General features: G+C 39.7%; 1 protein-coding gene across 1 annotated transcript; it reads right to left on the bottom strand.

Annotated features, from left to right (window-relative positions):
* Positions 1-15,341: 15,341 nt before the first annotated feature.
* Positions 15,342-78,858, bottom strand: MYBPC1 (myosin binding protein C1). The gene is made up of 31 exons (XM_039914041.1): positions 78,840-78,858; positions 75,802-75,840; positions 73,605-73,646; positions 69,256-69,294; positions 68,763-68,798; positions 66,632-66,742; positions 65,240-65,388; positions 63,337-63,454; positions 61,386-61,437; positions 58,805-58,861; positions 55,864-56,027; positions 54,940-55,072; positions 52,764-52,888; positions 49,204-49,309; positions 47,649-47,815; positions 46,306-46,468; positions 44,691-44,797; positions 43,783-43,916; positions 42,363-42,522; positions 39,273-39,377; positions 38,728-38,916; positions 36,681-36,815; positions 31,529-31,696; positions 30,549-30,637; positions 27,866-28,061; positions 25,973-26,112; positions 20,410-20,569; positions 19,735-19,871; positions 18,709-18,895; positions 16,842-16,900; positions 15,342-15,386 (listed from the first exon to the last, which is right to left on the bottom strand). Exons 1-31 carry the CDS (start codon positions 78,856-78,858, stop codon positions 15,381-15,383), a joined length of 3,492 nt encoding a protein of 1,163 aa, XP_039769975.1. The 3' UTR covers positions 15,342-15,380.
* Positions 78,859-104,831: the final 25,973 nt, after the last annotated feature.

Here is a 104,831-nt window from a genome sequence, read left to right as displayed (position 1 = left end):
GGAGACAGAAGAAACCCCTGAGGACTGGTGGAACAAGGAAAAGGGAACGCAGACGGAGGACACCATGGATACCATGGATGTGGGCCTGGAAGAGGTGGCAGTGGAGGAGGATGAGGAGCTGCGGCCGGAGCCGGTCCAGGGCGCCGAGAAGCCGGAGCCCGGAGAGAAGCCGGAGGAATCAGCCGTGGACGAAGCCGGGCCGAGGGCCCGCGGAGACCCTCTGTGCGCGGGGCCCGGCCTGCGAAAGCTCCCCTCGCCCCCCTGGTTCCCGGGCGGGAGCCGGTGCTGCGACTGGATGTGTTCCTCCCTGGGATGGGACTGGTGCCTCCGCACGGGCCTCCCGCCCCGTGTCCTGGCCCTGCTCACCGGCGCCGAGGCCGAGGGAGGCCGTGGAGGCTCCGGCCTGCGGGAGGCCGCGCCCCGAGGGCGGGAAGGACGGCGGGCAGAGCAGAGGGGAACGCAGACCGAAGAACTCGACCCACCGCACCAGGAGGCTCTAGAGCTCGAGTGGGTGTGGGAGATGCCCGCGGGACAAAGCGGCGAGCGCCGTCAGCGGGGGCCGCTGCTCAGACTGAAGGTGCGGCTGGGAGGGTCCGGGCCAGAGGTCACTGCCTCCGCTCGGGCCGGGCGCTGACCGACTGAGGGGCTACCTCGGGGAACCGGACTGTGTGCGGGGGGTGGGTGGGGAGACCCCTTCCAACCTCCCGGACTGAGGAGCAGGGGGTTGGCTTGGGTTCCTTGAACCAGTGTGACTGTGTCACTTCTCTGTGCCTTAGTTACCTCATTTGTAAAATGGGGATTAACTGAGCCTCACGTGGGACAACCTGATTACCCTGTATCTACCCCAGCGCTTAGAACAGTGCTCCGCACATAGTAAGCGCTTAACAAATACCAACATTATTATTATAATTATTCTCCGCGCGACTTGTGTTTTTTCAATAAAGTAGTATTTTAGTTAAACTTATGTCTCGTGTGTCCTGTGTCTCCCTCCATTTGGAGCAGCCCCCCCCCCCCTTTGTCCTCATCCTTGGGCTGGGGTCGGGGTTGGGAGGGCTGGGCCTCTGCGCCGTGGTCATCTAGTCAGCATGATCTCAACACCTATGCCCTCATTTACACAATAATTCTTTCTCCCTTCACATCCTGGAGAAAGGAGTTTTGCGGTAATATGCTATTTCAGTGATCGTTCCATCTCACGTGTCCTATGCTGAATAACTGGAATATACAGTGATCAAGACCAAAAGTAAGCACAGTTGCCCTCATCCTTGAGGCAGGGGAACACCGCGGCCTGGGTGTGTTTGCCCTGAAGGGATTACAAATGATTTACCACTTTTTGGAAGTCATTCCATCTGTCCTACGTGGCAATGCCATACGCAGCTCGGCATGATGGCATCACGGTGTTCTAACCCTCCTCTCCACCATCGCAAATCTTTCCCCCTTCACATTCCGGAGACCTCAGCTCTCCCCTCATTCACAGTCTTATGAAAATACCGAATCAAACCACACTTACTGAATCCAAATCTCCAGGGACCTTAGCGGTGGCAGCTCCACGAACGTAGTGCCCAAGGCAGGTGTTCTGGGACCTTCCGAACCACAGAGGCGACTTGGGACATTTCTGGGCCAGCAGAAATCACCTGGGCCTCAGTGGCAGTCAAATGCGACGCCGGCGAAGCAGGGTGGCTCAGTGGAAAGAGCCCGGGCTTGGGAGTCAGAGGTCATGGGTTCGAATCCCGGCTCTGCTACTTGTCAGCTGTGTGACTCTGGTCAAGTCACTTAACTTTTCTGTGTCTCATCTGTAAAATGGTGATTAATGTGAGCCCCACGTGGGACAACCTGATTACCCTGTATCTACCCTTGAGTTTAGAACAGTGCTCTGCACATAGTAAGCGCTTAACAAATACCAACATTATTATTATTATTATTAAATGCTGGAATCTGCTAACCAGAGCAAGGTGACCTTGGAAGAGAGTGAGAGCAAAGAGAATGATACCCTCGCCTCGGGTTGCGGTACACCCTGACATTCATTCACAGGAGTTGTGGATGTTTGCAGTTGGGTACCTTTCGGGCAGCTGGATGTGCTGGTCCTTGGGATGGGGCTTCGGCCATCGCTTGTCTGAAGGGCCTGGTCGGTGGGTGGTCCCAGGACAGGGGCGGGCCTCCATGGCACCCAAACCGTTCCCTAGGAAACGATCCCCTGGGTTCACACCCTGCTCACCTCAGGTCAGGCCAAGGGAGAGAGACCTCTGCCATCAGCAGCCCTTCTGCCACCCCGCACTGTGTCTCTCTTGGGATCTGGGGATAAACCACAGGAACATCTCGACTTTTGGCTTTCTTTTGGCTTGGGTTCCCTGAACCATTGGCTTCATGATTCCCCTCCAGGCTTATGAGGGGAGGAGACTCTAATGTTCTGACTTCTCAAGATTATAATAAAGTGGTCCACATAAAAATGGTTTTTGAGGCTTTCTTAAATAGCTAGTGTCTTACAATATTAGTTTCTCTCGCAGAACCCTTAGTTCTCAATTTAATTCAATATCCTTGAGTAATCAGGCCTTCCTTTATTCACAGCATAGATACTCAATGTCACGATATGCTAACTAGTCAAATCATAACGCACATCAAGCATTACATGCAAATCTATTTTCCTGAAAAGAGGAATAGAATGGTAAGTATGTAATATCCAGCGGGATAAGAGCTTTTAAATCTGCTGCTGCCCCCACCACGAAGAATGGGTGTCCTGGGGCAATTAATCCTTGATGTAGAATTAGAACATATGATGGCTTTTTATTTATTCTCACTTGAAACTCTTTTTGGAAAAAACTCCCCAGGCAGATGGAGGAAAAGGGAACGCAGGCAGAGGAAGTAGACCCTGAGTGGGCAGAGGAGATGGACAGTGAGGTGAACGGCCTTCACTACAGCTTAAATTTTTTTCCGCATTTTTTTCCACCTAACAGATTACAATAATTTTAATTGGCAATTCAAGTGGCAAACCATGAAGTGTTCTTCATCTTCTGAAAACACATTTTCCACTTTTTCTAGTCAAAAGTTACTAATTAAAGAGTTTTATTTCATTAGTATGATAAATTCAGAGTATGATTTGAGTGGAATTATTTTTCTAGGAAAGCAATGTCCAACTCTTGAAACTTAAAGTGCTTATTTGGAGACATAGAGTGGACTCTTAATATACTATGAAAATATGTGCGTACATGTACATATCCATATTTGCATATATACACACATATACATAAAGAAAAGGATTTGGGGGATTCTGGCTACTCCACACGTAAGGGGACACGAGAAAGATTAAAGGCAGAAAGATTTAGGTAAGGCGTAAATTCAATTCCATTCAAATTGCACCAGAATCTTGGTAAAAGATGTGGAAAAGAGGTAGAAGGTGGGTGAGTTCTCACCCCAGAGTGAATGACCTCTGGTGTGAATTCTTCCTCCTTCACACAGAACTTCCCAGAAGAGGGAACACATTCTCTCTATTCCAGCGAACCAGGAGGGCGTAACACAAAAACACGGATTCACACCTCTTTACCTGAAGAGACTCGGGGTTGGGAAGAGGGGACCATAAATAGAGTTGGGTCTTCGCGGTAGTTCTCCATTCGTCTCTGCCTGGACCGGTGCAGACTGCGAGCAGAACCCAGATAGAAACATGAAGATCAACGGGCCACCGAAGCGCTTTTGCGGCATCATCTTCGGAGACTCCCCTTCGTCCCCCGAGCACTGCTGCGAGCAACGCTGTTGTTGCGAGGGGCGGATCTACTGCCGTCGACTCTTTGGAAGCCCTGACCTGTGGGAGGCCCACAGAAACCTGGACGGAGAAGCCGAGGCCGAGGAAGGCCAGAAAGAGCCCCGATGGCGGGCAGAGCCTCCGGTCCTTGCGGAGGGGGACGGATTCAATTCTGTCTTCCTGAAAGAGGATGATTTGGGCCGACAGGAGGAAGGGCGGCAAAGACAGGAGACACTGTGGATGGGCGATGAGGGAACCCAGACAGAAGAATTTGACCAACTAGAGGAAATGGCTCTAGAGCTCGAGGGGTTGCTGGAAATGTACTGGGAGGACAACGGCAAACGAGACCACCGGGAGACAGAAGAAACTCCCCAGGAATGGCAGATGGAGGAAAAGGGAACGCAGACAGAGGAAGTGGAGCCTGAGTGGGCAGAGGAGATGGACAGTGAGGTGAATGGCCAGCTGGACAAGGAGGAGACAAAAGAAACTCCCGAGGACTGGTGGAACAAGGAAAAGGGAACGCAGACGGAGGAGGTGGAGCCTGAGTGGGCAGAGGAGATGGACAGTGAGGCGAATGGCCAGCTGCACCAGCAGGAGACAGAAGAAACTCCTGAGGAATGGTGGAACAAGGAAAAGGGAACTCAGACGGAGGACACCATGGACACCGTGGGCCTGGAAGAGGTGGCAGTGGAGGAGGATGAGGAGCTGAGGCCGGAGCCGGTCCAGGGCGCCGAGAAGCCAGAGGAATCAGCCGTGGACGAAGCCGGGCCGAGGGCCCGCGGAGACCCTCTGTGCGCGGGGCCCGGCCTACGAAAGCTCCCCTCGCCCCCCTGGTTCCCGGGCGGGAGCCGGTGCTGCGACTGGATGTGTTCCTCCCTGGGATGGGACTGGTGCCTCCGCACGGACCTCCCGCCCCGTGTCCTGGCCCTGCTCACCGGTGCCGAGGCCGAGGGAGGCCGTGGAGGCTCCGGCCTGCGGGAGGCCGCGCCCCGAGGGCGGGAAGGACGGCGGGCAGAGCAGAGGGGAACGCAGACCGAAGAACTCGACCCACCGCACCAGGAGGCTCTAGAGCTCGAGTGGGTGTGGGAGATGCCCGCGGGGCAAAGCGGCGAGCGCCGTCAGCGGGGGCCGCTGCTCAGACTGAAGGTGCGGCTGGGAGGGTCCGGGCCAGAGGTCACTGCCTCCGCTCGGGCCGGCCGCTGACCGACTGAGGGGCTACCTCGGGGAACCGGACTGTGTGCGGGGGGTGGGTGGGGAGACCCTTTCCAACGTCCCGGACTGAGGAGCGGGAGGTTGGCTTGGGCTCCTTGAACCACTGGGTCTATGATCCTCTGAGCGGCTTGTGGGTGGTGAGGGGTTTTTCAATAAATTGGTATTTTAGTTACACTTATGTCTCGTGTCTCCTGTGTTGAAGAAGTGGATTTTACCTCCATTCGGAGCAACATGTCCTCATCTTTGGGCTGCGGTCGGGTTTGGGAGGGCTGGGGTTCTGCTCTGTGGTCAGCATGATCGCAACATCCGTGGTCAGCGTGATCGCAACATCCGTGGTCAGCATGATCGCAACATCTATGCCCCACATGCCCCGTAAGTCCTTCTCCCTTCACATCCTGGGGAAAGGAGTTTTGCAGTAAAGTGCTATTTCAGTGATCCTTCTATCACCTGTGTCCTATGATGAATAACTGGAATGTACACTGATCAAGACCAAAAGTAAGCACAGTTGCCCTCATCCTAGGGATAGGGGAAGGGCTTGGCCTGGTACGTGCCCTGAGGGGATTACAAATGATTTACCACTTTTTGGAAGTCATTCCCTCTCTCCTATGTGTCGACGCCATTTGCAGCTCAGCACGATCGCATCGCGATGTTCTAACACACCTTTCCACCAACATCGCAAATCCTTCCCCTTTCACATCCCGGAGACCACAGCTCTCCCCTCATTCACAGTCCTATGAAAATAGCAAATCAAACCACACTCACTGCATCCAAATCCCCGGGGAACTTAGTGGTGTCAGCTCCATCAACGCAGTGCCGAAGGCAGATGTTCTGGGACTTTCCCGGTACTGAGGTGCCTTGGTACTTGGTAGCATAAGTCGCCTGTCCCTCAGTGGCAGCGAAAAGCTGGCATCTCTGGACTTCGAAGAGAGTGACAGGAAAGGTAAGAAATACCCTCGTCTCGGGTTGCGATAAACCCTGACAGTCATTCTTTCAGTCACCTCTCCCTCTCCCTTATCCCTTATCCCTTTGTCCAGGGTAATAATAATAAAATAATGAAATATTAATAATTAAATTATTAAAATAATAATCATGTTTTTTTTTACCTTGTGCTAAGCACTGTAGTAAGCTCTGGGTAGATATAGGGTAATCAAGTTGTCCCACCTGGGACTCACAGTTTTAATCCCCATTGTACATATGAGTGAATTTAGGCACAGAGAGGTCAAGTGATTTACCCAAGGACACTCAGCAGACAGATGTCGGAGCCGGCTTTAGAATCCAAGTCCTCTGTCTCCGTGTTTTTTTCCACTAAACCACGCTGAAATGTCTCAGGAAAGATTGGCGGCGGTGGGACCATATTCAAGGAAGAGAAGAGATGGGAGATGGATTAAGTGGGAGTTGACTCTGTTTCCAGTTGGGGCCCTTTGCTGCGGCTGGATGTCCGGCCCCACTCCCGTCCCTCATCCTTTAGGTTCAGTGCCCAGATCAGGATGGGCCCTCTCACATCAGCTACCCTTCCGCCACCAGAATGTTTCTCTAGGGATTGGGGCTAAGCCACCAGAACATCTCGATTTGGGGGTCCCCTCTATAGGCTTGGCTTCCCAGAACAATTGGGTCTATGATCCTCAGCGCGGCTTACTGAAAGGGAGGGCGAAGGCCACTAATGTTCTAACTTTCAAGACTATAATGACTTGGTCTACATGAAAAGGTGTTTTTTTAAGGCTTTTTAAAATAGCCGTGTTACAATATTAAATTCTCTAGCATAAGGTCTAGCAGACCTTAATTCCCAATTTAATTCAATAGCCTTGAGTAATTTGAAATTCCTTTGCTGATGCCATAGATACTCAATGTCATGATATGCTAACAAGTCGAATCTAAAAGCAGATCAAGCTTTATATGCAAAATGTATTTTCTTGAAAAGAGGAATGGAAAGTATGTAATATCCAGTAGGATAAAAACTTTTAAATCTGCCGCTGACTCACCAAGAAGAATGGTTGTCCTGGGGCAAATAATTCCTTAGAATTAGAATTCTGTAGAATTAGAACATTTGATGGGTACTTATTTATTCTCCATTGTAATGTTACCTTCTTTAAAGCTTACCTGTTTTTTGAAATCACCTATGAGATTATCGATATTACAAACACTTTCAGAACGGACTATTTTCTTTCCAAGATACGAATTTTCACCAGATTATCATCTATTTATGTATTAGTTCTTAATAAGACATACCATTGATAAATACCATAATTTTTATTGGGAATTTAAGGGGGAAATCATGAGGCGTTCTTCATTGAGGAAAACACCTTTTCCAGTTTTTCTAATCAAAACTTTCTAATTAAAGAGTTTTCTTTCATTAGAATGGCAAATCCATAATACGATTACAGCAGACTTATTTTTCTGGAGAGCACTGTGAAATTATTGAAGTAAAGTGCTCATTTTGGAGAGATTTAGTGGACCTTTAATATACTATGAAAGTACGGATATTCACATATACATACGTAGAAAGAGTTTTGGATATTCTGGCAACTGCACATATTTGGTGACACGAGAAGACAGGTCCAAAGTAGAAAGATTTAGGTGAGGCCGTGGTTCTTTCAAACTGCACCCCAACCTTGGATAAAGATGTGGAGAATAGGTAGATTTTAGGTGAGTTCTCACCGCATAGTGAATGACCTATGAGATAAAGGGACTTCGCCTGCCCCTCCCATTCTGTCTGATGGGTCTGGGCGGTGGGTGGTCCCAGTGCCGGGAGGGGTCCCCCCCGGCGGCCAAACCGTTCCCTAGGAAATGATGCACTGCCGTCCGGCCCCAACCACGTCTCTCATTCCCTGGGTTCAGGCTCTGACTCTGCTCACCTCAGATCAGGGCAAAGGAGAGAGACCTCTGCCATTAGCAGCCTTTCTGCCACCCCGCACTGTGTCTTTCTTGGGATCCGCGGATAAAACACCGGAAGACCTTGGGGCGGGGGGGGTCCCTCTTTTGGCTTGTGTTCCCTGAACCAACTGGCTTCATGATTCCCCGCGAGGCTTATGGGGGGAGGAGACTCTAATGCTCTTTCAAGACTATAATAAATTGGTCCACGTAAAAGGGTCTTTGAGGCTTTCTTAAATAGCTAATGTCTTACAGTATCGGTTTCTCTAGCAAAAACCCTATTAACCAATTTAATTCAATATCCTCAAGTAATTAGGCTTTCCTTTGCTCTTGGTATACTCAATGTCCTGATATGCTAACTAGTCAAATCTAAAAGCACAACAAGCATTATATGCAAAACGTATTTTCTTGAAAAGAGGAATGGAATGGAAAGTATGCAATAGCAGCGTGGCTCAGTGGAAAGAGCACGGGTTTGGGAGCCAGAGGTCATGGTTTCGATTCCCGGCTCTGCCACTTGTCAGCTGTGTAACTGTGGCAAGTCACTTAACTTCTCTGTGACTCAGTTACCTCATCTGTAAAATGGGGATTAAGACTGTGGGGCCTCACGTGGGACAACCTGATTACCCTGTATCTACCCCAGTGCTTAGAACAGTGCTCTGTAAATAGTAAGCGCTTAACAAATACCAACATTATTATTATTATTAATATCCAGTGGGAAAAGAACTTTTAAATCTGCTGCTGCCCCCACCACAAAGAATGGGTGTCTTGGGGCAATTAATCCTTAGTGTAGAATTAGAACGTATAATGGATATTTATTTATTCTCTATTGAAACTCTTGCCTTTTCTATGGCTTAAATTTTTTTTCCCAAATCACCTACCTGATTACAATAATTTTTATTGGGAATTCAAGTGGCAAACCATGAGGCATTGTTCAGCTTGTGAAAACACATTTTCCAATTTTTCTAGTCAAAAGTTTCTAATTAAAGAGTTTTATTTCATTAGTATGATAAATACTGAATATGATTTGAATGGAATTCTTTTATCCTTGGCAAATAGTAAGCACTCAGCAAGCACCATCGTCATTATTATTATTATTGTTTTTCTGGTAAAGCATTGTCCAACTTTTGAAACTTAAATTTGCTCCTTAGGAAAGATATAGTGGAATCTTAGTGTACTATGAAAATATGTATGTACATATATATTCATATACATACTTGTATATATACACACATATACATAAAGATAAGGATTTGGGGGATTCTGGCTACTCCGCATGTAAGGGGACACGAGAAAGGTCAAAGGTAGAAAGATTTAGGTAAGACAGTAGTCCCTTCAAATTGCACCAGAAGCCTGGAAAAAGATGTAGAAAAGAGGTAGAAGATGGGTGAGTTCTCATCCCAGAGTGAATGACCTCTGGTGTGAATTCTTCCTCCTTCACACACAGAACTTCCCAGAAGAGGGAACACATTCTCTCTATTCCAGCGAACCAGGAGGGCGTAACACAAAAACACGGATTCACACCTCTTTACCTGAAGAGACTCGGGGTTGGGAAGAGGGGACCATAAATAGAGTTGGGTCTTCGCGGTAGTTCTCCATTCGTCTCTGCCTGGACCGGTGCAGACTGCGAGCAGAACCCAGATAGAAACATGAAGATCAACGGGCCACCGAAGCGCTTTTGCGGCATCATCTTCGGAGACTCCCCTTCGTCCCCCGAGCACTGCTGCGAGCAACGCTGTTGTTGCGAGGGGCGGATCTACTGCCGTCGACTCTTTGGAAGCCCTGACCTGTGGGAGGCCCACAGAAACCTGGACGGAGAAGCCGAGGCCGAGGAAGGCCAGAAAGAGCCCCGATGGCGGGCAGAGCCTCCGGTCCTTGCGGAGGGGGACGGATTCAATTCTGTCTTCCTGAAAGAGGATGATTTGGGCCGACAGGAGGAAGGGCGGCAAAGACAGGAGACACTGTGGATGGGCGATGAGGGAACCCAGACAGAAGAATTTGACCAACTAGAGGAAATGGCTCTAGAGCTCGAGGGGTTGCTGGAAATGTACTGGGAGGACAACGGCAAACGAGACCACCGGGAGACAGAAGAAACTCCCCAGGAATGGCAGATGGAGGAAAAGGGAACGCAGACAGAGGAAGTGGAGCCTGAGTGGGCAGAGGAGATGGACAGTGAGGTGAATGGCCAGCTGGACAAGGAGGAGACAAAAGAAACTCCCGAGGACTGGTGGAACAAGGAAAAGGGAACGCAGACGGAGGAGGTGGAGCCTGAGTGGGCAGAGGAGATGGACAGTGAGGCGAATGGCCAGCTGCACCAGCAGGAGACAGAAGAAACTCCTGAGGAATGGTGGAACAAGGAAAAGGGAACTCAGACGGAGGACACCATGGACACCGTGGGCCTGGAAGAGGTGGCAGTGGAGGGGGAGGAGGAGCTGAGGCCGGAGCCGGTCCAGGGCGCCGAGAAGCCAGAGGAATCAGCCGTGGACGAAGCCGGGCCGAGGGCCCGCGGAGACCCTCTGTGCGCGGGGCCCGGCCTACGAAAGCTCCCCTCGCCCCCCTGGTTCCCGGGCGGGAGCCGGTGCTGCGACTGGATGTGTTCTTCCCTGGGATGGGACTGGTGCCTCCGCACGGACCTCCCGCCCCGTGTCCTGGCCCTGCTCACCGGCGCCGAGGCCGAGGGAGGCCGTGGAGGCTCCGGCCTGCGGGAGGCCGCGCCCCGAGGGCGGGAAGGACGGCGGGCAGAGCAGAGGGGAACGCAGACCGAAGAACTCGACCCACCGCACCAGGAGGCTCTAGAGCTCGAGTGGGTGTGGGAGATGCCCGCGGGACAAAGCGGCGAGCGCCGTCAGCGGGGGCCGCTGCTCAGACTGAAGGTGCGGCTGGGAGGGTCCGGGCCAGAGGTCACTGCCTCCGCTCGGGCCGGGCGCTGACCGACTGAGGGGCTACCTCGGGGAACCGGACTGTGTGCGGGGGGTGGGTGGGGAGACCCCTTCCAACGTCCCGGACTGAGGAGCGGGAGGTTGGCTTGGGCTCCTTGAACCACTGGGTCTATGATCCTCTGAGCGGCTTGTGGGTGGTGAGGGGTTTTTCAATAAATTGGTATTTTAGTTACACTTATGTCTCGTGTCTCCTGTGTTGAAGAAGTGGATTTTACCTCCATTCGGAGTAGAAAAACATTGTTACCCTCATGCTAGAGTTGGGGCTTGGGAGGGCTGAGGTGAGGGCTCTGTCCCCAACTCATATAACGTCTTGCCTGACCACGTCAGCAGGATCGCATTCCTTGTTTCCCAAATCCCCCTCAGACACTATAAATCCTTCTCCCTTCACGTCTTTGAGACCACAGCTCTACCAGGATTCAAACTCTTACTCAAATCTCTGGGGATATTAGCAATAGTGGCCTGTGGTGGTACCGGACTGAACCGAAGAGCCCTCTCTTTTGCCTTGCGTTCCCTCAACCGTTGTTCCTCTGATTCTCTGCCCAGCCCTTGGTAGAAATGAGCTTTGAAATGAAGTGTTATTTTAGTTACAGTTCTGTCCCATGTACCCTGTGTTCTATTAGTGAATTTTACCCCCTGATTCCAACCAAAAAAACACCATTTCCATTATCCCAGGCTTGGTGGCTGAGGCCTGAGGCTCTTTTGAAGTCCAACACCTTTGAATCAATGGCTTTGTCGAGTGGTGACAGCCCATGTGGCATAATGGTATAAGTGCCTCAAAGACCTTCTCCATACAAAGTCCTTCCCCCTGACATCCTCCAGACCACAGCTCACCCCTGATGGAAATATATATATAAACCACATACCAACGTATTTTAAAATACTCAAATGGGCAAGTGCTCTTCAAACACCCATGGCACCACAGCTTTCTGTTTTACCACATTTCCGTGCCTATATAATTTCATGTACCTGGTTTTTACAAGCCCTTGAAAACAGGGGAGAATTTTGCTAACTATATTGGTCTGACTTTAAAGAAATTAGATAATTACACTGACAAAAATCAAAAAGAACAAAAAAAATTACTGGGAAATACATGTGAGGTACAATTGGCTAAGCATGAAATATATAGACCACAGTCTTTGAAGAATATAGAATTACAAATCTAGCTCAGTACCCTGGGGGCCAAAGGACTTTTTATCATGTCTTCATATTAAAATAATATTATTGTAATCTACGTGTGCTCAGTTTTAAAATAAAGATTTCCCTTTTCTATTGGCTAATTACTTCGGCCGTAACACATTTTAGGAAAATGAAAAAAAGCAAACCTCTCTAATCACTGCTTAGCTCTCTGTATCTCAAAAATAGATGGGCTTAAAAAATTTCAGAGGTCTAGTGGGACCAACCCAGAGCATCTATATTTAGTGAGAAAAAGAGCCAAGTTACTTAGAACAAAGATATAATTACAGCACATGCGCCTTAGCATCTTGTGCAACAAAATTTTATGAGGATATTCAGTATCCAGACTCAGGCTAGGTTGGCACTAATAAGTCAGTTGGTAGTCCTGTCAAAAAAAATAATAAAATAACCCAACTGAACTTGAAATATCCAAGCTATCGAGGCCTGTACGTTGTTGCATTTTTTATTCTCAAAAATTCATATAATTTGGAGTTTCTTTTCAACCTTTTTTGGTTTCAATGGTCAGTGTTTTCTTTTTCAATGTTTAATGACTCTAATCTTTCTGAATATGGAGCAGATGAACCAGTAATCTGTTATATATCGTCCCAGGGACAACAAAATAGATCAGGACCAGTTTCACTCAACAGAAGCAGTGTCTCCTCCAAGAAGGCTTCTCGACTAAGCCCTCATTTCTTCTCCCACTCCTTTCTTTATCACCCTTGCACATGTATTTGCACCCTTTATTTACCCCTTCCTCAGCACCTCCCAGTACTGTTGTTCATATGTGTAATTTATTTATATTAAAGTCTGCATACCCCTCTAGACTCAAACTCATTTTAGGCAGGGAACATGTCCACCAACTCTGTTAAATTGTACTCTCCCAAGTGTTTAGTATAGTGTTCTAAAAATGAAAATATTCAATAAATGATTCATTGTTAAAGCAGGGGCCTGGGAGCTGGGGGACTTGGGTTTAATCCTCACTCCACTACTTTCCTGCTGTCTTACCTTGGGCAAGTCACTTAACTTCTCAATGCCTTAGTTTCCTCAACTGCAAAAAGGGGATTCAATCCCTGTTCTCCCTCCTACTTAGACTGTGAGACCTATGTGGGATAGGGACTGTCTGACCTGATGAACTTGTTTCTACCCCAGCACTTAGAAGGGTGTTTGACACAGTAAGTGCTTAACAAATACCATTAAAAAAAGACAAAAAAACCCCAGTCTATTGGTTTGGGCTTAATATTTAACAACAAAGTGCCATTTAATGGACCACCCTGACTATAACTGTGCCGTATAGGTGGCTACGATGGTGGCTTCTATCTGCTCCAATTCTCCACATTCTGTGTGAGATGGAGGTGACAGTAGGGGTTTTGGCTGCCATCTTAGGGTCAGTGACCCAGGGCTGCTCTATTGTTCTTACTTCTGTGAGGTGAGGTGAAATCATTCTAACAAGTCAACATGCCAGCACTCAACAAATGTACATGATGCACTAAACTACTTTTGCTGTCACCAAAAAGAAAGTAAACATTTTTCCCATTATAAGCAGTCGTGTTTATTATACAATTAACACATTTTATCTTTCACTGAGAAACAACTTGTTGCAGATTTTCTATTGTCGAACAGAAATGGTCAAATGAAACTAACAAAGAATACTGAATGCAAAAGCCACCTAAAGTAAATAACTATTCACCAGGAAATCTTACTGAGCTAAACAAGCAACTCTACTAACTCTATTATAAGAAGTGGGGGGTTTCAAGGGCCTAGTTACCACACAACTATTGCCTTAACACTGGTTTTTTTCACTCCAGAAACATACACCTTTAGCACTATCAAGAATTCCCAGCTTTAAAAAATGAAACACTTGTTTGTGCTTATTCAACTGCTTTTTCTTTCTTTTTATAAAACACAGTTACCAAGCAGAAAACAATGCTGAACATTACAAAATGATTTCCTATGCGTAGTTTTACTTTCGTTTGAACTCAAAGCAATCCATGCAAATATTAAGTTTCCAACAGGAGGAAAAACATGACCACACACTCCGGCTGCAACTGGAAGAACCAAAAATGCTTTCCCATTGGCTACCAGGCTCCAATGCAATGATGGAGAAGCACCCTGGCCAGATTCTCAGTTTTCCTCAGGATTGCTCTTTTGCAAGTCTCGCAAATATGAATCAATTATATTTGGAGGCACACCTTGCAAGAGTAGCCTGCAGAATGAAAGGCCACCTACAAAGAATAAGAAGGAAAATAAATAACCAAAAGCTCTGAACAAGAACAGGCTGAAATACTACCACCAGGCTCGTGGCCAAGAAACCTGACCAACTGAGCTTTGGTTAGCCCCCTGGGAAATTTTCCCTTGGCCTTAATACATTTAGTGTTGAAAACACATGGTGTCCGGAAGGATAGGCAAGTTCTAGGGAAGGCCCAGTGACATTTCTAGTCCAATTATTATTCAAGTTTTGTGATTTAAAAAAAATTCCAGAGCCAAGTAATTCTTTTTTCCTTTAGGATATAATGGGTACAATTATTTAAAAGCACACTAGCAGAATGAGTAAATGCAAAATTGCCATCAATTAGCATGAATACTTGTTTTCAATTTGTTGAAGTCTGCCCAATTAAGATATGATATATAAGATATAAATAATTCTAATTAGCAAAATTGGTAAAGGAAAAAAGTGGCAGTTCTTTTACATCACCAAAATTGATGATCTAGAACATCATCTTAGGATCACATTAGTTGGGTAAATTCTTTTCTAAAATGAAAAGGGTTTCTTCTGTCTATAGAGGGCAGATGTCAAAATTATCCACCTCCCCAGAGACAAAAACAATCTCTCCATTTCTAATCATAAGTCTGGTTAGAAATTCATCTTTGGAGGGGTGAAAAAGCACTTACCTTCTGGTAATAAATCATAGTATTAAACTAAAGGACTCTTTCAGAATAAACCTATGCAGAAACAATTTAAATGTACTGCCTTTATTCTCTAATAAGAATACAAGCCAGACAAAAATGGCATGCTGTTTGTGCATTCTTTAAAATATATTTAGTGCAAATTTTGAGAAAATCATTCTTCTAAAAAGTCAAGTCACTTATCAATAAAAATGCTATTTGAGTCCATTCCTTGTTGCAAATAATCTATTTTGGGGTGCAGAATGCTTCTGTATCATTCATTTTCATCGACATTAAATCATTACCTAAATTCATGCTCTATTATTTTCAGTAATTTGCAATGTAACAGGAGATTATCGGGATGAATAAGTACTAGCTGTTAATTGAGAATTCTGAAATATATATTTAAACTACTTAGTTAAATGTTAAAGGTCTACTATTTTCATTAGGTTAAATAATGAAAATCATGCCATACTCCACAGGCTTTGTATGGCTTATGACAGTCATAAGCTTCATATGCCAAAACCATATGAAAGCTTACCTTAGATGACAATATACATTCAAAAATCCTTACTGTGCTACAACTAAGGGAGAGAGAGAAAGAGAAGTTGTAAGTATTAAAGAACACAAAGTAGAGACTTTAGATGAAATTATTTTCACATTTTGAAAGATGATGATTTAATGAATCCTTAGTCATGTAAAAGATGTAGAGGTAAAAGCATATGGGAAATGAAAGGCAGAGAACCAGTACCACATCAAAATGATCATTAATATGTGAAAGCTTTATTAATATGCACAACCACATGAGGTATTGACTCATTCAGCTTTACTTGAGCATATGGTAGAGTCAATCAGATTGTGCAGTGGATGACCATGGTAATAGCTTTCAAACTTTAAGCTTCAAAAGGAACTAAAGCATATATATATATATAGTGTTTTTCAACAAAATAAAAAACACACATAGCATTTTCTATATATATATATATATGAGTTGCAACTATAAAAGGCAAAATTATCAAGTAAAGCTAACACTTATATTTTCTAGGAAATACTCATTTAAACTAACAGAACCCTTAAATCCCCTGGGTTAGAAAAAGATACATGGGCTATGAAGTGACTAGGCCTATATTCTACAAAATTTTTTTTTAAAGATCTTTAGACTTGTAAGGTCACTGTGGGCAGGAAATGTATCGACCAACTGTTATATGTATGCTCCCAAGCACTTAATACAGTGCTCTGCACATGGTTAGTGCTCAATTCATTCATTCATTCAGTTGTATTTATTGAGAACTTACTGTGTGCAGAGCACAGTACTAAGCACTTGGAAAGTACAATTTGGCAACAGATAGCTCAATAAATAGGAATTATTGATTGATATGCTGAATCATGGGACATAGATATATCCAAAAGGTTCTTTGGGTATTTTGGTATAAATTCAGTAAAAATATACAGTAATTTAAATCACATTAAAAAACTTTTAAAAATGAACTGGTTTCTCACGTTAGTCTTCCAATTCAAAACTTTAGTCTTTAAGCTTCCAAAGATTACCTCTACTGTGTGTGTGGACTTAGTTCACAATAAAGACCTCAATAAATATTTCTGAAATTTGGCAATTTAAAACTTTCTCCTTCAGTGGATTTAAATTTCAAAAACTGAACATGAAATTTAAGAAGTCAATCCTGAATGAAATCTATATTCTATGTAAAAACATTGGGCAAGTATGAAACTAACGTTCTAACTCCCAAAACTATAATAAATTGGTCCATGAAAAGGGCTTTTTTTGGGGGGGGGGGGTGGTCTCTCTTAAACAGCTGTTTTACAATATTGGGTTCTCTCACAAAGATTTGATTTCCCAAGTTAGTTCAATATCCTTGAGTAATTTGGCCTTCCTTTGCTCATGGCATAGATACTGTATGCCATGTTATGCTAACTAATTGAATCTAAAAGCAAATCAAGCTTTACATGCAAAATGCACTTTCATGTAAAAGAGGAATGGAATGGAAAGTACGTAATATCCAGTGGGATAAGAACTTTTAAACCTGCTGCTCCCCCGCCAAGAAGAATGGTTGTCCTGGGGTAATTAATCCTTGATATATCACTGTAGAATTAGAACATTTGACGGGTATTTATTTATTCTCAATTGAAACTCTTACCTTCTTTATAGCTAACCCCCCCCCTTTTTTTTTTCCAAATCACATCATATATTTACATGACAAACAATCTTGGCTTCACTTTCAGAACCGATTGTTTCCAAGATAACAATTTTCACAAGATTATCATGCATTTACTTATTAGTGCTTAATAAAGAATTCTATTCATGAATACCCTAATTTATATTGGCAATTCAACTGACAGATCATGAGGAGTTCTTCGTCTTTAGCAAGTACATTTTTCAATTTTTCTAAAATCAAAGTTTCTAATGAAATTAGTACCATAGCTTCAAAGCATGATTTGAGTGGAATTATTTTTCCTGAAGAACACTATCAAACTCTTGAAATGTAAAATGTTCATTTTGGTGATACCATTTGACAAAGAGTTCACAATATTTGTAATTGCTAACAGTATAAATTTGAACCTCCTTTTTAAAAATCTGCTTTAGAAACAAAATAGGAAAGGTAAATTTTGTATTGAGAGGAATGTCTCAGTAATAATATTTAGATATTTTGAAAAAGAATATTAGTAACTACACCTACTTGGATAACTTTTTCAGTGATTATTCAGCAAACTAATTCCTCTATTTAAAAAACAGTACACTTCATAACCAAGGCACCAAAGAAGAATTCTTAAAATGAAGTAAAAAGAGGTGATTTCTTTTTATAAATAGATACACACTACATCTGCTGTGATATTTACTGGCCCAACAGCCATCATTACTTTTGAGAATTTGAAATTTAAATGCTATTTTTCTCAGGTAAGAAATGCCTTGTGGATTTGCGACTCAATTTAAAAAATGGTTATAAAATGTGCTGCTGCTAGGGGAGTAAATATGGTATTTTTATCCTCTATTTAGAATTACACTAATAAAACACACAAAAGAAAAAAATTATGTCTAAGCATCATAAAAACAAATCTGTTTTCCCTTTTACATAAGGTGAAAGTATCAGAAAGTATATTGCAGGATCAGGTCTGATGTATGTTAATGACAGGTCTATGTCAAAGAGATATAGTGGAATCTCAATAAACTATGCAAATACCATACATTACTGGAAAAGTATGCAGTCACTTATGCCACTTTGAAAAAGAAAAATGGCAAAACAGCCATACTTTAAGTCTGAAAAACAGCAAAATAGTGCCTCGATTATTTGATTAAAATTGTAGAAATTTGCTGATCCTCATGTATTTTCAGAGCTTGAAATGCATTTCTAGTAATTGTTCTAAGTCAAATACAAGGTCATTAAGTTTTAACATAAAAAACAAATAGAATAACAACTGGGAATTTCCATTCCTATTGACCTTTTTTTTGGCATAGATATACAATAACCTAGTTAGCATGTCTATAACTTCAACAGATAAGATTTACAGATTTCACAGTTGATAGCATTTTGCTTTTTTATTAGCGTGCAATCCCTCAGCACATATCCTGGCCAAGGTTCCACAGATAGAGCTAAATGCTTGGTAAAGGGCAATTCTTTCAACGTGGCATTCCCAAGGCTGTCAAACTCACCATACTGTATACATCCCATCTTGGCATGCATGCTATGGAAGATGGTCACACATCCACTGTACCTTAGGTAAATAAAACTCGCAAAGGATAAAATAAATCCACTTAAAATATTATTAAATTGCCATAATCAAGGGAATCAGGGGGAATAGCTTTCCTTCACCTTTTCACATTACATTTGGCTTTAGAGTGAATAAAATAGTAGAAAAGCATTCCTATTAACAACGTTAGAATTTAGGTCATACCTTTGACTTCCAGTTTGCACTCTATTTCTTCTTCCCCAAGTTCATTGACTGCTTTGCATGAGTAAGTACCTCCGTCATATGGACTAGGCTTGCGAATCTCCAGAGTGCAGACTCCTTGATTACTGAACATTCTATATCTTGGGTCATTCAAGATTGCCACTTTGTTTTTCATCCAGGTTATTTTGGGCTAAGATCACAATAGGAACAGAAGTATATGAGTTAACATGTTTACTAAAATATCACCAAAATACATTTAAAATCCTGTAGAACTAGAAATGCATGAATCAATGAGAACTGAGGTGTTGAATTAAGTCTAGGAAAAGGAAATGATAGGGCATCGTGTAATTGGCTCTGCTGGTCTAGTTTTTTTTTTTTAAATGGTATTTGTTAAGCATTTACTATGTGCCAAATACTGTATTAAGCACTGTAGTAAGCTCTGAGGTAGAATCAAGATAATCAGGTTGGCTTACCGTCTTAATCCTTATTTTATAGCCGAGGTAGCTGAGGAACAGAAAAGTGAAGTGACTTGCCCAAGGTCACACAGCAGACAAGTGGTAGAGCCGGAATTACAACCCCAGTCTTCTGACTCCCAGGCCTGTGCTCTTCTTGTTAGACCACACTGCTTCATAATGATTCCATTCTGATGCCACTTACTAACTGCTGCTCTTTGGTGGATTCTGTGTTAATTCCTGCTATTCCTTGGCCCATGCTCCCTTTCAGCAGTGTCGAACTGAGGGAGCATCAAAGCGCTTTGAATTGGCTGTGCAGCCTCTCAGTTCTGTTGGATGGGGGCTACCTTCCCCTCATCTTCTCAAATACGAATGTGGGGGAAAGTCCAGGACAATTCTCCACATCTCAGTGACAGCTTGTTCCTTCCCTTACAAATAGAATGGGGGTAAAGCCCAACAGAGAGGATGAAGAGGAGGAGGAGGAAGGGACAATAAGTCTGACTGTCACTTGCTTATTTAAATTGCCAGAACCAGACATCAAATACGATTAGCCCAATCTTTAGTTTACATACAGTACCTTGGGATTTCCTCTCACACTGCAGTTCAGCGTAGCATTATAACCAGCTATAGCATAAGTGTTAACCAAAGGTTGAGTAAACATTGGTGCCTCGGTGAAATTAAAGTCTTCATAAATTGGATTTTTGTAGACTTTACCTATGAAGCAAAACACAAGAATCTAGAGAATCTGAGGATTTAACATTTTTGTGCATATTTTATGAAGGATTAAGCCATTTCTTAACTCACATGTTTGCCATATTTTGAGTCTGATAATAGGTATATATTATAGAGAAATACAAAAAACATCAAACAATCACTGCTAATAGAAGAGGCAATTTTGAAATGACATCACTTCTGATCTTTCCTTCTTAGGCCCTCAGATTTTACTTGTCATTGCTTTGGGTTTTCTTCTAGTTATGGATATCACCAACCATATGGTCAAAATAAAAAGCAATAGAGGTTAATGAAGTTTATGCCCACTACTTCTCCTTTAACATTTAACTTCTTTAAGCTCCGCTATAATGCTTCAGATTAATTTCCCTTCAGGAGATACTCATTTTGAAGAAAACAAATACATTGATATCTAGTTGAAGAGATTCAGAAGTATTTCTTTCCAAAAATATACTGTATAGGCTTTCCTCCTCTCTTGCCAAATTTCCTTGTCCATTCCTCTCCAAAATACTCATTAACTCACCATCTTTAGCGATCACTGCACTCTCTTTGGTCATGGTTACTTCCTCACTGAGGCCACACATATTTTCTGCAAACACTCGGAAGTAATACTCATTTCCAATGACAAGTTCAGTAATAGTGGCATTGGTTCTGTGATAGTGTTCAATTACAGTGAACCACTCCTGTGAAATGTAAAAAAATTGGGTTACTTGTGCAAATTAACCTCAAAAACATGCATGAAAACTAGGGTGAATTCAGGTTCCACTAATGATGTATTTATTAGGTGGCAAACAAGAAATGAGGCCATTTGCGTTAATAGCATCCACCTTCCTAGGGAGGAAATTCCATAAGTCATATTCAAAATGTATTGCACTCATTTAACACCTTCTCCTTGCTTGTCCTACAAATTACAATTTCAAATTTAGCTTCAAACTTCTAAAACATGTCATTTTCACAGAATGAGGATACAATATATATATATATATGAAATTAAATTTAATTTTTAATTTAACTAAATCATTCTTCAAATATGATTCAGTAGTTCCAGCTGCAATCTGGCCAACCCTAATTTGCTTCTCAACAGTTAAATATTTTTAAAAAGATTTCAGAATTTTTCACTCTCGCAATACTAATACAATTATTGCAAAGTTTGCCATGTTAGGCTCTGTCATTCATATTTAATTTACTGAAGGTAAAGTAGCTTTAAAGGCAAATACCCAATTATTTTGTAAAGAAGAAAACCTTTCTTCACTTTTTGTTCAGGGTTCAATGATACCCAAAGATTTAGTCAGAGATTTAGAGCTGGTTGTAATAATAATAGTATTGATAATAATAATAATGATATTGTTAAGCACTTACTGTGTGCCAAACATTGTACTAAGCACTGGGATAGATACAAGATAATAACTGTGGTATTTGTTAAGTCCTTACTATGTGCTAGATGCTATATTAAGCATTGTAGTGGATACAAGCAAATCAAATTGGGCACAGTCCCTATCCCACATGGGGCTCACAGTCTCAATCCCCATTTTACAGATGAGGTAACGGAGGCACAGAGAATTGATGTAACTTGCCCAAGGTCACACAGCAGAAAAGTGGCAGAGCCAGTATTAGAATCCATGACCTTCTGACTCCCAGGCCTGTGCCCTATCCACTACGCCATATAATCGGTTCCCATATGGTGCTCACAATCTAAGCAAGAGGGAGAATTGGTACTGAAGCCCTATTTTGTAGTTGAGGGAGCTGAAACACAGAGAAATTAAGTGACTTTCTCAAGGCCACACAGCAGACACATGATGGAATCAGAATTAGAACCCAGGTCCTTGGACTCCCAGGTCAGTACTCTTTCTGCTAGACTATGCTGCTTTTCAAATATAAATCTTGGTGAGAGTTACAACAAGAAGATTGCATTTTAATATTCTGAGGAAAGGATACCAGTAAGATAAGGGAAAGAAGTATTAGGAAAATACATTTTAACAACCAAAGTGACAGGTCAGTGTTTAGGGTCTCTTTGAAGGTGGAACTTAAGTCAATGGACTGAAGAAATAGGAAACACTACTGAAGCACCTCTGCTTGAAACTGCACATCCCAGAACTATCTGGGAATGAGAGACAATTTAGGAAAGACTCATTCTTTCTCTCAGCTGCTGGACATAAACTACCAATCCTGTGATTTTTCTCCTCCATGTACTACTTGTGAGAACTTTGCCTGTGTAAGAAAATTTATTTTATTTGTGTTTCTAGGACTACATAATCCAGATGTGCTCCAGATAGAGCACAGTATACTTGGAAAAAAACAACATGACTTTCCCAAAAGCAAATTGAGCCAGATGAAATTAATCTTGCCTCAGAAACTGGCCATATGGAGACAAAAGAAAATGGGACTTCTATTTAGCTTTTTACAAGGTTTTTGATTCTGCCTTATGACATTCTTATAGTTGCCCATCAGCATAGAGACTTCTACTGCAGGAAAGATGTTGAGGTGTATAAAGGGCATCCTCTCCCCCATCCCCTTTTTTCCCCTCCTTGTACCCTTAGCTTGCCTTTTTCTTTTCACTAATCTATTCTTTTTTTAATGCAGCTGTTACTGTTAATGCTACCCTTGTTTCTGCCGCTGCTGGAAACTGTCCCTTTCCAAAGCTGCAAAGCCAGAGAGCTGATGCCAGACTGGGCTGAAATGGGTGAAATGACAAAATGGTGAAGGGAAAAGGAGGACTAAAGCAGAAGAAGAGGAAGGAGCTGTTGTCTTGGACTTTCACCCTGGCTACTCTTCTTCTTCCACTGTTGCCTGCTCATCCTCCATCCCACGCCAGGACTAGGGCTTTGAAGTCTCAAAAGGGGAGAACCACAAGTTGCAGAAGAAGCTAGCGATGGAGGCAGCAAGGTCGCCAATAGAACCCAGCAACAACCTAGCAGCAGCATTAAGTTAAAAGAATAAAAGTTCAATAGGGAGAAAATATGGTGTGGGGGAACAAAGGAGAGAGAAGTAGGGCTGCGGGGGGACTAGAAAGCTCTGAGCCAGGAAACTGGGAGGGCAAAGGGAGCGGGTAGGTTCCTCCTGAATTTGCAAAAGCTGAAACCTGAACCGCAGTGACTTCAAGGGGAAATGATTTCTGCCAGGCTGACATGAGATCATTCTAATCAACAATCTTCACAGTCTTGACCCTAGTATGGTCAGTGGGAGCATGGCTGGTAAATGGTTTGTACCTAAAGAATGCTACCAAGAACTTTTTTTCAACATAGGATGACTTTTATAGTGGTTTCTTATAGGGGCTGGTTCTGAGGCTGGTTGTCTTCAAAATCACATTGGATAATAATTAGTTTAACAAGTTTTCAGGTGACAATAAATTGGGTGGGGTTGCCAACACCTGTAAGATGAATACAATTCAAAATGGTTTACAGAAAACGATGAACCTTTCATAATCTGTCCTCTTTCACTTGTCGTATCTTTTTTTTAATGAATATTGGGGAACAGAGAAGAGGAATAAAACTTATTAAAGGAGTGGTCAATTTAGGTCTCTAGATAGACTTCAGACTTAGGACACAATGATTCTTCAAAATTGCATTTTAAGTCATAAGAGGTTGGTAATTTAGAACCAGTTTTCTCATAGAAACAGTGGTTTACGTGGGAAACTGATGCCTGAACCAAGGTCAGATACACCTATTTTTATCAAAATGATCCTAAATTGGGTACTCAATGATAGGTGAGTGATATAGTTACAATAATATACTTATATTGGGGCCAAATAACTGTACAATAGGGTAGCTGACTTCATCAGAAGTAAAATGGTCAGGTTAACCCTGGGAAGCTCTTCCACTAGATTGTAAATTTATTTTGGGCAGGGATTGTGTCTACCAACTGTATTGTACTCATCCAAGCTGTTAATACAGAGCTCTGCATACAATCAGCACTCAGTATATGCCATTGATTGACTGATTACCTCTGCCTGATGATCAGGTAACTCTTCACAACTGGCATGCTCCCTGGCTTCTCCTGTTTGGCTCATGCTCCTCTTTAAAGTTCCTCTACCCTTTTCCTACTGTCCCCTGGGAGGGTCAACATAACCATTTTATTACGATGAAGTACATCAGGCTACCCTGACAGGGAACCTCACTGACTCAATATGAATACATTAATGTAGCAAGATTATATAATGAATGATTACACAATTCTGGGTCATTTTGGTAAAAATAGTGTATCTGACCTTTGTTGAGGAACCAATCACCAATTTATAACATTGTTCTATGAGAAAATCGGTTCAGACTTACTTGCAACATTTCAGTTTAACCCAAGAATCAATTGTGTCACTGGTTTCTGGACTGGGCTGCGCTGGACATAATTTTATTTATTTATGGACCCATGTGATTTTTTGGCACAACACCCATCACTAAGGAAGTCTTAAATGCTCAGATACTTCTTAAGTCATCTATCTGCCTAACTCTCAAGGGGCCCATGTCTGTATGAGAGATGCCTCTTAAATGCCAAATCCGATCCTGTTATATAATACCCAGCAAAATGAGATTCAGATGGACTAAAAATAGTATATGCAAAGTAGAAGCTGAAATCCTTCAGGGATGATTCTTTCTTTTATTTATATTGCCCTTTCTAGTTCTCGCCCTCCTCCCTTCCCTTAATACATAATCTTATACCCTATGTGAACTAAGTTCAAACTGAGGTCTAGCAGAATTAATGGGCTTCATGTGATAGAAAATGAAATTCTCAGAGATGATGTAAATGTTTGATCTCCTCACTAACCTCTCTGTATCCAGCCTCAATCTATTTCAGCCCATTCCCCAAGTTTCTGCTCATATCATCTTCCTAAAGCATCTCTCAGAACACATCGCCTCTCTCTTCAAAACCCCTCACATATAAAATACTAAGTTAATATCACCTTTATTAAGAACAAATTGGGAATAGGGTTAGCAATGTGGGGAGAAAGTAAAGATTAGAATCAATTTTAAGCCACTGTAAGCCACAGGGGACCCACTGTATATCTCTCAAAGCCTAAGTTCAGGTAAGTCCTTGCACCAAATAAAGCAGGCAATTAATAATTATAGTGAAAAGACAGTTGTACATATTTTAGCCATTAAAATAGAGCTGGGACTGAACATTTGGCTATGGTTAAGTGTCTAAAGAAAACACCAGTGAATTGGTCCCCAGATTTCAGTCAATCAACCATATTTACTGAGCAGTTACTCTGTGCAGAGCACTATACTAAGCACTTGAGAGAATACAATATAACAGTATAAAGAGTTGGTAGAGACATTCCCTACCCACAACAAGCTTACAATCTAGGGAAAGGGGACAGACATTAATATAAATGCATAAATTATGGATATGTACCGAAGCACTGTGGGCTGAGGGAGGAGTGAATAAAGGGAGCAAATCAGGGCAACGCAGAAGGGAGTGGAAAAAGAGGAAATGAGAAAAGTCAGGTAAGGCTTCTTGGAGGAGATATGCCTTCAATAAGTCTTTGAAGGTGGGAGAGTGAGGTTTTTCAGATATGAAGAGGTAGGGCATTCCAGGCCAGAAGCAGGAAATGGGCAAGAAGTAGGCAGCAAGATACACAAGCGAGTAGGTTGGCATTAGAAGAGTGAAGTGTGTGGGCTGGGTTTTGTAGGAGAGCAGCGAGGTGAGGTAGGGAGGGATGAGGTGATAAAGTGCTTTAAAGATAATGGTGAGGAGTTTCTGTTTGAAGTGGAGGTGGATGGGAAACCACTGGAGATTCTTGAGGAGTGGGGAAACATGGACTGAACATTTTTGTAGAAAAATGATCCGGGCAGCCGAATGAAGCATTAACTGGGGTAGGGAGTAACAGGAGACAGGGAGGTCAGCAAGGAGGCTGATACAGCAGTTAAGGGGGGATAGGATAACTGCTTGGATTAATGTGGTAGCAGTTTGGATGATAATAAAGACCTCTAGACACAACCAATTTCACACAGTGACATTTTTACTGCAGATGTTAGATGCCCTCTGGATCTTACCAATATTCTGAAGAGATCTAATCATCTCCATCCATCCACATTTCTGGGGAAGTGTATGATTCAACCGGAATCTAAATTGAGGTATATGGATTAATATCTTACCATACTCTTTTTATCAGCTTTTTGAATCGTATACCCAGTAATGGCAGCATTTCCATCATCTTTTGGTGGAGTCCATGTTAAAGCAACATTTTCTCCCCAGACATCTTCAATCTTCACCACTTGGGGTGGACCTGGACGGTCTGTAAGGATAAAGTTACCATGTCAGTGTTGTGCTATTCTTGCCTGAACAAGTTACCTTTTGTTTCCATGGTCCTCTCTTCTCCTCAAATAATCTTCCACATCTAGCTCTCAGATATTGCCAGTTTCTGCCTTTAAGATATAATTCTTTTATAAAGGAAGAATGCTATCAAATATGACATGGAGAAGCAGCACAGCCACTGAAAAGATCTTGGGGGTCAGATGACCTGGGTTCTAATTCCAACTCTTCTGCTTGTCTGCTGTGTGACTAGGCAAGTCACTTCACTGTGCCTCAGTGCACTTAGCTCTGCACACAGTAAGTGCTCAATAAATACAACTGACTGATCCTGTAGGTAAACGATCCAACTTAGAAGCTGGAAGTTGAATTAAAAGAGTAAATTGGTTAGTTTGGCACAGAACAGTAAAATGGCATAGATCTGTAAAATGGGGATTCAATCTATTCCCCCTCCCTCTTAGACACTAAGCCTTATGTGGGACAGGTACTATACCCAACCTGATTCTCTTGTATCTACCCCAGCTCTTAGTAGAGTGCATGGCACATATTAAGTGCTTAACAAATTCCATAAAAAAAGAAAGAACAGCAAAGTCTTTCTCTTCCATTTTCTCAGTAAATTTTTGCCAGTGAGGAAGGATCAAAATGGGAAGGGCGTGAAATACACACAAGGTGAGACTTCGGCTGTTAAAGGGGATTATGGGATCATAGCTCTGTAATTTTTCTTTAATTGATTAGAACGGACAGAAATCCCTAGGAAATCTTGAATATTATGATAGAAGTTTAAAATAGTGCTCTTTGGATTTGCTTCATTTAATGCAGCAGTTCTTCCAAAACAATTTCTGTTAGCTTCTTGGTCTGAGCCTAGCCGCATCTACTAGCATAGGTGTCCACCTCCACCCGACAGGGGTAGGGGTGGAGATTCCTCCCACATCTTTTTGAACTAGGCTTCCAGACCTGTTCTTCCTGAGTCTCCGACAAGACTGGAGAGCTTCCCATGAAGACTCACAGGACTGGAAGGAACTCTTGTTAGGTCATATAATTCATCCCCTGCTTTCAGGAAGAATTACAGCACAACCTTACTAGGCTGTCAGCATTTATCAATCAATCAGTGGTATAGGTTGAACACTTACCATATCCAGAGCACTGTACTAAGTTCTTTAGTCTATTAATAAAGACCTCTAGAGAGTCCCAGTTTCCTGTGACAACCCAATGTGGTTTCCAGTAATTCTGACAGGAAGTTCTTATTTAGCAGTTAACCTTAATGTTCTTTACTTGTAAATCCTGGAGTAGTGAACACCCTGTAACCTCTAGACTGTAGTCTCTAGACTGTAAGCTCATTGTGGGCAGGGAAGGAGTCTGTTTATTGTTATATTGCACTCTCCCAAGCATTTAGTGCAGTGCTCTGCACAGAGTAAGCACTCAAATACGATTGACTGATCCTGTAGGTAAACAATCCAACTTAAAAGCTGGAAATTGAATTAAAAGAATAAATTTATTCTTTAAATATATAATATAAAATAAATAATAGTTTGGCATAGAACAGATGAGGTTTTATCAATAGCATTACCTGTCAAGAAAAAGGTACAGTAGAGAAGTAGCATTAAAAAGAAGGGTAATGAATATGAAATCTCTTTATACACACACGCATATACACAGACACTCAGACACACACACACCTTTCTTGAAGCGATTTATATAGCTTCAAGAAAGTGCCCTGATTTTATTTCTTCCCAACATACCGACTATCTGAATATCTATAGAAGCACTGTCCACAAAGGTATCTACTTCCACTTTCAGATCATATTTTCCAGAATGACTCCTCTCGGCTTTCCGGATAAATATGATGGTATCTGTTTCAGAATTGCGGATGTTTATTTCATTTTTATCCACAGGAACACCATTTTTATTCCAAGATAACTTTGGCCTTGGTTTTCCCTAAAGGAAGGAAAGGAAAGGGCCAAGAAAAAAAGAAGAGTTAGCCTTGAGTACTTCAGCTCATCAAAACTTAAATTTCAAAACAGGTTACATTCAGACCAGACTGCTTTGGTTTAATATTAATTGTATTTAAATATAAGATAGGTTACCCAGAACTACCCTCTAATTCCTGCTTTGATAAGAAACTCCCTCTAGGACCTAATTGAATAAGAAACCTAGAGTTAAGTACTTGACAATATATGGACCAGCCATATGGTTACAGCCATCCATGCATCCATATCAACGAAGGGGTCCTCAGGTTCACGTCTAACGCATTTAGCAGATGCCGAATCTCCTTGATTCCTACATTCTGATACAATGTCTTTAAGAGAGAGTTTGCCGAAGAATTCCACCTTTCTGGCATCCTCTGCCCATGGGAGACTCAGGCCTAACCCAAGGTGGTAGGGACTTTATATCCCTCTTCTCTCTCTACCTCGCCATGTCAATACCTACCAGTCAATGGTAATCTCCTACTCATCCTCTTGAACTTCTCCCTTTTCTTAATTCCAGCTCTGCACTTGACTTTGGGTTTGAAGTGACTGGTGTACCAGCTTACCCCAAGATTTTGGATAAAGAACCTTATTCTTATTTTGCCACCCCTACACCAACTCCCCCAGCGTCTACAGACTGGGTTTTAAGAAACATTTTTGTTTAAGATTCATTCAATAGTATTTATTGAGCGCTTACTCTGTGCAGAGCACTGTACTAAGCACTTGGAATGTACAAATCAGTAACAGATAGAGACAGTCCCTGCCCTTTGACGGGCTTACAGTCTTATCAGGGGGAGACAGACAAAAACAATAGCAATAAAGATCTCATACAAGACACAGCCAAATAGCCAAGTTCTGTTGATTTTCTAAAAGAAAGAAATGGCAGTGATGACGCGTCTTTATTTTCACTTAGAAGAGCTCATGGTTGGGTGAGGATCCAGAGAGACATTTTAAATACTGTGGAAGTAGTGAAGTAGGATCACTAAAATCAGCTTTACTTACAGAAGCTATGAAACACCCATTTCTATATTTTATAATGATATTATTTTAAAAACAAACTCATTTCCTTTGTCAAATATTCAAAATGTAAAAAACTCAAGTGATGAAACTTTTTTGCATTTTCAAAAATGGCATTCAGTAAATTAGGAATTATATGAAAATGAAAAATATAACCTTGTTCATGATGTACTGTGACTTTTGAGTCTATGTAATTAAAAATGATAGCAGTTATAAATTTAAAATTTACTAGAACTGTAGTTCTTCCTATGACGTGGGAATAAAGCTAAATATGAATAAAACTTGTCTAATACTTAAAAAACTCAATATTTATAGGAAACCCAGGAAGTGAAGAAAAAACACAGATTTACAACTGTAGTGAGAAAGAACTTCAACTTTCACATTTCTCAACTTCTTGTCTTTCAAACTTTTCCACTATTTAAATATCATTTCATGGTGATTATGTGCATAGATCAGCCATGAAGATATATATACGCATACCCAAGTACTTAGGGACTAAAATAAGCCAGGACAACCTTAAAGCAAGTTGTACATTAGGTTGAATGAAAATCTGTTGCTCTCTAAAATACATTTCATAAACTCCATCTCTTCTATCTTTTCCCCCTTTTTTTGGTATTCCAAAGGAATCTGTACTTGTGGGGAAACTCGGTAGTATATTTGGTGCAGCAAAATTAGCAAGAACAGTCAAAAAAGGCAGGGGGCTTAGGATGGGAAGGAAGTGGCATTGATAACTGTGGGTAGAACCAATGCATATTTTGTAGCTAAATAAATTTATGCAAGGCTTGTGATTTTTGAAAGCTATTTTACATTTCTACTACATATTCACGTATTTTGGTAATGGACTTCAGATTTTAATTCTTGGCTATATCTTCCATTAAAATTTAGTCTGATTTGGGTGAGACTTAAAGCGCTTGTAAGTACCATAAAGAATGTTGTCTGAATGTTGAGTTGAGTACTTTGCTTTAAATGGAGGCCATAGCATAGAATTATAAGTCTAATTATACCTGGCAATTAGGAATCCATACTCTTTATTCTTCTTGGAAAAAAAATTACACAAAACTTCTCTAGTAATATATACAGCATGGCTCAGTGGAAAGAGCACGGGCTTGGGAGCCAGAGGTAATAGGTTCTAATCCCGGATCTGCCACTTATCAGCTGTGTGACTTTGGGCAAGTCACTTAACTTCTCTGTGCCTCAGTTACCTCATCTGTATAATGGGGATCAAGACTGTGAGCCCCACGTGGGGCAACCTGATTACCTTGTATTAACTCCAGCGCTTAGAACAGTGCTTCGCATTGTTAACAAATGCTTAACAAATGCCATAATTATTATATACAATATTTATTTTTCGTGGGGGTGGGAGTATCTCTCCTTATATCACCTGTATCTATTTTTACATGAAATCAATACCATCTCTGGAAAAAACACATTTAGTTATTACCTGGAAAGGTATAACGAGATTCACAGCTTCTCCAACTCTCCGGATATAGGTTTGTTTTAAATGCCGAGGTATACGAATCTTCGGATGTTCTATGTGGGTGGAAAGATGTTTATGCTATAGGATTTATTTTATAATGCCAAAACATAATCATGCAAAACTATTAGCTTAATGATACTCTAATTATAATTTAAATGAGAACTTTCAGAGGTCATGTCTAACCAGGCATTTTTGAAATCATAGTATTTTTGCACAAAGTCCTGGAATTTTATCAGGCCAAGTGGGAAAGAGCACGAACGTGGAAGCCAGAGGATCTGAACTCTAATTCTAGCTGAATATTTATCAGCTAGAAACATTATGACTATATCCACTTCAGCCACTGTTGGGACAGTCTCACTTAATTATTTTTGTCATAGTACCAGTGTTTGCTAAATAGTTGCTAACAATTCTTTCAAAGAATTAAGAATTACCTAGAAGAAATGGGTAAAAATGGGTCTACCCAAAGTTATGGCTGACAAGATGATGCAAAAAATTTCTTTTTAATCACTAAAGTACAAATTACTTTTTTAACATTCCTTTTGGAAAACATTTCTTCTTTTTTTGCTTGTGAGGACATGTGGGTTGCATATAACAAGATTTAACCCAATGTCAAAACTCAAAGCTGGTTCTATTTTAACTGGTGCCAAGTTGGAAACGGTCTAAGTTTTAACTCAACTGGTTCTTGGCAAATCTGTCATTTCAGAAGAGAAGGGTGTTTAAGAAGGTGAGGTGGTCTTCCGGGGTAGGAAAGAGGACAAACAAAGGCAGGAGAAGGACAGGAAGACAAAGGTCAATCTGTCAATCAATAGTATTTATTGAGGGCTTACTATGTGCAAAGCACTGTACTAAGTGCTGGGGATAGAGTGCAATAGAGTTGAGTTGGTAGACAAGATACCTGCCCTAGAGAGAGAGTAAAAGAAGAGGTGCAGAACGGTATAGCTTACCTATAATTTCCTTGACTAAAATAGGCTGTGCATAATACTTTGGCTCACTGGCTCCAGCGGCATTCACAGCTTTAACTCTCACAAAGATTCTGGAGTCGGTCTGCAGACCAGTGATGGTATACTTGGTTTTGTCAGTCAGTTCTGGGTTAGCTACTATCCACTCCTCACCTGATTTACAAAAAAGAAAGAAAAAGGAAATGTCTTCAGCTACTTGTACATTATAATAGTGAAAGAATTTATCCAATAACTTTCACACCGAGAACCCAAAATAGCATTCTATTAACTTGAATATTCTTTTGAAAGCAAGTGGTTTGATCTGGACTCAAAATAAATAAACTACATGAATAGGAATTATTTCAGGAATAGAGAATATCTACTATGTGATTAGTGAAAATGACAAATTTAATTTCACTGAGTTTGTAGTTTTGTACAGGTCAATTTGTTCTCTATAGAAGGGAAAACTGGATTGTCATTACACAGCAAAGAGATGATATTGGGTTTCTCCATGGGTTTGCTGTGAGAGATGGAAAAGTCCTCCCATAGTGTTGAGGGGAGGGGAGGAGAGGATGTAGGACCATTTCACCTGACCTTACAGTCCATGGATAAACTCTAGCATGAACCTGTGTGACATACAGTGGTATGGTGGGAGGGGAAGAGGAGAATCCAGCTTAACTATAATAACTATGAGCTAGAAGACCATGTAACTTTCTTGTGAGATATCTAGCCACCTATAGTTATTAATGTTAAGGTAAAATGGTTAAGGTAAAATGTGTATTTATGCTGGGCTCATCATTTTTGATGAGCTTAGCCATTTAGATATAATTTTTCAATGTGCTGCCATTTTGCATCAGTTTGTTTAGTAGAAGTAATAATAGTAGTAGAAATAGTATTAAGTACCTATTATATACAGAGCACTGTACTGAACACTGGGAAAAAATACACAGATGAGAATTAAATATCGACACTCTAGCATTTAGAAAGGGAGCCCAATTCTGTGCCCACTTGTGATGCAAAAGGGCTTTCACAGAACACTGAGGGCAGAATTTGTCTCTCAGGCCAGAGACATTATTTACATTTGTCGTGATCCCTCACCCACTGGCCCAGATCCATATTATGCTGAGCTTTGTAACTTCTGGTAGCATTTTCTTTCATAGTGAGTCAGTAATTTGGAAATGCATGTCCCTGGGGTTTGGTGCCAGGAGAGAAATACAAATATTTTTGGGTTTTTTTTATTCCCACAGGTCACAAAAGTGTTTGGGTCAGAGGTTCACATCCCTAAATCCAAGGTTGAGTGTTCCTTTGTGTGCAGGCAGTGTTATGGAGTTGCATGATAAATCACAGGCTATTTCCAGAAATCTAAATCATAATGGTAAGAAAGCTTTATAGCTTTCATTGCATACTGTACCTGATAGGTCATACGTTTCCTCCCCCTTTTCACCAGCCTGTGCCGATATACCTTGTGAGAGTCCATCATTAACATTAATCAGACACCCACTTTCACACAAGAGGGATATTGGATCAGTAGTTAGCATTCTCTGTTAGTAAGTGTGCAACGTATGCAAAGATATCCATCTTCCAGGGAGTGTTGGAAAAAACAGTGAGTTTATATATAGTGCTCTTCTGGGCTCAGGAAGATAAAATGTCATTCATTGGTGGTTCCTTGGGAGAAGCATTGCCGTTTCACTTCAGACAGTGATTTACAGCTGGAGGCATCAGCCACAGAGAAGAAAAGGAAGAGAAAAAGAGAAGGAAGGGAAAGAAGAAAAGAGGGATGTCCATGGCATTCCCCAACTAGACAGATGAGGGAGAGAAAAAAAGTAGTAATAAACTAAAGAAGAAAGGGAGCTCAGGTTAAAAGGAAAAATACCACATAGCCACCCCAAATGTCATGGTTTGACCCCCTTTCTTCTCAGCCCTATTTCTTTCACCTACAAGCTTTCTTCATAGCCAGGGCTAGGAGGAGTCCAGCTCAGAGCAAGAATGCTCACTGAGCCCTGTACTTCCACATGTCAGGGGAAGAGGTAGGGGAACCAGTGGGTGTGGGATCCTGCCATGGCCTTCAGTCTTCCCATCTTTCCCTTCTTGGCTGTGGCTCCTGCCCAGAGCTTCACAGAGTAGGGACATAATTATATCCCTTAGGACTTCAGCTTTTAATTAGGTTTTCTCCAGGAAATCAGGAAAACCAGGGTCTCTTTCACTGCTGAATCAACTCACTTGGTCAAGATGTTCAAGATCATGGAGTTTGAGGAGCAGAAGGCTCTACTATTTTTGGTGACTGAGGTGGCTCCACCAACAGCTCCTGATCATGGATTTTCTTGTTTCCTCCACGGTTTGCTGTATAAATGTCCTTGGTTCTCCCTGCAGCTACCTCTCTTGGGGAAGAGCCCTTGGGAACCACTCAAAGAAAGCAGCACCTTACTGTTCTATTCTTTCCAAGTACCCTTGATGGCTCACACAAGTCTCCTAGATTCGGCTGAGGGACAGAAACCATCAATTCCCTGGAGACATCAGCTCAGGCCCTATGCTCCAAACTAGAAAATGAGGGAAGTCTGTTTAAATGGTGGCCTTAGGACTTGAGGTCAAACGAGATAACTGGGAGATTGTTTAAATTGATTATGGGTTTGGAGGGGAGCAATAGATCCTTATGATTAGGACAAGTCACAGGTGGGTTGCTGGAAGGGGTTGTCTTGGAGTTTCTCTTAGTTTGAGTGGAAGAAAAGGAAAGGCAGCTAGGAGAATGAGAAAGTAAGAAAGTAGACGGAGACAGAGAAAATACTCAGAAAAAAATGAAAGCAAAATGAGCTAAAGAAGGCAAAAAAGTATTCAAGAGAGCAGGAAAGTAATAAGAAAAGAAAAGAAAAGAAAAGGGAGAGGAACAACAACTGAATGAAAATTCTGTAGCCCTTCCAAATTTGAACAACTTCAAAGGGCAATGAGAGAATGAACTAGTGGGGATGGGTGGGAGTTTAGGGGAGCAGGAAAGTTGTTTAATTCCAAGGGGAGAAATTTAACAAAGAGGAGAGATCCAGAGTGGAGGAAACCTTGGATAAGAGTAATGAGAAAATATTGGAGGCAGGAATAACTACAGAAAAACACAGGATCTTAAACAGAAAAGAGTTGACAAGAATAAAATCTGAAGTTTTCTAAAAGCATTAAACATTATAGAAAAATTAGTCTGGGGGAAACAGCCACTGAAAAGAGACTGAAGAAAAAGGACAGGAAGAAAAAAGAGAAAGAAAGAACTACAAGAATAACAGATAGGTAAGTTAAAAAAAACTGTCCTAGAAAGCTGACTCCAAAATGTTATATGGCAAAATATCTACATAAATAAGATTGACTGTGTATATATACCTATGTATATATAGCTATATATGCATATATATATACTCAGACACACACACAGAATTAAGTAAAATACATTTTCATTGTATTTTATCTAAGGTGGGTAACATCAAAATGACAGTCAGCTATCATTTTGTTGTATCTTCTCAGGATTTAAACCTATCAGAAAGAAAAAAGTAAAGAATTTGCTCCATTTCAAACATATACCAGACTTGCGGTCAGAAGCCCACAAAAATTTAAGACTGGAAAATTAAGGTTGACATTATCATAAACAGAATGGCGAGGTAAGAGGAGTCCTGGAATGATCAAGAATGAAAGCTAAATGTGAACTAGAATAAACCCTTAAAGAAATGAAATGCAAGACAGTTCAAGATATGGGTCTGTACTTTCTTGAATAGATTTGTGTCACCAGGGTGACTTGGATAGGGCTGGGACTCCCAGGAAGATGTCCCTCCCCCAAAAAACTAACTTCAGTAATACAGGTACCGTCATTTGGATGTGGTTTACAATTTTCAGGCATCAGAAGTATCAAGGGCAGGTAACGGGGTGTACTTGTGCATACTGAATCTGGATTGAAGATTTATTGTATGTGCTTCATCCTTCTACATGTCCCTCCTCTTCTTCCCTCCCTACCAGGGTGGGATATTTCCAGATGAGCTCCTATTCCTTCTTGCAGTCTCCTGCCATAAGAATTTTCTTCTTTCTCTCTCCCTCGGTGCTTCTGAATCTGGGGTACTTGCCTTCCATCAATGTCAAGTTCCCCATCTGTTGCCTTTCTTGCCTTCATTTGCAAGACACTTTCCCAAAGTGTGTGGATTCAAGAGATTATTCACAAAAACTGAGCATTTCAAACATGGTGATGCATTTTGCTCCTGTCTTCATGTGGGGAAAGAATTTTACAAAACTTCATAGTGAAGCATTAACCCAAGACCCTTTAGAAGGAGATACACCGTGACAGGTTTGCTTACCCACTTTCACATGCCACCAGACTCTTCCTCAGCTCTCTGCCCTGGTGCTTCATTCTGTGCCCATCCAGGACAAGGCTGTGTCTCTTGATGAGTACCCCACAGAGAGACAATGGGCGACTTGACAATATTTCGCAAAGAATCTTTATTGGGTTGGAGGAAATACTCTAAAGCATTTTCTCCATTCTATTTATCCCCATGTTCTTATTTCACTTGGCCATTTTAGCCACACATCTCATCTTTTTAATTATTATTTCTTCCTAGAGTACCTCCTGTGAAAAGAGCCTGCCGATTTCAATAGCTGAAGTACAGCTTTCTTTATTGTGGTAGTTGGAGGGAAAGGCAGGTGAAGCTTAACTGAGGAAAGTCTACCTTGGGCTAGGTACCCACCATCCCCTTAATTCTCATAAAATGACTCAGATGGATTCAGTGTTGGCCCCAGCCCAGGGCAAATCCAGGTAGAATTTTCACATGTACAATTCACCCCACACCCAATTTATTGACCCATGACAGAATTCAATTCCACAAATTCAAGGACTGGAAGCCCTGAAATTGTTACAGAATCCCCCTTTGCCATAACTGCACAATTTTCTGACCTGTTTCCCTAGGATAACCAGGAGAGGCAACTCACACAGAAATCAATTCTTTACTGCACAGAGCTAACCTGGAAAATATCCAGAAGGGGAGATAGATGGAATTACATTTATTTGGAAGAATTCTGCTAAATCTCAGTCACAGTGTGAGAAAGGTGATCTCCCAAGGAAAAAAAAATAGTTGAGATCATCTCACCCACTTAATTGTGCTCATAATTTTAACAGAAAGAAGACACCTTACTTGTTACTTACTTCCTTCAAGGCAATACTCTACTACATAGCCATCTAAACCTGCTGCACCAATCTGGTCTGGGGGCCGCCATTTCATTGTCACGGTGGTATCTGTTATAGAGTCAACTGCCAAAAGAGTGGGTGGACTGGTTACCGCTAAAAAAAAAAAAGGAAGAGTATTAAACTAGGCTCTTATAAGAAATTGGATCATATTAGCAGGAAAATCTTATTAATAAGAAGCCCAACTACAGACATACAGGGCTGCTGAAATCATAACCTGTGGAATCCAGGCCTTGAAAGCAAAATGAAATACACATCTATTCTACTGAAGACTTCTGAAATTAAGCATCAAACACATAAATAACCTAAAGTAAATTAAAACAAATGTGGCTGAAATAAAATGGATTTATAAATCTACTTAAGGGGTCTTTTTGTAGTCAAGATGTTAAGTTAAACTTAAAATCTTGAAAAATGTTTTGTTTACCTTAATTAAAATTGAATTAAACCAGATAAATCTCTCTTTTTTCTTACCCTGAAAATGTGCTACTTATAAAAGTGAGATTTATTGTCACAGCCTTGCAGATGTATCAACTGATGAATCTCAGTAATGAGTAGTCATTTCAAAATCTTTACTAAAATGATTGCTTGCACCCATCCTATTTATTTTCCAGACTAGGAGAAAGCTAATTTTCATGGCTGTTTCAATAGATCCATGGTATAGTTTGAGAGAAGACTGGAAATTTGGGGATATCTGAATCTGATTAAATAATTTTAGAGATTTGTTTCAGTTACTACAGCTCTCTCTGCTTAACTGCAAGGTAGACTGTAAGCTTGTTGTGGGCACGGAATATGTCTACCAACTCTGTTGTATTGCACTCCCCCAAGCTCTCTGTACACAGTAAGTGTTCAATAAATACCACTGATTAACTCTGCATCTAAACCCTCTTTTCCCCCCATTTTCCTCTGCTCCTCCCCCTCTCCCTTCCCATCCCCTCAGCACTGTACTCGTCTGCTCAACTGTATATATTTTTATTACACTATTCATTTTGTGAATGAAATGTACGTCACCTTAATTCTATTTAATCGCTATTGTTTTAAAGACATGTTCATCCACTAGATTCTATTTATTGCTATTGTTCTTGTCTGTCCGTCTCCCCCGATTAGACTGTAAGCCCGTCAAAGGGCAGGGACTGTCTCTATCTGTTACCGATTTGTAAATTCCAAGCGCTTAGTACAGTGCTCTGCACATAGTAAGCGCTCAATAAAGACTATTGAATGAATGAATGAATGAACTTCTCTTGCCTGTAAAACAGATCATGAAGCAGTACAGATGAATGGCCATTATTAGCTCTCAAATTAAGGAAAAATTACATTTAATTAAATCCTATCATTAGTGTTAAATTCAGAGGAGGGAATAGAAATCTATTTTTTATTATATTAAATATAACATTTGGTTTTGTTGTGATTATAGGATTGTTAATAAAGCCCATTACCAGTACTTAAATCATTTGAGATTTATACATTTTCTAAAAATCATTAAACAGATATAAACATGATAGAAAATAATTGTTTGAGTCTGTGGTTGAAGAGCTGACTTTTTTTAAATATTGGAAGAAAATATTTATGCCACTGTCATCTAAAAGTAGAAAAGCATTTTGGAAGAAGGCAAATTATACTCATTCTACAATCAATTCCTCACCTGAAAACTCTTACCATGGCTTTTGCTAATTCGAGGAACCCAATCCTAAGGATGAAAAAGCATCCATATACTCTGTAAGCTCTCTCTAGACTGTAAACTCGCTGTGGGCAGGCAACATGTCTATCAACTCTGCTATATTGTATTCTCCCAAGCACTTAATACAGTGCTCAGTACACAGTAAGTGCTCAATAAATGTGATTGATTCAATTCCTTAAGTGTAGGGCTTTGATCACTTTTTGCCAAAAAATAAAATCTCCATACCCATTTTATTAAGAAAAAGGTGGTGAGCATTTCTTGCAATTAAACTTGGTAATTTCATTTTACATTTCTGTATAATCTCTTCAATATACTATATTTCCTTGCACTCACCCAAGGGAACAAACGGCTTTGAGGGCATACTGGGCTTGGAAATGCCAATAGCATTAACGGCGAATATCCGAACTTCATAGGCAACACCTTCAATCATCTTCTTGGGCTCAAAAGTGGTTTCTTTACAGAGGTCAAAATTCAGCCTCATCCACCTGGAGCTTTGTTTCTTTTTTCTTTCAATAAAATACCCTGTAGATAAACAAAATAGACACTAAAGGGCCTCTCAGTTGCTAAAATACTATGGTTTTTCACAAACCAAAATTACTGAGATTTCTCACAATTGTCCTAAAATAAAATATGTAACTTAAAAGGGAACTGGTAAACAATTGGGATAGTTGAAACAGCCAGTCATACCTGATAGAGTTATGTAAATCACCTACATAATGGCTAAACATCACTCAATATATTTTAGTACAAATCAGAATTTAAAATATAGTGTAAAATAAGAGCCCATTTCTGAAATAAGGATTTTCATATAATCTCTGATGTTTTCAACAGAAACAGTGCCAGATGATTTATTTTCTTCACACATGAAATGGATTTACCTAAGATTGGAGACCCGCCATCATTCACCGGGGGCTCCCAGTTCATTATGCACCAATCATCACCCACATCTGCCACAGAAGGAGCTACTGGAGGATCAGGAATATCTGTTACCGAGAGAGCAAAGTTGTCATTTACTAGGAAAAGATCTTTCTGCAAAAAACCTCTCACAATCATAATGCAGTCTGAGCCCTGGTTTCTCCCCGCTTTGGGGGCAATCTGGTTGTATAAAATCAACCCACCAAGTTTGCTCCTCTCAGCATTACTATCTCTCCTCAGAAGCAATTTCTCCTTCCCTTTGCACACTCCCTTTTCTGGGGTTAGGGCGGGGTCCCGGGGGAGAGGGGAAGAAGCTGGGCGGTGGGTGGGGGGAGAGACAGAGAGAGAACATGCACCCATGTAATGCAGTGAATGAAAGAACTGTCATCATCAGGATGCCTTGGCTAAGTAGTAACCAGGACTGTGGTGCAGCTTATTTTGAAGTTGCCCCTCCACTTCTCCTCCTTTTTTCTTCCCCCTCCCTTTCTAACCCTGCCACTACCATCTTTTCCAGCCTCGGCCCTGGCTGCCACCTCTCTTTCCTCAGGAGAGGATGCACAGTGGTTGTCCATGTACCCTTCTACCCATATTTAGGCTTTGGCTGCCTCAGTCTGTAGGAATCCACAATTTGCCCTGACTCACAGTGCTGTGATTATTAGCAGTACCAAGAAGCTAATATAACTTTACTGACAGAATTCCTCATGTTTGGTGAATTCCCTAAGATCAATCAATTTAGAGTCAGCTTTACAAATTGATTATTCCCTTTCTCAAGTCTAAGAAGGGTCGATTTCAGCATTCCTAGTGAAGTGGAGATAATCTGTGAGGAGAAAGCAGGGTACTTTCTCACCTCCCTAAAAACCACCCATTTATGCCCAATTTTTCAGAAGCTGGAAGTCCGGCCTACTTACCCTTGAATAGCCCCTAGCAAGGAATTTTTCACAGGGATTTACAGAGAAGCAGGAGAAAAATTGAGTGGGATTAAGGCCTAGTCACCCCCACCTGACTCCCTGGACCCTACCCACCTTTCTTGGAACTGGAAGCCTGTGTCCTGAGAGTGTGTGACTCAGCTCATATTCACCTGGCTGTTGGTGCCTAACGAATGGCTCCAATCCTCAAGCTGGGCATGGAGAATATTTTCTGATTTCCCTCTCACTTATTTGCAATTTATTATTGAACTTCAAAATTACTGAAACTCCACTAACTTGTTAGGGAAAGAGAGGGGGAGAGAGCACAAAAGTGTGAGAACATCCAAATGGGTGGTTTTTCATGTCTGAAGATGACAGTGGTGAGATGGAATCCATGTGGGTGAATTTTGATGAGCGGCAAGCTTTTGGACACTATGTTGTCATGGTCTGGAATATGATGTCAAAGGAAATGTTTCCCCTCACACTTCTTGTTCTTTCCTCTTACTCTCACACACCTACACACAATTCTATAGTGTGCACTTGTAGTATGTGGATATAAATTCCCACATGTGAGGTCCATCAAGGGCACAGTGAAGAACTAGAGTATTCAAATTCCTCATTCTTTTGGTTGGGGGGGGGGGGGGTAATTTATGGTCATCTGGAAATATGCTTAGGGCTTTTCCTAGGTAAACAAAACATGAGTGCCAAAATGTTTTCTGCTAGTTCCACTGAAGAGCTGAGAATGTGGAACCCCAGGTCAGCCAGAAGGTTTCCCCATTTCCTAGGAGCTAGTCAGGATGCTGGAGAGGGATATAGGACTCCCCTCTGTCTCTATTTCCAATCCCAGGCAACATAGGATAGTGAGAGAAAGTAAAACCTTATATTTCTAAGTAAGCCTGCCATAAGGATTCTGACAAACAAAATAATAGTCACAAGAAGTTGTATACAAAAGGGGAAAAAATCTGGACAAAGAAAAGACATCAAAAATGAAAGAAAAGACTACCAATCTAATTAGTTCAGATAAAAATGTAAAGTTCCCGAGAGTAATATCAGATTCTTATTCTCTTCTTCACTGGGTAGGGGAACATTTAAGAATTTTTCAGAAAATGACAAGTTTCCAGAGAACAGTTTATCTAATTACTCCAGATTCCCACTAATGGGAATGTAAAAAAAGCCCTGGTTTGGTGGAAACTCAAAATTTACTTTGGTGAATGCCTTCCTCTGTAGAATAAACAGTGATCCAACCTCTGCTAAGGAGCCCATCATCTCTGCCAAGTTGGAGCTTAGGCTTAAACCTCTCCTTCCTTGAAAAGGAAACTGAGAGGGTGATAGCAAGACAAGTCTAGCAGCACTTGGAAACCAACCACATCCTGGACCCACTTCATTTTGGTTTCATACTGGTACAGAGTCTTTAGCAGAAAATGCATTGACTGACTTGGCAGATAGTAATCTAAAGATCGTGGCCAAGGCCTCATTTCAGGTCTGATACCTCTTCTCAGTTCTATCTGTACTACTGATCTCAAGGTACTTGTGACTTAATTGTACGCTTGATGCTTAACCTTGCCACATAAACTTTCAAATGTTCTGAGGTTTTGTAAATGACAAGGATACAGACAAGGAGAAGAAGCTATCAGGCACCTGTCCCCTCCCTCTTGCAATGGAGGAAAAAGGAAGTTCATCACCTTCCCATAGGCCCAAATCATAATTTCTGTCTCTGTCAATGGCATCTTTGTTCCAGTAGGGATGAGGGAGGAAAAAAAAAGAGAAGTGTCCAGACTGTAAACTCCTCAAGGGCCAGGATCATGTCTAACTGTATTGCTGTCTCCCAAGTGCTTAATACAGTCCTCTGCACACAGTAGGGGCCCAATAAATACTGTTGATTAAGATTGATTCCACTGTCATTTGATTAAGCAGTTGGCCTCAACCATTTAATATAGCCAACCAGGTGGCCCGCATAGGAAAAGTGGTGTTAGCAGAGGGCAATGGTGACTAGTGAAAGTTCGGTGTTTTATGAAAGATCTTAATTTAATCAGATTAGCCAACCAATAAGTTCCCATTGCCAGTAGAGTTGGAAGCCCCAAATTTCCAACTCTGGTCATAGGAACTCCAGTTTAATTCAAAATATTTTTTCATTGTTTGAGAACTTACCAACCACTTTAATTTTGATGCTAGCTTGTGCTTCTCCAGCTTCATTCTTTAGGTTGATTTTGTAGATACCCGAGTCTTCCCTTTCAGCAACATCAATGACCAAAGTGCTGCTATCAGGGTAAGATTCTGCTCGGATGCGGCCCCCAGACTCCATGATACACTGAAAGGACAAATACGATATTAAAATTTCAGTGTCACCTAATTGGGATGTCACTTTGAGCACTAAACAGATATTTATGTGTAAATGAAAAGTAAGTGGAAGCAGCATAGCTTAATTGAAAGGGCACGGGCCTGGGATTCAGAGGAACAGGGTTCTAATGCTGGCTCTGTCATGTGCCTGCTGTGTGATCTTAGGCAAGTCACTTCATTTCTCTGGTCCTCAGTTGCCTCATCTATAAAATGAGGATTAAATCCTACTTCCTCCTACTTAGAATGTCCCCCTCATGTGGAACAGGGACTGTGTCTAGTCTGATTAACTTGTATCTACTACAGTGCTTAGTCCAGTGCTTGACACATTGTAAGTGCTTAACAAGTACCATAATTATTAATTATTAAATAATTATGTGTACTAACTTGTGATCAATCACAGTTCTTAGAAAGATGAATCTTGTAAGGCTCAATATCCTGTGGTAGACATACCCCCATATCTAACTGTCCTATTATGGTTAGACTACTTACTGAATCAGCTTCCTCCTGGTCTCCCTGTCTTCTGGTTCCCCCTGCTTCAGGTCTACACTCCACGCTACTGACTGAATTATTTTTCTGAAATGTCACCTAGAAAGTGCCCCTCCACTTCTCAAAGCCCTTCAATTGCTGCCTAAATCCCTCCACATTAAGTAAAAACTCTACTTTATTGGCTTCTAGGTTCCTCACTAGCACTCTCCATCTTCCATATCACTCCTCTGTCACCCTGCTTGCACTCTTTGTTCGGCCCAAGCTCATCTAACTGTAACCCACTCTTGACTTTCCTGATTCAACTCCTTGCTCAGGCTCTTCCCCTAGCCAAAATTTCCTTCTCATTTCTCCCAATCCATCAGACCTCAGCCTCCCCCATCCTCAGCTCTTTGATGATCCCATTTCTTTCAGTAAGGCTTCCCTGATCAATTTCTAACACCCTGAGTCATATAGACACATACATTCAATTTTTCATTCTATCATTTATTTTTCTATTTTATCCCAGCAGGTTCTTTCTAGTCCACATCTGAACCTTTTCTTCCTACTGTTCTACTTGTAAATATTCTGAATATGTTACTTCCCCATTGAATTGTAAGCTTCTTGAGGGCACATGTCTTGCCTCTGTTGAACTTACCCAAGATCTTAGTACAATTCCTTGTCACTGTTTATCTCTTTTCCTCCTTTATCCTTAACTTTAAAGGTAATTTTTCAATGTAGAAAAAAAGATACAATGTAAATATAAGACCTTATCTGCTCTGCTCCATATAGCCTTTGGAGGTGGCTCTCCAGTAACTGGGATTTCAAGACGAAGTTTGCTTCCTGCAACTACTGTCACTGTGTTGTCAGCATCAAGACCATCCAAGTAGAGTTTGGGAGGATCTAAAATATCAAACACAGTTTTTGTAGTTAGCCATAATGAGAGACACATCTTCAGGAGAAAAAACAGTGATTTGGTGAGCATATGTTCTAATAAATGATCCTGGAGTCTTGGGAAGTTATAAGCAGTATCACACTGTCATCAGAATATTTAGTAAATAAAATGAAGGAAATGATCAACAGTGTAATAATACATAAAAAAACAAAGACTATAACTGATAGTTTGAATGAGAATTTGGCTCATCACTGCAGGCTTCTTTGCACCTGCTTTATGAGTTTTCACAGTATAATCTCATACATGTAGATAATTAGGCCCAAGAACAAACTGGAGCTGTGAAAATTCAGGGAGTCCAGGAACACTTTCTATTTCCTTGCAATACGATGCACTCAAATCAGCCTCCCAAAAGCACCAATTAAAAACATAAAACTACCATGGACCATGATAGAACAGTACCACATTGTCTTAGAACACTGAACCAGTCTCAGATGACACTATTAACTGGTAGTTTGTTGACGACACGTATCCCAGAACACATATAAAATGAAACAAATGGGCTTGAGCAGTTCAAACCACATTAACAACCCTGCAAATTCAACCGCAGTTCACTAATGAAAATGATCTCCTATGTGTTCCAAATGAAGTGTGTGAATAAGCCAGTAAGGATCCAAATAAGTGTGGGTAAAATGTGAAAATAAAACCTCACACATTACCTAAATATTTTGAAGGTAGAAGCTAAAAAATAACCCTTGTAATAACGGCACGCTCTATAGACTCACCTATGACGTGAACTTTTGCTGACAAAGTAACTGAGTAGGCATCTGGTGTAAATACATACTCGCCCTCATCTTCAACAGCAGAGGTGCCAATAACTAACTTGTGGATTCTATGAAAATTAAAAAATGAAATCCAGTTATATTGCTTGTAGTAGATTCATATTGCTTGACTTGTTTTTAAGAATCAATAAAGTTGAAAATCACAAATTTAAGTATTTTTGTATCATATTATTTCAAAACTAGTGAAAGCCACAACATAAAAAGTCTACAATGCTATAATTTCATCAGAGCTAAGATGAATGAGAAGCAGTATGGCATAGAGGACAGAGAAGGGGGCTGGGAATCGGAAGGATCTGGGTTCTAATTCTGGTTCTGCCATTCACCTTCTGTGTTACCTTGGACAAGCCACTTAACTTCTCTGTGCCTCATTACCTCATCTGTAAAATGGGAATTAAGACTGTGAGCCCCATGTGAGACATGGACTGTGTCCAAACTAATCACTTTGTTACCTACCCCAGCACTTAGTACTGTGCCTAGCATATAGTAGCTGCTTAACAAATACCATAAAAAATTTACTGTATTTTGATGGACCAAGTGTGATAGAGATTCTTTTTCAGGGAGACTCACCCATCCATGAACACCAAGCCTGTAAATGATAAACCCAGTGGGGACTTCAGGCACAGTAAAGCGTTCAAAACTTAAGGGAAACAGATGCGAATTCCAGGAGGGGGCAGTAAAAGCCTGAAACAGGGGATGGGTGTCCCAGTCTTTGAGGTTTCCAGAAGTTGCTTTCTTTTGCCATTTGCTTTGCTGCATCTGTTCCATCAGAAGAAGGCTGCAGTCTCGTGTGTGGATTTTTGTGTGTGTGTGTGTGTGTGTGTACACAGGAGCATATGTAGCTATGTATGGAGATGTGTGAAGGGATTACAGGGAAAGACAAGGGAGGAGAATATGTGTAGTGAAAGTAGGGGTGGTAGGGTATTTCGGTCGATACCATGTAGGGGTTCAGATTCTAACAAAGATCATAAATGCTTGCTTTAACAGATGACCTCTAATTCTACACCGACAACTATAGAGTGCTTTGACTGATACATTAATATATTTAAAAGGAACTAAAACTTACTATTCCAGTAAAGGGCACCATAGGAAACCACGCCACCTACAGTTATTGATATTAGTCATACTTGGTTCATATTCAAGACTGCCAGAGCTTTTACCTGATTCCTGACTTACTCAGTGGCTCAAATAGTTTCTGAAAATGGATTTGGGAGATTCCTTTTCAAGGGTTTCAGAATATATGTCTTTTTAGAAGTTGTTCTGCTCTTCCCTAGCTTGAACTAAGTATCTTTCAGGATGGAAACCTCATCCTTTCCCTGCCCAAATCAAACTTCTTCCCTCACACTCTCTTTCTGGACAAAACAAACACAGAACAAACAAGTGGTCTTTCCGGTTAGGGAGAAAGAATATTACTTGAATCAGACAGAGAATACATGTGGACAAGATCGATAACCCACATGGTATTTGCAAAGCAGGAACCAGAGAAATTTAGTAAGGATGTGGATGAGTCAACTAATGCTCATATCTCTCTCACTCAAACCGAGTACTCCCCTTGACCTACCTTCCTTTATGCTGTATCTTTAACCGGTCACTCTCTTGAACAGGTAGACCATTTTTGGTCCATTTTCCCGTTATGTTTTCAGAAAGCTCACACCTCAGAGTGATTTCTTTCCCAAGTTTCACAGTAGTATCTGTTAGGGGCTGCACTATCTTCAGGGGTCTCACTAGAGAAAAGGAGATGTTATTCCGTACAGCACAGAAACTGGGTTTAAAACTTAGCAGTGGTAGTCACTGAGCACTTACTATGTGCATGGCACTCTACTAAGATCTTGGGAGAGAATGACAGAGTTAGCAGACACAATCCCTGCCTTTAAGGAGCTTACAAGCTAGTGGAACAGCTGGGTTCATTTTTTGCATTCATTCATTCAGTAGTATTTTTTGAACACTTAACTGTGTGCAGAACACTGTACTAAGCGCTTGAGAGAGTACACTACAACAATAAATAGGCACATTCCCTGCTCACAACAAGCTTATAGCCTAGAGGGGGAGACAGACATTAAAATAAATATAAATAAATAAATTACAGATATATACATGAGTGCTCTGGGATGCGATGGGGGAGCAAGTCAGGGCAACACAGAAGGGAGTGGGAGAAGTACTTGTTTTGTTTTGTTGTCATCTTCCCCTTTTAGACTGTGGGCCCACTGTTGGGCAGGGATTGTCTCTGTTGCCAAATTGTACATTCTAAGCTCTTAGTACAGTGCTCTGCACACAGTAAGCTCTCAATAAATTTGACTGAATGAATGAATAGAAGGCCTCTTGGAAGTGATGTGCCTTCAGTAAGGCTTTGAAGTGGAGGAAGAGTCACTGTTTGGCAGATATGAGGAGGGAGGGCATTCCAGGCCAGCGGCAGGATGTGGGAACTGGAACATCAGTGAAGGAATTCCTTAGAACTGTCAAACGTTGTAATAACGAGTTATAATGACTGCCATATATTCCTGAATTATTCTAGAGTGTTTAAAGTATAGTAATATGATAATGAGAGGCAGAGCCGGTCAGAACTCTGTAACAGACCTGGAGGTGGGGATGATGAGTATTTAGAAGTGGACTTAGATTGGTTCTCCATTGTGTGTTAGAAATTGTTCATCCTCCACTTTAGCCTTAGCATCATAAGGAAGGGAAAAGAGAGAAAGCTTGGGTTGATTGGCAAGTTCTTTCTGAAAAAAAATGTTGTTCTGGTAAAAGGAGATTTTATTGCTTTTTAGAGGCTTAAGTTAATCAATTTTGAGATGAGCAAGAGGCAAATAGTTTGAAATTTTCAAACCACATTTTCCTGGTATTAAAGAAAAACATATGACTTGTTAGGCGAAATGTTGGGGGCCTCAATGGGAAAGTTATACTTACAGTCAACACTAAGTTTAGCAGAAGATTGTCCTCCTGTTGTCATTACTGAATATTCTGCATTGTCAGCCTTCGTTGCTCCATCTATGATCAAAATGTGCTTCTTCCCATCAACCTTAACTTTGTATCTAGATCTCGGGCCAGTGTCTATTTCCTCACCATTCTTAAACCTAATTAAAGTTGAGAAAGAGTGCTGCATTACATAGGAAAATTATTAGTGTGAGAATTGAAAAATGAACGGTCTATCAATCTATAACTCAAACAAGGTAACCAGAATAGTTAATTGTCCTTTATATTTACATTTAATTCCACAGATGGAATTTACCAATGAGTCTAGGTGAGTTTGGAAAAGCCGAAAAGGGACCAAGAGTTCCTACTATACCATGCACATCCAAAGACAATACCACAGAACCAATTCAACTTTAGCCTGCTTTGTGAATTTTCCCCAAATTAACCATTTTCAAGGTGGTTTATCAAAGCAATTATTCCCTCTTAGGTGTACCAAGGCTCAGTTCCCTCATTGCTAGAAAAGAGAAGGCTGGGGGATGAGGTGGGGTTGGGATCCTCTGCAGTCAGATCAGGGGTGGGCTATCAGATGTTTAGAGTAGCAAGTCTTGCATTTCCTGAGGAGTAATTTCTCCTCTCTGGAGGAGTTTCCATAGAGGCCCCCGCTCGGTTCCCAACCTACTGCTCTTCCTCTCCCAAGCCCCATGGGACTGGAGACAGAATCTGAGCTCCAGTTTGGGGCAAGTGGCAAGTTAGGAGTAGAGCAGAGGGAAGAAGTAGGGGCAATGGTGAAGGGAGGAGGAGCAGAGGAAAAGGGAGGGACTAACTTCCCAAAGAGCATATTAAATTTCTATAGTCAGTGGTTATGTTTTTGCCAAAACCCTGCATTAAGGAAAACTCATTTTATAGTATTCACTCATTTTGATGCTGAGCACATGTGAACAAGCTGTTTCTAATGACACCATAAGAGTTGGATAGACATTTCCTACTTCTCCAAAATGGTTTAGCCAAAATTAATGGTGGAAACATGTATTATAGCAGGACAGTGTGTACTGGTCCTCTCAAACTGAGTTTTTATTGCTTTGTTAATTAAAATGTCAGGCCAGTGGCAACGTGGTGGAATTTGATGACCTTCTTGTTGAAAATTGTTGAGTGTGATAAATCCCTCTGAAGGCTCTTACATATCCCAGTGTTGTTTGAGCTTGTCAGTCTGTTACATACTGCACTAAAATTCTGAAAAGCGGTTTATTACATGCAGTCAGTCCCCTGAGTTCAGTAACCAGAATCTTCAGCATTAGATGACTTGTTTGAAGAACTCCTAATGGAAATTCCTAACCTTTTCAAGTGTTTTCCTGGAGGACAGAGCCACACTTTCACATGACTTCCAGGCTCCTTGTGTGATTCAGAATATGGCAATAGAGAGCCATTTGAGGATTACACTCCTTGCTTTATTACTGAAGAAGACTAGATCACATTTGCTTTCTTTTATGGTTTTCCAATGAAAAATGTGTAAAAATGAGTACATTGTATATTTCTAATGAGAGCTGCTTACCATTTCACATTGGCACCTTCTTCTGACACTTCACAATCTAACTCTACTCTCTCACCACAATAGGTATTGGTATCTTCCAGTTGCTTGGTCACCAATATTGGAGGCTCTATTGTAAGGAAAAAATTTTAAAATTAATAATTTCAAAAAGCAATGCCTAATTAGAATTATTGTTTTAAAACTTCAGAAAAATAATATACATTTTAGGAGGTAGATTATAACTTATTAAATTAACTGCTTATTTTGGTCAGAAAATACATCTACCAATTTCCTTATAAAGTACTATCCCAAACTCTTAGTACATCACTCTACATACTGTAAGTGCTCAATAAATACCACTGATTATTTGTTTTTTAAACCCAGGACCCACTGCTCTTCACTCAGAACCATTCTTAAGTTCATGATAGACAATTTCTCATCACTTTGGCAAGCATGAGAATTGATTGGGATATTTGGAGCTGGAGAGGATTGAACACAACCTGTCGCCATCTTGAAGAACTGAAAACCTTGGGCTGGGATTTTATTGGTTTGTATCAGCAATTGGACAGGCTGGCCAGAAAATCCCAAATAGCAAGACTTATCTGACTGAGACATTGAGGTGAATAGTCTCTTACTTTTAAAAATGATATTTGTTAAGCACTTACTAGGTGCACTAAGGGCTAGGTGGGTACAAGGTATGAGTTGGTCATTCAACTGCATTTACTGAATGGGTTCTAGGCCCTATACATAAGTTTGTGATCAAATACTAAGGTTATGGAGAGCAGACAACTTTTATTGGGGGAAATTATACAGGTGAAGCACATGTATAAATTTTACATGTGACACTTAGGTAGCAGCATGACTGTTGGAAAGAACACGGGCCTGGGAGTCAGAAAATCTGGGTTCTAATCCTGGCTCTGCCATGTGACTTTGGGCAAGTCACTTCACTTCTCTGTGTCTCAGTTTCCTATCTGTAAAATATAGATTGAATATCTGTTCGCCTTTCTACTTAGACTATGAGCTCAATGAGGTTCTGGGACAGTGTCTGACCTATTTAACTTGTATTTAATCCTAACACTTACTGCAGAGCTTGGTACATAAGTGCTTAATAAATATCACCACTATTTCTATTATGTGAATTGAATTAATCTCTAAAAATAGGGCAGAGTATAATTTAAAATTTGCTTTTGTCCACCCTTGAAGTTTATGGCTTTGACTTCCCTTATTCCCCTCAGAAGCTAGGATGCCTTTGACAATATGAACCACCTCTTCAATCAATAAGTCAGTGGTATTTATTGGGTGCTTACTGTGTGAAGAGCACTCTCCTGAGCACTTGGGAGAGAACACGTTGTTAGACACATAACCTGCCCACAAGGAGTTTACAGTCTAGAGAGGAGTTCACTCCTTCCTCCATGAAACACTACCAAGCCTCGGTTTTACTGATGTAGCTCTCATATGGTCCCATCCTACCTCTCTACAGCTCAGTTTCCTTGATTGGCTACTATTTAGTCTTGCATCCTTAAATTGTGGAAGCCCTGTAAGGCTCTGTTCTTGCTCTTCATCCACTCCCTTGGGGGTATTTATCTACTCACATAGTTTCAGATACCTCTAGATGAACATCTCTAAAATTTAACTCATTTAATCTTCAGTCCTGCTTCTTCTCTTGCCTCCAGGACATTACCCCTTGAATGTTCCACTGACATTTCAAGTTTAACTTAACTAAACCAAAATTATTTAAGCTCCCTACCAAATCTTCTCCTTCTTCTGTTTCCGATCTCAGTCGGTACCATCATCCTCTCTGTCTCAGAAGCCCACAATCTCCTTATTGTCCTAGACCCCTCACTGTTTTTCAACTCTGACATTCAATCTACTTGACTACTTCATTCTCCAGTATGTTTTAAGTGCTGGGGAGGCAGTGTGGTCTAGTGGAAAGAACTTGGAACTAGGAGTCAAGAGACTGACGTATCGTGTGATCTTGGGCAATTCAGTTACCCTCTCTTGGCTTCAGTTTCAGCATCTGATAGATTATGAACCCCATGTGGGACAGGGACTGTGTCCAATCTAAAAACCTTGTATTTATCCTAGTGCTCAGCACATACACATAGTAAGCACTTATATCATAATAATGAACATTATTACTATTAAATGCCAGCCCTTCCCACTCTTTCTGCCACCAAATCTAGTCCTTCAAAAAAGCCCATCCTTTGTATCTCAGCTGCATCGGCACTAAGCCAAATGCAGTAATGAAAGGAGAAGGAAAACAAAAGACCAAGAGACAGAAGCACTAGAGGTTTGTGAGTGTGTTTGTGTGAGTGTGTATATGTATATATGTGTACATATATATGAGTCTATGTGCATGTGCAAGTGAAAGGTTTGGGACAAGTTTGAATTCATGAGTGGGTTTAGTGTCTTTAAAAGGTCTTGGATTGCATGCCTCTCTCCATGGGGGATTGGGAGAGGTTGCTGTCTCTTTCTGTGGTGGTCGAGGAAAGAGAATGGATATGGATGGTTGTCTTTTTCAAAGAGAAATCTAAAACTGTAAAGTTCTCTCATTTCTTCAGAATGACTTTGTGGAGGATAATTTGACGAAGAAGAATTTATAATACTCTTCTGAGACTTTCTGCTCTAAGCCAAACTTGACGATACAGGCCTCTAAAGTCCACACACTGCTTTCTTACTTGAAAACCAAATCGACAACTAAATCACATGCCAAGAAAATTACAGTGCTCCTGTTCTCAAGTGTCTCTTAGTTACAAATTGGCTTTTGGCATGCTTAGTTGCTGGCTGCTGCCAACCAATTTTTTTTCTGACTTTAGGAAAAATTGCCAGTAAATTAGACTCGAGAGCATGGGCAAGCAAAGGACCCAACCGTTCACAGTGAGCACTTTAAGTCTCCTTAGCCAAACTAGGTAAATTGTAATTCTTTCACAATATTTTGTAGGGTTGACACTCTGGGGATCAACTGACACCTCTGATCAATTAGACAACATCTAGGTTACTTAAAATAGCCTGAACCATCTGCACTGAACCCCCAAATAATAATAATAATACTAATAATGGTATTTGATAAGCATATACTATATGCTAAATTCTGTATTAAACACTAGGGTAGATACATGATAATTAGGTAAGATACAATCCTGGCCCACATGGGGTTCACTGAGAGAAAGAACAGGTATTGAATCTCCATTTTACAGATGAGTAAATTGAGGCACAGAGAAGTTGAATGACTTTGCTCAAGGTGACACAACAGGCTAGAGGTGGAACCAGGTTCATTCATTCAATCGTATTTATTGAGCGCTTACTGTGTGCAGAGTACTGTATTAAGCACTTGGAAAGTACAATCAGGTAACAAATAAAGACAATCCCTACCCAATGGGCTCACAGTATAGAAGGTTTAGAATCCAGGTCCTCTGATTCCCAGGTCCTTGTTCTTTTCACTAGCCTACACTGCTCCTCACATTACTTTAATGGCCCCAGTGTGCCTGATCTGCCTGGATGAAGAACTCTTTGAGCACCAACTAATACAAAGTGTGAAACAGATGCTTTGAAACAGATGAAATAAGTGACCTAATATATTTTACCTCTTACAAAGAGTTCGGTGGAACATTTCTCATCCCCAGCTGACACGTAATATTCAGAATCATCTGCCAGGGTGCAGTTGTTGATGAACAATATTCTCTGGTTACCTTTGTGTTCAAAGATGTATCTATGACAAACAGAAACCAAGCAAGTTCAAATTCATGAAATTATTAAGTTTTATTCCCCCTTACTTAAAATAGGAATCAGGAATAAACTGGTTAGTATTTTGGCTCAAATTCGGGGATCTTGATCAATGCAATCTGCAGTTGTGTTTTTGCTTTCTATTTATGTAATATTCACAGCATAATGTCCAGGACTTCAGATATATTCTGAGTGTATTTACACTGCTATTGTTTCTTGCTACTGAACACTTCAAAAAATAGCAGATACCTAATTCTATACTTTTGTTCAAGAGTGATATAATTATATTTGCATTTAATTCTAAATCAGTTTTCATAGATAATATTCAGAGTTCAAAACCATAAACAAAAATATTAAATTGAGGCTTCCAGGGCAAACCAAAAACCTTTGTAGTTTTTGTCTTTGTAGTTATTCTAATGTTTCCATTTCATTATTATATGATCCTGACCATTCAACAAAGAATATTTTTATAACTAAATTCATGACATTACCACAAAGTCTAATACTTAGAGCCTGGAGGATGGTACTTCATTTAAGGAATAGCTCTGATCAATGTTTCCTAACAAAGAGGGCATTGAGGTGAAGGAAAATAATGGGAAAGGAGGAGAAACATTAACTATTTTGTAACCTGCTTTCCAGATGAGTGCATCCGGCATTAAAAGTAGATAAGTAAAAAACTCCTCAGCAAAGAAGACTCACTTTCAGAAACTCAACATTTCAAGAGCAATGCATGTGCTTGATAGCTGCCAGAATGCTAAAAATAAACATAGGGATGAATATATTACGTTTACTTTTGGGCCGTTCTTGAGCGGGAAGTATTGCTTTGAAAAGTCACCATTATAAAATCTTTATATCAGGTTTCCCTAGCAAACCATGGATTACTGAAAATATTTACAAAATAGCTACAAAATTGCAAAACTCAGATTACTGAGACTACAGAAGTGTGGGGACAAATGGGATTAGCAGGTATGAGCCTTCTGTCACACTTGTGTATATATACATATATATACATATTATTCTATTTACTTTATGAATGATGTATATATCTCTATAATTCTATTTATTTATATTGATGCTATTGACACCTTTATACTTGTTTTGTTGTCTGTCTCCCCGCTTCTAGACTGTGAGCCCCTTGTTGGGTAGGGATTATCTCTGTTGCCAAATTGTATTTTCCAAATGCTTAGTACAGTGCTTTGCACACAATAAGTGCTCAGTAAATAGGATTGAATGAATGAATGAACTGCATAGAGACTGAAATAGTTTATAACTATCAAGTAAGTATTGTAAACCTAAACTGAATGTAATAAAAATACTATTAAAGACTTTGGTCAGGAAACATGCCTGTAAGCATCTCCTGTAGACTGTAAACTCCTTGTGAGGAGGGTTGGGGTCTACCAACTCTACTGTACTGTATTTTCCCAAGGGCTTAGTACAGTAGTCTGAATACAATAAGTGTTCAGTAAATACCACTGATTAACTATCCTGAGGCCTAGTACAGGGCTCTGCACACCAGAACTCAAGCACCTTACTTCATCTACCTCACCTCACTGCTTTCCTACTACAACCCAGCCCACACACTTAGCTTCTCTAATGCCAATCTATTCACTGTACCTTGATCTCATCTATCTCACTGTGGACCTTTCAACCACAGCCTGTCTCTGGCCTGGAACACCCACCCTCTTCAGAGCTGTCAGAAGAGCACTCTCCCCACCCTCTCTGTCTCACTGAAGGCACATCTTCTCCAAGAGGCCTTCTCTGACTAAGCCCTCATACCTCATCCTTTTCTCCAACTCTTTGCATCAACCTGAATTGCTCCCTTTATTCACCAACCCCACAAAGCCTTTATGTACGTATCCATAATTTCTTTCTATTAATGTCTGTCTCCCTCTAGATTGTAAGCTTTTTGTGGGCAGGGATTGTATCTGTTATATCGTACTCTCCTAAACACTTAGTACAGTGCTCTTCACACAGTAAATGCTCAATAAATATGATTGATTGATGATGGTGTTAATGGTGACAAATAAAAGCACTTACTTTGTACTGGGTCGAATCTCTTGGCCATTTTTATACCACTTCAATTCCACCTTTGGATCTGTCAGTTCCACAACAAACCTTACTTTTCCTCCTTTATCCACCTGATACGCAGGATCCAGAATTTTGGCAAAAGCTGGTAGAAGTAGAAAGTAGAGGTTTTATCCAAAAAAAAGTAGAAGACAATTTAATTTCAATGGCTACATTAAACTACAGAATGCACAAGGCTTTCCAAATTACATAAAATTTACATGCATGAGACATATTCATTTTATGGAAGGTTACATAAGGAAAGAGTATATTTAGTCCGGTTTTACCGCTGTTTCCTTGGAAACAAGATGCTCTCATATAATCTGATAAACTAAAAACAGTAGACAAATGGAACTGAAAATTACAGGAAAAAGAGACCTTTGCTCCTCTAGTCAGATGCCAATTAAAAGCATACCATTAGTTTTGTACCACCTACATAGCAAATGGGGTTTCCCAGCAAAAGACGTGGTGATCAGCAACATGCTTGGAGTGGGGAGAAGTGTGGGAGCAAGACAGAGGGGCTAATGGGACTGCTGTGAATAACAGAACATTCTTCTCTCCCATTGGCGTGAGGATTCCGGTTGCCTCAGCTCCACCATCTCTGTAACTGTACCAATTCCTCCTGCCACAGCATCATCACTATAAACCCCAGGTCACTGAATTCTTGTTATTTCTCCCCCCAACACCCAACCACCTCCTCACACACACAGAGAGGAATTTTTTAATAGCTAAAATAAGCCCCCAGAGTTTTGAAATTAATGTTAAACCCCATTTTTATCTGAATTTTGGAGCAACACAATCCAATGATTTTCCACTAGGTTGGGTCAGTGTCAGATCAAAAATCCCAAGTTAAACAATAGGCAAGCCAACACAAACTAAAAAACTCTCCTTGCATACCTGCACTCTTCTTCTCTACCCTGCGCATACGCTTAAGCCGTTTGAGCATGCCTCTCAGGTCGGTGATTCCATATTGAAATGCAATCTTCTCATATTCATTGGGATTGGCATTCTTTAGAAGCTCCCACACATCTATATCTGGTTCTTCTTCTTGTTTAATCTCTCTATTGATGTTAAAAGAAGTTAAGCAGCCTAGTTACAATGACAGCATTGCATGCTAAAGAAAGGGAAGGTTGGAATTTCAATTTCAAGATGGGCTATGACAAATCTTGCTGAAGGCCTGAGAAGTTAAAATAGAAAGTTGAATTTGGCTTTGTGAAAAATATTTTGTGGTACTGTTTAGCATGAATTACATACATCATTTATGTAGTTGTTTTACTTGGTGAATATTTGATTGACCCAAATTAATTTAAGAAATTCAAATAGTCACATTTAGTCTGAAAATACATTTGGATTTTAGTTAGAAGGATATTTTTAAGTCATTTCCTGATACTTGTGAAAAGATTTTAAATGTTTCTATAAGCAATACAAAGATTGAATATATAAGCACAGTAGAAATACTTGGGCAAAGGACAGAAATAAAACATACCAGGACATACCTACACAATATACTGAATGGGTTTATCTGTCCCATTACTAAAACAGAGATGAAATATTTTAAGGCAAGCTTATAGTTAGCTTCACACCCTACCCAACTGCCCAAACTTCCACTAGCGCACCAAAATTTCCAGCAGATCATATCCCCAAATTTAGCAAATTATGGCTGCAGGTATCATTGAACCCATCATTCTCTTTCTTTCTTCTGACACCCAACATTCTGCTGCTTCTGGCAGCTGAGAATGTTCAGATGAGCTTCCCAGAGTTCAGACAAAACTGCCTCTGAACCCAAATTTAATGGAGCAGGTGAAATTTTCCCCAGATGCTGGATTTTCACTTGTCCAGAGTATTTAACTCAACAGAGCTAGGCAAATAGTTTAGCATATGTCTCTCTTAAATATGGTAAAGGAAAGTAAGACTGCTTACTAAAGTTTACCAAACAAGATGGGGTTGAATAATTTGTTCCTATGTTTAAGGATTTTAGTGGTGATGTGAAAGCCACAAGTTGGTCTAAAACAGTGACTGAAAAGCAATGTGTACATTTTAGGTAGCTTAAAGTCTTGAAAGAATAACAGAGAATAAGAAATGGCAACCATTTCTCAGTAGCACATTTGAAAGAAGACACATGCAATCAAAATTAGTAGGAAAGTCATTTGACAGTCAATCATATCTATAACAATTTTACTATATTAGTAAAGTTTATTCATTTACAGGAAACTGCTTCAGTAAATAAACAAACTGAATATGATAGTTGGGAATGAAAAGCGAATCAAAAATTGAGACATATTGGATATAAATTGGTCCTTTCATTTATCTTTAATTTAGCTATTATGACCCTATGCTAATTCTGTTGTACTGTACTCTCCCAAGAACTTAGTACAGTGCTCTGCATATAGTAAGTGCTCAATAAATGATTGATATGAATAATTTAACTTTTCTTTCCCTGCAAATTCCAGAAGGATTCAGTTAAAATTAGATCAAGGTTTCTATTTGAGCAGTTTAAATTACTTAGGGAGAAAATGAAAAATTGACAAGAAATTTGAAGGTTAAACACTGGCGAAAACCTTTTACTGGTATTCCAGGATAGAACTCTTAATGATTATTGATGCTGAGAAGTAAAATAATATTTTATACTGTAGCATTAGATGTTTAGCCAGGGGCTTCATCAAGGCAAACACCACTCTAAATGTGAAGAGGGAGCTAATTACTCTCTAATCAATCTGTTTGTTTTTTTTTTTTTAATCATGTGCATGCCTGTCTCAAAGCCAGAATATTTCCAGAACAAGGTTCAGGCTGTAGCAAAATTACCCATCTGGAGGTGCAGGGGCCATGCTACACTTTCCATATGGGAGGGTAATTTTTCCACTGGAAGATTGCCTGACAGAGCATCAGACCCTCACTAAATAGTGATTGTTACCCTGTAAGCTCATCTCTATTCTGCAAACTTGTCGTGGGCAGCGAACGTGTCTACCAGTTCCGTCGTATTGTAGTCTCCCAAGTGCTTAGTTCATTAGACTGCACACAGTAAGGGCTCAATAAACCCAACTGATTGATTGAAATCAGTGCCTTAGCATGCCTGTTCTAGCCAGGGGTTTATTGCTATGAAATGTCAAGTGTAGTCATCACCCCGTGCCAATCAATCATGTGCAGGCAAAAATAACTTTCTGTCCCTTCAAAAGATGATTAAGTCACAAAACACCTTTAGACAATTTTGCTCCTCAGACCTAGGGTGGGCAGAATCATGTTCACCGGAAAAAGGGTCTTTGCCTATGGATTTTAAAGTTATGCAGATGAAAAGAACCAAAGGATCAAAGTACTGACAAACTGACATATGACATTTTCTTTTCCAGAACATAACACAGATATATGTTTATCTTGGCATTGCTGAGCACAGCTCAAGGGCTTAGCCATTTGAACTTCCTCTAAACCTGTCTCAATGCTCAAGCCTGACCCAGGAACGCTAAGTTTATGGACTAATGGTTTAACTGGATAATACCTTTTGATGGATAGTGCTATTGCCATTGAGATCAGTTGTGAGAATATTTATTAAAACGTTTGCCCATTCAATAAAGACATCAGTGTTGCTGTGTAAACGTGTTTACATCAGTCTCAATTTTCAAATTGACATCCCCAACTATGACAATAGTAATACAAAACTAAATATTTCTAATGTATCCACAATTTTTGAATCAATATGTCTTTCTATTTCATCTAACTGAATACAATTAAAATTCATACAAAAAAGGATAATACAATTCATAAAAAAACTTCATTCTTATGTTGACTTTTCTTAGCATCTAAAGGTTTCAATCCACAGGTCCTCAGTTCATCACTTGGTTCTCACCTACGCTTCAGGAGACCACTAAAGTCAAGTTCTCCTGCATCCTCTTGGCCTTCACCACTGTTTTTAATGAAAGAAAAGCAAACCTGGGTTTAATGTGGGGACAAAGTCATCACTCATTGCAAACACTTTTGCTATACCAAATACGCAATTTTATATCCACACACAAGTAATGGGGTCTTATCAACACAAACTTGTATTCTTTTTCACACAAGTGATGTTTTACATTTCCATTACACATTCTTGTGGAAAGAAGTCACAAAAGGCTTGTGTTGCTGCTGGTAATTCAGAAGACAGGTTTCTGTAGATTACAAAATAAATTTGCCCAGATTTGTGTTATATTTGAGTAACACAAATACATTTGAGCCACTCAACACCATGTGCTTTGTTTTTGCAATAGCTTTGGTTCTAAAGCTTATCTTTGTAAAAACAAAGAACTTTGTTGATCTGTTATACAGATGAGGCAGAGTTTTGCATTGATCTGTGCTATTTTAAACAAAGCAAGCTACAGTCAAATGCTTAAGACAACACCTCATTCTCTAGTTTAACCTTTGTATGTCATGGAGTGGAGAAACCAGGTACTGGATGATCAAAAGAAAAGATAATGATCATATTGCACACTTTCAAAATGGCAAAAGCAGTTTTAAAGTTGCATTCCTTCAGTTTTAAAGGGAAATACTTTAAAAACAGTCCACTAGATTGTAGGATCCTGAGGGCAGGGTTCATATTTACCAACTCTATTACACTTTTCCAAGAGCTCAATGCAGGGACCTGCACACAATAAGTGCTCAATAAATATCACTGATTTATTAAAACCAAATCAATGTGCTAAAATGTAAATATTGTCGACTTAAGTCAACACCCGAAAGCAATCTTTTTTTGCTTATATTGAGGTGCTAATTGTCATCCCTTTATATACTTTCCTGAAGAAAAATATATCTTGATATTAAGCTCAGTGTGGGCAGGGAATGTGTCTGCTTATACTGTTATGGTGTAGTCTCCCACACAATTAGTACCATTGGCTCTGCAAACAGTAAGAGCTCAGTAAATACACTGGATTGATTCCTTGATTGATTTATTAGTCTCCTGTGAATTATTCACCAATCCCCCTAGTTGCACATTAATTCCTAATGACCACTATTTTTAGGCTGAAAATGTAAGCATTTCTGTTTGCCTTGATTTAAAAATTTATCAACCTGACTTTAAAAATATCATTTCTATATTACGGTCAAAAGTCTAGAGTTGTGCTAGTATTTTCAACATTTTAACAATAATTTAATAAAATATTTCAAAATATTTTTTAAAGTCTTAAAAACAAGCATTTTGAGATAAACACCTCTTGAAATGTAAACATCATTTTCTGTAATTTGTCAAGTATTAATTCTCATGTATCTTTAAAGGCTTATTGGATTTCAATGGGCAAGTGACCCTGAACTAGAACAAGATGAGGCTAGAATGGGTTTATGGCACTTCGAACCACATAATTTGTTCCTCAGAGTGAACTCAAATTTAAGAGATTATTCTTAATGTCTTCAGGAAATATTTGATTTATTGATATGTTGAGAGGGAAACTCTACTAAAAACAGATTTTAATTTAAGGACATTTTGGATTTCATACAGGCAAATGAAATGTAGAAACACCTCATGTAAAGCAAACTATTATAATTGATTAAAAAATTTCTTGCTATATAAAAATGATCTTCTCTAATCAAATGATTGGCAGTAAATGGCGATTTGGCATTGCTAGCTTGCCTTCCTTTTTTCTAAATACAAAGCTTTCTTCCATCGCATATTTCTTGGCCAGTTATTCGTTCTGGCACAACTACAAAAATCTCATCTTAAAAAAGTATTTTACCTATCCACAATTCTCTTTATTGTGTCAAATAAGCTCAATGTTCTTCAGATTCAAAATAATATTTCTCTGGACCATTAAAAAGTGCTGAGAATCTTTCTATGAACTCTGTGTCATTTTACCAGGCTGTTAATTCTATTGAAGGTTTGGTAACTTCTAGTTGGAAAAGATTAATAGTCTGTTTAAGTAGATGCACCAAGCTACATCTACCTGATTATCTTGTATCTACCCCAGTGCTTAAAATAGTGCTTGCCCAGTGCTTAACAAGTATCATAATTCTATGTAGTAAAAAATTAATTCTGGGCTGTGTTCTCTGTAGGGCTTCCTTAAATAACATCTTATCTGATTACCTAGTTATCCTTAGCTCATGATATTCAATAAATCTCCTTTAGAAAAAAGGTTCTCATATAATTGAGAAAAGCAAACTTGTATTGAAGTAGCACTTTATGTAATCAAGTCTTTCTAAGAAAAATAGGACATGTTGCTTTCAGAAAATGGTTTTGGGAGATTTCACTGTAGCCAGTGAATTTTAAATCCACCAGAATATGCTTCATTTGAAAGAAAGTGGCTTGCCTTCACCCAACTTTCAATCAATTACATTGATATCATTCAGTTTATCCTGTCACCTCTTTTAATATTTGATGTGATTGGCTCATGGGGCTGTATAGATAGCTGTGGACACCCACTTCCACCCAGAAATACTAGAACTATCCAGGGTCCAATTTCAGTTACCTTCTTTTGAAAGCAGATCGGATATCAATAGATGGAGTTGTTCCAGTAGATTCTTTGAAAGAAAAAAAGTAATAAAGTAAATATTCACAAAACCCAAGAACTGACATATTTTCTTTGGACAGAAAGAAAATTCCACATGCAAAACCGAGGTGAGGATTGGGAAGAATATCGATGGGAAATTGTTGGATGTCCTAAAATGCTAAAAGTATTTCAGATTCACCTAGGTCCATAGTGAGGGAGGAAGACTCAGATTTATACTCACAACAAATATTAGAGGTATAAATATGGGCATTAGGGTAGGAAAACTGATGGAGATGTCAGATCTTGGAGGAATATCATGGAGAGAAACACATTCTTGGAATTATATTAATTTCAGTCTACTGAAAATAATATCTGTAGAATTTCTTCAGTTCATTTATCAATATTTCCTTTATAACTAGCACATTTTGTAAACTAGTTTATGTAATAATTACCTAAAATACAGTGTTAATGCTGATCTGAGTTACAGTATATAAAATCTACTTCAAAAATGCCACAGAGTAGCCTGTTTGAAACTTGATTTTGGAAAGATTCCAGCCCACCTTCTGCAAGCATGCAGCTCTGCTCCAGGTGAGAAAGAGGAAAAGCTACATTCTCTTATACAGGAATGTAACTTTATTCAATGTTAGCTGGGAAGTAGCTAATGAACTCCTGAACCACAACAGTTAAGCTATTAGATATCTCTGCCCTGGGACTAATTCTGTTCCCGGCTGGAATTTCTAAGGCCAGGGAAAGAGGGGGAGAGAGAGGGAGAGAGAAAGAGAGAGTATAGCAGTTCCCTTCTCCCCTACATCTCCATGTTTAAAGGTGCACAAAGATGCCTTCCCTGTCCATATTCACCTTTACCTGGGTTTTCACTCAAGCCCAAGGGGAAAATAGGTATTCATAAGAATAACTATTTGAACAAATGAACCATTTTGGCCTGATCATTGTCAAACCCAATTCTCTATCAGAGCCAAGAATGAGGTAGGTAATCTGTAGCATTAATGTATCTGGATCACTAGAGATTGGTTTGGAATATTGCAGCAATATATTCATGGTGTTTATCACAAGGAGGGTGATTTCTTATTAATTCCTAAATAATTTGGGAGAAGAGCATCATCCTTAAGTAATCTCTTCACCACTTGGCTGCCCCCGATCCACATTCTCAATGTGGAGGTCTCAAAGTCAGCAGAGGCCCACGGGGAGGCCTGGGTCCCTGCATCAAGAGCTGGTCCTCTTGTCAGGGGCCATCAGGGTCCTCTTTAGGGAAGGTCTGTGATACAGGCTCAGAGGACGACATCTTTGGTGTCCAGTCACTCCTCCTGGGAACCTGGGGCCTGTGTGGATTGTGTCATATGACTGGTGGGAGTGGATTGGGGCCGGGTGCCAGGCCGGCTTTAGGCTGCATCACATGACTAGCAGATGTCAATCACAGGGCTCTTTGTTGTGTTATAATTCAACCCCTTCTATTACGATTGGTAGATCTGATAGGATTCCCAGGCCCATCCAGAATCTAATCGTGGCTTATGCAAATCTCACCCCTGTTGTGTGCTCATCATGGGGTATTAAATGTTCCTCTAGAGGTTTGAAAGAGATAGTGCTTCTCCCATAGTGGTTAAGCTACTACAAGGGAGTGTCTAGAGGCATTAGAAGAATTAGGTTCGATGGCATCAAATGTGATCCCTGTCTTCTGAAGATTAGAAGGTTGGGACTCACATTCCCTTAGAGTAGAGGACTCTGGAGTTGAAAATAAAATTTTATACATTCATCTTAAAGGGGACTTACTATATCCAGGAAGTGTGTTGAAACCAAAAATTAAAGGAAAGAGTTTTCAAGACATTCTTTTTATAGAATTAAGTATACTATATAGAATTAACACCAAAAAACATGCAAAATTCACATTTATCTGGCTAAATGTAAGAATCCTCACCTTTGACTTCAAGATCAAATGAGCAGCTGTCAAACTTGTCTTTATATGAAACTTCACATCTGTAATTTCCAGCATAATTCTCCTTGGCCTTGATGATTTGCATCTCAAACGTATACATCTGAAATAAAGAATAGACATACATTTCAATTGTATTTTGCAAATGAAATCCTTTAAAAATTGAATTGCGTTTATAAGAAAGATCATTTCAACTCTTTCAAGTGTTCTAATGATGTTGATGTAGTGGCAAATTACTTTTACTACTAGAATAAAGAGTAAGGAGGTAGGTAAAATCATTGAATCTGGGACATCAGGAGGATATTCGGTATCAGTCAAGTTTACAGAATGGAAGCCAAGAGCCAGCCCTACTAAAATTGGGAGGGGAGAGTTTACTGACAGCAGAGAAGCCATCAAACTCCTCACTATTGGCTTTAAAGCACTCCACCACCTTACCCCCTTCTACTTCACCTCGCTTCTCTCCTTCTACAACCCAGCCTGCAAACTTCGCTCCTCTAATGCTAACCTTCTCACTGTGTCTCAATCTTGCTGCCTGCCCCAAGCCTACATCCTGCCTCTGGCCTGGAACGCCCTCCCTCCTCAAATCCAACAGACAATTACTCTCCCCCTCTTCAAAGCCTTATTGAAGGCATATCTCCTCTAAGAGGCTATCCCAGATTAAGCTCCACCTTTCCCCATCTCCTATTTCCTTCTACATCACCCTGACTTGTTCCCTTTGTTCTTTCCCCCTCTGAGTCCCTCTGCACTTACGAATATATCTGTAATTTTATTTATAATTTTTTGTAATTTCATAATTTTTATTTACCCCCAAGACTGTAAACTCATTGTGGGCAGGGAATATATCTTACTGTTGTACTGTACTCTCCCAAACACTTAGTAGAGTGCTCTGCACACAGTAAGCACTCAGTAAATATGATTGAATGAAATTAAATGAATGAATGAAGCCATAGCTAAGGGAGGGAAAAATATTCAAGTGCAGTGATTTTTTAGGTTGACCAGTAGATTTTGGTAATTATACGTAAGAGAGCAAACACATGGGTTTCAATGGCCAGTCTGAGGGCACTACTGCTTGAGAAGTGCAGATGAGCCCTGTCTCTATCCTCTGTCAGAGCACTGGTACATCTGATGGCTCTTACTGGGAAGAACTGAAGCTCCCTTCTCTCAGATGTGCTAATAGCACAGCTTTTAGAGCAGGCCCTTGTGATGAGGCTAGGTAGTGCCCTCAACCAAAAAATCCTCAAGCTGGGAAGATAGTCCACTCCCTGATATCAGGTGCCAGCTCTCAGAATTTGGGTACATATGAATTTAAATTGCTCAACCCTCATCTTCTGTTGAGTTTTCCTGTCTCTTAGAAGATGAGTCAATTCCACAAACTGGAGATCAGATTATGTGCTCGGGTTTCCCTCATTGTAAACTGGGGATTCAAGACCTGGTCTCCCTCCCTGCTAAACTGAGTTCCCCCAGGGGGGTACAGGGACTATGTCCAATATGCTTATATTGTTTCTACCCGAACACTTAGCACAGTGCTTGGCATGTAATAATAGGAATAATTATTACAATAATTATGGTATTTTACTTTTTATGTGCCAAACACTGTACTAAGCACTGCAGTAGATACAAGATAATCAGGCCGGACACAGTCCCTTGTCCCCAAGCGGCTCCTAGTCTAAGTAGGAGGCAAAAGACATATTGAATCCTCATTTTACAGATGGGGAAACTGGAGCACTAAATTACGTGCCCAAGGTCAAACAGCAGGGAAGTGACAGAGCCTTAGATCCTAAGTCCTCTGACACATAGCAGGCTCTTAACAAATACCACATATTATTACTATTATTATGTGAGAAATGAAAGAAATGAAATGAAAATGAGCGAGAGATCAGAAACATACCCTGGTTTGCCTTTCAAATGTTTCCTTCAGTTGAAGGTGTTTTCCCGCTTTGCTGGCCAAATCCATCCATTTTCCTTTGAACCATTTGACAGTTGGCTTTCGGAGAAGATCTTTGGCTTCCACTTTGGCTAAAAAGGTAATATCACCACCTAAAAAGGCACAAGGTATTCAACTTTTAGTTACTATATGAATCAGTTCATTACTAAGTAGAAACAAGCAAGATTCACCAGGAAAAACCTAATGAAACATCACCACCACCCTCTCACTGTATTGCCATTGCTGGAGAAATGTCCATCATGGAGGAGTTATCTGGGGCAGAGGTACAGTCTCTAAACTGACAGAATACTGGGAAGCTTGTGACTCCTCAGACTTAAAACCACCCTGACAGGAATGATGAGGAACCTGAGGATTACTTCTCCCCAGCAACAGCAGGTTTTGTTTCTATTATTATTGTTGAATTATTTTGATCTTTCTTTTCCAGTATGTCCATCATCAGTCCCCATCTCCCTCATCCCTTTTTTGTGACATGTCTGTGGGCTAGAGCCTGTGTCTGAATTATCATCACTGTCTCTTTTTCCCCAGCACTTAATATAGGATCCTGCACAAAGTAAGCACTTAACAAATAAATGAAATAATACTTTCCAAGGTACAAGAACTCTTCTACTGTAGAGGGTTATAATGAAGGAGAAGCTCAAGCACTGATTAGTTAGAAGTGGAGTTTTTAAAAAAGCCTATATATTTCTAACTGCAAAGTTTTACTTATTTGTTGGCTACAGCATAACTAATATTTTGAAAAATAGGTTTTAAAATGTATTCAGTTGTATTTATTCATTTGGAATTGGTATTTGATAATTATTAGCTCTACAATAATAATAATAACTATGGTGTTCAAAGTGCTTACTACGTGCCAAGCATTGTATTAAGTACTGGGATAGATACCAAATAATTAGGTCTCACATGGGGCTCACAGTCTAACTAGGAGGGAGAACAGATATTGAATCTCCATTTTGCAGATGAGGGAACTAAGGCACAGAGAAGTTAAGTGACTTGCCTCGGGTCACCCAGCAGGTACATGGCAGAGCAATATTAGAACCCAGGTCCTCTGTCTCCCAACCCCGTGCTTTTTCCACTAGGCAGCACTACTTCCCTACAAATTTAGCCTTATATCATGTGTTCTACCTTAGCTTCTATTCTATTTTAAAACATTAAAGGAACATCAAAATACAAATCAATCTGTGCACTTTAAACAGCTCTAAGAGGCAAATTAGCACATGGACACACCTTGAGTTATGCTTTGTTCTGAATTTCATGAAACAGATGAAACTTTTAGAGCTGAAAGTTACAAATGACTAAATAGAGATTTCTCTATCCTATTCAATTCCAGGTACTCACCAACTTTCACTGTGCCAGACTGAGGCTTTTCAACAAATAACGTGGATAACTGGGAATTGGCATTCTGCTTATCTTGTTCTTCTGCTGGAGGCCCTTCTCCAAGAGACCATTCTAATTAGTAGAAAGAAGAAAAATATTCACTTATTTGGCAATTTGCTCATCTTGGCCAAAAACACTTACCTGGGTTTATCATGCCTCTCTTCAAATAGCCATAGCATATGGGAAACTTGCAATTCTCTTTTTCATGACAGCGGCCACCTACAGAGGCTGTGACACTTTGTAATTTTTAGGGGACTATTTCCTTCCTTGATGGTGAGTCCCTGTGAGGGCCAAGGGCAAATTTGATTTATCTTCTATTGTACTCTTTCCCAGGGGGAGTGCAGCAATCTGCACATAGTAGGTGTTCAATAAATACTATTAAATGACTGGAAGCTTCTTAGGGCCAGTGACATGTATACTACCTCTGTTTTACTGTACTCTCTCAAGTGTCTAGTTCAGTGCTCTGCACACAGTAGGTGCTCAATAAATATCATTGATCGATTGATTGGAAAGTATAAAAGGACCATTTAAACAAAACAAGATTTTAGGCCCAATGTGGCCTGGCAAATATGGGCCCTGTAAAATTTTATTTTTCTGTCTGACCACAGAGGTAATTAAATCAATATTCTTTTACTACTCACCCATCACAAACCATTGCTCATCAAGGGCAAGTGACTATTTACAAGGTTCACATGTGTCAACGGGGAAGGAACAGATTCATAGGCTGAAGGTAACCCGAATTTACCTAAGTCCACTTATAATCTTACAAAATCAGGAGCATCCTGAAACAAGAGATATGAAGGGAGGATAAAAGGCAAGGGGTTCATTTTGCAAGGAAACCAAAATTCTTCATAAGGGCTGCAAAAAGGTAAAGATTTTGTAAGAAATTAAAGTCTGTTAGTCTCATCTGATAGAAGTCTTTATAACACCTTTTTGGTTTCATTACTGAAGAGAAAGACCTGGGGTAGAAAAATGAGTGATTAATTTCCACTTTGGAACAAAGCATGCTCAGTTGGTCTGATTCCATGTGAGATTAGATGAGGAAGATTGGCAAGAGAGGATCCTAGAAGAGGCATTTTTTGCCAAAAGCTTGTTCAAAGGAAATAAATATCAGTAATAATGATCAAAAAGTGAAAAAGAATCTGGCGAACCATGCTTCTTCTCTCGTTTAGTACTTGCAAAACAAGGAAAAATAATTTTTTAAAGTTAAAAGTATCTTTATTGTCATAAAACAGCACAAACCAGGTTGGGTATTTTTATCAAGTGTCAGCCTTTGGTTCCTCTACCAAAACAGAAAAGTGATTATACTTCTGATTTTGTGATTCTAGGATCTCTCTTTTACATGTATAACTGAATATTTTGTGCTGTGTTTGTCTATTTTCTTCAAGTATCCTTCTGAAAATGAAATTAAGCAAACAAAAACTGCTTCATTCTCCAGGAGAATAGGTTGCCTAAAACCCGCAGAGGTAGCACTTTGTACTTAGCTTTATTAAATTCCTGCACATGGCCTGATCTTCCCCTTCCTGGTAAAGCCCAAAGTGTGCAGTGTGCTACTTGTTTGGGGGCTGTAGAAGAAGGGGAAAGAGGAAGAGAGGAAGACAGGGCAAGGCTAGTTGGTGGGGGGTGATTCTGAACAGGCCCTTCTTTGTGGACCAAGGCCAGGAGTCCCCATGTCCCTGATAAACTTGGGTAATGTAAGAAGCTCAGACCTGCTAGGAACACAGAGCAGCCTTGGGGATTACTGAGTCTGTTTTAGTCATTCCCCCATTTTAGTCTGTGTGTCTAGGATCCTTGAAATAAGGGTACTCTGAGCCTGCCAGGAAGGGTAACCATATTTCCTAAACCTCAAAGTGGGACATGAGTGAGGGGACTGCTTCTATAATGGCACAGAAAGTGCTTCAAGAGTAGCATGGAGGGAAAAAAAGGCAGGAAAAGAAGTCAGAATAGACTTGGAGAGAGAGGGAGAGTGGCAGAAACGGAGAGGGAAATATGAGAAACATACACATACATTAAGGAAAGAGATTGTTAATGAAAATAATTTCATTATTTAATTGGAATGTTTGTTTTCTTTTTTCCCCAGGACTTCTCTCACCTGAATCTTTCCTTTCCAGTGATTGAAGATTTCCATCTGAAAGGAAAAAGTGATTTGGATGATAACACATTAGCGAAGGCATGATAAAACACTTCACCTTTCCATTCCCTAAAAGCAAGCTATCTTTTTGTGAAGGAGAAGCAGAGGTTGGCCTCCCTCATAAGCAAATAGACTTTCTGAACATAGAAAAGTTGGGAAAAACATGCCTGAGATGAAAACTCAAAGTTCTCTTCTCCTTTGAAGTGAAAAGCCCTATTTATGAATTTGTTTGCTTCACAGTGCAAACTTCCAACTCAGAGGCTGTTGGTGACAAAAACACAAGGGAGGTCAATGCTTTTCTTTTAACTTTGGACTGTGAAGCAACAGCTAAAATGCCAGTCCAAATGCTAAAATGTCATCCATCATTCCACCCACTAAACAGGCTCAAGAGTACAGCTCCTTCCATGCTTGTTCTGATCAAGAGAAAAAAACAGATGCACTGAATAATTCTAACCTTTAGGTAGAGCATTAGGTGGAGTTGCTTCATCTTCATCTGAAAAAAGAAATTTGAATAAAAAAATCAAAGAAAAAAGAATCTTATCCACACATCAACCTTTTTAATGGGAAGGGTAAAGGAAGGAAAAGAAATGAAATGGAAAAATGAAACCTGCAAAAGAAGAGGAGAAATCAGGATGCTGGAAACACTCAAAGTTCAAACCAATGAAAAAGCTTAGGGAGATTCAGTAGCTGAAATGGTAAACCATTGCTCCAGGCAAAAAAAGGGGAGGAGAAAGGGAAGAAAATGAATAAAAGAAGGATGTGAACCAAATGGGATCAAAGATTAAAACATGATTTATATGAGTGTGTTTGGGTGTGATTGTAAAAGTTAGAATGGTAATCCAAGTTAAAAACAAAAACATGATGATGGTCAACCACATATCTGACCTGAGGAGGATGTCAATTCCGTGACTTCTTTTTCTGTAAGTAAAATGTGTAGCACATACACATTCAACACAACTGAACTGCTTTGGACATAGACATAAAGCACTACCAAAACAATCCTCTGCACATTTTTCTTTGAGGTCAATTTTTTTTAAAAGCACTTGGGAATAAACAATTTATATTATATAGGTAGGTAATTCTTTTTTTTTAGTTTGAATTTTTTATGAATTTGTCCTACTTACTATTATTTATCACCAATGGTTTGCAAATCTTTCCTCAAATTACATAGCTATTTATATTTAGTAAGTGTGTGTTACTTGTTCATTCACTCAATTGTATTTATTGAGCACTTACTGTGTGCAGAGCACTGTACTAAGCACTTGGAAAGTACAATTTGGCAACAGAGACAATCTCTACACAATAATGGGCTCACAGTCTAGAAAAAAAATTCCAATAAAAGATGAAAATTGTAATAGAGACATTAAAATTGTTATTTTTATATTAAGGGCATTGAGTGGTATCCATGCTTTTGGTGACTGATCATAATAAGAAGAACTTTGAACTTTAGACTTGGAACAAAACAAACTTTGAAATTCTTTAGTGTTGGGTAAAAAAATACCATTTTAGCAATATTCCTTTTGAAACCAAGGACAAACTAGGGATGATTCTGGACTTTAAAAGTATATATAAAAAATGGTCAATAAAATTAGATGTAGAAAAACTCCATTTCTGCTATTTAAAAATAAAAAAGAGAAACTCAGTGAGGAAGATCATTTTGCATGGAACCAGGTAATAATAATTTTGGAAAATGTCTATGAACTATAAAATTAACTTTCCATTTTGGGCCAAGATTCAAATAGTTAAACACTTTTTAATTCAGTTTTAATGATCTTGAAATATAATTTTCCAAACTTCTAACTGAAAACAATTTTAACAAATTGTTAAATTTTAACACATTCACAAATGTAACAATTTTAACTTATTCACAATAAACATTTTAAGAACTAGCTAAACCGTGACTACACAGCAAAAGCAAAGTGTGCTTTGAGTCATTTACAAATGAATTCAGGTTGCATCGACTACCAATCCAAATTATTCAGACCCCAAATTGGCCTTCCTGTTCATTATCAAAATATTTTATTCAAACCCAAAGTATTATGAATGGGCAGTAATACCTTACAAACAATACTAAATATTTCAGATAACTAGTGATTCCATTTTTAGTCAGGTGCTACAATAGCTAAAATGACTTTAAATTTTACAATTTTTCCACATATTAATAATAATGATGGTATTTGTTAAGTGCTTACTATGTGCCAAACACTGTTCTAAGCACAGGGGGAGATACAAGATTATCAGGTTGTCCCAGCTGGGGCTCACAGTCTTAATCCCCATTTTACAGATGAGGGAATTGAGTCACTGAGAAGTGGCTTGCCCAAAGTCACACAGCTGACAAATTGGCGGAGCTGGGATTAGAACCAGGTACTCAAACTCCCAGGCCCAGGCTCATTCCATTAAGCCATTTTGGGAAGGAGGCCAGAGGCAGGATGGCCTTTTCATCCACACACACTCACTGGTGAACTTGACCATTGGTCATCTTGAACTTGGTCATCTTTGAATAAGTGGGACAGCTATATATATTTATATAGATATATATAAATCCCAGTTTTTCTGTACCAGGACAACCTGAGGGCTTCAGTCAATCGAACTTCCACCACCTCCTGAACTGATATCATATGCTTTCTTAAATCTTCCGTTGGAACAGGCCCACTTCTAAGTTTGAAAAGAAAGGTATGTGTCATCAGCCTCAAGACCAGTGGTGTACAAAATCCTGCCAGACTGTCACTGCTCCCTCTGGAATTATCCTGTGAAAGAAGCTCATGGAGTGTTGGGCCTTCAGTATCCAAGGAAACTTCAAGGCAAAAATTAGTACTAAGAGAACAAGTACAGGGGAAGAAGAGAAAATTGCCACTTGATACATGCTTTTTTAACTGAACTTTTGTTGATTTCACATTATGCAATTACATGCAAAACAATGTAATTGTTTTTCAAGTACATTTACTAGCAGTATGATCAAATATCAAAGGAAAAATATGGAACATAAGTTTGAAGTGATGAGATCACAAGAAAGTGTACCAAAATAATGAAATCTAGTGCAGAGACAATTTTTTAAAAAATGATTGACAGAAAGTTTGAGAACTTGTTAGAGAAGAATTGTGTATATAGAGTCCATGTACAAAGTTTCCTCAAAAATAAGAAATAAAAAATGGGAACAATAACAGAAACTTTAGTTTGATCTACTTTTCAAAATTGCTAAAGACTCCATAACAGAATCGTCATTTCCAAGAATGACATTTTGAGAGTCCTTGGAAACTGCTAGTTATATTGAGACATTCAAGGACAACAAAAAGTACTAGACAGAGGTTAATCCACAAACTAGATTTTCCAGTTCCTATGCTACTCCCTGGTTTCAAATTAGGTTCTTTTGGGTCCTTCATGTAAATGTACTGAATAGCTGGATTTGAAAACAGAGACAAGCACCAAAAATAATAAATGCATCAGCCTGTCTATGGCAGGTTTTTCAGAGCAAAAATAAGAAATGGATTGTCAGTCAAGTGCAGGTCATTTATTCAGGTTCAAGAACTTTCTTGAGGCCCATAATATCTTTGAATATGAGGTACAGCTCTTTTTCTATGGTTTTATTCTGACCTTAAACAGTTAATGAAATTTCTGAAGTGAGGGAGAGAGGAACACTGCCTTCTGACTTAAACCATTTTAGGATAGAGGATAATTTAGTTTAGTGAATACTGGGCAAGAATATTCTGCAGTGACCTTAATTTCAGCAAATACAATAGGAAAATGATGTACTGATTAGCTACTGTTTCAATTACTCAGTTTATTTGATATAATAGAGAAGTTGCATAAACAATGCATAGTTTCAGACACTGCCACATGAATTTTACATTACAAATAATTTGTAAACTTACAAATAAGGAGGCTGGAGTGGGGGTGAAAATCAAAATCTCTAAGACTGTTGGATTCAGAAAAAAATAAAAAATCTGGAATAATTGCAGAATGACAGAATTTGTTCAGATTCAAACATCTACAAAACTAGAGGTCTGATGATAATTGATAAGTTGGATTACCCATTTTAAAGGATGCATTCTTTTTAGCTAGAGGGTATTTTTGTATGTACATTGCATATGTACTCACTAAGTTCTCGTAATATTATGCTACCTGATATTTTATAGTTAGGAAAATGCAAAAATTACTTGTTTTTCAAATGGACATTTGAAAGGAAAAACAACACACCATGAAAGTTAATGTATCCAGAGAACTGGGCTCTTTTCACTAAAGGTGGATTATTCCTCTCGGATGAAGAGAATTACCTGAATCCGAGATCTCTAACGCCCTAACAGCTATATATTTGGTCCCAAAATGTCCTAAATCATGGGGTACATTAAAATATGACCTTGGCCATATGTCAAGTTTATATAGTCAAACTGAAGGAGAAGATCGCCTTACTAAACAAGTGACACTGGGATTTCCAGAGAGTGATCCCTGATCTTTCAGACAAAAAGATTCCAATTGACTAGACTTGTACTGAATTGTCCAGGAAATTGTATAACTCTGCCCTTTGTTTTGGCTGTGTAGACATCTAAAAATTGTTACTCGTGCAGCTCAAAACATATTTCATTTTCTTTTATGAACTGTTAAAAAGAAATATAGAAGGAATGATTTTCTGATTTTCAAAGGATCATACAAAGAAACATCAAAGTCACTCCAAATCTCACATAGCAATGTAAAACAAAATTCTAACACATATGAACAGAAATGCTTGCATCACTGCAGTTATTGATGTTTGTTTTGCATCATAGGAATGATACAGTTATTGTGAATAATCAAGAGTTCCTGACTTACCTTTAGCTTGACCAGATCCACCCTCTTTCTCTTTATTTTGCCCTGTGTAGGAAGTACAAGTAAAGTTTTGAGGGAATCTTAAGGTAAAAGAAAATTATATAACAAAATTAGAAAAATTGTATAAAATAGGGGATGTGCTCACAAATATTTCTGCATACAGAGTATTCGCTACTTTCTTAAGTCTTCCAAAAGAATTAGCAATACCTCCAGTACCCATGCGTCTGTTCTGTTCATTAAACGTGCATTTGGAAAATAATCAATAACATTTACTGAATGCTTACTGTGTGCAAAGCACTGTACTAAGCACTTGGGAGAGTATAACAGAGTTGATAGGCACACTCCTTGCCCACAATGAGATTACAGTCTAGAGACTGTAAAAGAAAACAGTATATCAGATTTTCAAAAGGCAGAATGTAAAAACTGAGAAATTTGAAGAGTGTATTCTAAGGATAATATTTTTAATATGAAAACTACTCTTGCCTAAAATCCATTTAAGCTATGAAATTTATGTTATCAATAAAATCAAGTATTCAACTAGTATATTTGCTGATTAAATATTACACTGCATGTGGAATACATAGAAATAACCTGCTCTCACTAGACAAAGCAACAAGATTTTATTTTTGATATTCTGAATAGCAGCTAGCACTTAACTACAGCAGTAAACACCATGAGAATGTACTGCACATGAGAAATAACTCTAATTTAGACTTTCCCATGCTGAAATTATCTGGATTATTTTGTCAGTGTATTTTTAGAGTTTTAACAGAGGCTTTCCTGTCCAGACAGTTCTATTTGCAGGTTCCTAAACTAATTAAAATTGAAAGCACAAAGACTTATAGAAGATTTTCTTTAATTAATACAACTCTTCACAGTAAACTGAGGATTAAACTATTAGAATAGTTTGGACACAAAACATATTCCCTCCCAACATGTGTGTTAGATCATGCAATGTGGGATAGGGAAGAATGAGCAGAATATGTCTAGCAGGAGCTTAGTTGAGGGGTGTGTTTGGGGGCCAGCATGCTTGTGGGAGAGAATTTTTCATTTGACCATTCCCCCAACTCTGGCACCCTCAGGCAGCAGCTGTCAATTGGACAGGCTCCCAACTTGATTAAGGAGGATGCCCTGTCTGCATAAGCTACAAGCTTCTTTTCCAGCCCAGTTATGCTGAATTGCAACAAACAGAATTAGTGGCAGATTCCTCTAACATATCTGCTATCCTTTCTTAGTGTTGAGACAAGGAGGATTCCATGAACATTTTTTCAAGCCCCTTCCAAGTTTGGCCTGGGCAGGAGCATGTAGTGTATCATAATATTGAAAGTAAAAAATAAAACAGTTCTCTTTGTAAATGACAAGTAGTGAAATAGTCCATAATTTGTTCAGGAAAAACATTCCATACTGTAAGAAGAGTCTAAAGAGAACCTAAGAGTATGGGCACTGGCCAATCAATCAATTGTAATTATTGAGAATTTACTGTGTGCAGAGCACTGTACTCAGTGTTGGGAGAGTACAATAATCTGGATACACTACTTAACTCCTGTGTAACCTTGGGCAAGTCACTTGACTTTTCTTCGCTTCAATTTTCTTACTTGTAAAATAGTAATCAAATACAGTCTTAGACTGTAAACCTCACACAGGGCAGGAACTGTATCTGACCTGACCTGTAGTTAAGGGACTGGCCAAAGTCACACGGCAGGAAAGTGGCAGAGCTCAGGTCCTCAGATGTTCAGGCTGAAGCTCTTACTAGTAGGTCATGCTGCTTTCCATTGCTTGTCTAAAATATTTTCTTCATAAAATATTTGGGCAAATCACCATAGAAAAGAAATTTAACATCAGATGAGGCAAGGTCCAAGTCTTATGCTCTCTGACTGTGAGATTTCAATCTGATCGTAAATCCAGACATGACAACACCTTATGCAAACTTGTCTACTGTGTGACCTTGGGTAAGTCACAACTTCTCTGTGCCTCAGTGACCTCATCTGTGAAATGAGGATTGAGACTGTGAGCCTCACACGGGACAGGGACTGTGTCCAGTTCGATTTGCTCTATCTAACCCAGAGCTTAGTACAGTGCCTGCCACATAATAAGCGCTAAACAAATATCATTATTATTATTATTATTAAAAGACGATGACCACAGTCATGCGCTCATTTTGCAGATCACACAAATCCCAGCATGTAATGTTTTTACTCACCTTCAGGGGGAGCAGGGGGCGCAGGGGGCGCTTCATTTTCTAGAAAAAAGGAAAACGAGAGTTTTTCCATTTGGAAGATGCTAATGATATCATTGTGATGAATCGAGAATTGGTTTAAGTTAAAGAAACTAAATCTTCTCAAAATATAGGGAGCACCTTTTCAACATCATACTTTACCTTTGAGTATACAAAATATAGCTTTAGTCACTGATATGCTTCGCTGACTGTCATTCAGAGAAAGGCAAACTGTGAGAATAATTACAGTTAATCCCTAATGCCCAGTGATGTATTTTGTAGCAATCGAAGAGCAGAAAGTTCCCTAAAATATTCTTATTGAATGGCTCCAACTGCATAGAAGAATTTTTTTATGGTATTTGTTAAGCACTTATTATGCGCAAGACCCAAAGTGCTGGGGTAAAAACAATCTAATCAGGTTGGACTCAGACCCTGTCCTATTTTAACTTCCTTATTTATTTTTGTGTCATTGGACAAAATGCTCTCTGGGGAACAGCTAGAGAGCTTTGGATTTATCTTACCATCACTGGACAAAATGATCCCTGGAATATGAATAGAGTTTTATAGGTGCAGAGTGGTATATAACTGCAGTCTTTAAGCAGTCGATAGGACTTTGCTGAAAATCATTCGTATTTATTAATAATAATAATAATAATGTTGGTATTTATTAAGCGCTTACTATGTGCCGAGCATTGTTCTAAGCGCTGGGGTAGACATAGGGGAATCAGGTTGTCCCACGTGGGGCTCACAGTCTTAATCCCCATTTTACAGATGAGGGAACTGAGGCACAGAGAAGTTAAGTGACTCGCCCACAGTCACACAGCCGACAAGTGGCAGAGCTGGGATTCGAACTCATGAGCCCTGACTCCAAAGCCCGTGCTCTTTCCACTGAGCCACGCTGCTTCTCATATTAACCACTCTATTAAGCACTTACCGTGTGCAGAACACTGTACTAAGTGCTTGGGAGAGCACAATATAACAATATAACAGTCACATTCTCTGCCCACAATGAACCTACAGTTTAGAGGGGGAGACAGACATTTAATATAAATACATTTTGGATATGTACATAAGGGAAGGGAGGGAGGATGAATAAAGGGAGTAAGTCAGGATGACAAGGAAGGGAGCTGAAGAAAAAGAAAAGAAAGCTTAATCAGGGAAAACCTCATGAAGGAGATGTGCCTTCAGTAAGACTTTGAAGCGGGGAAAGGTAATTGTCTGTCAAATATGAAAGGGGAGGGCTTTCCATGCCGGAAATGGGTTGCACACAGTAAGCGCTCAATAAACACAATTGAATGAACGTGGGCTAGAGGAGAGAAAGATGAGATACGAAAGGCAGTTAAGGGCCATTCTTAATCATCTGCGTTATTCATTCATTCATTCATTCAACTGTATTTATTGAGCACTTACGGTGTGCAGAGCACTCTACTAAACACTTGGAAAGTACAATTCAGCAATAAAGAGAGACAATCCCTGTCCACACTGGGTTTACATTATGACTATGCACCTGCCCACAAGAAAATAATCACATAGCAGCTTTCTCCATTTAATTCAAAGTCTGGCATATCCTGACCCCACCCCAATGTATTTATATATTTAGAAATAAAATAATTCTAGTAATAAGGCTGAATTTCTGACAGAACAGACAAATGTATCATAACTAGCACTGTGATAATATACTACTCATTCTTTTGAAGTTTTAGTAACGCAACCTAGTTGTATTTACCTGGTTGCCTTTTGTTTTTTTGTGGTATTTGTTAAGCACTTACTATGTGCCAGGCACTGCACTAAGTGCTGGGGTAGATATTAAAAATAAATAAAAATAAAATAAATTGTGGTATTTGTTAAGTGCTTAGTATGTGCAAAGCACTGTTCTAAGTGCTGGGGGATACAAGGTGATCAGGTTGTCCCATGTGGGGCTCACAGTTTTAATCCCCATTTTACAGGTGAGGTAACTGAGGCACAGAGAAGTTAAGTGAGTTGCCTAAAGTCACACAGCTGGCAAGTGGTGGAGCCGGGATTAGAACCCACTACCTCTGACTCCCAAGCTTCTCAGGTTAGACATTAGGTTGGACACAGTGCAGGTCCCACATGGGCTTACATTCTTAACCCCCATTTTACAGCTGAGGTAACTGAGGCAAAGATAAGCTAAGTGACTTTCCCAAGGTCATACAGCAGACAAGTGGTAGAGCCACAATTAGAACCCAGGTCCTCAGACTCCCAGGCCCATTTTCTTGCCTCTCTGATGATGCTTTGTCTGCACCCTCTGCAAGTTCCTCCATCTCTCCTCTCCTTTTTACTGAGGGTGAATTTCGTCCTTGATTCTAGGTAGCTTGTTCTTCTATATTATTGTCTTGCTGAGATAACTGGCTCACATGCTTTCAACTGTGGTCACTGTGAATGAGAATCCACATGGCCTAGTGGAAAGGGTACAGGACTCGGAATCAGAAGATTTGGATTCTAAATCCAGCTCCACCATTTGCCTGCTGGGTGGACTGGGGGCAAGTAACAACTCCTCTGTGCTTCAAGTTTCCTCATCTGTAATATGAGGACTAAATACTGGTCCTCCCTCCCTCTTAGACTGGGAATTGCATATGTGACAGTGACTCCATCAGATCTGTTGGTAGTGAGTCTACACCAGCACTTAGTACAGAGTTTGGCACATAATTAATAAGTGCTTAACAAATAGCACATTATTCTATTGCTGCCAATCTACATCTCCATCCTGATCATTCACTAAGTTTCCAGTATCACATTTTCTTCTGACTACAGGCATCTTCAAGTACATGAACTGCCAGTACATGAAATTTAATAAAGTCTAAGATCTAAGTCTTTTTACCTTCTAAAATTTCCCTTGGCTCTAATTTTTCTCCAATTTTCACCACAATTACTAGTTTCTCTGTTCCTCAAACTTGCCCTCTTGAAATTAACTTCTCATTCCCAGCTCTCCCAATCTATCACCAATTTTCCCTCTGCATTATTTCATAAATCCACTTAGTCCTTTCCACCATCACAGTTAATACCCTTATGAGCCATCACCATGTCGTGCCTCAACTATTACAAAAGTTTACTTTCTGGTCTCCTTTGGTTTCTCTCTACTCACCCCTATCTTCCATGTGCAGTACAAGCAATCTTTCTAGAACACTGGTCAGAGCCCATCACTTAAAAGCTAACTGTAGCTCTCTGTCACCCAAAGCTTCTGACAAACTCTTGGCCACTGAGTTCAAAGCATTCCATCAGCTAGCCTTCCCTATTCCTGGTAGAACCCTTCTTTCAGTACAACCTAGCTAAGACTCATGATTGACCCAAGCCAACCATGTTATTGCCCGTCACACAATCTTCATGTCTGGAAGTCATCACTGTATCCTTCTCTTAGCCTGGAATGCCTTTCCCATTCAATATCACATTCCTTCTCTCCTTCAAGACTAACCGTAAACACATATTTTACAAGGAGCCTTCCTTCAGTAACTCCCACAAATCCTAGTCAACTCTTAATTTAGTTTCCTCAGAATTTATGAATATACTTGCAATTTTATTTAAGGCTTCCATATTATGTCTCATCTTACTTACTCAGCTTACTATGTGCTAGGAACTGTATTAAGCACTGGGTAGATACAGGCTAATCAGGTTGGACACAGTCCATGTCTCACATGGAGCTCACAGTCTTAATCCCCATTTTACAGATGAGGTAACTGAGGCACAGAGAAGTTAAGTGACTTGCCCAAGGCCATACAGCATACAAGTAAGTGGCAGATCTGGGATTAGGACCCAGATTCTTCTGACTTTCTGGCCTGTGGTCTATCCACTAAGCCACACTGCTTCTTGTGTGAAGTTATTATAATTAGGAATTTGTCAAATCCTTTGATAATTTTCCTGGGCCCAAAGCAGATGCTCAACACATGTTGATGATCAATATTAGGATGATGTTAGAAAAATACTTGGAAGCATGAAACAAAAGCAATTTAGGAATTATTTACCAGGAAATAGATGGCTACATTACTTTGCTGTTTGGCACTAGAGGGGGGAGGAGAGGGGAGGGGAGAGAATTCAATTTTATTTCTAAGATATGCAATTGCTAATTCAGATAATAAGTAAGCATTTAGTAAGGGAGGGAGGAATGGAGAAATTCAACCTAACGGTCTTCCACAAGGCTATGCAAGAAGGATAGTATATCAAGAATAGTAATTAGCAGATTCAGTGAAAGCACAACTGTTACTTAGATAACATCAACAGAAATGCTTTCATGTCTCAGCCTTGTCATGAAGAGGATTACTGGGCACAGTTTCGAATAAAAGATGAAGACTGTCAGTCAAAGCATGTTATTTTCAGAGGTCCAAGCACAGAAGTGGAAAATAGACTCTATGTTCTAATACTGACCTTGGGGATTGGGCTAGTCACTGATCTCTTTGGTTTGGCTTCCTTGTTTTAATGACATATTAAAGGCAGAAACAGAGTGAGAATTTCCTGTTTTCTTGCTCTTTAGAATCCATGAACTATAACACTACATATGTGTTCAATACAACTGCATAGCATACATACATAAAAATTGCAATGAATTGGAAGCTGGATGATTATCTTTGTACTGCTTATGTAATAACCATGACCTTCTTAAATGATCAGTGAGGATTTATTTTGTGCATGAATGTCAACCTGACTATACTTAATAACCGTTTGCTTTTCTGATTTCCATTTTCCAGAGTAAAGTAGATGCTCATTTATACTTGACAACATTGGTTTAAAATCTGCTTAAATTCCAGGTTTACCTCATAGCTAAAGTGAGTTCAGAACTATTGTTTGGAGGAAGCTTCCTCAGCAAGCAGAATGGCAAAAAGATGATCTATACTGTTTCTTTCAGGACTGGTGATGCTCCCAAGCAAGTTACTGAGGAAGTTAAAGCACCTTGATCACTTTTAAAAGAAAGGAGAGACAATTGTCTGGCGTTGTTTAATCTCTTACCTGGCTGGTGGAGGGGATAGAACTGGATTTCTCTACATCCCTTCCATTTTTAGTCTGCTATGGTAAATGGTGAACCTGGCTGGTATTTGGGCACATTTTATAGCTAGTCAGAGTTAAATTAAGGAGGCCTCACATAGGAGGTAGGATACAGTACCTTTTTTTGGAGGATAAAATTGGGGGTGGAGGAGAAATACGCTTGTGGAGGCACAGAAGATACCACACCCAAAGTTTCTAGATTTTTCTGTTTAAACAGATTGCATTTTGTTTGGCTTCCAGACTTAGGTGAAAGGACATGATGTAAGAGCACAAGTAAAGTGAATGATGGGAAGATATTGCTTCTACTACTTTTAAAATTGTGTCGTACATTCTCCTTCCAAGTCACATCCAAGACTCAGACTCATTCACAGCTGCCCCAGACATTATCTTTCAATTCATTCAATTGTATTTAGTGAGCACTTACTGTTTGCAGAACACTGTGCTAAGAGCTTGGAAGAGTACAATATAACAGACACATTCCCTCCCTGTGAGTTTATGGTTCATAGCAGCCAATCTTTTTCCCTTCCCACCTTTATACAACTATTAGTTACATTTTTTTTTTAAAAAAAAAGAACTCTGACAAACTAATTGTGCTGTGCAAATCATTCTTTCAAAGATAAATCGGGGATAGGGGAAAGATAGTTCAAAAACAACCAAATAAGTATGTGTTGTTGGGTTAGAGACCACAAGGCATTTATTATTATTATTAATAATCATATTTATTGAGTACTTACTCTGTGTACAAAACACTGTACTAAGCACTTGGGATAGTACAATATAACATCAAACACTTTCTCTGCCCACTACGAGCTCACAGTTTGTGTTTCACTAATTGGTAACTGCTTAAAGTTGACTGCTTCCACTAAACAACTTTAAGATAAGTAAGTTCCCTGTTTAACACTAATGATGTTTAACACTAAATGACCTGCTCCAGTCGCCATGATTCCTCTTGAAGGCACTCTTTCACAGAGCCAGGTAACCTTACCTGCCAATTCTTGGGTCCAAGTTTTCTTGAATCAATCAACAAGAAGTATGTATAGAGTACTTACTGGGAGCAGAGCACTGAATTAAGCACTTGGGAGAATACAACACAACAAATTTGGTAGACATATTCCCTACCCTCAAGGAGTTCATAGCCTAGAGGAAGACCTGCACTGCAGATTATCCAAATCAAGCACTACAAAGTTGTGTTCTAGCAGAAATGATGGCAAGCCGAGTTCCCCGATAAGGAGGAAGTTGTGGTCTAAAAACACCTTGCATGAAGGAAAACCAGCACTGCACATGACACATGTCTGATGCTGTGTACACAACTATTTCTTCCACTCACGTTACTAAGAATAGACGGATGTACTGCGGAAGAATGTTCCTTAAATTTGCTTTTCATGTTCTATCCAAAACACATACAGAAAAGACACATTCTGACAGAATTCATTAGTATATCCTTATTAATATAGTATATTAGTATATACTCTTAGTATTTCTGGTTCTCATGCTTCTTTAAATTTATTTGCTTTTACTGTGCTTCATTGAATAGATTGTAAAACCCTTAGGCACAAGAACTGTCTTCCTCTTCTTTGGGGATTTCCCTCAGTCACACAGAGGACATAGTAAATACTTCTGCGTACGTGACACTATGCACACGAGTGCTTCAACTCTAGCTGTCGATAAGGTGATAGAAAGGTTCTGTGATGGAGATACTACTTCTTTCAGTGTTGATCTTTATTCTGAAAAAGCACTGAGACATCACCCAAGGTATTTCATTCAAGTCTCTACTTCTCCTCAATATGTTTTCTTGTCTTAAAAGCAGGAGAATGCTTCAGATGAAAGAAAATCTATAACAAATAACTTCGTTTCACTTAGCCTGCAGTGCTGAAGTAGCAATATATTTGGCCACTCTGTTCCAACAGTTCACTCGTAGTGACAGTGTGATTCAACACCACCTATTTGTACTTATTAGTAATAGCACTTGTCAAGGCTTACTGGGTATCAAGCAATGTTTTAAGCACTGGGGTAGCTGCAAGTTAGTGGTCATGAGGTCCATCTGCTTGCTGAATCTTTAAGTTGTACAGTCAGTACTGCTTATTTCTGACACCCCACATCCTTCACTAGGAGGGAAGAGGAAATGGCAGCTTATGGCTGCTATCAATGAAGAATCAGGACAATAGTTTTGCCCCCTTTGAAATTCAAAAGCCAGTAATACCAGAGGCACTGAGGCCGAAAATCAATGCCAGCCATCAGCTCCTCCACCCTTCCATGGGCTTCGTCCTTTTCCCAGTGCTTTGCACTTTTCCAAGCACTTTGTACAGAGCTCTGCACAGAGTAAGAGCTCAATAAGTATGATTGAATGAATCAGAGAGGTTGTAGGCTACCAACTTGACAGAAATCCAACCATTTGAGTAGGTCTGTTGATTCAAAAACCACAGGTCTGCCCCATAAAATGCCCAAAGCCTTCACTGCTTGTTAAATGTTTAGCTTGGACTTTTCTTTTGTCTCCACCATTCCTATATTAATATTTAGCAAGTGAATAGAACGTGTAGACACAGAAACCAAGAACAAGGTTTATGTATGCTTATGTTAGTTGCTCATTTTGCATTTTTTTTTAACAACCAATAGTATGAGAATGATTTAGAGAGAGACTATCAAATAGGCTCCTTTAATGGACAAAATTGAAGTTCTAGGAACCTAATCTGGAATTAGAGACCATCAAAGGTATCCTGACTCCAGGCATGGCATACTAAACGGCCTCTGTTACCTTCCTACTTTAGGAAAGGGCTGAGTCGCTTCAATACTTTCCACGTATCAAATATAGACCTCATGTCACTCTGCATCATAAAATACTTCTGAAATGCTTAATCTATTTGTGGTGTTTTTCCATATGGTCACCTACTGTAAAAGGCACAGGTATGTTACCAGTGGAATAGCTGCATGGCATGTACCATGGCATTTTAATTGACACATGCGGGTGGTAGCTCTTTAGTAGAGTGATACTGTACATGGTATTGCTTTTGCAAGAGGCTGAAGCCAGGAGCCCCATAAAGGACTTGGTCCCTCTCCAGTAGAACCCCCTTCTTGTTCTCAGTTGTCAAAGGTTCCACATGGTTGGTAATGTATCTTGAACAAAATTAAAGCCTATTGTGTTACCTTCTGTTCCCACTAAAAGTGGTGTCCAGAGAGGGGCAGAGTCTGGTGGGGACCACATGGTTTGGCCACCAATTCCCTAGACTCAACCTGTCCGCTCTTGCTCTTGAGCTGGTGCAGGGGCTCCTAAGGAACTGGTGACTGAGGTCACTCAGCTGCACTGGATACGGTCCTCACTACCGCACTGAGGCGGCCCTCTTTCTGGAGACCGTGGAAGGGAGGTGGGGAAAGACCTGCAGGGGACGGGCTCGAAGACCCAGAGCCTTGGGAAATCAGAATCTTCAGCCATGCAGAGGGGGAAAGTGTGGGTGCCACTCTGCCCCAGTGACAGAGTGGCATTTCCTGCCACCTGCAGGGGATTTCTCCCCAGAGTTTGGCAGCTGGGTCATTCCAGGAACCCCAGTCGCACAGCGGGTGCAGAGGGGAATACCGATTTGTCACTGCCATCACCACACCCTGGGATATACCCACTCCCTGTTTCCCTGGGGCCCGGAACCTATCCTATCCTCCCCCAGGTCCCAGAATATGGCAAAGTGGCATTCAGAACCAGAAAAAGTAGCCCAGGGGAACCAAAGAGCATGGCCACAAAAGTGCTCCCTGCCTTGTTGCACGGGCAGTGAAGAGTAAGATGTCAAATGGCAAGTTCTGCAGGGGGGGGGTCATCGGGTCATGGAAGGTGGACTGGGAAGGGAGGCAAATAATCACCTGAAATTTTGCCTCACAGCACATGGCCCCCTGAAGCTGCCACAGGCAAGCTGCTGGAAATAGGACAAAAATGGAGGGGTTAAGGGAATGCCTGCTTTGAATCTCTTAATAAAGCCAGTTGGAATGTGACAGAAGCATGTTAGCCAGTTTGACCCTCGCCCCAAATCATGGCTTTCCTGGTGCCTGCACCTGTGAGACACCACTTTTCATGAGGTTAAGAGGAGATTTTTAGGTGAGCCAGCCTTTAAGCTCCACATAAGGTTCCTTTCTAAAAATAGAGGAAAGAGAGGTCTGGTGGCAGATGCGGATGTAAAATAAGAAACCCACTGCTGCGTGACCTTGGGCAAGTCACCTAACTTCTCTGTGCCTCAGTTACCTTATCTGTATAAATGGGGATTAAACCTTCCTCCCTCCTACTTAGACTGTGAGCCCCATGTGGGACAGAGACTGTGTCCAACCTGATAAATCTGTATCTACCCCAGTGCTTAGAAGAGTGCTTGGCAAATAGTAAGTGCTTGACAAGTTCCATAAGTAAAATTTTTATTATTACTATTACAGTGCTTCTGGAGTGGCTGAATCAGGAGATCTGACTCTTAGCACTCCCCTTCAGTAAGGACAGGATTTGGAGGTATAGTAAATGTGAGAATAAATCTCAAATTACTCTGCGATATTTTTAAATAATCTTGGAGCAAATATAGATATACAGGTTCCACAAGCTCAAGAACTCACTTTGATTTGCTCTGTACGCTGAGAAGTTTACTAGTTCAACTGTTCTTGCTCAAAACCAATTTGGTCTTAAGATAAGCAGTGTATACTCTATTGGCTCAGGGTGAAACAATAGACTTCTTGAGCAGTCTTGTGAGGGAAGGATCATATTTTATGTTTCTTCTGTTTGCCTGATTTGGTGCTCTGCACACAGTAAAGCGCTCCATCTTTAAAATATGGCATGGGGGATACTGAACAAATAGAAACACAGTAATCATAACGGAATGAATTCAGCACTTAGAACATCTAAATCCTGGAACTTTTTGGGATGTCAGTGATGGTACCAGAGTAGAGATCATGGGGAAAAGTTGATCGAAGGCATAAATGGAAGATACTCTGGATCCTGTCCTTACCCTGAAATAGTTTGTCATTGATAATCATGATAGAATAGGCAAAAGCAACAATAAGAGTTATCAATAGTCTGGGACCCACATTTTGGCAATAATCATGAATATTACTTTATTATTAAGAATGATGCTATTTGTTTAACATCTATGATGTGCCAAGCACTATGGTAGATACAAGATAATCAGGTCCTCCATGGGGCTCACAGGCTAAGTGAAAGGGAAAACAGATGTTGAATCCACATTTTGTAGATGAGGGAACTGAGGCACAGAAAGGTTAAGTGACTTTCCCAAAGTCACACAGCAGGTAATTTTGTGGAGCTGGAATTAGACCAGGCCCGTCCACTAGGCCATACTGCCTGTCTAGGGCATTAGGACAGTTTGTAGATTTGAGGTCAAGTCAAAAACAGGTTCAACATTAATCTTGTGAAAAATGTATTTTGAGTTGGTAGAAGCTCTTCCCTTAAGTGGAGGTTTTCACCTTAGGTCCACAAGATGTTCCTGGATTAAATGATGATGGAATAGAAAATCCTTACCAGAAAAGACTTTGTGACCAAATATAGAATAGATTGTCAGATGACAGCTATTTCATAATCTTTGCACATGCAAAGACAATAACTGTTCAACAATTACACTGTTTATTTCCTTCAGGAATAAATCCTGGAGAGTGAAGGTAAGCCATCAGGCTCATATAGATGAAGTGAAAAGTAGTAAAAATAAATGATCCCTGTTTCTAGGAACTAACGTTACCATGGGACAAGGCTATGAATTTGGTCAAAGTTGTATTTAACATATCAATTTCTGGATTGCAGAAAGGAATAATGTATAGAAAATAGAGTGGACAGACAACAGCAGCGAAAGAAGAAATACAACTGAATGTGGACAGGAAAAGTGCCCCTTCATGATATTTACCTGAGAAAGTCCACTTGGGGAAAGCTTCTATGGGTGAAGCTAGGCAAAAGTTTGAATGTTCTAGAGAGGAATTAAAGCTCATTCAGGAATATCTTGAGCACAAGTCAAAAGAATGAATGGAGAGGAATATTTAATCAATAACTCTACACCACCCCAGTCACTCTTAAAGGATTTAAAATGAACAGATGCTGTGGGGCATTGAACCATTCACTGTCATGAGATAAAGAATTTAGTACTTTGAATTATAAGTAGAACTTATAAATGAATTGAATAAATTAAAGCTACAAGGTCAAAGCTGAATGAAATCTGATGGAAAGACAGCAAAAGAAAATTAAAAAAAGGTAGCTGTTCCTACAGCTGCTTATAATTACCACAAATATTATGTGATTTTATTGTGCAACCATTATACAAGGACTGGGAAAGATACCTGACAAGTGACAAAGATACAACCCCTCACCGACAAGGAGGTTCTAACAGTCTAAAGGGAGAGGACCAAAGCAGAGAAGAAGAATAAAGAGGTATGATTGATAAAAGTTTCAAGCCAAGTTAAATTCAGTAGTAAGAACAACAGAAGATATAAGAATTCATTACTCCTCAAGTTCAAAGGGGAGAGAACAAGAGGTATAAAACATTTTTAATGCATGACACCCATTATCTCTCTCTCAATTTGGTGATGTTCAAAGATATGAAATTCATAGATATTTGAAGACATGATCTTCCCATATAATATACTCTGTGTAATAAAGTGGCACCAATGAAATTAGGGTGTTAGGGTAAAGAGACCAACTTCTTGTAAACTTACACTATATCGTATTATACTACATTCTCCACTCAAATTGAGATCAATGAGTTTATGAATTTTGAGAAACCTTTACCCAAAGGACCTAGGGTTACTATTATTATTCATATTTATTGAGCACTTACTGTGTGCAAAGCATTGTACTAAGTGCTTGGGAGAGTACAATATAACATCAAACACATTTTGAATAAATTCCAAGGGGGAAAAAAAAAAACCAAACACAGCAAAATCATGCTTGAGACTTTGAAAGGTCTATTACCGGTAGCATGTGTATTTTTCAGACTGAGTAAAGAGAGTGAGGTTGATAATGAAGGAGATTTATCCCAGTTAATAAAGAACAGAGGTGTGAAAAACCAAATTAAAATAAAATGATTTCTGAGACCTCCAAACTAACAAATGATACATATTTCAAATATACTTTTCTATAAGGAGAAAGTTACCATAGCATTATTCTTACAATATTATTTTAGGTAGGGTCATTGGAAAATTCTAAAGAAAAAAAAACCCAAAATCTACATTTCTACTATGTTAAGTTACTGCCAAAGTAAAGGAAGGGTTTAGTTTCCTCACTTCTCCTTACTCTGCTTTAAGAAACGCTGCTTAAGATTATGTCTCCCAAAAGTCAGGGCCTCTGCCTCCAAGCAAGTCAGTACAGACAATTTATCGGGTGACCAGCCTGGCTTAAAGACCAGCAATGAAGGATTGAAAAACAAGACACTCATCCAGCAGGTCCATGGAATAGTTGTACATATGCAACGTGTTTTTCAAAAGTCTTTTTTTTAAAGTGATATATTTAGGTCTTCTGAAAGGAAAGAATTTTTTTTTATTTATCTTCCTAACAGGTGCAGCATTGACAGGAGTAAAGACAGCTTTCAGAGGACAATTCGGGCCAGTACAAAGCTCCCTCTAGTGTATTGAGAGGATATTTTTGTTTGAAGATTTCTGTCCTAGCCTTTCAGAGAACTATCATCGAGAGCTACTGACACAATTCGGTGGCATTTTAAAAGCACAAAATTCAGAGAAATATCTGGGTGCTTTAAATGAAAATGAGTTACTAAAGCTAGTTAAGAAGCACCATCTTACCACTTTTAGGGAGAGAGAATGGGGAGGACATACTGCTCTCTGAAATGTGACAACCTTGTCACAGAGGTGGACATTGAAGGTCAAAAAGTAAATGTGAGAGGTAGAAGTCGAATTCTCTGGAGGCTTTGAATAAATCTTTGAGCAGAGCTGAGAAATAGGTAAGAGGTGAATTATGCTCCCCTGTCATACGGTTGTGTATCTCCCAGAAGAATTTTGCCTTAGGGGGTAGTGAATTTGTGGAAAACTTGTAGAGGAATATGTTTTTCCTAGAGAAAGTAATACTCCAAAAATGAATTCTCTACCATATAATCCTTCTGTCAAATGAATAGAAAAGGATAAGTTATATAGAAAGAATGCAAGAAAAAAAAATACAGGGACTGCCATATACCTGCGCACCCACAGGATGATACTTGACTAGCTGGGAGCAGCTATGATGTATGTGTGGAATCTCATCCATGTTCTATCCCAAGTCAAAGCTGTTTTACAGAAAGAAAATGGAAAAAAGTGGACTCAATAGCAGCAAAGGAGTTGCATCCTTTGCCTTGAGAGTAATAGCAATGGTGTGAAGTTTGAGGGTATTTGAACGCCATTCTGTAAGGAGTAACTGTTAATTGAAAGAGAAAACTGCTAATTCCTCTCCCTGTATCTCCAATAGGCTACATATTGCATCAACTCTCGCTCCAAAGAAGGATGGGGGCTTTCAAATCTCTCAGTATAACTCCTTGAATTAACTCCCCAAATCCTCTGAAGACGCAGGGTGAGACACTCACTCTGCTCTCTCCCTTGCAAGTGCTGAAAACTGTCTTGGCCAGCTCCTTTCAGCCACAGGAATGGCCCCCAGAGCCTCACTGTAAAGCAGCCAGAGCAATGGATGTTTCCGATTGGGGTTCACAGTGAGCAGTCACGTCGTCGCTGTAGATTGTTTTCCTGGATTGGGAAGGCGAGACGAGTGAAATTCAGGCAGCACCTGTCCCAGTGGGAGGGTTTCTGCAAATAGTTTGGTTTGAAAACTGACCTTAGCGAGATTGGCCCACTAACTAGAAGTCTGGTGGGCTGTAGCGGTCTTTTAGAAGGTGGTTCACACCGAACATGACCAACATTGGTAAAAAGGAAAGTGGAGTAGGAAGAGGGAGAAGTGTAGTATGTATGGGAAGATGAGGGAGAAGGAATTCTATTGATTTTCCGCCACCATTTTGAAGGTTTTCAGAGTAGAAACTCTGCTAAAATCACATGTAAATACAATTTGTTCACATTTGTGAGTAAGCATCTGTATTTTTCACTTAACCTTATCATGGAAAGTAGCTAGATATTTTTGTAATAACTGGTATTTATTAAACACTTAGTATTACTAAGCATTGTACATTGGGGTAGAGGTAAGATAATCAGGCTGGACACAGTCCCTGTCTTCCACATGGGGTTCATAGTCAAGGGGAAGAAAGAACATGTATTCAATCTCCACTGAATAGATGAGTAAACTGAGGCACAGAGAAGTCAAGTGACTGTCCAAAATTACACAGCAGGCAAGTGGCGGAGTTAGGATTAGATCCCAGAACCTTTGACTCTAGGTCTATGCTGCTGCTTCTTGAACATGGGATATAACTATGACCATTTTTAAAAATCACCACTGACAGGCTGGAAAAAGGAGGAGGAGGAACTGGAAAGGAAGGAGATGGGCAAGGAGGCAGCTGACTGGGGCGGAGGACTAGGCCTGTCATCATTCATGGTACCTATTTTGCGTTGCATATAAACCAGCTCTCCCACTCACCCCAGCTTAATTACTCCACTGGATTAGAGAACCCTGATTTTCAGTGAGTCAAATAAAAAGCTGCAGAAAAATAACTCTACCTTAAAGTAAACATATGCCATCGATACATACATAACCACTGACTGAGATGATAGTGATTTCATCTCCACATAAATTTAAAAGCAAAGGACTTTTTTAAATGGCATTTTTTAAGCTTTTACTACATACCAGGCACTACACTAAGCACTGGGGTAAAGTTGGTTGGATACAGTCCATGTCCTATGTAGGGCTCACAATTTTAATCCCCCTTTTACAGATGAGGTAACTGAGGAACAAAGAAGTTGTGACTTGCCCAAGCTCACACAGCAGACAAGTGGTGGAGTCAGGTTTAGAACCCAGGCCTTCTGATGCCCAAGCCCATGCTCTTTCCACTAAGCCCCTCTGCTTTCCCAGACATTTTGAAGTGAGCAGCTTGGATAAACACTGTCTCACCTATTTGAAGTGTATATAAATTTCTCTCCTGTCAGAAGTCAGATTTCCTACCTAGATGAGGTTTCCTTAATGAAACTAGTCATGTCTACCCCAGTGTCTAGTGAGACTTTTGACAATTATAATTTATTGTTTTCAAAATTCCACACCTTGAGAATTTAACAAGTATTTACTTAGCACAATTCCAAATATTTTTCATATAAGCACTATATTTTATTTTGCAATAATATGCATAAAAAGCTTATTTCCTGTTTCTTGTGAAATGGTGTGATTGTGGTAGTATACAATACTAATTTTCAACTCTTGTATTCTGATGCCAGCATCTGGCTTTGGAGAACTTTTCCACCACCAATAAAATGTGAGTTTGTCTAATCTTATATATTTTTATATGCTGAGTCACAAAGGAAATTTCATTTCAGTTTAAAGCACAATTAAAGCTACAAAAGCCACAGGGATTTAATGGGCTTTAAATTAAACCAAATCCCTCTCAAGTGAGTTGACAGAACTTTCAAGGTTGGGACTGAACTGATATTTTGGTTCCAGTCAGAAATCACAGAACGAATGACATACATCTGAAAATCAATTCCAATAGAGATACAATTAAAAAAAATGATTTAGATGTTCTGCCTCTTAGAATTAAATGCTTGCACTTGGTGTATCTATTTTTGGTGAAATACTTCATCCATCTTTGACCTCCAGCACTAAGTAGGGGCATCAAGTAAAATGATCATCACAACCTGTCATCACTTGTTACTTAATGACATATAGAGCATATAGTAGGAATTCTTTTCAAATAATTTCCGTTAATATTTAGTTTCAAGTCAAACCGGGATCAAATGTCTTTCAGAATGCTCAATAAAAAAGCTCAAAGGGAATATTAAATTTTAGAATGACAATAATTCACTATGAGGCATCTCAAATCTTTGAGTAAATTTTATTGCAAAAATTGATTTAAAAAATGTAATGAATACTAAGTGGATTAGAAGAAATTGAAATATTTCAAAATTGCCTTTCAAAAAGTAGATCCACTTGAGATGATGGATCCATTTTTGGAAATAGAAAATTTTTGTTCACTACAGTATAGATTTTAAATTGCAAGACAAAACTTCAACTATCATATTCTTTGGTATGCAAATGACTATTCTATAAATATTTGATATTTTTATTTTCCTCCCTCAATTCTATAATAATAATAATAATTAGTGGCATTTATTAGGAACTTACTATGTGACAAGCACTCTAAGCACTGCACTAGGTACCATATATGTACAGTCCCTATCCCACAAGGGATTCACAACTTAAGCAGGAGTGGAATAGGTATATAATCCCCATTTTACAGATATAAAAACCAAAGCATCCAGAATTTAGGCAATTTGCCAAAGGCACATAGCAGGGAAGTGGCAGAGCTGGGATTAGAACTCAGGTCTTCTGACTCCCAATCCCATGCTCTTTGCACTAGGCTGGGCTGCTTTCCCTTGCTGCATCTTATAAAGAAATGATAAATTGTGAAATACAAATCCTCATAAAATTGATGTAAGTTAACTAATGATGCATTTATAGACAATAGACATATATTCCACCTTACTCTGGTTTTGATTTTTCTTATGAAAGGATTTCTAACAGTTGAATAGATTTTCTATTTCCTGAAGTTGCGAGAAGAGCACAGATCTGCTATTCCAAATACTCTATTCCCATGATCATACTTTATATGCACATTTGCCCAAATCTCTTTGAAATAGAAATATACTTTATTATTTTTGAATTTAAAAATAACCCTTTAAAGAGATCATGCATGATAGTTTCATGTATTTGGCGATGCAACCTCTGAAATACACCAACATTTAAGGTTGAAGGACCAATTCATAACTAAAATGCAATTATACTATAGATTTTTAATTTGTGCACTAATTTCTCTCAGATAAGAAAATTAAAATTTCAATTACATTAAAAAAATCCCTCAAATTTGGAAAGTGAAAACATTCTTTGGTTTCTGTAATCTAAATCATATTGCTTAAATTCACATGGATTGTACTTTTTAGTACACATATCTAAGAAGTCAATCTTAAAATACAATAAAAAGATGCAAACTTTAGGCTTACCATCTGCCTTGGTGGGTTCTGGCATTTTTACAATACTTTATTCCCAAGGTGTTTTCTCCTTTCCAACACAAGTTTGGCAGAAAACCCAAGTCCAGTCGAGAGACTATGTAGATCAGTTTGACAAGCAGAGGAGAAGAAGAATTCCTCTGCTTTATATACTGCCTTGAAATGTCAATCAAAATGGCACCACCTCTTTTCTCAGTGCAAAGATGCTGAAACTTGACTGTTATGGGAACCTTTCTCACATCTGTTGTCTGCACTCTGTGCTCTCTCTCTCAGCTTTTGGAAGGAATCTCCATGCCTCTCATATGGCTGATGAGAACACCTCTAACTTCTAAATACAGCAGCTGCAGCAGTTCTTTTTCCCTCTTCCCTTGCCGACCCCCTCCCCACCCCCCCGCCTTTTATCCCCTTCTCACACCCTCCCTCCTACAGACACAGGAATAAAAAAAGCTAGTGGACTATGAAAAGGCTTCCTATTAAGTTGTATGCATAGAAAAACTGATTTTTCTCTTTTCTTCAAGATACATGAAAACAGGATTAGGCTGCTATGAATATATCCAAGCAAACTTTTAATTTTCATCATTTTGGCATGAGCAATTAGCATTGTATTCCTTTTTTCTAAAACACATCATACTCTGTTGTCCTAGTAGAATAAAGGATTGTATTAGTCTCCTCACAGGCCCCCAGCCTCATTCTTTTTCACATCCACTTTTGTAGGTATTCTTAGAAATATATATCATGTATTAGAAGTCTTTGCTTTGCTCTTCCTTGATTAGCTGATACGGTCAGGCTCTTCTGAAATTATCTCTCCTCCAGGAGCCCTTCCCTAATTAATCTCTCACTCTTCCACTCCATATCCCTCACACAACAGCCATTTCAGAATCATTCAAGAATTTGGATACTCCCCCAAATTCCCCTTCCCAAAGCACTTTATACAAATCTTTACATTCTATTCTTTCCTCCTACCCATAACTCATTTTACTGTCTCCCCTTCTAAGTTATGCATTCACAAACTGCATAGACGTAAAATAGAATCAGTGGTTATTCTCCAGGCTCCACACATACTGACAATTCACTTGGGCTCTTTTTGATTTAGTCTGTTTGGAGTCCTATCTCCATATCCCTCTGCCATCCACAGCTTTGTGTAAGCTAACTTTGATTTTTTGCTTTCCATTTGAATAGGTGAGTGAAGTCACTATACTGTTGAGTTCTAGTTATCCTCATTATAAGATCTCCTTCCCAGCTATGGGGTGTATTGGCCACATCATTTTGAGGATGTAATTTTTTTCTCTAACCTATTTCTGTAATTTAAGAAGGCCCATGGGCCTCAATATTTTTGAAGCTTAGAAATCTGGCAGAGCATACGCTCCAGCTATGCTGTGGGCTTCTAGCTGCTGGATGCTTTGAGGCCCAAAGGAAAATAGCTAAAAACCTTGGCTAGGAATGGCATTTGCTTATGCCATTTCAACTAGAAATCTCATAAATTTTAAAGCAAACAACTCATCCTTTAGGCCAGAACTCAAGGGCCCAATAAATGATAGAATGACCAACTTTTTAAAAGACTGTACTTAATGTGCCATAGCATTACACAGGTCCAATTGTGAATAGGCCAAATCTGTATATGGGCCATGCTCAGTATATATAAACTCAGAAACAGAGTATTTTAAATAACTTTGGATTGACTTTTTCACTTTAACACAAGTTCAGAAAAAATAAAGAAGGAAAGCTGTGGTAACCAGCCATATCTCTTCCTTCAACCTTGCTTCTCCTCCCTCCTCTACCTAAGATAATGAACTCTTTGGTTCCACTCCCCAGACACTCATTTGTCATAATATAGGGTAGCGTGATACACTAGATGTCAATGAATTTTAGTTGCTGTTACTGAAGTAAAGAAATCCTTAATCAGGTATAAGAAAAAGTGTGGGAATCTGTGAGTGACATTGGCAGATAGAGGCTGAAGGGAACTCTTCAAGACAATGGGCTGCATGAAACAGTGCTTTACAGAAATAATTTTTGAGTTGTGACAAAAATCACATTGTCACAGATTGGTTTCTTGTCTAGCATTTATTTATATCAATATCTGTCTCCCCTTTTATGCTGTAAGCTTGTTATGGGCAGGGAATGTTTCTGTTAACTCTCTTGCGTTGTCCCAAATGCTTAGCACATTGCTCTGCACATAGTAAATGCTCAATAAATACCATTGTCACTTAAAATCCTATATCTTCCCTAAATTTTATACCTATTTGGTACCCAAGCCACATTATACCAGCAACTAAAACATGAGAAAATCCAAACCCATAGACCAGCGTAGGTATCTACTTTCTTTATGTATGGATGAGTGACTGATGGAAAAAAAAATCAAGCCTTGACAACTATTAATCAATTAATTGTATTTATTAAGTGCTTACTGTGTGCAGAGCACTATACTAAGTTTTTGGGAAAGTCCCTTATAGCCATTGAGAAGCAGCATGGCCTAGTGGAAAGACCACAAGCCTGCATTCTTCTCCTGGCTCTACCACTTGTTTGCTGTATGACCTTGGGCAAGTCAAATTTTCTGTAACTCAATTACCTTATCTGTAAACTGGGGATTGACTGTGAGCCCCAAGTGGGAGGTGGACTGTGTTCAATCTGATTTGATTGTATCTACTCCAACACAACAGTTCCTAGCACATAGTGAATGCTTAAATACCATAGAACAACAGGAAAAAACATTCCAGTAGGATATCTGTGGCACTAATGGTGTCTAGATAGACCAATGTTTGGGTTTTTTTGGTATTTCTTAAGCACTTACTATGTGCCAGGCACTTTACTAGGCACTGGTGTAGAAACAAGTTAACCAGGTTGGGCATAGTTCATGTCCCACATGAGGCGCACAGCCTTAATCTCCATTTAACAGATGAGGTAATAGGCACAGAGAAGCTAAGTGACTTACACAAGGTCCCACAGAAGACAAGTAGCAGAGCAGAGATTAGGATATCTGTTAATTGTTGTATCGTACTCTCCCAAGTGCTTAGTACAGTGGTCGGCACACAGTAAGTGATCAATAAATATGATTAAATTGAATGAAAGTTTCTCTGATTCCCAAGCCCACGCTTTATCCACTATGCCATGCCATTTGTCTCCCCTGCTAGACTGTGAGCTCATCGTGGGCAGGAATGTGTCTGTTATAGTGTACTCTCCCACGAACTTAATACAGTGCTTTGCACACAGTTATCTAGAGGTTGGAGTTCTGCAGAAATCATTGATGGGCCATGGCACAAATTAAGCTCGAGACCCTGGTTTTCCCAGGTTTGGTTGGACATTGAGGATCCTTGAGGAGGACGAGGTAACCGAAGGGAAGGGAAAAGGCCAACAAGGTGGTGATACCCAGGAAAGCTGTCACTGCAACTGCCTCCCCCTCTAGGATCTAAGCTCCTCTCGGGCAGGAACTGGGCCTAACACCGTTAAATTGTATTCTCCCAAGCACGTAGAACAGTACTCAATAAATATCACTGATTGATTGCCACCTGTCTTTACTATCACCAGGAAGCCAAGCCACTCACCCTCAGCTTCTTCCATTTACCATAAGAGTGGAAAGGGAATGAAAAGATGGCAAGAATTTCAGTTGTTAAAATGTTCATGGGTTTGTGTTAATTGGTCTGTCTGTAGTAGTTATCCCACTTAAAATTTGGTGCCATTATTCTGCATTAATCAATGTATTTGTTGCCAGCTTCATGGGCAGTATTTTTCTGATTCAGATTTGGAGGCAATTGGCCTTAATCGTGTACTTTTTAGCTTTTGTGTGTTCATGAATTGACAGTACAGTTATTAGTGTTCAAAAGAATGAACCCACTCTGCTAAAATTGCATCTCTAGAAAGATCTTTAGCAGAAGCTGTTTCCCCATACTCATTAGTCTTTAAATTTAAAAAGACAAAAAACCAACTTTTATATCCTTCCTTTATATGACTTTGTGTTATACCCTACAGAAGTAACATGAACAAGTTCATACCCAGGCAGTTACATGCTATCATTAGACCCTCTCTCACCCACCTCATTTTAAAGCCAAAGCATGTTAAGCTTCATAAGCCTCTCCTCATAAGACATACCCTTCATCTCCCAAATTAGTCTTATTGCCCTGTTCTGGACTCTTTCCAAGAGTTGGATGTCCTTTAAATTCCAAGCCCAGTATGCACACTACCCCACAAGAGATTTGACTGGGGCTACAAATTGCTTTGCAACCAATTCCTCTAAACACTGGCCAGATCACTTATTTTGTTTTAAATATCTCTAGGAACTTCACTGCCATCTTTAACCTTTCCCCACTTGCGCACCCTCCCCCCACATCTTATTTTTCATCATAAAATCACTATAAGGTTCAGTCTGCACATTTAAATTTAGAGATATTTCTAAATCTGCTGAATAGGACAGCAGTGTTTGGAAGTACTCTGTACAAGTTCCTCTGAACCCATGCAGAATTACTGTTTTCCATTGTATTATACTATCCCAAGCACTTAGTACAGTGCTCTGCACAAAGTAAGCACTCAATAAACATAACTGAATGAATTATACAGAACGTTATTTTAGTACAGCCTCTGTTGTTCTGTTTAAAATGTCATTTTCTGTAGTTCATTTTTCTATTTCTGTTTCTTCTAGAGAAACAGCATGGCCTAGTAAATACAGTACAATCTGGGAGTCAGAAGGACCTGGGGTCTAATCTGGCTCTGCCTCTTATCTGCTGTGTGACCTTTGGCAAGTCATTTCACTTCTCTGTTCCTCATTCCCCTTATCTGTAAAATGGGGATTAAGACTGTGAGCTCCATGTGGGACAGGGTCTGTAGCCAACCTGATTTGCTTGTGTCCACCCCAATGCTTAGTACATGCCTGGCACAAAGAAAGGGCTTAACAAATACCACAATTATAATTATTTCTTACTCTAGAATGATGCATGATATTAGGTAATTTAATAGAATGAAATTTATACTGTTGGCACTGATTTTTACCCCTTCACATACAGGTACAAATTTGATATTCCTTGGATTCAGATATAGTCAGAATGGCAAAAAAAAAAAAAATCTCCCTGCAACATGATTTCAGATCAAGTAAATATGATAAATGTTCCACCAGAAAGGAAGAACCAGAGTTGAACATGGAAAGATAATGTAAAAAATGCTTTATTCTGGTTTTTTTTTTAAATGAAAAACTTGAGAGCCTGAGAGAACAAGAAAGGGCTGGCTCAACATTTTTTGGCTCCCTAAGATAAAGGAAGGGACAAGAAAGCAACTGAACCATCGGAGAAGAGGAAGTTGAAAGAAGAAGAGCAGCACCACTAGCCAAATAGTAATTTTCTAGTTTGCCCAGTCCCTGGAGCTCACTGTGAGAAATGGGTATTGGATCATCAGCAGAGTCAGGGACTGTTATAGATGGAGACAGATATCTGGGAAGTTGCCCTTCCTGCCTCACCGTAAGGTGACGAACAAGAAATCAACATCCTTCCGAAATGCATCAAATAAAATTCTAAAAACTTTCACACTATGGGAGCTTTCAAAGCTTTGACTTCAGATCTAGAGGCCATATATCTTGTGTTTCTAGACTTTCAAGTTTAAAAGTTGGGTCAAATTTGCTCTACAGGATTAGATCACTAACCCACTCTTCAGACTCTTCTGTCTTAGTGCACATGGACTCGGATTTGCACTCTATTCACCCCTCCCTCAGCCCTATAGCACTTATGTACGTATTCATTATTTATTTATATTAATGACTATCTCCCCCGGTAGACAGTAAGCTTGTTGTAGACAGGAAACATGTCTACCAACTGTTAAATCATACTCTCCCAAGCACAAAGTGCAGTGCTCTGCACATAGAAAGCACTCAAATACGAGGATTGATGTAATGTTGCACATGTGATACTTCATAGGAAAGTGCATAGCTTTCTTAAGAGAGAAGCAGCATGGCCTAGTGGAAAGAGCAGGGTCTTGGGATTTAGAGAACCTGGGTTATAATCTCAACTCTGCCATTCACCTGCTGTGTGACTTTGGGTAAGTCACTTAACTTCCCCATGCCTCCACTGTAAAATAAATAATAATAATAATAATAGTATTTGTGAAGTGCTTATTATGTGACAAGATAGATACAAGGTAATCAGGTTGTCCCACGTGGGGCTCAGTCTTAATCCCCATTTTACAGATGAGATAAGCACAGAGAAGTCAAGAGACTTACCCAGAGTCACACAGCTGACAAGTAGGGGAGCCAGGATTAGAAACCAGGACCTCTACCAAGCCCATGCTTTTTTCACTATGCCACGCTGCTTCTCTAATGGAGATTCAAAACCTGTTCTCCCTCCTACTTAGATTGTGATCCCCATATGGGACAGAGACTGCCTCCAACTTGATTATCATGTATCTTGTCCAGTGCTTGACACATAGTCAGCACTTAAATATCACAGTTATTATTATAACTTACCCTAGTCAATTATGAATTCCTTAAGGCTGATGAACTAAATGTTTTGTTTCAGATCTTAATAGGCACTTTAGTAATCTTTGTACAAGAAACCATAGATTCTGGATACTTATGAACCAAGTGCATATACTTTCATTCTTTGTGATTGACATTAAAAAAATGGAAGAAAAAAAATTAGATCTTTTAGAACTCATTTCTGAGGCCAAAGCATTTCTTTAGAAGAGATCACAATGAAACCCTTGATTAGCCAATTTAGAAAAATATTAAAACGATTCCTCCTGCATATTGCATTGTTGCCCAGTGGAATTTGCTGCTTAAGGATGGCATAAAGGTAAATGTTTTTAACTACAAAAAAAAGTAGAAGATACAGAGGTGAAAAGAAAGAGGGATAATTTTGTGGCCTATAGTTCTACATGCTACAGTTAGGGCTAACCAAACCTCTGCTTCAGTTTGTAAGCTGATAGCCTCTGAGTGCCTGCAGAAGAACACTTCCTTTGTTCAGTTTTGCTTATTTGGCCCCATGTACCATGGTCCTACCCCTAGGCCACCAAAAACATATACCTCTTCCTCCAAAACAATGATCAACTTGCTTATTCCATATAGGAAAATCCTTTCTTGTGCCTATTTAAGGAAACTAAAGTGAACAATTCTGCAGGAATATTTGATACAGCTAAGTATGTCAAATGGCCTTTCTAGATTATCTTATAGAGGCTTCAAATTAAGGTGTTGAGTGTTGAATGTTAACAAATTCACTTTTTGCAAAGCTTTTATTTTTTTTATCTGGAAGTCTTCTATCTCACTTCATAGTGAGCTGTAAAAAAAGGCCTTTTTTTTCCTGAAAGCAAATGTTACCATTAACTGGGCCTGAAATTCATTTCAGTAGATAAAATGCTGTGTTGGTCTATGCCCAATGTGGTCAGGACTATGGATCCCACAAGGGCCTTTTCAGTGCTTTGGACCCATTGGTCAATTTCAACGTAAGTAGCATTTTCTTTAACTGCAAATTAGAAGAGTATATATAAAGCACATGATGATTCTTTTCATTTGAACCACATTTTATTTGAAATCTTTTTCTAAGAACTCTAATTTCAGTTTCTTCTAGCTTTTTCTGACAGTTTAAGGTTATCTGCAGCTATTGCATGTTAAAGAAGTTAATTCACTTTTACATAAATATTTGATTTACATCTCACATATTCAAGTACATCACACATGTATTCAAGCTTCCCTACAGTTCCAAACTAAGGCCATTTCCACCACCAGCATATTGTAGATCTCTTTATAAATATGTAAAAGATTCAAATATTTTCACAGGTAAGAGATTGTCAGGAGGCAAAGCCTCATAGAAGATGAAACTGACTGTTCAAAATCTCAGTTTTAAAAGAAAAATAAGACACGTGTTAGACACATAGCTCAGATACTCATTTCAGGGAAGGATTCTTTATCTAAAAATAAATGCTTCCTGCTCAAGTTAGAGCCTGTGGCTTAAAGTGTTAGCAGCTTGGAACCAGAACAATGCAAACATACGATTAAACCCAAATCAGACAGACTAGCAGTTGTACGTGATATGATCGCTCCTTTGTTATTATAAGTTCCAAAACCCATTTGAGATTGATTTTGCAAATACTAATTAAAAGCACAGGAAGAATTGGGTTCCATATACTGGTCACTAAAACAGTCAATCAATGTAAAGTGGCATTAAGCTTTTACACTTTCCACATGGGCTCCAAAATATAAGCCTAAAAATCTTTCAATCATTGAATTCAACGGTCATCTAGACATTTCCAAGACAAGGATGCCTAAATCTTTCTATACAGATGAATCTTACATATCTCTCTCTCTCTCTATATATATCTGTCCTAATTCAAAGATGACCCTATGGATAAGAGATCCTACCCGTGTATGTGTGTCTGAAATGGCCTAAAGGAAACTGATCCTCCATTCCACACTGTGTGCACGTAAAGACTGTTCTGTGCTGAGCTGACATTCACATTTTGCAATGCCTATCACTTTTGAACTTTAGCTCTTCACAGAGTTTCTCCTTAGGGAAAAGAACTTCTCTTTTGACTGCCGCATGCCAAGGTAGTCTGTTGGTTGCAGTTGTCTCTAAAAAGCCTGCTTCTATATATCTTATTGCCTGAGATGGTGTTTCTGCTTTTAAAACAGTGGTTCTGCCCCCTGATCGTGTATATCCCATTTCAGTTCACTGTAGAGCAGTTAGTGTGGGCATTATGCCCTCACATGACCTGCCCAGGAATCCTGTGTTGCTACAAAGAGTATTTCTTTAATTATGATATTCATTAAGGATTTACTATGTGCCAAGCACCAAGTTAGATACATGGTGATGAGATCTGTTTTATGAGGTGCGCACAATCTATCTTTTCCCTATTTTATTTACAGGGAAGGAAACTGAGGCCCAGAGAGGTGAAGGGACTTGCCCAAGGTCACATAGAAGGCGAGCAGCAGAGCTGGGACTTAAATCCAGGTCTCCTGACTTCCACTAGGCCCTGCTACTTCCCTGCTCAATGCTCATGATTAAGGAAAGACTTCTCACCACTGGCTTCAAGATGCTCTTTCAGCTCTTTCCGTCTTTTTTTATCTGCCACTCAAGCCCTCTATACGCCCCTACTTGTACTCTCTACTCCTTCCAAGCCCACTTCCCAGCTATACGCCCTCTCATATTGCCCACCATATTAACAACACTATTTGCTCAGGTTATCCCCAGGATCTGGAACTCCTTTTCCCCGCACATCCACCAGATCTAAGCCCTTCCCACCTTCAAAGCCCTAGTAAAATCCCATCTCCTCCTCCAACAGATCTTCCCTGATTACCATTACTTTGATTACATACAGTAGGTGCTAAATAAATATTATTACAACTTTGGGTGAACTGGGTGACAGATCCCCTTTGCAAATGTCGTCTTGCCATTTGATGTGAAATATGCCTGGTAAGGTACATAGCTGAAACTCCTTGAGAGGCAGACGTGCTGTATTAGGTCAAGGTTTCCTGGCCATACAGAAGATTGGACACCACTGCACCCTTGGGGGCCTTCAATTTTGTAAGATTTTCTTTGTGACAGAGGGTTTTTGAAGCAGTTCAAAAAGCTCAACTAGATATTTAAACATACCTTCAGTTTCCAGAGCAAAAAAATACTGTAATTCTCTAATTTACTAGGGTAAGATAAGAAAAACAAACAAATCTGTGCCCTTTTAACCATCCTATCCCATCTCTAGAGCTCTGCTCTTTTGTTAAGCTACTTTGAATATTTTTGGAATGTTGTCACCAAGGACAGAGCTACAACAGCCTCCAAAATAGAGGCCAAGAAAACGATCAAATTTCTGCAATGCTCAACCCAGCATGGTAAGTTAGACGAATAAGTATATATATATAGTCCATACATGTCATGTGACATGACGCTTTTCCAACTATTGGGGTTTGAAAGGAAACCCTACTAATGAATGCTGTTATGATTGCAAAAGCTACAAAGATCAATTAAAAATCACCAACTGAATTTGGGAAAGTTAAGCCTCCGAAGAACTAGTCTATAATAATAATAATAATAATGCTGGTGTTTGTTAAGCGCTTACTATGTGCCGAGCACTGTTCTAAGCGCTGGGGGAGATACAGGGTCATCAGGTTGTCCCACGTGAGGCTCACAGTTAATCCCCATTTTACAGATGAGGTAACTGAGGCACAGAGAAGTGAAGTGACTTGCCCACAGTCACACAGCTGACAAGTGGCAGAGCTGGGATTCGAACTCATGACCTCTGACTCCCAAGCCCGTGCTCTTTCTACTGAGCCACGAGTACTCTAGAGCCTGAGAGTTTTACATGTCCTTTACTTTTTGACCCTGTATGAATACCTTATTTTTCTGGGTGTTGATTTTCCTCCCATCTATAAAATAAGGATGACTACCTCTTCTCTGATTCACTATATTGTTCTGCACAATCCTGCCTTCAGTTTGACAAGTGTGAAAAATGACACTTCTTAAAAAAGAAGTGTGACTTTGCTGAGGAATACTATCATTTGTCACACTTGGTAAACATTAAGGTTAGGCAGTCCAAGCATGACTTTTTTTTTTTTTAAAAAAAAAGTGGTACTTGTTAGGCACTTACTAGGTGGCAGACACCATCCTAAGTACTGGGATAGATACAAGATAATCAGATTGGATACAGTCCCCATCTCACACAGAGTTTATAGTCTAGATTGCAGAGAGGATAATTTAGTCTCCATTTTAAAGATGAGGAAACAGGCACAGGGCATACAGCAGACAAGCGACGGAGCAGGGATTAGGATACAGGTCCTCTGACTCCAGGCCCATGCTCTTTCCACTAGGCCAGGCTGCTTCCCTGTTGCACCTAGCCAAAGGAAAAGAGTGGTAGATGAGAGGGCAAGGGGTTGAGGAAAAACACATTCTACGCAGTACAAATACCCAATCACAGTCCTGTTCTCCAGAACCTCCTATTGTACTCTGTTCAATACTGTTAATTGATAAGTGAACTGGCATTTCCCATTCAATGGCAGAACAGGAAAAAGTCCTTTAATCCCCAAACTGGAAAAATCTGCTGTTGAATAGTCAAAAACTGGCGAGAAGCCTGAAATCTATTTGTAAGCGTGACGGATTTGCAGTAATATGAAACATCACCCAGCCTTCAGCCTGTGTGAAGTGATACAGTAATCAGTAGGTTTGCACATTAGCTAAGAGAGCTTACTTGGCATTATACTTTCAATTACTTGAGGAGGGTCATGAGAACCCATAAACAGAGCCGATAGCAAGGTATTTTCTATCTGTCAGGAAGGAAAAGCTTTTCAAATGCATGGATAGAGGCCCCATTAAAAACAAAACAGCCAAAAAGGATCCTAAATTCAGATTCCACCCCACCTTTAGAAGTGTGAATCTAGAGTTTCACTCGAAATTCATTCATTGCAGGAAAGAAGCACTGAAATGTGACTGACGGCTTGGGACAACATCTGATGTGGTTGATGACATATATAAGGTGCATTTGATATAGCTGATGACATGTACAGTAAGAGTTCACTAAAGATAACTCCAGTTAGGATAAACTCAGCTTACTTTGTGCTAATATACTTTTCAGTCCCATTACTGGGATGGCATTTTAAGGTAAAGTGACTCTTTGCTGGCAATCGCTTACCCATCAGTGTTATTAATATAATTTGGTCTTACTCTTTAGGCAGTGTTTAAGCAAACTGACATGTTCATCAAATTTCAAAAGAGGCACAGTGCCAGTTGACCACTTCTTGATGTGCTTCCATTTCTTCTCTAAACTTTACTCTGGTCCCAGATATACTGGGACCTTCCATCTCATAGGTGAGCTTCTGAGGCATTCTGGGGCTCGAATTACCTTCCCATGTAAGTATGCTTTAAATTCCGATATATGAAGTATCAAGAGTTTCTTGTGACATATGACCAGTGACATACTTTAATCTACTACCTGAACTATCAACAGTTCTTTAGGTTAGTTGATTTGAATCCATCAAGTTTTCAACC

The sequence above is a fragment of the Ornithorhynchus anatinus genome, chromosome 14 (assembly GCF_004115215.2).
Source record: "Ornithorhynchus anatinus isolate Pmale09 chromosome 14, mOrnAna1.pri.v4, whole genome shotgun sequence".
In the NCBI taxonomy this organism is placed as follows: domain Eukaryota; kingdom Metazoa; phylum Chordata; class Mammalia; order Monotremata; family Ornithorhynchidae; genus Ornithorhynchus; species Ornithorhynchus anatinus.
Note: the sequence above shows the minus strand (reverse complement) of the source record. Positions and strands in the feature narration are given on the sequence as shown.

What these genes read in the sequence shown, in the direction of transcription:
- MYBPC1 (XM_039914041.1), bottom strand. An exon ending in TATGGAGCAGAGCAGATAAG is followed by an intron (nt 42,523 to 43,782) that starts GTCTTATATTTA and finishes TTGTCCTTTCAG; the next exon opens with TGTATCATGGAGTCTGGGGG. An exon ending in AAGCTGATAAAAAGAGTATG is followed by an intron (nt 20,570 to 25,972) that starts GTAAGATATTAA and finishes TACATTTCACAG; the next exon opens with GAGTGGTTCACTGTAATTGA.